At 49.0% G+C, this 110,656-nt stretch overlaps 2 protein-coding genes across 16 annotated transcripts; both read left to right on the plus strand.

Moving 5' to 3' along the window:
- Positions 1-7,784: 7,784 nt before the first annotated feature.
- EEF1A2 (eukaryotic translation elongation factor 1 alpha 2) lies at positions 7,785-23,393 on the plus strand. 2 transcript variants are annotated; one of them, XM_071446777.1, is made up of 8 exons: positions 7,785-8,233; positions 9,700-9,928; positions 14,024-14,203; positions 15,194-15,490; positions 19,567-19,717; positions 21,118-21,374; positions 22,104-22,338; positions 23,046-23,393. In XM_071446777.1, the coding sequence occupies exons 2-8, from the start codon at positions 9,785-9,787 to the stop codon at positions 23,171-23,173; spliced, it is 1,392 nt and encodes a 463-aa protein (XP_071302878.1). In that variant the 5' UTR covers positions 7,785-8,233; positions 9,700-9,784; the 3' UTR covers positions 23,174-23,393. The 2 variants fall into 2 exon arrangements, with proteins under 2 accessions (XP_071302878.1, XP_071302879.1); XM_071446778.1 differs by lacking the exon at positions 7,785-8,233 and adding an exon at positions 9,407-9,604.
- Positions 23,394-35,246: 11,853 nt separating this feature from the next.
- On the plus strand, positions 35,247-110,205 carry KCNQ2 (potassium voltage-gated channel subfamily Q member 2). Of its 14 annotated transcripts, XM_071446771.1 has the most exons (18): positions 35,253-35,665; positions 58,801-58,891; positions 59,728-59,854; positions 61,615-61,790; positions 62,649-62,774; positions 64,938-65,048; positions 65,929-66,024; positions 66,726-66,820; positions 70,165-70,194; positions 74,067-74,135; positions 75,961-75,990; positions 81,412-81,465; positions 88,565-88,788; positions 89,593-89,701; positions 90,230-90,361; positions 93,147-93,254; positions 98,867-98,990; positions 99,689-110,205. In XM_071446771.1, the coding sequence occupies exons 1-18, from the start codon at positions 35,370-35,372 to the stop codon at positions 100,394-100,396; spliced, it is 2,706 nt and encodes a 901-aa protein (XP_071302872.1). In that variant the 5' UTR covers positions 35,253-35,369; the 3' UTR covers positions 100,397-110,205. The 14 variants fall into 14 exon arrangements, 13 of the variants coding, with proteins under 13 accessions (XP_071302872.1, XP_071302861.1, XP_071302873.1 ...); XM_071446760.1 differs by lacking the exon at positions 93,147-93,254 and having other exon boundaries at positions 89,596-89,701; XM_071446772.1 differs by lacking the exon at positions 81,412-81,465.
- Positions 110,206-110,656: the final 451 nt, after the last annotated feature.

The following is a 110,656-nucleotide window of genomic DNA, read 5'->3' on the forward strand; positions in this document are numbered from 1 at the left end:
TCCATGAACCACTGGTTTTGTGAGGCTGGGAGAGCCAAGGCAATGCATGTGTATGAGGAAGCAGATCTGTTGAAGAGGAACAGAAACTTCACAGACAATTTCCTTCTGTTTGGGATGGAAATGGGGTTGAGAACAAAACACTCAAAGAGAAGACAGAACCTTAAGGTATCTCCACAAAGACAGTTTGGTACTTGGTATACCTAAAAGATTGCTTATTTTCTCTCTCCTAAATTTCAGTAATGCTCCAGAGCAGAGTTTTGCAGCCCAGCATGCTGAGGGCTGCAGTAAAATCTTGCAGTTTGGGTAAGAACATTTTTGGGGGGTGATGCTTTAACCATTTTAGGGATTGAAGGCAGAAGGGAGCCCACATCCCAGCCTGGGGTAGTTCTGTCACAAACTCCCCATGCAACGAGCTTCATTCCTGCCTAGTCTGTTTTTTTCCTTAATCTGGAGTTATTCTTTAATGATCAGAACAAGGACCCAGTGCCAGGGGAGGCTGCCCTGGGTTGCTCCAGGACATCAATCTCCCTGCACAGCTGATGGGGCAGCAAAAGGGCTGAGCTGCCCTCAGGGGTGTGTTTCTCAGGGGGGTATGACCACCCCAGCATGGGGACACTCCATGTGAGCCATGTCCCCAGCTGACCCAGGAAAAAGGCTACACTGACCCCTGCCATGGCCACTGGCACGGACACTGCCTGCACCCTCTGAGGAAAGCAGCCAGCACAGCTTTCAGGGAAAGCCTTGGCAGTAAATAAATAGATAAAGTAAATAAAGCCTGTAAATAAATGGATTATTTACAAAATTTACCCCAGAGGTTAAAGGGCCAACACAGGCACATGTATGGTCCAGCTGGGGATTGAGTTCCTCCAGCCGTGCCTCAGTTTCCCCACGGATCATACTGACTCAGTGCTTTCCAGGGAAGGGTTTGGCTAAAGGTTGAGGTGGACTTTGAATACACAAATTCCAGCAGGCAGTTTAAACAGCCACATGGTTGTTTTCATGCCCAGCATAAGGCTTTGCTTCTGTGCTGCATGACTGGGTTTGATCACTGGTTGGATTTCAGGGTCCTGACACTCCCAGCCCTGGCTACACAGCATGGAGAGTTCCAGGGCACAGGCTTGGGAGATTTTCCTGGCCTGGAAGGGAATGATAGAAGGCTAAAAATTCAGTGCTTCAGACATGAAAAGTCACTTTTGTTTTAGTGTAGCCTGTGTCATCTCTCAGGTTCCTCCTCAACTCCCTAGAGATGAATTCCTGCATCCTCCATCCCCCTAATAATGTACAGAGCAATTAGAGTGTATTGATAGAAAGATTATATTCTATAATGGATTGTATTCTCCACAGCAGGTACAGGATGATTGTGTACCCCACCGAGCCTGAGCAGGCTAATTGCTTTAATTAATGATAGAGCAGAAATGAACAAACCTGCCCCAGTCCCTTTGTGCAATTTCACCACTTACACCCACATTTGGGGCTGCTTTTAAAGGATCACCTCATTAAGCAGATAACACTGGGGGTGTGATGCTGCCCCCACAGCCATGAGGGGTGAACTGGGGCTTTGCTGCTTCAGGGGGATCAGTCTCCAGCAAATCGTGCCTTGTTCTGCTTTTCCTCTCAAAATCAATTCCATTTTGCCTTAATGGTGCAGCAGGAGCAGCATGGCTAGGACAGAGCAGCCAGGGGAGATTGAACAGCCAGTCTGGTTTCCCAGGACAAAGCCTGTTCATATCAGGTGTGTTGAAAAGAGGAAGATACATTTCATTTATATTGATCAAGAAATGGTACTTTTAAAATGAGCAGATGACAAGATTTGGATAGATTTTTCTCTTTGGTTTTCCTCTCATTAGTGCCTCAAGGCTAGAGCCCGGGACTGCAAGTGTCTCCAGTTTGCTTTTTAGCAAGGTTTCTGTGGTTTTTTTTTTTTTCTTTTTCTTTTTTTTTTTAATTTTTTTTTAATCTGGCTTTTAGCTTCTGGCACCTGGCTTTTGTTATCTGCCATTTGTGTGGGCCATTGAGGAAGAGCCTTTCGTGTCATTTTGAACTTGGCAGAAATTTCTGGAAGCCAGCAAAGGCTCCAGAGCTGAAGGAGCTGCTGGCTCTGGACTCCACCAGCACTTGTGGGCCAGCATAAGTGGGTGTTCGGGGTACCCCAATGGCTTCATGCTGCTACCACATTTTTCCTAGGGATGTGACATCCCAGTGGCTTCAGGAATTTGGTCAATAAAAGGTTGCCCAGCAGCCCCTTCCCCACCAGAGTATGCAGCAATTTTCTTCCTGGGTAAGAAGGCAGCACTTAGTCCTGGCACAGCAGCAGAACCACAGAATGGTTTGGGTTGGAAGGGACCTTAAAGCTCATCTCATTCCAGCTCCCTGCCATGGGCAGGAACACCTTCCACTAATCCAGAGGTCTCCAAACCCTGTCCAACTTGACCTTGAATCCCCCCGGGGATGGGGCAGCCACAGCTTCTCCGGGCAGTCTGGTCAGTAACAGAGATTTGAGCTCTCCACAGCGCCATTCAGCCTGGTCCTGCCCCGTGCAGGCGTTTCCCCAGTTCTCCCTCTGTTGAGGAGCTCTTGCTGCAGAGGAGGGAGCAGGCAGGACCTGTGCTCAGGCTTGTCCTCCTTTTCCCCTCCTCCTCCTCCTCCTCCCCTGCCTGCCCAGCTCCGTTACTCACTGCCAGGTTTGGGATTAGGGCAGCGTCCGCCCGGCACAGGCAGCTGCTGCCACCTATGGATGAAAAATACCCAAAATATTCGTCCTAGATGCCACACTGGGGCCATCTCTGGTCAGAGCCAGAGCAGCTGTGACACCAAGCCCATGCTCAGGTTGTGGCCTGACAGAAATGCCTGGACATCTTCTTCCCCTGCCTGTATGGGTTTAATTTGGAAAGGGGAATGCCCTGGAAATGCAGGGAAAGGCTTTCCTGAAGCACAGTGCTTGAGCAGCATATTTTACCTGTTGTGTGGAAATGGTGCTCTGGGACATGTGTAGAAGTGACCCAGGTGCCTCATTGGCAGGAGAATAAACCAAAGTCAGATCAGGGCATGGATCACTGTCCCCATGGTGAGGGGAGCAGCTCTGCTGTCCTCACCTGCAGTCTGAGTTCCCAAAGGGCACAGGGAATTGGCATCAGGACCCCCAGAACTGTGAGTCTGATCTGCAAATACTCACGTTGGGGAGAGAGTTAGAGAGTCACAAAGTGCCTGATTTACCTGTGCAAAAGGGATGGCTCCAGTTTGGAAAAGCCAGTGAAGAGAGATGGCAGCTGCTTGCTGCAATCCAGAGGCAGGTGGTGAACTTGCTTCCACAAGTTCCTGCCTTATGGTTCATCTGTTCCTCCCTAAAAACTGGAAAATCATCTTGCAGAAACCAGCACAACACTGAGCAGGATCCATGTCTGCAGAAAACTCCTAGACCAGCAACTCCTTTGTGGGATCAGGGGAGATGCCAATACCAGTCACTACCACCACATGAAAACAAATTATTCACCAATATAAACCCTAGGGCTTTTACAGGGGTTGGTTCAGCAAAAAAAATTCTCATTAAATTCTCTGATCCTCTTTTCACCCTTTGGATACACCCAAAGCTTATGCTGTTATCCAGATATCTCCTTTAACATTTCCACTAAAGCCATCAGAAGATGTGGGCAGCCAGGGCTCTTTTCACTCAGTGCCTGTGGTTTGATAGGAAAAGCCATCCCTGGGATTAATCAGGCTTTTCCTAACTGAGAGATGTGCACAGCTGCCAAAACAAACACATCAATCTGGTGTAGCTTGACACAGCACCAGACATCTCTGCTGAAAACCCAGCATGGTCCAGGGCCAAGGCAGCATCCTGCAAACAGCACTAAAGCACAGGGCAGAGGTGCCTTATCTCATTTGGGCTTGACCTAGATTGGGCTCTGCCCCATCCTCAGCTCACAGGGAGATTTAAGGGATCAGAGTCTCACAGCCCCCACAGATGCTGCATCCAGGCACCAGAAATGTCACAGTGTCCCTGATGACATGTGGATGAAATGGTGCTTGTCTCCTTCCCTGGTGCTAAAAGATATTTCAGGGCATGGAAATGTTCATCCTGGCTGCTTCCCAGATGGACAGCAGCTCAGGCTGAGCAGTTTTATCCTCCACAGCCTCAACCCCATCACTCAGATATTTGGTGGAAAAGGGGTTCCTGAAGAGCATCCCCTGGAGCTGTGTGCTACCACTGACACCCAGGAGGAATGGGCAGGTCCCAGTGCTGTGAGCACTGTGGAGGGTCCTGAGGAGCAGCCCACCCTGCACTAGGAACTCTGCTGTCCCATCAGGGATGACACCAGACTCCATCCCCAGCTGGCCAAGTGGCTGGAGGACTTGGATGTCTTGTTATCACTTCCAAAGGTTATTTTTAAATCTCTGGCTCCAATTTAAAGGTATCAGCAGCATGAGCTGAGTGCAGGACCTTAAAATACTCCCTTTCTCCCTCTTCCCCTGCCTTTCTGTCCCATAAATCCTGCCTTTATCTCTCCTCTCCAGGTCTACAACAAGAGCATGAGCTGAAAAACCTGCTTATGTTAAAAGTTCATGAAATCTACTCCATGTCTGGAAATATTCAAGGCCAGTTTGATGAGGCTTTGAACAAACTGGTCTAGTGGAAAATGTCTCTGCCTATGGCAGTGGGGTTGGAATGAGATGATGGTAAAATCCCTTCCAACCCACACCAGTCTGGGATTCTTTAATCCTATGATCTTTTCCTATTTGGTGCCCTGGGCCAGGAGTGCTGCCAGGCAAACACACTGGGAGGGTCATGGCTTGTAAACACAGGGACCTGGGAAGTTTGACCCAAAGCCAGCCCCAGGTACACATGCTCCAGAAACCCCTGGGATGTACAGCAGGGAATCCCACCCTGTTCTAGCACCAGTTAATCTGGGTTTAGCTGCAATGGGGATGCCTGGTTTGTGTGCACCAGCAGTCAGGATTGCCACGGGATGCACGATGTGTACACGAGCAGAGGAGGGTCAATGCCTCAGTGTTTGGAGCTTGTCCACTCCCAGCAGATGGTAAATGCTGAAATATCAGGGTGCAAAACCTCAACAAAGCCTCCAAAGCTGGTGTGGAAGGAGCTGAAAGCCTGAACATGGGAAGAAGGAAACCTAACAGCCTCCACTCTGTCCACAAACTGCCTTTTAGAGGACAACTACTGCCCTACCCACCTTGGATCTGCTTTTCCAATGGCTCTTGCATGAGGCCAGGCTGCACTTCTTCCTTTCAAGGACTCTCTTTCTTTGCATAGGAAGAACACAGCAATTTACAGCCATCCCTGTGTCCAGCCCCAACTTCTCCCTTGTGAGACCAGAGCTCCTGGAGTGACATCCAGGCTGGCATTCCTCGTGGCTGCCATCTGCCCTGCCCAAACCCCCTCTTTCAGAGGAGACCTGCTGCATTTTATAGCCACAAACTCACAATTGCTCAGTGAGCTGAACACTCATGGGCAGGAACACCCCCAGAGCCAGGCAAATCCAGGCAGGCAGCCTGGAGTGCTCACATCCCAGATCCATACAAATTACCAGCACTGCGGATTATTCCCTCTCCCAGTCACACTGTGAGGGCCTCTTGGGGAAAAAAAAATAAATTCCAGTTGTTATGTCCGGGCAAATGGAAATTTTAGTTTAGTTTAAAGCACCAAATCTCAACCCAGGGGCTGTGGGGCTGGATGGGGTGGAGGTGATGATGATGATGAGAGGAGTGAGAAGTCCCTGCCGTGTTTGTGTGCAGCCTGCCCATCCCTTCTGAGGAAGGGGATTTCTGTTTTCTTGAGTCATCCTAAATCATTTGGTGGTGGCTTGCAGGGAGGGTGAATCAAGCCCCAGGATGATGGAAGGGAATTGTTTCAGGGGCCCTGGGTGTGACACCAGACGGAGGCAGACGAGGCGCTAAACTTCAGCCACCCTCAGATTTCACTTCCTCGGCTCTCTGTAATTTCACACGGCTGAACATTTAAGGGCAGATTTACACCGTTTTTTTGTCAGGGAAGATTATTCCACTGAGGCATGGCTGTTGAACCTGATGGTCCCCGGGACCACAGGTGCTCAGTGAAGTCCTTTGCCAGCCAAACCTGGGCACACAGCTGTGGCTTTAAGCCTCTCCAGCCTGGGGTAAAGTGGCTTAAGGGAGCCGGGATTAGCCAGGTCTGAGAGCCCTCTCTCCTGCTCAGGTCCTGGACTATTTATAGGCTGATGGGCCATCAGGCTCTATTTCAGTGCAGAACAGGGCACTGCCCAGTTCCCTTCTTCCTGCCTGGGAAAAGGGGGGGAAACAAAAATTCTATTTACTGGAGAAGGAAAGGAGACAGGGGAGGCCCATCCCATGCTCACCTGGCAGACGTGACCAGGATTTTCTCCATCCCCATCTTCATTATTAAACTCAGCCATTGCCCCACTGTTTCCAGGCTGCCTCAGCCCTCGTGTAAAAAAAGGGCAAAGCACTAAAACATGGATAGGAAGAATAAGGGATTTATCTCTCCCTCCTCTACATTATCACACTTGCTGTCCATCTCCAGCCCATCCAGACCTGTGGTAAAGCTTCTACCCCTGTCCCAAAACAAGGCTGGGGTAATATCTTTAAATCCTCTTAGAGCCTTCTCCTTGGAAGTTTCTTTTTTATTTTTCCTGGCACTCAGTGCATTTTATGTTGTGCAAGGAATGCTTCATAAAAACAAAAGATAGCTTGACTATCATATTTCTAAGAAAATACCAGTGAGCTATAATATTCATTAAAAAAGGCCTCCCTTTAAGCACTAATGAGAAGTTAGGAACATTTTTATCCACATAATGAGTAAGTTTTGTACCATTAGCCTAGGAAGGTAAGAGTATCTTCATAAGGGTATCTAAATTAGCTGTTACTGGAAGGATGGTCTGGGCCATAAAATTGTTCTGGGTTATTTCATAGCTTTAGTCAAAATTAGCTTTCTTTTGACCTATATTTGGCTTTGGGACACAGAAAATTTTGGATTGGCCTTGGAAATGCATAGTTGACACAGACATAAATATTCTGACCACTACATATTATTTTTTTTTTATGCAAAGAAGATGTCATTATATTACTGGAGGTTTATGGTTTCCTTGTCCTCCTAGGACTTGAACCCCACTTCCCATTAAAAATGAGATGATGTTGTTAAATCACAAATTCTCGAGCAGCCCCCACACATGTTGCAGGTGCAGAAATCTGTTTTGCTGTGTTTGTCCCTTGCTCTGTCACTTGCTCCTGGACTGACGGGGCAGAGATGTGGGGCAGTGCCCTCAGGGTCTGCCCAGGGTTGTGTTGTGCCCTGCAGGGACCCCTCTCCTCCCAGCCCCGGTGGGAGCACAGCCCTTCTGCACCACGGGGGCCACAGCAAGGGGGCCACAGCAAGGGATGTGGGATTTGGTGGCCCTCTCCAAAGCCAGCCCTGTCCCTTCACTCCCTGTCTTCCTGGGACAGCACTTCCATCATTTCCCCTGTCTTCCAAACAACCCTTTCATCATCCCTCCATCGACCTGTCTTCCTCCCATTCCTCTGTCTCTGGTCTCTCCTTCTCCTCCATCCCTTCATCTCCCTCTCATGTCTTCATCTTCCATCTCTCCTGTTTCTCCATCTTTTATCCTCCCATCTTTCCCCCATCCCTCTATCTTCCATCCTGCTGTTTCCTTCTGATTTCAGTCTTCCATCTCTCCCTCCATTTTCCACCCCTCCACCTCTCCATTTCTCCTCCATTTTCCCCATCCTTCCATACTTCTGCCTCCAGTCTCTCCACCTCCCTCTCATGCCTTCATCTTCCACGTCTCCTGTCTCTCCGTCTTTTCTCCTTCCACCTTCCTCCCATCTCTCCATCTTCCATCTTGCCGCCTCCCTCTGACTTCAGCCTTCCACCCTTTCACCTTCCCATCCCTCTCCATTTTCCCCATCCCTCCATCTTCCTCCATCCCTTTATCTCCCATCCTTCCACCTCCTTACCATCCCTACACATTACCTCCCCGTCTCTCCCGCCTCTCCCTCCTTCTCCTCCTCCTCCTCTTCGTCGTCGTCGTCCTCCTCCTCCCCCCGTCCCCCCCGCGCCTCCTCCTCCTCCTCCTCCTCCTCCCCCGCCCGGTACCGCATTGCCGTAGTGCGGGGGGGCCGCTGCATTGCGCTGCCGCCGTCGATAGGTGGGCCCCTCCCGCGGAGATAAAGCCGGCGGTGCCCAAGCCGGCAGCCTCTGGCCGCCCCGACCGCCGCCCCGGTAAGAGCTGCGGGACCCCGGCGGGATGGGGGGGACAGCGGGGATGCGGGGGGGGGTGTCCTGCCCCAGGGGCTGCGGGGGCATCAGGGCCCCCCTCCCGTGTGTGGATGCTGCGGTGGGGGGTACCCCCAGGAGGGAAAGGATGGGGCTGGACCATTCCTTCATCCCGCAGGTGCGTCCTTCCCGCAGGTGGGAAATAACGCTCAAGCCGTGGTGCTTCAGGACGTGAAAATCCTTCTAAATGTCGTGCATGAGGAGGAAAACCTGATAATCCCCCCCAGCTCCCCCCTCCCCTCCCCCCACCCTGCCTTTAGAATCGTACAATCCTCGAATGATTTGGGTCGGAAGGATCTTAAAGATCATCTCGTTCCAGCCCCCCGGCCATGGGCTGCGATGTCTTTATCTCCTTGGGGAAGAAATAAAAAAAAAATTCCCCAATTCCCAAAGCGATCCTGCGTCTCCCCCCGTGTGCCAGGAGGGGTCTGCAGGGGAGAGAGGGACCCGCACCCAGGACTGGGAGCTCCGGGACCGAGCATCTCAGTGGAGCCGCAAAATGGCCAGATCCGGGCTGGCAGGGCTCAAGGGCAGCAGGGACGGGACAGCCGCCGCTCCTGCTGCCCAGGGAAGCTTCTCGCTGGGAATGTTCCCACCCGCATGACTGAGTCGCTATTAGAGCAGCAAACTCCTCCTGACCTCCTTTACTTCTACGGGCAGATTCGTGAAATTGGATTTTATTAGACGTCAGATTAAAGCTCCTAATTGTGCCCGGTTTGTGTGCAGCTGCAGAGCCATGGCAACGCCGGGAGATGCCAGGACAGCTCCCCGGATATATCCGTGTGCGTTTTTAGCCTCCTCCCTCTGTTCCATCCAGCAAAATATAATAAACCTCCCAAGTTCAGGCTCAGAGGAGCCCTGGGCAGCCCCGCTGTTCCAGCCCTGCTTGGGGCAGCAGGAGAGGGCTATTTTTGTCCGCCCCGTTTTGCAGACACTCTGTTGTCACCTGAACTGTGCCCAGCTGGGGAGCGGTGGGGGCAGCCCGGGAGGACGGGCACCCTCGGCTCCTCCCAGGGCATGCAGGAGATGCCCTCGCGTTTGGAAAGAGCGAGAAGGCAGCAGCGGGAGTATCCCTGAGCGTCGGGAAGGTTTTCCAGGAGGGAAGGGCACCTTCGAAGCATCGATGACGTAGCCCTGGGAACTGGGGGTCTCCGCGGCGGAGGGCAAGATGCCGATAAACGCGGCGTCTTGCCCAGGCTTGGAGGCTGGACGTGGCAGCCCGAAATAGCCCGGCCGGCCTCCTCCGGGGGCAGCTGGCTCGGACCCAGAGCTGCCAGACGAGGCCGGGCACCCCCGGGCGCATGGTCCAGCGGGAAGGTGGGGCGAGGGGAGGACAGCCTTTCCCGAAGGGTTGGCTCTTGGTTGGCACAAGGGGGGCTCTTCTTGACTCTCCTGGCTCTTTCCCCTCGCAGCCTCCCCCCCAAAAAGGCAGCTGCGTTCCCACCGCCCTCCCCAGCGCCGCCCGCCCCGGCCAGCCCCGCGTAGCCCAGCAGCAGCATGGGGAAGGAGAAGACGCACATCAACATCGTCGTCATCGGGCATGTGGACTCTGGGAAATCCACCACCACCGGGCACCTCATCTACAAATGCGGGGGCATCGACAAACGGACCATTGAGAAATTTGAGAAGGAGGCTGCCGAGGTGAGGAGCCCGCCCCCACCCCGCGTTCCCACCCGCGGGGATGCTCCACGCTGCTCCCCGCCAGCATCCCGCAGGCAATATTCCCCTTCTGCCGGTGCTGCCCTTCTCTTACATTCCATTTCTCCCTTTGTTCCCATCGTTTTTTCTCCCTCTGCGCCCCTGGGTCCTCCCGACTTCTCTGGCCTTGGGAAAATAGGCCATTTGGGCGCTGGCCACCCTCTTTTTCCGGAGCTGGGGGACTCCCTGCTGCCGGCTGTTAATGAGGGCAGGGGCACGCCGAGGTCTGCAGGATGGGTCAGGGAAGCAGCAGTAATCACTAGGATTCCGGAAAAGCCACAAACCACGGTGCTTCAAGGCATGAAATTCCTTCTAAATATGGTGTGTGAGGGGGGAAAACCTGATAATCTCTCCCTGCATGGGTCAGGGCTGCCTGAATTTCACTCTGAAGCATCAGTTTCCAGTGCCTGCTGGGGACAAGGTGCAGCATCAGCTGGACCACTCATTTGATCCGGTTGAGAAACCTCATTCCCATTTTCCTCAGGCAGGTGGTCTGGTGTGTAGTGTGATTGGCAGCCTGTGATACAGAAAACTGGCTGGAAATCCGAACATTGAAGTTAAATTCTTTTGTTTGACCCTTGCAGTGGTGGCATTTATAACAATTTTATCGTGCATGCATTTAGAAGCTGTCACGCAGCAAAGCACCACCTGATACCTGTAATATGGAAAACCCCAAGATTAAAGAGGAAAAAACAGTCTTGGGAAGAAAAATGTCAATTGGGAGTGCTGGGAAATTAATGATGGTAAATTCTAGAGAGGTGGGTGAGCCAGGAACAGCCTGGCTGTGTTATCCATAGGGCAGCTCCTGTCACTCAGAAGATGGCTTGTCGTCATCGCTCTGGGAATGCAGATACCCCTCCTTTTTTTTTTTTCCCCAATTTTTTTTCTGGTCCAAATCTCACATTTAATTGAAAAAAAAAAAGAGATTTACAGAGCTGCCACTTTTGATTTCACATTTTTCTGTCTGTCTGTCAACCTTTTTCATTTGCCGATAGCATCTGAGCTAAATCCCTTATTTTCCTGCCTCACTTTCAGCCTTTTTTTTTTGCATCCTTAAGCCAAAGAGCCTCTTCCTTCATACAGAATTATCCCTCTCCCCTGGTTTAAAATGATTACTGTTATCCTTCCACAAATTCCTCCCCTTTACCTGTAAGATCAGATAAGGCATGGTGAGGTTCTCGTCGATGTGATTGCAGTGATTTTAATTGAGCAGGCACTTTCACTGCCTTGCCAGGATCCGCGGGCACCGGAGGCTGCTATTAATAGCCTATTGACTGAGCTTACAGACTCCATTTTCTAATGCAGGGCTGGGGAAGGGTTTGCTTCCATTAGGTGGCATTCACAGGAAATGGAGGCCTGCGTGCACCCAAAAGGCCAACAAAAAAACCCCAGGGTCTGTTATTTTATTTAAGAGAAAAGAGCGAGGATTTCTCTCTCTTTTTTTTTTCCCTTTTGATTCAAGGGCAGAGGTAACAGTATCTCTGAAAGAAGAGTTGTTCTGTTTTTTAAAAAAATTAAATAATCAGTATTTGTGGCCTCCGAATAGAAAGCTGTCCCTCCACTGGGGTTCGATGAGGGAAATTCAGGCTATTTCTGGCACTGAACAGGGAAGGTATTGTGCAGAGCTAGATAATACCCTGGGTTTTTCAACACCAGCCCTGGGTAACTGAATACACCCCGTGAAAGGAGGGAAACTGTTTGCTAAATAAAGGATCTCGTTTGTCTTCACGTTACGTGTGATGCTGAGCTCTGGGGGGGTCTCACACGTGATGAGCAGCTGGTTGTGTGTGTGTGGACATGGCTGATGGCAGGAAGGTGCTGATTCCCACTCAGCTGCCATGGGAGAGCCAGGGCTCTGCTCTGTGCCTCAGTTTCCCCACCCAGAAGGGAGGCAGTAGGCTGCGGGTGGGGGAGAGGCTGTGGGATGTGCAGATTGACCTCCTGCCCAAGAAGAGCCCATTATTAATGCAATGCACAAATGCACCATTCCCTGCTGTGCCTCCATTTCCAGCAGTAAATGAGCGCACTCTGATGACTCCTCCCTGTTCCCTGGGAAGGGGGAGTTTGATGTGAGTGCTGGAAAGGGTTAACCTGGCCCCATCCCTGGAAGTGTTCAAGGCCAAGCTGGATGGAATTTGGAGCAACCTGGTCTAGTAGAAGGTGCCCCTGTCCACGGCAGAGGGGTTGGAATGGGACGATCTTTGAGGTCTTTTCCACCCCAAACCATTTTGTGATTCTGAAAATCTCCAAGCTCCTCCTCTACCCCCTTGCTAAATCCAGTGTCAGGAAGATGCTCAGCAGCAGAGACTTGATTCTGGATTTTTCCATGCCAGTGAGAGCTCACAGCTTCCCAGTGGAGATGGGGCATCATCTCCTCGACCTGGCCTCTCCTCTGAGGAGGGGAAATCTTGCCCCTGGCTTTAGGATTTTGCCCTTAATCCTCCGGAGCAAGCTGCAAAGTCATCGCAGCACTCAGCTGTTATGAAACAGGCTGTCACCATTAATTCCTTGTGCTGGCTGGGAACAGGGCTGGAGTGTGGGAGATGGAGCAGACCAGCAGACCAGCCCCCAGGCAGGGTGTGGGCAGGGCAGGTGTGGGTGGGATGCTGTGTTCTCTTTCCTGGGGGGGCTCATCACTGGAGTGTTCAGTACCTGCCATCGGGAAGTGCTTCTCTCTGACTGTGACTGATAATGGCCAGGAGAAACTGTGATTGCAGGGAGCAGAGGGATGGATGGATGGATGGATGGATGGATGGATGGATGGATGGATGGCAGCAGGGTATCACAGCTCTGACCTTGCATAATAATAGGAGACCATTAAATCATCTGCAAATGACCTAAATTCCTTTCTCTGCCTTAAAACCTCCTTGTATCTGAGGCCAAGAGCTGATGGCTGCAGCCCATTTTAACCCCTTGCTTTGGCCAAGCTCCCCTGACCACCCCAGCTCACAGAGTGGTCAGCAAGGGTGGGCTTCTCCTGCCCCATCTCCACCTTGTCAGGATTCCAGCTCAGAGTGGTAGCATGGCCTCCACACTGGAGGGAAATCCAGCTCTCCCTGGTGCAGTGACGTCAAAGGGCTCCAGCCCAAAGGAGAAGGCCTCCCAGAAGTGCCACCGTGGTTTTACCAGGGAATGTGCTTTATCACAGGGCAGGAAGATTTACTGGAGCTAATCTCCCCCAGCGTGATTTCCCGCATTATAATGTTGGCTGAGATTTTGGCCATTTGGCAACGACAGTTGGTCTGGCTGCAGCTCACAGTAGCTTTTCCTGTGAATTTGCACACTCTGTGGCAAAAATCAATCACGTTTCTATTCTGCTCATAGCAACCATCTCTCATTTCTTTTAACCCGTTCCACCCCTGCCAGTTTTGGGCTCACTCATGTAGCAATGCCCTTTCCCACTAACCAGCTGCCTCACAGGTCTGAGTCATGGATTAAGATCACAGAATCAGAGAATAATTTAGGTTGGAAAAGCCCTCTAAGATCATTGAGTCCAACCAGCACTGGCAATCCCACCACTAGACCACATCCCTGTGTGTGCATCTCTGTGAAACCATGAAATAAGATAAATCTCATAAACAGATGTTTTTCAATAACTCCATTAACATTAGGAAATGCAATAAGTATGTAAATATTCTTTCAGAGACGTTTAATGTGACAAGAAGCAGCTTTCCATGTTTCTGTACAGGATTTCCCAGCAGCAGTGCAGAACCATGATGGGTGTTTCATGGAGGAGACCTCATGGGCTGCTGCCTCTACATCCTGCCCATCCAGCCCCACTCACAAATTCACTTCATGTCTCTTCCTCCAGCCTCTCCTGCATCCTGCTGTGGAAGGAACATGTTGAGAACAATATCTCCTTTCACCTGTATTTTTTAGTAAATAGACCACCAATAGATCCTGAATTCAGGGAATTTTACCTTTAAATGTTTGCAGTGTGACCCTGTGTGAGCTTGGGAAGTGCCCTGGAGGGTGGGAGGCCATCACCAATGCCTTGGGCTCAGGTTTCTCACTAGTTCTTGCCTCTGTGTTGGCCAGATGGGGAAGGGGTCCTTCAAATACGCCTGGGTGCTGGACAAGCTGAAGGCCGAGCGCGAGCGTGGCATCACCATTGACATCTCTCTGTGGAAGTTTGAGACCACCAAGTACTACATCACCATCATCGACGCCCCTGGCCACAGGGACTTCATCAAGAACATGATCACCGGCACCTCCCAGGTGAGGGATGGGGCCCAGGGCATGGGGGCTGCTGCAGGGGAGAGGCTGGGGTTGTTCACAGGCTCAGGGTCATGCACGGGCTGTTGGAATCCTTTTGGAGGTGGGGAGTTGAGAGGGCTGACATGGAGGAGTGTTCAGCAGGGTTCACCCCAGAGACTGGGGGGCACCAAGGGAACCCAGCACGCCATGGTCCTGCACCTCCCTGGGTGTCTTTGGGCACAAAGAGGTGGTTTCTCCACCCCATTTCCACCCACATGAGAAGGTGGGATGAATGTGGCCTGCCTGGAGCTGGGATGCTGTGAGCTACAGGCCTTTGTGTGAGGGCATCTCCACACCATTTTAGCCTCAGACAGATGAGATATACAAGAAACATCCAACAATACACTAGGTTTTATTGGATAAAGGAGGCTCCACAGACCTTTCGTCCTTCCTTTTCCTCCAACAGCTGTCTTTGTCCCATATTATATTGCCAAACCCAATGGCCTACCCTTCCTGAGAAGGGTGGTTCCCCCTCATTGCATTGTGGGACATTCCTGCATCTCCCTGTGACTGATGGGTGCTGAATTAACCCCGCTGCATGCCCAGTGAGATTTCCATTGAGGTACCAGTTGGACTGGGCATGGCTTTCTGCCAAACCCAGGCAGCTTCTGCTGTGTGTTTTGGTACAAAAGCAATCTAGGGAACACTTTCCATGGCTGGAGTCACACCCATCACCTAGGAAGGTTTTTTGCAAGACTTCAGTAGGGTTTTAGATAAAACCTTGTCCGTAGATGATCAAGATGAGGTCCTAGTCAGAGTCCAGGAGGAATCCACACTGTTTTTCCACCCACAATGCAGACCTATGTGGGGCTGGCAAGTCTGAAATAGCACAGCTGGGTTAGTTTTAAGGCAGATCAGCAGCTAATCAGGCAGGGGGTCATCTGTGACTCCTTTAAAGCCCTCAGAGTTGTCACCAGGGCTGTGCAGCAACTCTCTTGCTCTCTCCCCCAGGCTGACTGTGCTGTCCTGATTGTTGCTGCTGGTGTGGGTGAATTTGAAGCCGGCATCTCCAAGAACGGGCAGACCCGTGAGCACGCCCTGCTGGCTTACACCCTGGGGGTGAAGCAGCTCATCGTGGGCATCAACAAGATGGATTCCACAGAGCCCCCCTACAGCGAGAAGCGCTACGACGAGATCGTCAAGGAGGTCAGCGCCTACATCAAGAAGATCGGCTACAACCCGGCCACAGTTCCCTTCGTGCCCATCTCGGGCTGGCATGGAGACAACATGCTGGAGCCCTCTCCCAATGTAAGTGTGCCTTGGGTTACACTTCTCCCCCCACGCTGAGGATCCTGGCCTGGGCTGAAGATGAGCTCTGTGCTCTGCGAGCATTTCATGCACCCGCTGTGCACAAAGATCTGCTGGCAGCTGGTGATGTGTCATGGAGCTCTGCTTGGCCCTGGGCAGGATGGATGGGCTCACTGTTGGTGGGTGCTGTGCCTAGGCCAGGCAGCAGCTAAACACGAGCATCTTCAGGAGATGATCTGTCTGGCTTTGCTTCTGGGCTGGGATTTGAAGTTTTCACCTTGTCAGAGCTCATGGTGACATTGGAGCAGCAATTGCCACTCTCAGCAGGAGCAGAGGGTGTGTTTTTAGGGCATTGTTTTCTGAGGGGAATAACACAATCTGGGGTCAGGCTTGGAGCAGCTCCAACAGTGCAGCTGGGTCTCAGGTCCCCTTTTCCATCAATGCTCTGTGTTACTGTGGTGGCCAAACCTCCTCTTCCAGTGCTGGGATCTCACTCCTACAGGTGACATTTTCTCCAGGAAGTACCACGTTTCCATGCCAAAACCACAGTTCCCTAGAGTATCCCTTTGAGGCTGCTCCTTTTCCAGCTGGTTTTTACTCCCTCTGCGATGGGGATGGTGAGGAGACAAAGGCAGGGTGCTCTGGGTGGGCCCTTGCCATCATTTCATACACCAGCTTAAGAAGGATGGGGGTTTTTGGCAGACAGGCTGCCCATAACTATTCTGACACTGGTTTTGTTGGAGAAAAATCTACCTCAGGGTTAGTCTTTTAAAGAAATGATGGGCTGGAAAGTTCTGGCCAGAGGAAGGTCCCTGCTCTCCTGGTGACTTCTGTGTGACCTTGAGGAAGTTGCTCAGATCAGACACCCTGGGAATCTCTTGTGAAACCAATGGGAAATTTGATGCTTAGGGGGACTTCAGGACACCACCCGTGGATGAGGGCAGGGCTCTGTGATGAGTGAAGCAATCCATGAGTCCAGCAGTAACTGAGGGAGGTCAGGGATCACAGGCCTGAGGGAGTGCTGCAATGCAAACTCACACAGTCATGAAACACAGCTCCTGCCCTGCACAGGAAAGGCAGCTCACTTGGGATGGCTTGGAAGGAAGGAATTATTGGGGTGCTTGGGAGATTCCTGTTCCCTGAGGAGCAGAGCTGGGATAAAGGTCAGCCACGGCCATGCCAAACCCAGCCCCGTGGTTCCCGAGTGCCTCAAATCAGGCAGGCTCCAAATGTCAGCAGCTGCTGGGCTGGGAAGATGATCCTGAACAATCCTCCTATAATTAGGCAGCAGAGGGGAGGCACAGAGCAGGAGGGGCTCTGTGCCCCCCTTCCTCCAGAGGGGTTTCGGGGCAGGTTCCCAGTGTGATGTGCTGCCTGAGAGAAGGCAGGGGATGAAACAACTCTATCCTTTGACCTAAGGAACCAGCTGGCTCCTAGGGAATTGGGAAGAAAACCTGGCCTGGTCTGGAAGAGCATGAGCTCTTCTGGAGAGGGTTGAGGGACAGATTTCTCCTCCTCCTCATATTGCACCACCTCTGGGAAAGCTTAAGAAGGAACCTGGCATAGATGTCTCTTCTCTCTTTCCTTGCCTGAAAAAGCTCTGATTATTTTCACTTGTAATTTCTGGACAGGTTTCACTGAAGCACAAGACAGTCAAGTGACTTGTCTGTCTGTCAGGGGACTTATCAGAAAGTGGGGATTAGAGCCATGATGTCCCTGCAGCTCCTGTTGCCTCTGAGCAAGGGGGGCGTGGTGGCACGTCAGGCTGGAGCTGCCTCTGTGTGGGAGACTCCAGCCCACAGCCCTGTTGCACAGAATCCCAAGGCCAACTGAAAAAATGACAGCTGGGCTGTGCTTCCATCAAAGTTTGGCATTTGAGAGCTTTTTGGGAAGTGGGGTGTTCTGTGAAGCAGCTTTGTGATGCTCCAGCTGGCAGAATGGGGCCATTCCACGTGGTTTGGGAGATTTTCACCCCATGGGATGCTGCAACCCAAACACTCCCAGTCTCTGGTGCCAGGACCTGTGGCTGTCTGGGGCTGCAGCCTCAACACTGGGGTGTGTGCATGGGGTGTTGAGGTGCTCATGGGCTGGGAAAAATCAGGGAAAGGCGACTGTAAAATAAACTTTGAGTGTTAAAGAGCTGGAGCTTAGCTGTTATTCTGGGGAGCTGGAGCCTCTCTGCCTGCACAATTTGGTCAGATCCTGCTTTTGCCACAGGAGTTGTGGAGTAGGAATTACGATTTGGGGAACAGATTTTGGGGACTACATGACAGAGGTTTTATTTGGGTGGCCATAGGAGGCAGCACAAACCAGGTTTTGCAGATGCCTTTCACCCTAAGGCCATGCTGAGGTTTGCAGAGATTTGTTCCCAGAAGGTGTCTATGTTCATCTTTACCGGATTCTTGGGATGTCACAAGTCCCCTGGAGAGAGGGACATGGGCAGGGGTTGTTATTTTCCTGTGTGCCAGAGCTGTGTGGGGCAGAGGGAAGGGAGCTGTGGGCATTTGGTGGCCACCATCCTCGAGAGCAGAGCCTGTGGGCAGGTGGCCACCAGGCAGCTGCTGGCACAGGTCCCTGCCTGGCGTTTGGGCCATGCCACAGCAGAGTGGGGGAAGCTCTGAGTCATCCTGCACACAGCACGAGGCTCCCTCACTGCCTGGATGCAGTTCCCATTTTGCCAAGCTGTGCCTGGCTCTGGGTCTGGCTGCACGGCAAGAGCTGCAGTGCCCTGGGAAGAACCCATTGCAAAAGTGTCCCCAGGCTCCTCCTGCCACTGCCACCAGGAAAGACAAGTGGTGGCAGATGTGACCCTCTGAAGGGCCTGACCTGAATGCTTTGGATGCAAGCTGAGTTCCCTGGCTGCATCCTGTCTTTCCCCCTCTCCTTCCCAAAGCTGGTGCAGATTGCGGGATAGGAAACCAGACTTGGCACACCCTGCAGGGATGGCTGTGAAGCTGGGGGCACTTTGGGGGTCTTGCTTCACCCCAGCCCCCCATGCCCACTGCACTGTGCCACTGGTGCTGGTGCTAAGGGAAAAAAGCCACATCCACAAAATATGTGATGGATTTGGGACACACAGAAAGCATTTGACAGTAAAATGGGAAAATATTGTCTAACCCTCTCTGTGCAGAAGCAGGGGAATGGCCTTGCAGACTCTGACCTCTGCTTGTTGTGTTAGGGTTGCCTCAGACCCAAGACTAAATTTTTTTTCCATCAAGCTCCGGGTGTTGCTACAGTTTCCAGATATGCAGCATCAGCCCAATAAAGCACTGCAATTCCCTGCATTTAACCATGGTACCTGAGCAATTTCCACCCCTCTCTACCTCTTTTCTGGGCAATTTTTAGTTTCAAAACCCACTTTAAGGCAGGAGAAGGGAACATCTGTGAAAAGCAGTCCTGTCTCTTGGTAGCTGGGTTTGCAGCATCCTCCCTAGCCAGGGCTTAGAAACCAGACCCTGGAAGGGTGAAAGCAGGAGAGAATGGAGAGAAGCATCTCTCTGAGGCTTGCCTTGGAGAAGCTTGGGCCCCAGGACTGAAGGTTGAGCACTTTGTACCTGGTACTGGGCTGCAGACTCTGTGGTCCCTGTGCTGGAGGCAGCATTCCTGGAGGGTGGGATGCAGGCAGCTGGTGCAGTGCCCAGGGGTTGGTGTTGGAAGTGGGAACTGTGAGTTTGCTGGCTTTAACCACTCCCATCCTTTTTCTCCTGTTAATGGATGTGTTGCTTGTTTCTAGAAGAGAGGGAGATTGAGCAAAGGGGAGCAGATAAACCTGCAGGGATGGTGGAGTGGAAGGAGCTCCCCAGTGCCCTGGTAAAGCCAGGACATGGCAGGACTGACTTTATGGATGCTGTCCTGGTGGGACAGCTCTCTGGGCTTACCTCTGGCTGCTGAGGACAGGCACACTCAGGGCACGTTGGAAGTGTTGAAGGCCAGGTTGGATGGGCCTTAGAGCAATCTGGTCTCGTGGAAGGTGTTCCTGCCCATGGCAGAGGGGTGGAACAAGATGGTCTTTAAGGCCCCATCCAAGCCAACCCATCCTGTGATCCTATGGTTCTCTGTTGCTGCTCTCTCCCCAGATGCCTTGGTTCAAAGGCTGGAAGGTGGAGCGCAAAGAAGGCAACGCCAGTGGGGTGTCCCTGTTGGAGGCCCTGGACACCATCCTGCCCCCGACCCGCCCCACAGACAAACCCCTGCGCCTGCCCCTCCAGGATGTCTACAAGATTGGAGGTGAGCCTTGCCACTCCTCTGCCTTAACTGAGACTTCATTCCATAGAAATTTGGGAATGACGTTTCCAGGTGTTGGGAAACTGGAGGGATTTGACTCTTCAAACCAGAGATAATGTTGGAGAAAAGGGGTGGTAAATCCAGGGCAAAAACCCCATTTGAGCTTGGGCTGTCTGGGGTGGAGGTGGGCATGCCCAAAGGTGCCCAGGGAGCAGAGAGGAGCAGCAGCTTTGTGAGCTCTCCCCCAGGAAACACACGATGCCAAAATGGCTGCAAATTTGCGTGTCCCAGAGGTCATGGCTGGCCAGGCAAGTTGGAGGCAGCAAAAAACATTCTGTGACCCAGGTGAGAGACAAGACCAGCAGGGAGGGCCACTGAAGCTGGTGCATGGCAGCTTGGCTGTGACCTGCCCGAGCTTCCCAAATGCTGGTGTCCATCACTGGCACCTCCTCCTGCCGAGCTGTGCCAGCCATGTAGGGAGCACTGTGGCTGACGCGTGTCCCCTTCCCTCTGCAGGGGTGATGGGGACACTTTGCTCAGCTATAAATACCCCTCTGTGAGCTCTCTGACCTGCTGGCATAAGTGGACAGCACTGCTGACTCCCTGGCTGCCGGATCAGGCAGGCACAGACTTTTCCAGCTCTTTCCCACCCTTTTCCAAGGATACATGCACTGCAGGGGTCGAACGTGGGATTTTAGCTGGGTTTTTAATGCAGGCTGCTGTTGTTTGCAGTGGACATGAAAGGTGGTGAGCAGGTCTGTGTCCTCCCCTAGCTCAGCTGGGGTGGAGTGATATGGTTTTACTGGAAGGCAAGTCCTTAGGGAGGAGAGACACCGTGGGAAGAGGGGAGATGGGGACAGCAGGGTGGATGTGGAGGAGCAGATGGGTCCAGCCAACCTCTTCAATCTCCTTTCAATGTTGTTTTTTTCAATCATTCTTCACATGCCTCCAAAGGGGAATTTTCCCAATGTCTCCTGGTGACACAGGGTGCAAATTATCCCAGTCATTTAATGAGCCACCCTCGTTCTCTGTCACAGCTGGTGGTGTGGCCATCAGGGATGTGGACAGTGTTGTTGCACACATGCTGGGATGTCCCAGTCCTCCATGCAGGAGATGCCACAGCTGCTCCAGGAGAAGAACTTTTGGGACATGCAGATTTCTCAGGACTTTCTGCCTATGGGTTACTTCTTTTTTAAAAAAACTCTGAGTAGGAAAGATGGACTCATAGTGATTATCAAGATCCCAGTGTTGATCTGCTGAAAACTTGGGGGTTTTGGGCAGGGAGCAAACATGTTCTTTGGTGAAAACCAGTAGAGAAATCTTGCTTTTGCTGAACCCAGGTTCTGGCCCAGGGATATACCAAGCAGATTGAATTTTGCTGCACTCTGTCCTCGTCTCTGCAGGGATTGGCACAGTTCCCGTGGGTCGAGTGGAGACCGGCATCCTGCGGCCTGGCATGGTGGTCACCTTTGCCCCTGTGAACATCACCACTGAGGTGAAATCCGTGGAGATGCACCACGAGGCCCTGAGCGAGGCTCTGCCTGGCGACAACGTCGGCTTCAACGTGAAGAACGTCTCGGTGAAGGACATCCGCCGCGGCAACGTCTGCGGGGACAGCAAGTCCGACCCGCCGCAGGAGGCAGCCCAGTTCACGTCTCAGGTGAGCACGGCTCCTTGGTGCCACCACGCCCAGCTTGCTGCCATCCCCCAGCTGCCAGCTGTTGGGGAAGATGCAACAGGAAAGCCTTATAAATATGATTGCCTGGCAAAAGATTTTGAGAATATAGAAACTGAAAGCGAGGTTGAAATGAAAGCAAGCTTTGAGATACCTTTGTTACTGAACAACGGGAAAACAATGGTGTGGCTGACTGAAGGTAATCCCCTTCTGATGGAACAAGACCCTCTGCTTGCAGGCAGGTCCAAGGGTCCAAGCAAACCCTGCCAGCTTGGCAGAAGGGGTCCAAAGAGGAGTTTTTAGGGTTTAAAATGTAGCACAGTATGGTAATGTAGTGATTCTTATAGATGGTATGGAAATGCTATAGGATTTTTACCTTTTACTAGATCGGTTAGTGAGAATCAGAATATTCAACACAGAAGATTTATTGTATTGTAACGGGAACTTTGCTCTCTTACCCCTTTTACTCTCTTATACTTTTGCTCTCTTACCCTTTCACGCTCTTACCCTCTCAATCCTCTGTACCCCTCTCTCGGGCCTGCTCTGAGCTGTGGCTGGCAGCTCCCAGCAGGACCCCTGCACCCACACCCTTTGCAATAAACCCCAAGTTCCACGACCTGGCTGCAGAGATCTCTCATCTCCATCCATCCCCACCTTCCTACCCCCCGACGCTCCTACAGCCAGCCTTGCCATGACACCGCTCTGTCCCCCCAGGTGATCATCCTGAACCACCCTGGCCAGATCAGCGCTGGCTACTCGCCCGTCATCGACTGCCACACCGCACACATCGCCTGCAAGTTTGCCGAGCTGAAGGAGAAGATTGACCGGCGCTCCGGCAAGAAGCTGGAGGACAACCCCAAGTCCCTGAAGTCGGGTGATGCAGCCATCGTGGAGATGATCCCTGGCAAGCCCATGTGTGTGGAGAGCTTCTCCCAGTACCCACCCCTTGGTAAGGGAATGGCTCTTTGGAGGTCTCCTGTGCTCTCACAGAGCATGAGGGCTCTGTGGGTGCAGAGCTCACACCAGGCATGCTGAACTTCTCCCAGCTAGGTGGGGAGGGAGCTGAGGATGGTTTTTTGCTCCCCCATGTGCTGCTGAGCTGGGTTTCCAAAGGCTGGGTTTTCCCTCTGGGAGCAACAGGACCGTTCCTTTATGGTTACTAAACCATGATAGTTTCTGAACACAGAAACATTTCCTCCTCTCTGCCCTAAAACAACTGGTCAGGAGAAGAAAGAAGGAAGTTTGCTCAGTGGAGGCCACCTTTTAGTGCAGGAAAGTACCATGCTTGAGTTCTAGGACAGTTTGTATTGGAAGGGACATTAAAGGCCATCTTGTTCCACCCCCCTGCCATGGGCAGATACATCTCCAACTAGACCAGACTGATGTTGCACATCTGGAAGTTTAGCAATGGAAGTTTAGTGATGGAAACTTGCAAAGAAGAAATGGGGTTTAAGTTTAAAAACCAGTAATTTAAACAGAGGGGAGCATCAGGACCAGCAAGGGTTGATAGCTCAGGGCTTGTCCCTGCAGGAACCTGCTCCAAGGGCAGGGATAGCACATGGCTCCGTGATTAGGGGGGTGTAGATCCCACCACCACCCTCCCAAAGAGCTCAGCCTCAGGGTCTCACTGCCATTCCTCCTCTGTCTGTCCCTCAGGCCGCTTCGCTGTCCGTGACATGCGGCAGACCGTGGCCGTGGGCGTCATCAAGAACGTGGAGAAGAAGAGTGGTGGGGCTGGGAAGGTCACCAAGTCTGCCCAGAAGGCCCAGAAGGCTGGCAAATGAATCGTGGGCTCCCAGTGCATCGCGCAGAAACCATCCCTGACACCAGGACGCTGCCACCGACTCCCCCGGGCGCACGTGTGCACATCAGCTTGTAAGAGTTTATATGTCAACGACTGGATGCTCACCATTAAGGTCCAGTGGAAATTCTTTAAAAGGAAAAGCATGTTCCAGCGTTTGTGAGGCTTCATGTTAATTTTACCAATAAAACTGGTACAACATCCACAGTGGAAAAAAAAAAACCAAACAAAAAAAACCAAACCAAAACCAGACAAATCCCCCCTCCTCCTCCCAAAAAAAAAAAAAAAAACCCAAACCAACCAACCCAAAAGGTGTGGAGCTGTGTGTGTGTGTCTGTTTCTGAGAGGGGCTGGGTTGCCTGGAGATTGTGTAGGCTCACTCAGAGTAGATGGTGGGGATGGGCACAGGAGGGGCTGGGATGGAAATAAGGAGGAAGGAGGACAGTTGGGAGCCCATATTCAGGGTGTCAGCCAGCACTCAGCCCTTCCCCAGATTGCACCCCTTGACCCAGGAAATTCCCCCAGCCTGAAGCAGCAACAGTTCTCACAGCAATTTTGAGGCTCTACTGAAACAGCTCAAGCCTCTAAAATAATTTTCCAAGGTCTTTATTATATTTAATCCACACAAAACAGGCTTAAACTGAGCTCCCACAGTTGTGCCGCTGAAAGAAAGGAAAATAGGGCACCCCATGTCTCTGTATTGGGTGAGCAGCATCACTTTGGGTCTTTGTCATTCCCCACCATTTTGGGAGCAGTGGCTGAGTCTGCCTTCTCTCCCCACATCCTGCTCTGCCTCACACATGGTGGATCCCCAGCCCTTTCCAAACAACACAACAGAAACATTGCTTCCTGACTGAAGCCCAAACACAACTCAGGTCTCACAAGAAGCCCCAAAACTCACGGTCTTCACCCAGGGCAGTGTCTTGACTCCCATCACAATCTTGCAGCCCCAGGCAAGGTGTGCACCTCTCCCAACTCCACCCAGTGCAGCTGCCCCAGTCCAAAGGGTTGTGGTTGCTGAGTGGTTGGGATCAACCAAAAAGCCCCAGCCAGGAGCTGTGAGGAGTCTGAGTGGGAGCACAGAGTGTGAGGAGGAGCTGGAGGTGGTGCAGTGGGGCAGGAGAAGGAGGGAGGTGGTGTGAGAGTTGTGCATCCACTACATCATTCCAGGGATGTTTCCAAGGGACATTTCCTCCCTGGAGGAGGCATCAGCAGCGTGCTGGGGCATCCTGAGCTTGTCTGTGCCCCTGACTCGGCCTTCAGGAGGAGACAGTGCTGGGAACAGATGCTCTACAGTCTCTGTGAAGGGCAGCATCATGCGAGGCCCTTCCCAGGAGAGCTCCAGAGGCACCAGCATCATCATTACTGTTTGTGTCACAAAGCCCTTAATGATCCTAATTAGCATCTGATGCTCTGCAGTGCTGAGTGTCCCCAGGCAGGGCCTCGAGGAGCTGACATGCAGCTGAATTGCAGAGAGCTCTGCATGATCTCACCCTGCCTGCTCCCCCAGAGCTCTCCCCATCCCATGTCTGCATCTGACAGACACAGGCTGCCTCCCTGGGCCAAGATCCCCAGCACTCTGCACAGCCCACCAGGGCTCCTCACCCCTCTCCACACACCCCACATCCACCAGCTTCATCCACAGAAATCAATTTGAATTCCCGAGGTCTTCGTGGTACCTGGGCTCTCTGAAGAGCCATGTCCTTGGCATGCCACAAACTGGAAGGGGATCTGGGGGTCCCTGCAGGCACAGCACAGCCACAGGAGAAGGCTGTTATCCCACTGATGGTTTAATCTCATCTTCCAGCTCCTCCTGCATTTCCCAGCTCCCAAGGCATGTTTTCCCTGAGACAGCTTGTGCCTCTTCCTGGGTATTTCCAAGCAGAAGAACATCCTCACATGCACGATCTTCCTGCATCCTTAGAAGCAGCAGCAACAGGAATTCCTGTGGGAATATCCCTCCCACACTGTTCAGGAACCTGCAGCTTCTGTGCCCATGGAAGCCAGCCCCTGGCACAGCCAGTGGGGACAACCCTGGGGTCAGGTGGGGGACAGAGAAGAGCAGGAGCAAAGTCTGCACCTCTCTTGCTATTTTAAAAGCAAAAACAGGCCTGACAAAACCACAGCTTCGTTTCCATAGAAATATGCCAGGGGAGCTGTGAAAGAGACTCTGGTAGCACTGCACAAGTGGTGAGGTAATTAATGATGGAACTGCAGAACAGCAAAAATATAAACCCCAGAGGATTTAACTCAGACTTGCTCATGGCTCAGAGCAGGGCCAAGTTTTCAGCCTTGTTTCAATGTGGGTTGGTGCCCCAGGTGATCTGCAGCAGCAGAAAGAAAAGATGGAGCCTGCAGTGAGATCTCAGCAACAGCACTTTGAGAGGTTTGAGTCAGGATCTTTAGCGAGACAGAATTAACAGAAATATTGTTATTTAAACCCACTTCAAAGCATGAAGAAAAGAAAAATATTATTAATTTCTGGGCATCTCAACACAGTACCAATGAAACCATAAGCTGCCTCCAGCCAAACCTTGGGTTTGAATCCATGTGGATCTGTGTTTTGGGATTGGATCAACAACCCACCATGTGCAAATCACTGCCTGGCCCACAGGGCTTGCAGGCACACAAGCAGTGATGCCCTTGGTTTGACATGATCCACTTTGGGGTCCTGCCAAAATGATAAACAGCCCAACAGCCCCCTGAACTGGACCACAGGTGGGTTTTGGCAAACCTTGCAGTGAGCTCAAGCTAATTTTGGAACCACCAGCACCGTGTTGGGGCAGGTGGGTGTGTGTGACCCATAGCAGGTGATAGAGCTGTGGCGGTGAGATGGATTTTAAAATACCGAATTCTCCTCCAATTCTTCCCTGCCACGGTCAGGTGTGCTAGGACGCCACAAGCCAGAGATCAGAGGCATTTTTTTCATAGCAACTTTTATTGTTTTGGAGTCATTTTCCATCCCGGTCCTCCCTGAAGGCGTCGCGGTGGCTGCTTCCCGTGGCAGCCTCATCGGTGCCATCTCGTGGAAACAGGGACAAAGTCCTGCAGAAACAGCTGCCGAGCGCAGGAAATCCAGACCCGCATCCCTGATCCTGGCAGGGACGTCCAAAGCAAAAGGAATAGCCTCGGGAGATGCAAAGTGCTTATTGCCGTTTCTTTGGGGACCAGAGTTTGCAAATGTGATTGTATTTCCCGACATTTGAAGCTGGTGGAGGGAAAATTAATTGAGGTTGTAGGAAAGCCAAAAAACCATCAGGGCTGGCTCTGCTGTACAGCTGGGGATCAGCTCCTCAAGGGGAGAGAACCCAAAGGGCCTGGAAGAGGAGGGAAGGAGGGGAAGGTGTGTGGGGGCTGGATGTGACCAGCACCCAGTTTCCAAAAGGGACATCTCCACGGTGCTGCACACCCTGTGCACAGCATGGCACTGCTGGTGGGGGCTCCTGATGGAGAAGGGCAATCCCATGGATGGGACCATCCCTTAGGTGTGAATGGACACCTCTGCCAAACCCCAGCCTGGTGCTGACTGCTCTGGTGGCATCCACTGGAATGAGGAATGAGTACTTCTCCTTTCCCACCTCTACCCTCCTGTCTGGCTGGGTGCTGTTAATAATTTAAAGTAAATTTTCTTAATCCACTGGAGCTGATTGGCCGACTCAGCAGGCGTTTGGGGCTGCTCTAAAAAATTTATAAGGCTTTTTCAAGATTGCAAGTGGAATCCAGGCTGCAGATGCTGAGCTGGGGGAATTTGAACTGCCTGCTGCCCTTCTGCACTTGGAGGGGAGTTAAAGCATCAGGCACAGCCCCTTGTCAGCCTGGGCAGGTCCCTGCAGAGACCCAGCACAGGGCACACATCACTGGCACACAGAAAACCTCTCCAGTCAGGGCAGCTCCCCTCCCATGGCTCCATCATCTGTCACCAGACTTTGCTGAACCTTAACCCCACACAGGCACTGAGGTCCTGCCTGTGCCACGCTGACTCAAAAGTCTTGGTGACATTTACACAGCATTTGAAAACACACCCCACTGGGGGAAAAAAGCAAACAAAGATCTCCTGACCTCCCATTCTGTTTTTGCTGCCTTGAAAGCCAATGCCAGTGACTGCCAAGGAGGCCAAGGTGCTGTTCAGCCCAAAATTCCCAGAGGACATCACCCAAGGGAGTCCTGCCATTGCTGCTGGTGATGGAGATGCTGAATCATCCGTGGTAGCAGTGGGAGTGATGCACATGCAGCACAAAGTGACTGTGTGACCTCAGAAAGTGACTTCATCCCTGAGCAATGTCTTCCCTTGTGTCCCAGCAGATGCTGCTCTTCTCCTTGGGCTGTGGCACAGCACATTTCCCCTTGCAGGGCTGCACTGCCCCGGGCAGCTCTCCATCCAGCTCTGGTGTAAATCACCTCTGCTCTGCTCCCCAGCCCAAGTCTCTGGGCTTGGCCTCTTTCCTGAGCAGATCTGCACAATGCTGGGCACCCAGGTCAGAGCAGGTGGGGCTGAGGCCACCCCCACAGCCTGGGCAGTGCCTGGGGATGAGGAGTTCTCCATGGGTTTCATGTCCTTGGAGCTGGGCACAAAGACCTTGGACTAAACCTTCTTGGGAAGCAGATGGGCCAGACCAGAAGCTGGGGGAAAAGGCTGATCAGGGCAGAGAGCATCCATGGCTGGGTGGGTCTCATTGCTCCATCTGCTTCCATCACACCCCCTTCACAAAATCCATCAGCCACCCTTGGCCCCAGAGGTACAAATTCAGAGTGGAGGGAGGGAAGCCAGGCTCTCCCCTAACATTCTGTAACATGCCAACATGCCTCTCCCCAACATTCTGTAACAACCTGGGAGGTTTTGACTGATTTCCTTTAACAACCTCCCTCTGCATTTCCCCAGTTAGAGATGAACCTTTTCAGGTGCACTGCAGCCAGGGGAGCACAAAGCAGCAGCTCTGGCCAGGGCAATGCACCACTTGGCAGGTCCCATCCTCCTCTTGGCCTGTGCTTTACCCTGTGCAGGAATATTGCTGAGCTGAAGAGAAACTGGAGCTGTAGCCCAGCCCAGGGTGCAGCTCTGGGCCAGACTCTCCCTTCTGCCTTGGGCAGCATTTAGCCACCACTCTGATGCTTTATGGAGAGCTACTGCAGCATCTTCCAATAACTCAGTTCAGCTCTGCTCACAAATACTCCTTTGCTGCCTGCAAATTTAGGATGGCCTGGTTTTGCTAAGTCTAAGTGATTTGTAATCACCCCTAGTCTGGCACTGTTCTCATGCCTTGTATCTGCTGAATGCTCTCTGCAGTCCTGGCCAGCCACAGCACTCAGAGCGATGAGTCTGGCAGCAGCCAGGCTTTGGGATGGGGACACAAGCAGGGCAAAGAGGACAATCCCCAAATATCAGCTTTGTGGGGGTGTGATGGGTGGGACAGCAGTCACCTGGCACAGGCTGTGGGTGTCTGAGCTGGGTTTTGGTGAGGGGCAGGAGGGCAGGGGACACAGGAGAGTGTGTGCCAGCCCTGCCATCCCTCACATCAGTGCACAGAGGTGAGGATCCTCTTCAAGGACACAGCCTGGAATTGTCCCCAGCCCTGCCCTGAAGGACTGTGGTGACCAGGGAGGGCGGGAGGAGGTGACAGTGATCGATGGGTCCCCGAGGACAGGAACAGCATGAGCAAGGTGAAGTTGGGAGAACAAAAGAGGGGTTTGCATGAAAATCAGGCTGGAAGTGAGGAAATGCCACCCTGCAGGCACAGCACCCGCATTTTCACCTGGGGGAACGTGCCCAAAGCGCTTGATCCTGCGCTGTCCAACACCCGAGATGTTTAGCAGGTGCTTCCCAAAGTGAGCCCACAAAGATGGAATTTCATCACCAGTAGAACCAGGTGTGCCCATTTTCCCATGGTTTTATATTTCTAATAATGTCCTGTGGGTTCTCTGATGTCCATTATTGTGTCCATGCATCACCAGTTCCTGTACTGAGGAGATTTCTGTCCTCTCTCTCATCACATACTCTCACTCAAAGCAATCTGAAATGTCCCCCCTATCTTTAATAAAGAAGATAAAGATTGCCCAAAAGCTCTGCAGTTGTTACAGGAAGGAAGAGAGATGCAGATGCACGTACACCAGCTTTCCTTAAGACCTCAGGTTAAAGATAAATAAATCATAAACTCTTGCCCTTTCACGTTCTTTTGATTTCCCAGGTGTCCAGGCTGAAAGACTGACGAAAGCCTGCAGCAAAAGCCCATGGTGCAGAGAAACTATGAATTTAGTTACTTTGAAAGTTTTTCTTTGCAGATGACACATGTTATGCTGTGACAGAGGCAGGAGCATGGAGACAGCCACGTCTGCCTGGCAGCTTCCCAACAGAATACTTCCATTTTTTTTAAACCCGAAACATGGATCAAAAGCAGCCTTCCCAACTAAAATCAAAATCTAATATTCTTTCTTCAATATTTTTGAAATGGAAAAAAAAAAATACATGGAAAAAATGTAAAGCAGATTTTTTTTACATTTGGAAAGGTTTTTTTAAAATCTCTCTCAATAATGAAGAGGTAAAATAATTAGCCTTCAAGTTTTTCAGTATTTTAGTAATTGGGTTTGGTTTTCTTACTTTCCAAATCTGTAGATTTTGACATTTCAGAAAGAAAGAAAAGGAATTGGAAAAAAGCTTTTGCATCAAAAAAAAGAAAATAATTTTTTTCTCCATGCAGGTTTAGGGCTTTAGCATCTCCTCATGCTGCTCCCCTCCTAACCCAGGACACCTGGGAGCATCTGGAACCTATTTATTTGAGCTGCTTTCCCCTCCATGTCAGGCTAGAGCACAGATCAATCTGATGTGCCCCTCCTTGCAGAGATGATGTGTCAGAATCAGCTATTTCAGTATGGGCTTGTTTCTTTTGGATGACAACCTCCAGTCCCTAAATATTCATGCAGGTTTTGATTCAGCTTTGAAGTCAGTGGGAGGCAGGTGCTTGAATGGGAACAAAGCACCTAATGGGCTTTGTGGGACTGGGCCTCAGCCAGGATGCAGTTATAGTTCTGGGAGGTGCTTTACTGGGACCAGAGCCAGTCCTGAGCTGGATTCCAAGCTCCTGAACCCAGGCAAGGCTGGAAGAGCTCCCAAGCGAGACCAAGTTTAGTTTTGTTGCTGTAAGCTGTGTATTGTGGGGGGCTCAGCGCTGGTTTGGAGACACTGGGAGGGGGCTCTGAGTGGGAAGGCTCCTCCATCTCTGAGTGGTTGTCCCCAAGGAGCTTGTGGTGGTCATCAGGATGTGAGAGGAGGTCCTGGAGCAGCCTTGTCCTGGGGGATGAGGTCAAAGAGCACTGAGGTGACAGCAATTTGACCATTGGCTTTGGTCCTTGTGGGTGCAGGAGGAGGAGGAGGAAACCCAAGGAGGTCAGGAGGAACAATGTGAGCACTGGGAGACGTGAGGGATGACTAAGAGAGCTAAATTTACAGAGTCTGGGAAAAGGAAGGCTCAGGGGCAACTGTGGTCACGGGCTAAAAATACCTTCAAGGTAACAGCATAAATGAAGAAAAGAAATTACACGTGGTCCCAAAGGAGGTGAGGGCAGGAGAAGGAGCTGGAGGGCAATGATGGAAGGGTGGGGAGTGGAGATGGGGAAGGAGACCTGGCCAGTGGGGAATTTGCCAGGAGAAGGATCTGTGTGCCCTGAGTGGGACAGAAGCACAGCAGTCTAAAGGTGACAGGGAAATGGGCTGGTGTGACTTAATTTCAGCTTTGTGGGTGCTCTGAGAGTATTGCAATTTAATTCAAGAGAATTCGCCTTAAGTTTGCTTTTTTTCCACTTGTTTCTCCTTCCACATGCCCAGTCAAGCAGCTGTTCTTTCCAGAAACCAGTTTTCCTTAAAGTCAGGCCTCCACAGCACAAATTAATATTTAGACCTCAGCAATTTTAATCACCCTTAGAAAGGAGGAACATAAATTTCTAGTCAAGAATGGAGCATGTGTATCTCCCAAGTCGATTCAGCATAACTTGGAGAGATTTCTGTTCATACAGTCAGACACTTCCAGCTGCAGCTCAAGCTGATCTCATACAGCAGGATTTGTCCTGACTTTTTTCTGGAGCAGCCTCCAATGAGGTCGGTGCTGTCTAAGAACAGGGCAGGAAGATGGATGGTGGCACAGAAATTTTGCATCCAATAAATATGTAATATAAAATAAGCAGCTCTGTCAGCAGCAGGATGAAGGGAGCCTGGCTTCTTCTTGTCAGCATGTTGCTTGCAAATTCTGATTGATCTAAAGATTTTTAGTGGTTGGGAGGCGTGGCCTCCTCATGGGCACCTTTTCCTGTGCCTGCTAAAGAGGAGAATACACTTTAAAATCCCCTTTGAAGGGGGAAGAAGGAACCATTGGGGAGCCTCTGTCTATCAGGGCTTCTAGTTTTGATGAAAATGGACAGAAACTTAATTAGCATTGAAACAGATGACTGTCAGATTTGATCAGGACTGGAAAACCATCTGGTACATCTTCATTTCAGGTGATTAAAAAAAAAGTTTAAAAAAATCAGTGCTGATGCTGTGGTTGTGAGTGAGTGCCAAAAGCAGCCTTTGCTCTCTGCCAGTTTGGACCCTCTTGCTCTCGAGGTGGTCCTTCTGCACCAGTGTCCTCACCACCCTGCACATCCTCTGCAGCTGTACCACATCTCTTCATCCCAAATGTGGAAGCTTTGGCTGAGCATTGCCTTCTATTCCAGTCAGAAATGTCATACTCACCTTCCTCCTTTGGAAATACATAGATTTCTCCATTTGTGCACAGGAATTATCTTTCCTACAGCTTTTTTCCCCTGAAGGCTCCACCTTATTCTGGGGAAGCATCTCCTTCCAGGTCGAGTTCCTTGTATGAACCAACCTCTCTTGGGTCAGGGCTGCTGGTATCAAAGCCAAAACTGACTTGGCATGTGTTGGGAAGAGTCAGGCAGGGAAGAGACATGAGTAATCAATAGACAGGGGCTCTTGAGGGCTGTTTCCTGCTCAGAGAAGAGGATGGGGGTGGTGGGAGGTGAGGGGGAGCTGAAGCAGAGCGAGATGGGTGGACACTGGGTGCAGAGAGACTGAGCTGTTCATGTCTTTTCCCTTGGCAGGTTAATGTTGCTGGGATGTTGCAGCATCCTGTACAAGGGGAGGTAAAGCCATCTGCTTTAGGGTTTGAAAATAGCTCTGGGAGAGAGAGCTGTGAGTGACAAAACCCAGGCTATGGGTAGCACAGTTCACACAAACCACCAGCTGGGTGGGGATAGAGAAAGGGCTCTTGTTCAGTGTTTCAAGCAGAAATTTATCCCTGGAGTCATTCTACATATTTCACACCAGTCATTTCTTACTACATCTCCAAAATCGCCAGGGGACAGAGCATGGACTTTCTGTATCTTAACATGGACTGATGGATTTCATCCTACCTTCAGGGTCTCAGCTGTCTGCCATGGTGTTTGTGTTTTAAAGCTATCACCAGTGTTGAAAGCAAAGGACTGACTCAGTAATTCTGTTTGTTTGTGGAGACATAATGTCCTTGGATCAGATAAAAGCACCTTCCCACTGCTGCTTTTATATACCTCATTAATTCCCAGTGTTAATGGCTGTGTCTTGTCTTGTGCCACCCAGCAAAAGTGGCACACAAGTGACTTCATCTCCAAAATTACCTGCTGCAGGCTTCATGCAGGACATCACAGCTCAGTGTTTGTAAGCAGTTGCTGCTCCTTTCAGGGCTGCAGCTGGCCAGGCACTGGACACTGGATCAAGGGACAGCTCCTGTGAGTGACACGTGGGGGTGGAAAGGGTGAAGCCATGTGCTTCTGAACACTCGACTGCATCTGGTGGTGCCAACCCATGGAATATTATAAAAAATGAGTTAGAGATGCCCCAAGAGTCCAAGGTCAAAAGAAAAAAGGGGTGAGGCTAGAAGAGGCCTTCACCCACAATTTCAGGCATTTTCCACTGCTCTCTTTTCACAAAAAAGAGACAATCTTTGATGCACTTGCTCTCAAGGTCGGTCTTGTTTTCCTTTGAGGTTTTGCCTCCCTCCTGAGTGAAACAACAATCCCTGACAGTCCCTACAACCACACCATGCCTTTCCTGAGCCCACCCATGACTTGGAAAGGGTGAGATCCCACCCCTTGCCTTTCCCACTCCCCATTTCTGGTGGTCTCAGAAATGCAGGATACCCAGAGCTGTGCTGCAGTGTGACACTGAGAATGACCAACTAATTAGGCAAAGAGGAGTGTGTTGAATTTAGATTCTTCTTTGGGGCTCACAGACTATTTGTAATCTTCAATTTGTTAATTGAAAATTGCTTCCTTTGTTTGTTGTTGGCCTTTTTGTGGAGGGGGATATTTCCTGCTTTGGGACTGCGTCACTGGATCTATAATAATGCACTTTGTACATTAGTGCCAGGCACATTTGTAATTGGCCACCCTATTAAAGAAGACTAATGATCTTACAAGTGTTCACAAATAATGAATAGAATGGCCCCTCATTGAATTGAGCAATTTATTCAGACATACTTGCAGATCTGTTTTTGCAGTATTTAACCCAGCTTTAGTTTTCTGCCTGCCTTGCAGAGATGGATTCTCTTTCAGCCATGTGTTGGAGAGAATATGGGTCACAGGAAATGTTCTGTTCATAAAAAATGTAGGGCTGCTCCACGCTCACTCTTCTCTCGACGTGCATGACAGGGTTTGGGGAGTGAGAGGCATCAGCTTTAATCTCAGTGCTCCTCTTATCCATTAGTTCTCACTGGGATCCTCCTGAGAAATTAGGAGAGGACCAAAAAGCCAGGACTTGAGAAGAGCACTCTGAAAGGTTATGTTGATTTCCTCGTTTAAATATGAATTTCAGGAAAAGCTGGCAACAATACAGAGTGGTAAGATTGGTTTTCCAACAAAACCCAGCCCTGGGTGGCTCCTGCAGCCATAAAACTCGGGGCCACCATTTTGCTGCTTCTCTACTGACATTGTGCTGAGGTATTTATGATGAAAGGTGCAGCTTCCCTGAGCTTGCTATTTAATTTGCAAACAAAAAGTTTTGTCCCAAAGCCTTGTTTTCCTTACAAAGAACATGAAGAGGTGTGCAGTTCACAGATCACCTGTGATTTTTTTGGGTTGTAAGGGATAGAAATGCCGCTGGGAAGGAGATGATGACCTTGGGCTTGATTTTATTTGATTGCAGGTCTTCCCATTGCACTTCAAAGAGCCCTTTCCATGGAGGATAATTATGTGGGGCAAGCACCTTTGTCCTGTCTTCTTTGCCAGGCAGGTAGTCTGCCTGTCTCCTCTTGAGTCCAGCGAAGGTGTGTCAGCAGGAAATATTCCTTGGGGCAGAATCCAGCCATGGTATAAGGGGGAAAATGCTGCTACTAGACTATAAATAGTGGGGTATTAGAGAGCTGGTTTGGGTCAGCACATCTGGAGATGGACTTTCTGTGCTGGGAGCTTGGCTTCTAAGCGACTTGGTGACCATGTCATGGTGCAGTTTCAGCACGAATGCTGAATTTGGGCTACCAAGACGATAGGTTGGGAAGAGGTCGGGAAGCGTGGAGAAGGGAATGACTTTGCACAGTGGGATTTGTGGAAAGGTTGAGCAGGTCTGCTGCTGAGTGGGTTCACGGAGAGGGGGCACAGATTGGGTACCCCTGTGACACTGTGGCAATGTCTGCACCCGCTGCCAGTGGGAGAACAGGGCTGGAATCCCATCCCAGGGCACTGTCCAGCCCTTCCCGGGGGGCAGGAGGAGCCCCCAACCTCACAACCTCACATGGGGGTTTGAGGGGGGTGCCAGAGCCTGGTTTGGGGAGCAAACACCGCGCTGTGGGCAGCAGGAACATATTGTCCCTTGATCTGAGGGTGGGATATCCCTCCCTGCATTAGGGGGGGACCTACATTTGGGGGAACAACGCCCGACACTGCTTTTCTTGGTGGGCGCCGTCGGATCCGCTTTTTTTAAATTTCGGGGGGGGGGCGGAATGGCAAGCCCGGATTTTTAGGAGTGGGTGGGAGCGGGGGGAATGCGGGATGCTGCTGCCGGCGGGGGATGCCAAGGGTTAAGGGGGCGGGCGGCGGCGGGGCGGCGCTGGCGGAGCCGATTGCAGCGGCTCCTGCGGCTTCGGCTGCGCCGGGCGCGGAGCAGCGGCGGGGAGCGCGGGCGGAGCCCCCGCCGGAGCCCCCCGCCGCCCCCCGCCGCCACCATGGTGCAGAAATCCCGCAACGGAGGCGTCTACCCGGGGCCCGCCGCCGAGAAGAAGCTCAAGGTGGGCTTCGTGGGGCTGGACCCGGGCGCCCCGGACTCCAGCCGGGACGGAGCGCTGCTCATCGCCGGCTCCGAGAGCTCCAAGCGGGGCAGCATCCTCAGCAAGCCGCGCTCCGGGGTCTCGGGCAGCGGGAAGCCCCCCAAAAGGAATGCTTTTTACCGCAAGCTGCAGAATTTCCTCTACAATGTGCTGGAGAGACCGCGGGGATGGGCTTTCATTTACCACGCATACGTGTGAGTAAAAGGGTGGGGGGCAAAGCTGGCGGCAGAGACCCCCCCGGGGTCGGGGTGCCCTCCTGCATCCCCTGAGCCCCCAAATGCGCCGGAGAGGGGGGGATGCTCCAGCTGCAGAGCGGGTGCGGGGAAGGGATGCTGGGTGCCAGGGCTGGCTGGGGAGCCCCGGGGGATGCTGCGGGGGGCGGAGGCTGAGCCTCTCCCCCCATCCTCCCCGATATCAGTCGGGCCGCCCGGCCGGGCCGGGCCGCCGCTGCATCCCGCATCCCGCATCCCGCATCCCTCGCCCCAGCCCAGGCGGTGCCCGGGATCGGGGCGGTGATGGCCATCCGGGGAAGGGGGCGGGGGGGAAGGAGCTGCCCCTGCAGAGCTGGGGGGTGGCTCCCAGGAGAGGTGCGCTGCACCGAGCCCCTGTCTCCCCCTGCCCGCTCCTGCCTGCGGGGGAAGGGGCTGCTCATGCGGTCGGTGCAGCGGGAGTGATGGGTAGCGTCTGTTCCTCCGTCTTGCTTGAAATCACCATAGCAATGCTGTGAGCAGAGGAACAAAAAGCTCTGCTCAGGCACCGTCTCTCCTCCCCCCCACCCCCCCAGCATCCTTCCCTCCCCGGCCCCATCTTTGCCTGCTGGGTGGCTGCGGTCGGTTTGGGGCCGGGGTTGGTTCTGGGGCTCTGCTCAGGGTTCTGGAGGTATTTCTTGCCCGCGGTGGGAAGCGTCTGAATGGGAGATGTGTCTAGAAAGAAATGCTAATCAGTGTCTGGGGCTCCCTGCCTGTACAGCCGAGCGGTAAACAAAGGAGCATCCCTGGGTGTTCATCCCCCCCCGGGTACCCGGGTTTTGGGCAGGAATGGCCCAGCTGACCCGCGTTTGGCAGGAGGATTCCCTGATCCCTGAAGCATTGCTGCATAGGAGTGCAGATGACTTCCCGTTGTTCCCAGGCTTGCAAAGGGAGGGTCAAGATAAATCTCGGTGTTACTGCAACTCCCTTCCCTCTGGGACTTTCCACAGTCCCACCGGGCTCTTCTGCAGGCCTGGGCTCAGGCTGAGCTGCTCCTACCCTTGGTGCTGATGCTTTTTTTGTTTTGTTTTGATGTTTTTCCTCATAGCCAGGGCCTCTGTCAGCTACGGCAAAAGGATTTTTGGGGCCTTTTCTGTTTGCTCCCCCCATCTCCATCCTTTTGCTGTTGTGCTGCTGTAAGATAAGGAGTTGGGATGTGCTTTCTGCTCCTCAGCCATTTTGTACATTGAGGCCTTCCTTGGAGGTGTTGGTGGGACCAGTGGGAGAAGGGAGATCCTTGCTGGGTGCAAGGGGGAGGTTTGCTGAGCACTGCAGCAAGTTGGGGCCCTTGGGGAAGCTCATCTCCCCTGGGAAATGGGAGAGGAGAAGAGAGAGCATCTGTGGAGCTCAGCTGCAGCTGTGATGAGGAGTGTGAAGTCCAGCACTGGGCATCCTGAGCACCTTTCATGCTCCCATCCATGCTCTGGAGTTGTGGGTGGTTTGTGTCTCAAAATCTTCCAGAAAGGTGTGGAGGGGCCAAGTGTTCATGCTGGGAGCTGGGTTATTGTGTGTGCACTGAGGGTGGGGATGCTGTGTGCAGTGTGCTGTTAAATACAGCTGAGACCCCAGCTGGGGACACTGGGGTGACAGTGACAGACATGGAAGGGGCTGAATGCTGAATGACAAACAGCAGGGGTAGCTCTGACTGTGAGGGCTTTACAAACATCTTTGGCTTCTTCAGCTGCTCTGTCTTAACTTCTGACCTGTTTGGCTCTCTGCATTTGCTTGGGCAGCCAGGAGTGCTCCCAGGGCCACCCCAAACTGCCCTGTTCCCAGTGCCAGGCTGCTCCCAGTGCCCCTTGGCTCTCACCATGGAGCTGCATCCCCCCAGCCCGAGCAGCTCCGTTTGTTCTGGGCTCGTGACTCCACTTGTATCTGCTGTGGCACCACAGGGAGCCTGTGAAACCAGCCTCTGCCCCCTCCCCTCACGCACCTGCTGGGAAATGGAGGCTGAATTCTGGGCTGAAGTGGTAATTGCACCAATGTCTGTCAAGAGTTGGTGATATCATCCCTTTTTTAAAGTGTATTGGGAAGTTCTATGGACTCCGGTTTTCTGTGCTGTACCCATGACAGGTTTAGCCTTGGCAGGTTGCAGTTGCAGCTTTGGAAGAGCTGAAGGATATGGGAACCTTCACACAAAGCTGCCAGGATAAGCTCATGCCTCAGTTATCCCCCCTTGCAGCCCGGGTGAGCCTGGCATGGCCTGTGCCAGGTCTGGGGGTGTTGGAAGGGGATTTGTAACTGAGAGTCAGTAATGCAGACAGACAGGACAGATAAAAAGCCTAATCAAAGGTGTGGGAGGATGACGAGCCTGTCTCAAGGTCACAAAGTTTGTATGGAAGGGCTGGAGCCATTCCCATGTCCCAAAGGCCAGTGCAGTGCCCTGTGTGTGCTATTGGGGTCCCTCTGACTCCTCATGCTCCAAAACCTCATTTTGTGCCAAAGCCTGGAGCACAAAAGCACCTTTAGCCCTCATCCTGCCGGAATGGGAGTCCTGAAGAAGGCTGTGGATGAGGGTGCCCTGTCCTGCCACTGTCCTGGCTTCAGTCAGCCCTCTCTACTGCCAGCACCCCAATTTCCCTGCTCTGCTGCTCACAGGGACTTTCTTGCGTGCAGATTGATTTCCAGTGTGAGTTTGTGATGCTGCAAGGCTGGGTTTTATCTCACAGAGATGCTTGCAGACCCAGCTGCCTTTGCAGGCACGGGGCTGCTCCAGGGCTGCTCAGGCAGCTCCCTGCACCCAAAGCCAAGACAAAAACTATTGGGGCTCTCCCAGCATAGAGATGTTTTAATAAATGTGAGAGGTGCCTCTGGGTGAGTACCTCTGCTAAATTCCTGCCTGCAGAGGCCCAGGCTGGGTCTGATGCTCTGCCTTGAGAAGCCTGTGCAGGTTGCATTTATTTCCAGTGCTGCATCCTAGATCCAATCCATCTGATTGCATTCCCCACCTCTTCCTGCTGTCGATCATTCCCTTTCTCACCATTTCATGCATAAGAAATCAGGGAAATTCAAACCAGGGAATCTCTCACTCCCCCAGCCCTGGTCTCATCTCAGATGTTGCCTCTCTAAAAGCAGAGCTGTTACCTCTGTGAGCAAAAGCAGGGTTTTATATTTCTGTGTTATGATTCATTTTTGTACTTAATAGCTCTTCCTACACTGACACAACTGGGTGACCTGCTCTTGGGAGCTGTGTGTATGATATATATGATATATATAATATGATATATATAATATATAATATATAATATATAATATATAATATATAATATATAATATATAATATATATTTTGCATAACCCCATGGACAGCTGAGCCTTGGGGGTCCCATTTTTGAGTGTAGCTAGAGGTGCTCTCCCAGAAGTCTGAGCCTGCTTTATTTCTCACCTTCTCCCAATATTTCTCTCAATATCTTTCTTTTCTATTTTCCCCCACCTTTTTTTATAATTTTTTTTTTTTTTTTGTGACTGATCCTTTACATTGCAGCACATGGCTTCATTCTCTTCAAGGCTGAACTGAAACTTGAAAAGTTAAGCTGTATCTAAATAGCAGGTCAGGCTTTTTGATGGGTGCAGCAGCACTTAGACCTCAATTTAGTTCTCTGTGCAGGTGGGCATTTGGCTCCTAAAAGTTTTCCATTTTATTACCCTGAATGATTTTTTTTTCCCTTCTAGCCCTTTTGGCTTGGTTTCTGTCACCTGTCCTGTGCACAGGAAGGGCTGGAATACTTGAAAGTGATTTTTTTGTCCCTACCTGCCATCTTATTTCAGGAGGGATTGCTGTTCTGTGCCAGCCTAAGCAGGGTGCTCACACTGGGCACCCCCATGGTCTGAGGTGTCTGGAGACACATTTGCTGATCCCTGGGTGAGCTGCTCAGCTTTGGTCCCTGAGCTGAAGAAGGGGCTGCAAGGAACAGCGGCAAGAAAACAGCCTGGATTCAGGCACTTTTAAAGCTGTGTGCTCAGGAACCAACATAATTCTTGCATTTCCTACTTAGAATTTACAACCCTGATGCATCTCTTTAAGTGTGTTAAAAATAGTTTGGGTGCATTTTTCATCTTCATACTGTGCACCATACATTTAGTTAATTAAGCAAGTGCATGGACTTAAATTATAATAAGGAGGAACATTTCCTCCCTGTCTAATTCCATTCAAATTTCCTTGTGCCATCTCTATCCCATTTGTTCTTCCCTTTTCACCCAGGCAAGCCACCTCTCTCTCCTGTGCCCTGCCTGCTCTGCCTGCATCCTGGCATGGCCATGGCTGGCTCAGGGGGAGCACAGAGAGTGGATGAGGGGCTTCCCTGGAGTTCCAGGGTTTCTCTTTGCAGATGTGGCCTCTTTTGTGACTCCTTTCACTCCTCAGAACCGATGGTTATTTCACACAGATCCATTTCCAGATAATCTCTTACCCCAAAATTCGGGGTGAGTGTGGTCTGACAGTCTCAACTGTCCGTCCCCAAACCCTGGGGAGTTCATGGCAAGCCCTCAACTCAGACAGGGTTGTTGTGGGCAGGTAAGATGCCACCCAACCCAGCCCATCCACCAGTGATGTGCAGGGGCCTCTCCTGGGTTCCCCTGCCCACCTCCAGGCTGAGGGGGATGAAGGGGCCAGCACAGACCTCCCAGAGGTGCTGGGCTTAATAAACCTGCTGGGCTCTGACCTCCAGGGCTTCTGCCCTGAGCTGGGGGGTCCTGTCCACCCCAGGGACCAGGGCACCTTCCTGCTGGGATGCCTCACGAGCTCCTCTCCAGCTGCTTAGTCAGAGCTTGGTGGGAGCAGCCTGATTTCAGTTGCTTTAATGTGTCACGTTCCAGCCATCATATTCACCCCACACTGACATTAAGGAAATGAAAAACAAGCTGATCCCCTGGGTGACCTCCTTTTTCTGTGCTGCAACACACCTCAGATGAGTCTTGCTGTGGTTCGATGTATTAAAGAAGGAATAACCCAAAATGCAAGCTCCAAATTCTGTACTAAAGGGAAGATGGGTGTATCTCAAAGAGATATAGTTACAAAAATCAGGTTTCTTGATTTTTTGTTTGCATTGTAGCACAAGGAAAGGGTGACAGGGTGAGCCACTGTGCCCAGGGTGAGCAGAGCACAGGGTTTGCCCGGCATCAGTGGTGCTCACATGGATAAAAAGCAGGTAAATTTAGTGTTCAGCTTCTGGGAGTTAAGTAGCAAACACTTAGCCCTGCATAACCTTTTTTAAGGTAGCCCAAATGCTCACTGGTTTCTTAGTTCCTGAGGAACAGATTGTTCTTTAAATTGTGGTGACAGGGAGCTGTGCCAGTCCCTTTTCCTGCCATGTAACCTCCTGTGGAACAGATATGGTAGAGCTGAGAAAGGTGGGGAGTGGTTCCTACAGAGGATTAGTGGCTGTCCCTGTTGCTGTGATGTCCCTGCACATCAAAGAGAGGAGTCTCCAGCACTGAGACACACACTTCTTTAGAATAATGCAATGATTTTTCACCCCTGATGGTCCAAAAGGAACCACATTGCAAAACCAGATTGTTGTGGTGGTCTGGACTGAGTTTCATGAATGTATTTAGAATGCATTTAGAGTGTATTTAGATGTAGCTGACTACTGAACACATGATGGCAAAACCAGGTGGTGCAGAAGGACAGGGGGTGCAGGATCCTCCACCACCACCCATTTAAATGCTCCTAATCAGGCTGCAAGACAAAAAGCTTTGGGCTGTTCTGACAGCCACCTGTGACGAAAGATGACTCCACCAGGACTGCAGGAGTAGACATTCCGATGTCAAATTTGTTTTGCCCTGAGAGCAGGCTGTGTGAGGAGCAGGCTGAGTGAGGAGCAGGCTGTGTGAGGAGCAGGCTGAGTGTGTGAGGAGCAGGCTGAGTGTGTGAGGAGCAGGCTGTGTGAGGAGCAGGCTGAGTGAGGAGCAGGCTGAGTGAGGAGCAGGCTGAGTGTGTGAGGAGCAGGCTGAGTGAGGAGCAGGCTGAGTGAGGAGCAGGCTGTGTGTGTGAGGAGCAGGCTGAGTGTGTGAGGAGCAGGCTGAGTGTGTGAGGAGCAGGCTGTGTGAGGAGCAGCCTGTGTGAGGAGCAGGCCGAGTGAGGAGCATGCCGTGTGAGGAGCAGGCTGAGTGAGGAGCAGGCTGAGTGAGGAGCAGGCTGAGTGAGGAGCAGGCCGAGTGAGGAGCAGGCTGAGTGAGGAGCAGGCCGAGTGAGGAGCACGCCGTGTGAGGAGCAGGCTGAGTGAGGAGCAGGCTGAGTGTATGAGGAGCAGGCTGTGTGAGGAGCAGGCTGAGTGTATGAGGAGCAGGCTCTGTGAGGAGCAGGCTCTGTGAGGAGCAGGCCGAGTGAGGAGCAGGCCGAGTGAGGAGCAGGCCGAGTGAGGAGCAGGCCGAGTGAGGAGCAGGCTGAGTGTGTGAGGAGCAGGCTGAGTGAGGAGCAGGCTGAGTGAGGAGCAGGCTGTGTGAGGAGCAGGCTGTGTGAGGAGCAGGCTGAATGAGCTTGCTCAGCTCCCTGAAGCCCTGGCGACCTCGGCTCCCCACGTGGCTCCCGTGGCCTTTTCCTGGGAAAGCTGCAAACTCAGCCTCCGGTGGCACTGACAGCAGAGGTGTCCTGGGGGCGTCCTGTGCGTTTGTTGTGAGGCACTGGAATAATTACTTGTGCTGTTGGGTGGGGAGTACCACACAAAACACTGGCTGGGATGGCAGGAGCTGCTTCCTTACAGCCTCGGGCCTTCTTGGCTCTACAGCTGCCAATCAATGAGGGAAAGCAGAGAGCTCCTGCAGAACTCTCTGGTCTCTCTTTGGCATCACTCCAGCCTTTTAATGTGCTTTTTAGATGTGTGGAAAAGTTTTGGTGTTGGTAAGCATCCATGAGGTGATTTTTTTGGAGTGGATTGGATGTCAAAGAGCTGCCTTTTCCAAGAGAGGAAGCAAGAAGACCTCTGGAATCTTCTTGCCTCTCACTCTTGCTGCTGTAGGGAGGTGATTTAGGCCTGCATCAGAGTCACTGGGGTGGCTGGGTGCAAGCCCTTGTGACTGAGTAGTCACTTGATTTGTCTTGGGATCTGTAATGTCCAGATGTTTAAGGTGCTGTGAGCTTTCATTGTGAATTTGGTGATGCTCAGATACGTGCTGGATTCTTCGTGGAAATCCCACAGCAGCCTCAGTGCAGGGTTAGGTGGGCAGGTTTGCCTTCTGGAGGTGCCCATTTCCCTCTGTTGGTGGCAGAGGGAGCCTAACTCACCTTGCAAACCTCAGTGAGAGTTGGGTGGGACCAGTGCAGGCAAGGAGGAGAGATTTTGCATGATTTTAAACTGAAAAACAGGAGTGAGAGGAGGCATATCCCACCTCCTGCCACAGCCTGTGGGAACTGAGGTGTTCAAAGGCAAAACTGCCCTGTGGACACCCCAGCAGGTAAGGTGAAGGGGAGAGATGAGGCTGATCCACATTGAAATAGATGACCTGGATGTGAGATCCACCTTGGAGAAGTGGTTTTGAGAAAGGAATCTTTGTAGCAAGCCCTGATCAACTCTTGTGATCTGCAATGCAAGACTGGGAACAATCAGAGGCCACCCAGCCTTGTTGACGCTGGTTTTAGTTCCTAAGCAGCTGAGTTGTGTTTCAGAGTGAGGTGCCCAGTCTCTGCCTTCATTCAGAAATCCTCCTTTTCTTGCTGCCACTCCAGGAGGGTGGGACAGGGAAAAGAAGCAAGAGGACAGGCAAAGGCAGAGGGAATCTGAGTTAGGAAGCAACTGCTCTCTGTCTGAAGCTCCTGGCAGCTCCATCGTGGCTGGTGCTTGGTCTCTTCAGGACAGAATTTGCCTTGCGGAGGGTCTTTCCCCAGCATTCACAAATTCCTCATTTGTAAACAAACCCTGATCTGCCTGGCAGTTCTGCTCTCTCGTTTAGAGCTCTGCCAGCCCTGGGGAGGTGACAGTGTGGGAGCAAATTAGGGCTGGGGTGGCAGCAGAGCTGCTGTCACGCACTGCAAGGGATGAGCACAGCAGGGCAGGCACTCCTGACAGAGCTTCCACAGCGAGCCTGTCACTCTCCATGAAGTTATCATAAGGCCCAGGAAAATAATAAAAATCCTGGCTCAAGGGGGACTTGTGGACACCTCGTGTGTCTCCTGTGTGAGGGCAGTAGGTTGTGTCTGGGCACCTGCTTTTTTTGTGGTTTTTTTCTCGCAGATTTGGTGTGGTGGAAAAAAACTAATATGGGGTGCAAAGGAAAAAGAAAAAAAAAATCAGTCAAACAATAGTTAAAGTGAATAGAAAGGGGAAGATATTATTCTGTTACTATTACATCATACAGATATTATTCTGTTAATATTACCCTTCTACTAAGGGGAGTAGAAGTCTATAAGCTTCTGTTCTGCCCATCAAGTTAAAAAGAGCCAATCCCTGCTGGAAGAGTTGGTGTACTGAGCATCCAAGACACAGAAAAGGTGTAAAACAGTTGTTGGGGCACTGCTGGTAAATGTTATCTTTGCTCCACTTTTCTTTATAACAGCATTTCCTGTCACCTGATTTGCTTTTGGATTGGTGGTTTGGTTTCTGTCTGTGCTCCTTGGGCTTGCAAAGGAAGGTGGGGGTGGCTTTGGCCAGCCTGGGAACCTCAGCAGGGCTGGCATTGGGCTGGGAGGATGGAGGTGGCACCTTCTCAGTGACATGGATCACCCACAGAGGGACAGTTTGCTGTGATCTCACTGTTCATTACAGATGCAGCACGGGGAGGGCTGTGAATGGGTCTTATTGACTTTCTCCTGTTGGGGTGTTATATGTGGCAGTGAAATGACAGCTCTGGGAGACGTTCTCCTGCATGTTTATGGGCTTGTGCTCAACTCACAGTCTCAGAGTGGCCATTAATTGGGTTTATGCTTGCTGGGAGGTTCATTACCTGATCTGAAGAATGTAATAAGGGGTGTAAGAGCGCTCCATCTTTCACTCAAGAGGAGAGCAAAATAGGTAAATATAAAATATCTGTATGTTATAGCTGGACAAACAGGGAGTGAGGCTCTGTTTCCTCCTGCCACTTCAAGCCATATGGTGGTTAAGCCTGAGTGCTTCCAGGAGGGGCAGTGAAAAACAAAACCTCTCCCCAAGAACAAGGGCTACCCAGTGCTCTTGAGGCAGGTGTACTGCAGGAAGGGCTTGGGCTGGTGTGACCATTGCCTCAATGTTGGACATTGTTATTTTTCAGTGGTTATTCATCCTTCCTCTTCCTTTATGCCTGGCAAGGATGGAAATGCCAAGTCTTGCCCAGTTGACCTCTTGCTAGGCCTTCCTCCAAGCTTTCTGGGGTTTATTAGCAATGATTTGTGCTTTAAGGACTGGTGAGATTCCTGAGTCATCCCCTTAGGCAGGGAGCTATTTATTTCAGTGTGTGTGTTACACTCCCTGGGAGTGGGTGTCTCTCTTCCGCTTTTGGATCCTGCCCTGACACTATATAAAGACTCCAGGCTTGAATGAGCAACAAAGCCAACCCTCAAACTGGCTCCATCCTTTGGAAGATCCGTGCTGCTGTTCCCATCTCTCCTGGCTGCAGGAGCAGGGCTGTTTGGAGCATGGGTAGGAGCTTGCATGGGATGTTTGTCCATCTCGGGCTGTGGAGCTGCTGGGACAGCTCCTGCGGACCTGAGTGTGCTGCATGTCCTTGTCCAGGAGCAGCTCTTGCTCTTCGATGGCTCATGGCTGAGGGGGAGGTGGGATTTGTACCTTTTTTTTTTCCCCCAGAGGTTTCTCTGCTGATCCTGCTGGGTTTTTGATTAGTGGGGTTTTCATTATTTAGAAGAGATGAGGTGTTGAGGGGCTGAGAGTCTCTGTTGGAGTCAGAGCAGGGACTGGAGGTGCCATGGGCGAACGTGGGTGGGCTCCTCTGAGACACTCCAGCGCAGGAATGTTGCTGTGTCCTTTTCCCCAGGATGGGCCTCTCCAGACACTCCCCATGCCTGCAGAAAGCTGCCCTGCAGTGAATTTGGGGGGGAAGGAGCAGCACCTCTCTGGGACCTGCACAGCAGCCAGCCTGCTCATGGCAGTGCTCATCCAAAAGCTGACTTCACACCCAATTAAGCATCACCCTGAGCCAGAGGGACAAGTCCTCATGTCATTATGTCTTGAACTCAATTGCTGGCACTTCATGAGGGCTGTGTCTCCACAGCCTGAGGGAACAGAGCATTTAATCCGTATCAGCTCTAAAGAAACTCGGTTAATGTGATCTCTGGTTGGGTTCTTGTGGGTAGGGGATGCACATCTCTGGCATGGTCTTTTTCTTAGTTATGGCTATTCCTGTAAGGAAGGGAAACGTCTTAGACAGAAGGAGAATTTCCTGAGCTCTTTGTCTGTAATTTACCAGAATTTTGCATTGAATTTTTCTTATCCACCTTTTCTTCTTTTAACATCTCGATGTTTTTAATGCTATTCTTAATTAGCAGCTTCTTGCTTATCGGGCCAGCTAATGAGGGATAGGAAGAATTTCTGCACTGACCCTTTGTGGCTGATGATGTTTTTCTTTTCTGCAACAGAAAACAGATGTAATTTAAAACTTTCTCTGAGCTGCCCCTCCAGACCCAGAGGCTGCACCCTCCCCTTCCTGATGCAGTTGTGGGTGGTGGGAGCACCTCAAGTTATATTAAATGACACAGAGAGAGCTGCTGAGGTTTGGTGTGAGGATCAGCAGATTAATGGGATAAATAGAATCATAGAATTGCCTTAGAAGGGATCTTAAAGCTCATCTCATTCCACCCCTGCCATGGGCAGGGACACTTTCCACTATCCCAGGGTGCTCCAAGCCCTGTCCAACCTGGCCTTGGACACTTCCAGGGATGGGGCAGCCACAGCTTCTCTGGGCAACCTGTGCCAAGGTCTCAGCACCCTCACAGGGAAGAATTTGTTCCTAATATCTAATCTAATCCTGTCCTCTGTCAGTTTAGATAATACCATGTAGGTATGAAACTTAGTTTTAAATTGGCAGTGATTTTAAACAATCTTAGTATTGGGAGAATGATTTGGGGTTGTAAGTATAGGAAAAAGCAATGGAAGTGTCTGAATAAAACAAATAAATGGGACTCTAGAGTTGTTTCTCTCCTACTGTTTTTATCAGGTGGTGGGGATGTAAACATTACAAGAATGTGGGGCATATCCCAACCTCGGGTATTCACCCAAGATTTGGAATAGCCAAACCTAGGAGACCTCCTAATAATTCAGGGCTTGGTTTTGTCTGGACTTGGCCCATCCATATGCAAGAACCTGGGCACCTGGGGAGCACCTCCATCAAACCTGCCATTTTTGGTTCCCCTCTTTGCAGACAGATCTTTGTGGGTGTGTGTTTGCCAGAGAGCACCTGCTCAAACCTGTAGATAAACAGGCTGAACCTCCAAGAGGAGTTCAGTCCTCTCTGGCCTTGCTCTTCCCCCCTTGGGAGGTGAAAATCACAGAGAAATTCATGAAGGTAATGAATTGCCTCCCCATCTGTTTCTGGGGAAGGCCCTGCAGTCACATCCCTGTGGGATGTGTTGGGAAGAGTGGCTGGAGTCAAGCCTGACCCTTTGATGGCATTCCCTGCTGGCTGCAGGGGCCTGGTGGGATGTGCATCCCATCTGGATGAGCCCAGGGCTGCAGCATCAGGCACAGGCCTGATGGGCTTGCTCACTTATTTTCCATTTGCTAAAAGACAGCAGAAATTAAATGAAGATTAATTAAACTTTTTTTCTCCCTCCTTCCTGCTTCCTCTTGCTCTTTGCTGTTTCTAGGGAAGACTGAAAATAGGTGCTGGAGAGGAAGCTGAGCTCTGAGCATCCTTTCAGGAGTGCAGCATATGGCCCCCATGGGACTGCAGGGAAAGGCCCTCTCATTATGGGGAAAGTCCTGTGAGGCTGGGTTACACAACCAGCATGGAGCTGCTCCTGCTCTGCTTTAGCAGCAGGCTGAGGATGCTGTGACTCCAAATACTGTGACTTCCACGGTGCCAGGTTATAAATTATGCTGTTCCCACTTCCCCATCAGCTCCTCCTGCAGCTGACAGTGGCCCTGGCAAACCAACCCAGGGCTGTAGCTCTGGCTTAGGGGGAGCAAGGAGAAGGTGCAGATGCAGAGCAGGAGGCCCAGAGCCAGCTGCAGACCCAGGCAGCTGCTGAGCTCAGTGCTGGTTTCCTGTGGCTCCTGGAGCCTGCAGTCCTGGCTGCAGATTGCTGTGATTCCCAAGGTCAGACCCGTGCTCGCTGCCTGGAAGGAATGGGTGGTACCTGCAGCTCCGCAGGAGATGGTTTGAGCAGCAGTAACCCAGCTGTGGTCCTGCTGTTGGTCATTCCCTTGCCCCACATCTGGGCACATCTGTGTGTGCCTGCACCAGGCACCTGCAGCATCCCCGAGCGGAGCTGCTGGATGTGACCCAGGTGGGTGATTCCCTGCTTTTCCAGAGAATGGGCTGTGAAAGCTGCCTTGGGAGTAAGCTGGGAATTTGATGTGGGATCTCACTGCTGCCAGGCTGGCTCTGATTTCCTCTGGAGCCCAGGGGAGCAGCACCACCTCCTTCTCCTGTTCCCAGGCTGAGCTGCAGCAGCTCTCCCAGGCAGCAGCAGTACAGTGATGCTGCAGGGCTGGGGGAGCTGCTGGGGGACTTGGATCATTCCTGAGAAAAGGGGGTTAAAAGCAGGTTTTTGCAAGCCTTTCCCTGCCATTTTAAACGGGAAGGATGTTTCCCTGGCAACGAGATGGATGCTTCCCAGCAGAGCATATGGCTTCCATCGACTTTGATTTACCAGCGTGTTGAAATGGCAGCTAGATAATCTCTCTTCAGCTTTTCTGTGTCCATGCCATGTGTCCCTGGTCCTTAGGAGTTTTTAAAGGGTCCAGCCCCTGCAGTGCTGCCCCTGCTCCTGTCCCAGGGCTGGGCCTGCTGTGGTGCCAGGGCTGAGTCTGGAGACCTTTGCAAAGAGGGACCTGCACAAAAGACCTGAGCATCACCCAGAGCAAGGAGCTGGAGGGTGGGAAGGAAAACCTTCCTTGCTTCTGCTGCTTTTCCCCAGCCAAGCAGCTCCTCCTCCTCAGAGATTATAATCCACAGACCTCTCTTCCTATTCTCCTCCCTGCTTTAAATCATTTTTAGATGTTTTCCACCTTTCACCACACAATCATCTGCCTCCTGCAACTTGCTATTTATTGTTGTGTTTACTGGCACAGGGAAATAAGTAGAGGGAGCAAACCTGTCATTTGCTGTGCGGGGGAACACGGGGGAGCTGCTTTCTGGGAGCTCGTGGCTTTCCCAGGCTGGCTGGTGTGGGCCAGCCCCATGGAGCTCCTGTGGCAGCCTCCTTTGAGGGGCAGAAATGGGGGAAGAGGTTCTCATCCTCACTGCTGCCCATCACCGTGGCAAACTTGATGAAAATCAGCCAACAGGTCCATATTTTAGGTAGAGACAGGGAGGCAGCCAGACAGGGTGATGGTGTGAGGCTCATCCATTGTCAGGGGATCCACAGAGGTTTGGTCACCACCTGGTTGGTGCTGTCTGAGCCTGATTCCCATCTGCCCATGTCTGGGTGGTTCATAGCAATGAGTAGCAGTGAGGGATAGGTGTGGGGTTTGGGAACTGGCTGGATAATGAGCCTTAACTGAAGAGGTTGTGCTGACCTGTGAACTGCTGCATTGCAGGGACAGCTGGGGGGGACAGGCATCATTCCTCCCCTCCTCTACTGATGGAGGTTTTGGGTGAGGTAATGCCACCTTTTTTGTGAGTATCCAGGTGAGCACAAAAGCCCTGAATGTGCTGGTTCTCGACCCCAGCCCTGCTTGCAGCAGCCCCCAGAGCTGCCCAGTTCAAACGAGGCTCCCTCATTAACTGAGGTTGCCTTGATTTCCTGTGGCAGGGCCATGGCTTCCCTCCCCTTTCTGCAGGGTTCAGCTCTCTGGGCAGCCTCTCCCTCTGCAGAAGTTCCTCAGTGTGTGAGCTGGGCTCTCCTGCTCTCAGCCACACCTGGCCATCCACCTGCAGAATCTGGGTTTTGCCAGGGAAGAAGTGAGAGGTGACAGAAATGATTAATTGTCCTTTGGTGCTGGGGATTCCTGTATCAGGTGCAGGGAGAGGCTGTGCCCTGGCAGAGCTGGCACTGTCTGTGCAGGTGCCACGAGCTGCCCTGAGCCAAGGAAGTGCCCATGTGAGTGGTGACAGGATGGTGATGTCCCCATGGCTCCTGGGGAACACAAATCTGCCAGCTGCTCAGGGAAGCTTTGCTGATGGAGAGGAAAAGGGGGAAAAGGACTTTTGAATTCAGAGCTGCAGTTTTGGAAGACTCAAAATAGTTCTGTTAGTGGTGAAGTTGAGCAGGGATTGACTGGCAGCTGGTGTGATGTTCTCCTCTCCCTGCGGTATAACTGGGCTGGTTCAGCAATTTTTTAGGGCTAAAGAGCTCTGTCTTCTAAATGCTGAGCTCTCCAAAGATCCAAGTTTGTTTTGTGTCCCTTCACCCTGGGCAGCTCCTCTGGGCTGCCTGTCTGCATGTCCCAGGTGCTGCTCCTGGAAAAAATGTCCCCATGCTGACAGGAGCAGCTTCTCAGCATGGAAACACCATGGCTGTGCTCTGCCACCCGTGCTGTGGAGGACCATGATATCCTACCAACGTGGGGAGGGGATGCAGAGCTCCAAAACCACCACTGGCCCTTTATTTCTGTTTGTTGGACCTAGTCCTGTGTTCTCTTTGCCAAACTCAGGCGTCCCTCAGGCATTGCAGGGTTTGGACCCAGCTGAGCTGGAGCCTCTCCTGTGGCAGTGCAGCCCCCTTGGCTTTCAGGGGATTATTCCTGATTTGTGCTGGAGTGGGTGAGAAGGAACATCAATCCTGATTATTGTGGCATTCCTGTTATTCCTCAGGTTACATTTTTTTACCCAGTGAGGGGGTCACAGTCTTTTGGGGACTGAAATCAAAAGGCTGTAAGCCAATTCCTTTGCACCATGGCTGTGAGCTCCTGCTCACTACCTGGGACAAGAGAGGTAAAATTAAACAGATGTTGAAATTACCAACTCTTAGATTTTATATGGGCAGTTTGTAAATATTTCCTTATTTTCCCCAGTTTGTAAATATTTCCTTATTTTCCCCAAGACTCTGTTAATTAAACAAACAAATGAACAAATGAAATGAGCAGGGCTTTGGTAATCCTTGCATTTTACACTTTGGTGTTATCCATTAGCCTTTGGTTCTCAGAAACCACATCCTTGTCTTCTAATTATCAAGGAATGAAGCTGGGGATGGGCTCTGGGAAATGGGGCATCTGAGTGCCTTCAAAATTGCCAATATCTCAGCCATTCTCCTTCACTCTTAGCTGGGAGGGAGCCCAAGAGCAGCAGTTCTGGGGTCCTGCTTTTACAGCAGCACAAACCAAAGGCCTCACCCATAGGGAAACAGAGGTTTTTAAAGGCAGCACAAGGATTTTGAACTATTTAGTTGCCTTCTGTGGGTCTGGGACAGTTCAGGTGGGTGCTGAGAGCTGCTGAGCCCCTGTGGCAGCAGCTCCCTAAGGATGCTCTCAGCAAGGATTTTTGAGGTGTTGAAATTCGTGGTGCTGTAGAACCAGTGCAGAGTCAGAGATGGGGAAGGGAACCTGCAGGAGCTCAGGGGGATGGAGCTCATCCTTAGTGGGCAGGAAACCTCAGGCTCCAGCTGAATTGCTGCTTCTGGGACAGACCCTTGAAAAACCAGCTACTATTCCTGTCTGCTGCAGGAACCAGACCGATTGGAGACAATCTTCCTATCTGCAGTTAGACCAGAGCCTATTTTTGTATATCACATTCCCTCGAGGAATGTTTAGATGAGATGCAGCATTACATTTTATAGGGACAGCTTTCTTATAACCCAGTTCTAGAGCTCACCTCAGATCGAGTGACTTGCCCAGGTCAGTCAAAGGAGTTTGACCTCAGCAAGAAGAGTTTTAATTCCTGCATGCTCCAACCATGCAGCATTTCCTTGGCTTCTGAAATCTATTTTTCTTGAGGTGTTGTGGAAAAGCCAGGCTTAAGAAACAGAAATAACTTGATCTTCAAATAGGGATAAAGGTTGGATCAGGAAGGTTTGTATTCCTGTGCTCACTAGCAATGATTTTTCCAGGGTGGGGAGGAAGCAGAGGCACTTTTGGGGGAATACCCTGTGGGATGAAAGAGAGACAGTGCTCAGATTTCAATCTGAATAATGTGGGTATTGCATGAGACAGCAACTTTCCCTCCCATCAAAATCAATGAACATGATCTGAATAAATGCCTGCACAGACATTTTAAGAATTACTTAAATGTCCAATATTTTATACTCTTAATTTACCTCCCAATGCACTGTAATTGCACCGTGGGCTTTAGGATTCTCTCCCATGAACCATTTCTGCAGCTGCATGAATATATTTCTCCCCACCAAATTTTTTGAAAGAAAGCCTCAGCCCAGCAGAGCTGGATCCCAGCAGGAACAGACTCTTCTGGCAGGTGCACAGGCTTGATTAATACTTTGGGTTTTCCTCCAGACATCTGGCTCCTCTGAGGCTGCGTGTGCAGGGCGAGGAGAAAACGCAGACAAGCATTTCCAAGTGATTCATTCTGGGTGAGGACAGAGCAGAACATTGGAGCTAGAACTTTGCATGCAGTCATTATTATTAATAAGGCTTTTATTCAGCCTAAGTTAAATGATTAGAGCCAGCCTGTAAAAATCCCAAGCAATTCCTTACATTTAACTCCTTTTCCCACTGTAAGGGTTCAGAGTTTGATCTCCATTCCCTGGCATTTCCAGACAGCTTTTGTTCTTTGAGGCTTCAATCCAGAAAAGCTCTTAAGCTCACTCTTGCTCCTAAGTGTGAGGATACACAATCCTTTGTGGGACTGAAGACAAATTATTTCATGGAAACCAAATTTCAGCTCAAATTCCTGCAGCCCATGGGTTTGGGTCAGGACTCTGGCACTCCTGTTACAAGCAAGGGCAAAAGGCTGGAGGAGCTTTTGGAGTGGCAACTGATTTCAGAAGTGGTGGATATTGAAGGAAAAATTTCCTAAATCCTGCTTTTATTTTTGAGAAATGGGCTTCCTAAATAGAAGGAAGGCAGGGCAAGAGGTTTTCTTGTGACTTGGTTGTACCACTTTGCCGAGCTCTTACGGGGAGATTTCACTGATGTGTAGATGTGGCACTTGGGGACATGGTTTAGTGGTGGCCTTGGCATTGCTGGGGAAGGGTTGGACTCAAAGATCTTGGAGGGTTTTTTCAGCCTAAATCATTCCATGATTTTCCTTCCCATCCCAGGGCCAGCCCTTTAACATGGATCCCTGAGAGCTGTTTCTCTGTAGCCTGATGAATTCTCACCTCCCAGCACACCACCTAAAGCCTCTTTGTGCACACCACAGCCTTCCCTGGAACGCTGCTTTGGTCCTCTGGAGATGCTGCAGTGCTCCTTTTGGACCACCAGCTCCAGTGGAAGGTGGCAGCCCCAAGGCAGGGGCTTGGAATTAGGAGATCTTTAAGGTCCTTTTCAACCCAGACCATTCCACAGTTCACCCCACAGTCCTCAGTGTTCTTTATGGCTTTGCAAAGCAAGGGGGTTCTTATCAAGGCAGCTCAGGCATCACCTGAGTGCACTGAGAATGCACAGGAGCTGTAAATGTTGTCCCAGACAGGCCTTTGATAATGATTTATTAAAAAGTTTATAAACCATGACAATCCCTGCCTTGGAGCCAGCCACTGTGCTCATCACAATGTTTCCCACCCACATGGATGCTCAGGGATCCTCCAGGCTCATTCAAGGAGCAAAATCTCAGGACAGAGGATGGGGCTGGGCATGGCCAAACCTGAGGGGATTGAGATGCCATCAGGAGTTATTTTTGGGAAGAAGGAGAGCATTTATTAAGACACAGCACCAAAAGGCAGGAGTCTCCACTTCTATTTCCAGCTCTTCTAGTGACAGAATTTGCCTTGGGAGATGATTTTGGCTGAGACCAAGTGATGTGGGAACCCAGAGTGAGGTATTCAGGCTTCTATTCAGCCTTGGAAATGAGCAGCCAGGCTGCAAGTCACAGCAGGATTGCTTACATGAATAAAGATGATGGATGCTCCTGGCTAGGGGTAGGTGCCATACAACAAAGTTTTAATCCCTGGAAAAGTCACAGCTTTCTCAGCATTTTGCTTCTGACTCAATGGAGGTTTAAATTGAGCTGCAAATACTCCCATTCTGGTTTTGAGGCTCTCTGAGCACTAAAAGGCATTTGCCAACCTCTGTTCCTCTTTGCTGTGGATGCCCTTTCACCTTCACTCATTGTCATTTCTGTGTTTTCCTGGCCTTTGATTTACATCAAAGTTTTAGGTACTTGAACTGCAGGATTTTACAGAGCCCACAGCAAATGGCTTTACTGGGATTGCACATAAGCATGTCAGTTTGATTTTAGCACAATTATCAATGCCTTGTTTACATCCCCAAAGTAATTGTCAAGTGTTTTAAATGTTTTAAGTTGCTTTTCATTGTGCAGCTCTTGAATGCCTGCGGTGAAATACTCCTTCCTTTCCAGCTTTGCCCCTTCTAATTAAACAAATCATTAATGGCCTTTCCCAATTCCAGGGAAAGCCATTAAAGATTAAAGTGGGCAACAAGCACAGTGGCTTATTGCAAGCTTCTGTCACCTCCTTGTGTTGTATCCATCTCCATCACATCCAGGAACCCAGTTGCTAATTAGTGGTGCTCCATCAGAGGAACCCCAACACTTCTGAATGTCAGGGAATGTCAGTTATTTGAATATGAGTATTTCAGGAATAAATTTAGAGGCCTTTTTAAAATTCTTATGTAAATGGGCATGTAGATTCCAAGGGGGTTTCTTTTGGAAGGCAAATTAGATGATTAACCTGAGAAGGTTTATGATGATTCCATCATGTGCTTTCACTGAGGAAGGAAAAAAAAAAGAGAAGGACAATCTTTCGTGTTTCATGCATTTTAAGTGTTTTCATTTCCAAGGGGGAGTTCAGTCATTCCTTTTTCTGTTGCTAACCTGAAGCAGAGTGGATATGAAATGTGGATATGCAGATTTTGTGCTGGGATTTAAAAATTGTAATAAGAAGCTTGCACGGGTGTTTTAAGTCAACATAACCTTTGGATGTAAAGTCAGACTTTGGAGGTCTTTGGATTTTCTGGCATTAGCAGCAGTCAGATTTGCACAGCTGAGTTTTGGCTGAGCTTAAAGGTCTCAGCAACAGGTGTGGGGGATGTCAGAGCAGCAGAAGGTGCTGGGGGCCTGCAGGAATGAGAGGTGGCTGAGAAAATGCCATGAGGTGTCCCTCTCCAACAGGCTGGAGACAGATTTCTCCTTCCTGTCCCTCTGGAGAGGAGACAGTGGTCCCAAACCACCCTGAAGGCTGCCCCAAGTTTTGGGGATGCTGGGTGCAGACTCCAGCCATGCATTGGGCAGGACCTGTCTGCTCAGGAGGAGGACAGTGTCTTCTCCAATGTTCCAAGCAGAATTGGCATCTTTAATGTAAAAATCATTAGATGGGACCTAATTAACGTTCCCTATTGCAAACTAACATTTCCCAGAGTCAGGCTGCAGACGTAATTTACTTTCATTAGATATGTAGCTTTAAAAATTAGATTCATCCCAACTGCTACACTATTTATTGGCTTGTTTCCCTTTCCTTAGCTATCCATTATTATCTGAAGCCCTTTCCTGATCTGTCTGGGTAGATTAGGTGGAATTAAAGCAGAGTGCAGCTTCCTGTTCCCCCGTGCCCTCCCTCTGTGGCAGCTCAGAGGACACATGCCCCGATGTGCACGTCCCTCTGAGCTTCCCTCTTCCACCCCTCTGCAGGTCCCTCAAGGCCTCCCAGGAGCCTCAACCCCCCAAATGCAGCTTCCTTGCACAAAGGTGCCATTCTCTGAGTCTCCTTTTGCAGCCCCCCAGAGGCTGGTGGGGGGGATTGAGTATCAGAACAGCTCAGAAGGGGCCCTTTACATCCTGGTAAGTGGGGTCTGGCAGGAGGTATTGAAATAAGGTCAAAACCACAAAAACTCCTGAGACGAGGTGTTTCAGGCAAGAATTTAAACTGTCCGTTGTGAGAAGAGGACCACTTGGACCTCTGGGTCAGAAATGGGAAAAAAAATTTTTAAAAATCCGGGGTTGCTGGATTCACCTGTCCCCTCTCCTTTTGTCTGTTTTCCTCTTCCCAATTCCTGCCCTACATCAAATCAAAAGGTGATCCAGACTAATGAGGGCTTCACTGGGTTTGACACATGAGAAAGGTGAGACCAGATCTCAGAGGGAAGGGAGCATGCACAGGGTATCCACATGCTCAGGCAGAGGAGCTGCATCACCGTGCAGCTATTTTGGGATGTGTGTGCAGCTCATCCTGTGCTGATCCAGAGCCTGCATCCCTTGCTGGCAGCACTGCTCCTTACCTGCTGGCTGGGACAGGGAGATCCCTTACCTGTTGGGGCTGAGCCAGGTCAGGTTTTGTCCCTGTGGGCTTTGGCCATGGATCTCCCATTCTCTGCTGGACGAGCTGGTGCATTCCCTGCTGCCTCCTGTGCTCGGCAGAGCTGTAATTAATGCTGGCCCTGCCAGCCTGATCTGCATCAGGTCTCCCTGGCAATGGAAGCCCTGGGGAGCCCAGAGTGGAAATTGCAGCAGCTCTGAGCTGGCCCTGGGGAGCTGAGGAGCACAGAGAGGCTGGGGAGGAGGCTGCAGGGATGTGCTGGAAGGGGGAGAAGCAGCGCCCAGGTGTCCAAGTGCTCCAGTAACACCTGGAGCTGCCCCAGCTCTCCCCATAACCACAGCTTGCACAATCCATCCTCGGGATTTGAAGTGGTAAAGCAATTTCTATTCCTTTTTTTCCTCCTCTCCTATCAATATCTGTCAGCTTACACATACAGGAATCTTCATTTTTTTTTGTGATGTGTGTCCCTGCCAGGGCTCATGAATTGATACTGACTTTATTCTGGATCTATCCAAGGTGATCAACTGAGCAAACACATTGTGCAAGCCTGCTCTGATATTGACATTTTGCTTTCAACCCTTCCTCAGGCACTTTACAGTGATGTTTGGTCACAAAAATAAATACAGCTCACATTCTACTTCTTTAATCAGAAAATGTAGAATTCACTTTTCCCTTGATCCCTTTCCATTATATTTTTGTTTGTTTGTTTGTTTGTTTTCCCTCTTTCTTCTCTCATTGATTATTCATTTGTTTCTCGCTTCAGCATAGAAGTTTGCAGCAAAATCTGGGCCATTCCAGGAGTGCAGCAGCCTAGTTGCAGCTCCTTTCCTTCTGGAGTGTGGGATTCTGCTCCCCCTGCCATGGTGTGGGCAGCAGTGGGACCCTTCTCCAGCTCCCAGGGCATGGCCCCAGCAACCTGGAAGATGTGGGGATGGATGGATGGATGGATGGATGGATGGATGGGTGGATGGATGGGTGGATGGATGGATGGATGGATGGATGGAGCCCGTCTGACAGCAGGGCAGGTTGTGGTGGGGTTGTTTATGGCAAGGGTTTTAAGAGAGCAGCTTGGGGAGAAAAGATATTGAAGTGGGACCTACAAGACATTGAGTGACATTGTGAGTGGGACTGCAAGTGAGGTTTTCTTACTCTCCTGAGGCTGTTTCAATTGTCTGCACACCAAATCTGATGTAAAAAGGGGAAATTTGCAGTGAGAAATCAGGCAATACCTGCTTGGTGCTGGATTCATCTCATGGCTGATAAAGCTCAGCCTTGGCTGAGATGGCTCTGAAGGTCCCTCACCTCCAGCAGTCTCTTCCTCACCACCACGTTTCAGCCTGTGGTTCAAATAAATACTGCAAATCTCCCTATTTTTACTTGTTACTGTGACATTAATGGTCACTGCAAAGCCACAAGCACGACCTGGTGGTGTGAAACTCCTTTTCTTTATTCACCAAAAAGCAGCAGCCCCCACCAGCAGAACCAAACCTTATAAATATTCACAATGCAGTTGGTAGGAATGTGAGACAAAGTCAGACAGATGAATTATTTAATGCTCTTAAAGAATGCAGCTTTTAGTTTCTCCTTGCACTGGCCTACTTTATTGTATTAGTAAATCGATCCTGAGTAAATTAATTTCCCTGCTTTTGTTGGAGCCAGTAGTGGGCAGGGGTGGCAGCCTCCATCCTTGAGCAGATGCCAGGACACCTCAGCAGCTGCGGATTCAGGCGCTGAGTGTCAGGAGAGAGCCGAGCTCCTGTCACTCATCCTGTGCCCTTTCAATTGCATCAGCACTGGGCAGCCTTGGTGGGGGCAGGCAGTGAGTGACAGCCTGGGGTGGCTCTGCCCAGGCTGCTCTTGGGATGGAGCTGTCAGAACTGGGGTTTGAGCATCTCCCTGGTTCTGTGGTAAATTAGACACTGAGAGAGATGATGCCAAGGCTGTATCTCCACAGCTTTTGGGGACAGAGAGCAGCCCAGCTCCCTCCCCAGTGCCAACAGCACCAAAATCACATTCCCTTGGGCTGGATCAAACTGCTCTTCTGTCCCATGTCTGGCCAGAGAAGAGCAGAGTAACAACCACCCACCTCCCAGTGATGCTCAGCAAACCCAAAAAATCACCAGTCTTTCTTTCTAACTCCAGCAGAGAGTTAATGTGGAGTACCTGCCTGAGAAAGGAACACTAAATCCACCCAAAAATGTCCTACTCTGGCAAGAATTGCAGCACCACTTCTGTGAGAGTTTTTGTGGATGTAAATGCATAAGTAGGGCCCATGCTCTCAGGCCATGCTCCTGCTCCTCAGCCAGTCTGCTCCCCTCTGATCCCAGTTAGAAATGTCCCTGCTCATTTGGGTGCTTTTGGATGTCTGTTGCTGAAGGAGCTGACACTTTCTTGGGGACAAAAATGTCAGAAGTGATCAGAGCAGCCAGCTGGAAGGGGAACTGGATTGGCACTGGCCAAACTGGGGATATTCCAGTGGGTCCATCCACAAATAACCCTTCGAATTAGCAAAACTGGGCTTGACTTACCCTTTTTACATGGTGGTGTAGCAGCTGTGCAGTAAAAAGTCAGAGAGAAATATATTCAAAATTGCTCTCTGAGTTCGTTGGATGAATATGAAAATTTACTGCCATTAAGAGTGACCTTCTCTCTCTCTCCCTTTTTGTGTTCTTTAGTTTTCTACTAGTCTTCTCCTGCCTGGTGCTGTCTGTCTTTTCCACCATTGATGAGTACCAGAACAGCTCAGAAGGGGCTCTTTACATCCTGGTAAGTGGGGGCTGACAGTGAGGTACTTAAATAAAGTCAAAACCACAAAAACTCCTGAGACTGGAGGTGTTTGAGACAAGAATTTAAACTGTCCCTTGTGAGAAGAGGACCACTTGGGCCTCTGGGTCAGAAATAGGAAAAAAAAAAAAAAAAAAAGTCCGGGGTTGCTGGATTCACCTGTTTCCTCTCCTTTTGTCTGTTTTCCTCTTCCCTATTTCTGCCCTACATCAAATCAAAAGGTGATCCAGACTAATGAGGGCTTCACTGGGTTTGACACATGAGAAAGGTGAGACCAGATCTCAGAGGGAAGGGAGCATGCACAGGATATTCAGGTGGAGATGGAAAGAGATGAAAAGAGCTCATGTGACACCAAGGGATGGAGGATCTACAGCATGCCTGCACCAGATCTCCCAGCACACAGGCAACTGGCCAGTTTTCTAGGGAAAAAGCTGAAATCCCCTTTTGTCCTTCTCTAGGATTAGGTTCAGTGATCCCCATCTCTGCTCCTCCCTCTGCATTAACTGAGTTGAGTCCTGGAGATTGGTGGTAGGGAGACAACGAGGTGTTCATCAGTCCTGTGATGGGGGAGCAGGCACAATGTGAGGAGGTGTAAAACTCCAGTTCATGACTACAACGTGCAGCACCTCTCACCACGCTGGGGAGGGGGAGGGAAGGCACAGAAGCAGAGATCTGGTGATCTCTCCAGCCTGGGCTCTCTGTCGAGCGGCGCAGACTGCTCAGTGCTGTGTTTTCCGAGGCCGTGGGTTTGTCCTGGATTCTAGAACGTGCTCTCCACCATCCTTTCCCCCCCGCTAATGTCACTGTCCTGCTTGCAGGAAATTGTCACCATCGTGGTGTTTGGGGTGGAGTACTTTGTGCGGATCTGGGCCGCCGGCTGCTGCTGCCGCTACCGGGGCTGGAGGGGACGCTTGAAATTTGCCCGCAAGCCTTTCTGTGTCATTGGTAAGAGCTGAGCCCCTGCTTGAGATTCCCCAGCCCAGGGTGGACATTCCAAGCACTGGCTTGCATGGTGCTCCAGTGTCTTGCATGTGTTTTGGGGGTTAAATTTCAGCTGCCTTATGGTCACCTTGAGAAAGGGAAAAAACCCCAAAGGCAGGAGTCCTAATCCATGGCAATGCTTTTTGTTATTTGTCACAGGGCTCTCCCTGTTGTCTGCTGGCCTGGGAGCCATCCCAGTGCCCTGCATGCCTCAAGTGTCACTGACAGCTGGCCACAGCCACAGAAGCAGGGTTTAGCCAGGAGAAGCTGAGCACAGGAACTGGAATCCTACAATCCTGTGTCCAACCTTCACACCAAATTGTTCCCAAGTCATTGAGACTCCGTGTCTCGCTTTGCCTTCCCTGGTGCTGATGAGCTGCCTCACAAGGGAGCTGTGAGACTTAATTAATTATTGTTTGTAAAGCACTCAGCGAGTCTCCTGTGAAAGGGGCCATCTGGGCACAGCAGTGATATTTTCTGGGATTAGAAATGGACAGACTGGCCGTGCCCTTCACTACGGAGGCTGCCTTTGGGAGCTGGCAATGGTCATCTGCAGGATTTCAGTTTATTCCACAGAAAAACACTCCTATAAAATTTGTGTAGCAAATCAGAGAAGAGGGAAGTTTATGGGGTCTTTGATATGTATTGAGGAAGACTTTTTTCTTGACCAATTTCTTGGACTTTGTCCTTAAGCACCTTAGGATTACTATGGAGGATGTATGGATTTTCATTCCCAGTTCAGATGGGGGAATTCCCTGCTCTGTGTGACAGGCAGCTATGGCTAATAAAAGAAGGAGCCTTTGGCAAGGATTTAATCCAATGTTAACACTGAATCAGATCAAAATCCAATTGCAGCATTTGACCCATTTTCTATGGGAATGATGACCATGGAGAAGGAAACCAGGATGTTCCCACAAGGTGTGCAGTGGCTGCTTTCATCCAGTTTCAGATTAGTGCTGTGTCCTTTCAGCAGGGGACACAAGTGTAGGGGACCCCTGTCACACACAGCCCAAGGCAGTGGCAACACCTTTCCCTTTGGTATTGATCTGGCAGTGTGGAATTCACATTCTCTGAACCTGAGAGAAGCAGTGAGAGAAGCAGAGAAGAGAATGATCAAAACAATTCTTATCTCATTGGCTGCTCCTGTGTGGTGCCAAAGTAGAATGCAATGTGGAGATTGTTTGCCCAAAGTGATGGTGTTTTGTTTCCTTGGCCTATCAGGCTGTGTGTCCAGACTATTGGTCAGGAGACAATTACGAGATTTTGTTCAGTTGGGTGTTTCTGCAGTTTCAGTTTAGATGTAGTGTAATATAGCATAGAATAATACAGTATAATAAAATAATTAATTAGCCTTCTGATGTCATGGAGTCCTCCTCATTATTGTTCCCTGCTCCTGTGCTGTGCCAAAGTAGAATGCAATATGGAGATTGTTTGCCCAAAGTGATGGTGTTTTGTTTCCTTGGTCTATCAGAACCAAGCACATGTCCAGACTGTTGGCCAGCAGACAGTCACGAGATTTTGTTCAGTTGAGTGCTTGTGCACTTTCAGTTTAGATGTAGTGTAATATAGTGTAATATAGTATAGAATAATCTAGTACAATAAAGTAATTAATTAACCTTCTGATTTCATGGAGTCCTCCTCATCATTCCTCCCTTCCTCGCGGGGTTGCCTGTTTTCTGATCTGGCAGTGCTTCCTCAGCTTTCCGTGGCCTGTGTTCCCACAGACATCATGGTGCTGATTGCATCCATCGCCGTGCTGGCAGCGGGCTCCCAGGGGAATGTCTTTGCCACCTCGGCCCTCAGGAGTCTGAGGTTCCTGCAGATCCTGCGCATGATCCGCATGGACCGGCGCGGCGGCACCTGGAAGCTCCTGGGCTCCGTGGTCTACGCACACAGCAAGGTGAGCAAGGCCCAGGCAGGGACGTGGAGCTGCTCTTTGTGTTCTCCCCGCCACGGACACTGCTTTGGTTCAGCTCTCCATCCCAAAGCTCTTCCAGGCCTGGGGAGTTGGAAGGACACTGTAGGGACACAGGGGAGTGACACAGGCAGAGACACAAGGTTTGATGGAGTGCTCCACCAGTCAAGGAGGGAGGGGAGAGAGAGATTCCAGTCATGGAACCAATCCCTGGTGTAAGGGCATCAGTTTGGGAAGAGGTTGTTGTTAGTTTTTTGCTTCCTGATGCTTTATTTATGATTTTAACACTTCTCCTGCTTCCTTCACTTTCTTTTCCCCAGAGAAGCTTAGTCAGCTTCTCCAGCACTGTGTAAAAATCACAGGAAATTTTTGTGTCTCCTTTGTTCACCCTTGCACTAACCTAATCAAAAAACAATCACTCCTGTGAATTCTGAATTAAAATTTGGGGAATAGTCCATCCAGACCCCAACTTTACAGCTCCTCGTTTAGTGGATCGGACCTGCCCTAAGTAGAATCTCCAGAGATCTGGGGGTTCCAACTCCACTTCCTTGTGTGAACTGGGGAGTTATCAGAGTTTTTAAAGTCTCAGTTCCAGTTCTTGCAATAATGGAGCTCTTAACACTCAATTCTCCATTTGCTGTGTGTGTTTGGATGATTTGATCTTCAGACCGGGCAGAGCCATGGTCCCATCACAGAAAGTGCCATCACTGATCTCCAGCCAAAACCCCAAACCCTAAACAAGTGCAGGGAAAGTTCAGATCCAGCAGCAAGCAAGAAACTCAGGGTTTGGAGATGTGCACCAGGACTGCAATTATTCTCTTCTTTCTTTTAATGATCTCACAGGAGCTGATTACTGCCTGGTATATTGGCTTCCTGTGCCTCATCCTGGCCTCTTTCCTGGTGTACTTGGCCGAGAAGGGAGAAAATGAGCACTTTGATACATACGCAGATGCACTCTGGTGGGGTCTGGTAAGTAATTTCCATAGAGCAGCTGCTGGTTATTAAAATAAAATGTCCATTAACCCTCCATCTTCTATCACTTACGTGAGGTATCGACTTAGAGAGTGCTTAGTTAACATTTTTATTAAATGGCCTCAGGCTGTTCCATTTAGCCCTTTTTCTTACATAAACCTCACAGAAATAGTTGGGGGATCACATTTCTGAACTGGCTGGAGCTGCAGGGGAACTGAGAACTGGTGCACTCCCTGTCATGGGATTGAGCTCTGTTGTGACAGAGGCAGGTCAGAGAGAGATCCCGCACCATGGGGTGCTTTGATCATTGTTTTGACAACTATTGCTGCCCTTTAATTATTTAAATTGCACTTGGGCAAGGCACTGTTGAATATGCTGGAATAAATTTCATAAAATTAATAGGGCCTAAGTAGCAGAAAGGCTCCAGTGGGGCAAGCATTCCCCGTCACGTTTCTGCTGAAAGGGCAGTACTTGTGGTTTGCTGTGCCTGTGTGTGTGCACGTGACTTATTGGATTACCCGATTAACAAAGAGAGAATTAATGACATTCTAATCTTCTTGCGTTATTGTTCTTCTGCTCCATCACTAGTTTGGCCTTGATTACAAAGCATGTAATGAAAATCCCCGATCTGATCAAATCCCAGTAACAGGCTTGGGGAGGAATCGGCTGATCAAGCAGCTCCTCCATTCCAACAAAGGGAAAGAGGCAGTAAATTGCTTTTCAAGCCCCTTAGTTAGGACAGAAAAATAAAAACAAAGCCCAATTTGACATAACGAGAAAACAAACAATGAAGGAAAAGTGACAGCCCAGATTAGAGCTCAGTCTGGGGAGAACCATGGGCAGATTTATCCCTTCTGCTTCTGAGACTGTTTTTCCACTGAGAAGTTCAGAATAAAAATTGAGCTTCATTAAAATAAACAGTTTTTGTCAGAGTCCAGCTCATGGATCCAATATGGGCAGATGTTGGAAGATGGGATAAACCAAATTTCAGGTTCAGAAGCTCATCGCTTGGTTAATCTTAGTGTATCCAACACTTCCTGTTGTCTGTAGAAATTACAAAAATATTGCAAACCAGCTTTGCAGTGATTATGGAGAGAGCCTTGCTCCGACTCCACGTTTCAGTAAGGATTAGCCACATTGATGCATTTTTTAACCGCTTGGTCAAAATAGCATCTAATTGATAAGGCTTTTAGTGGACCCAATTAAAAGGCACTTTGGGATCCTACTTCCATTTGTGTAAAAGTGATTTTTTACTCTAAATGGAATGCATGTTTCCAATGTCACATCAGCATGATGTTAGCTCCCATCCCTGGGGCCAGCACTGTCCATGTGTGACAGGGACAGCCTTTGGGAAGAGAAGTCTCAAAGATGTTTCTAATCAGGCCATCCCTCTCTGCCTTTCCTGCCAGCCCAGGCTCTCCAAATCCTCTTGGAAGCCTTGTGGGAATAGCCAGTATTTCCCACTGGTGATGTCCATGGACTGAAGTGGGAAAAAGTGCCTTCCCCTGCAGTCTGGAATTCAGGGGGCTCTGTCTCCAACAAATCTCTCAGGTCCTTCCCTAAAATACAGACAGCAGCTTGCCAGCTCTCTCCTGGTGCATTGCAATAGCACAAAGCCCATCTCTAAATGAGGTGGTGTGAAGGAGCCGTAATTCATCCTCTCAGCCTAACAGGCTGTTGTTAAATAGGGGAGTGGAGACCAGCTGATGGGCAGTGCTGGGAAGGTTGGGAATAAACAGCAGCAGATCTTTGTGCATGCCAATAGCTTTCCTGAGCTGCTGAGAGGGAGTTTGGGGGAACAGAGCTGGTTCGCTTCCCCTGCCGAAGGCACAACCCCTCCTGGGGGAGGTTCCGAGCTGCCGCCAGCCTCTGCACCAGATGGCAGCTCTCTCTGTGACAGCAAAAGGCACCAAAACGCTCCCAACTGGTGTGGAACCAGCACGTGAGCAGGGGGGGTGTCAGGGTGTCTCTGCATCCCGTTGAGCTGCCCATCCCTGCTGGTGCCCCAGCTCCCTGAGCTGCACCGTGTCTTGCACTGCTCGGGGCAAGCAGTGACCCAGCTCCTCCATGTGCCACTCGGCTGTTGTGGGAGTTTTGGCTGTGTTGTTTCAGTTTTAAGGCTGTCTGACCAAGGGTTGGGCACTGATCTCCTCCCTGCAGATCACTCTCACCACCATTGGCTATGGGGACAAGTATCCACAGACCTGGAACGGGCGGCTGCTGGCGGCGACCTTCACACTCATCGGCGTCTCCTTCTTCGCCCTTCCTGCTGTAAGTGGGTGCTGAGCTCACCTGGGCCTTGTCCCCAGCCCCTGGAGCTGGTGGTACTCTAACAGTTACAATGTCATGCACTCAGACTTCCTGACTGTAATGCTCTGTGGCTTTTGAGTCAGAAAATTAAGGAGAAAAATGGAAAGCCTGTTTGAATATCCACAACTTGGGAATTGTGTGCACGAGCAAATAGGATGGGAGCTCTAGATTTGGCTCTGCACAAATATTTATGGAAGCAATAAAAAACTTTATTTTTCCCCAGAAGGCTGTTCCTTGGGGTAATTAATGGCTGTAAGATGAAAGAGAGTAGGTTTAGATTTGATATTAGGAAGAAATAGTTTCCTGTGAGAGTGGTGAGACACTGGCACAGGTTGCCCAGAGAAGCTGTGGCTGCCCCATCAAGGCCAGGCTGGATGGGGCTTGGAGCAACCTGACCTAGTGGAAGGTGTCCCTGTCCACGGCAGGGGGTTGGAATGAGGTGAGCTTTAAGGTCCCTTCCACCCTAAACCAGTCTGTTATTCTGTGATTACACCATTTCAGCAAATTCCCCCTGTCCCTTTGGCAGTGCATTTCAATGTGTTGCAGGATCAGGATTCCTGTGGGGGTAATCTGCTGAAAGCCAGCATGCTGGCGTTCTTTTGTATTTTATCAGTTGACTGGAGGTAGTTTGGGAAAACTTGCAATTCCAGTGAGTGCCAGCAACGTCTGCTGCCCCTTGGAGAGTGTATGCCATGACTACCAGAATGGAGGCTCCCTCCTTCTTCTATGCTTGAATCAAAAATAAGCCAGGAACAAACCTTTGGAGGGAAAGCTAGCCACAATTTTTAAGTGGAAGCTTAACTAAACCACTGCTAGTGACAAATTTTGTTCTCTTCCCCAGGGCATCTTGGGTTCAGGATTTGCTCTGAAGGTTCAAGAGCAGCATCGACAAAAACACTTTGAGAAGAGGCGAAACCCAGCAGCGGGCCTGATCCAGGTGAGGGTCACATCCAAGGAGCCTTGTGATGACCATGGATGTGTCAACCATCCTGGTTTTAGGGGGCTTCATAGACTTTTAGAAGCTGGGGAGGAGACAAATGGGGCTGTGTGTGTAAGGTGCGAGACAGCAGCTGGTGACTGGTTTGGTCTGGGAATAAATGCCAGGAAATCAGCTATGGGAAAACAGCATATGTGGTAGGGAATCTAGAGAGAAAAGGGATGGAATTCAGCAAGCAGCCAGCTCAGCAAGACAAATGCATTAGGACAGTCTGTTTTCACCCTTTTTTCTCCCCAAAGAGAATATTTATCCTGATATAAAGGTACAGTTGGGAGCGTTTTCTTCACAAGAACAGATGTCCGTGCAGAAGGCTTGCCTTGTTGTACGTCTTGGAGAATTGAAATTAGTCATTTTACATTCCCCTGCTCCTCTCTCTCCATATTTTTCACTTCTTAATGGGCAACAACACCCATCCTTACCATAGCCTGGCAGTGAATGCCTGGGACCTGCAGCATTTTTAACTGGGCACACATGGTCAGGAGTGTCAGGGCACCACCCCACGTTTGTCCCTTACCAAATCAAGGAGAAAGCGGAATGCTGGATCCATCCCATAGGACTGGATCTTGGTTGAGGTTTATAAACCCAGGGGTGGTTCTGGCCATGCCTGGGGGCACAATCCCACTGGTTTTTCTCCTGCACAGGCGGCTTGGAGATTTTATGCCACCAACCTGTCCCGGACAGACCTGCACTCCACCTGGCAGTACTACGAACGCACCGTCACCGTCCCCATGTACAGGTACCTCCTCCTCCAGCTTCCTCCTCCACTGCCTTCCTCGTGATGCCACTGTCTCCATAGTTATTTTTGTTATCTGAATATATAATTTTGCTTATTTATTTAATTTTTTTTTTTGGTTGAAAAGTTGATTTTGAGCTCCTAAGGGCTGGTATATGCTTTTGCTTTTGGAGGTTTTTTTTTTTTGCTTTGTATTTTTTTCATTGTTTTTCTTTTTGACTTGATTTTAATTTCCGTGTTGCTTTGTGTTTTCTTTTTTCTTCCCATGTCTTTGTGTGTGTACATGCTCTTCTTTTCACCTTTATTTCTCCACGCCTGCTGGTAGTTGCATTGTGTTGTGACAGTTGCCGTGCCCAGGTGTGAAGACTTCCCTCCAAGCTGCCCTGGATCATAGGTAAACACCACCCTCACCCTACCTGCAGCTCCTTGTGCCCTCTCAGGCTCTCCTTGCTGGTCCAACTGGTCTCTAATGGTCCTTCTGCCTTTCAGCAAACTTCTCTCCCACCCTTGACCAGCCTGGCCCTCTCCCAGGTGCATTTTCCCTGGGTCCTCCTTTCATTTCTTTTCCTTTTTTATCTCTAAGAGGAGGAAAACTAACTCGGGATTCAGGGAGCGTTTTCCCATTTCTTGTATCTCATTTATCCATCCCAGGGAGTTGACACAAGCAGGGAATGACGTTGGAACAATGATGGATGAGGCTGCTGAGCACCAGAGGGTTTTAGCAGTACCCACCTGCCTTGCTCTACCTGCAGTAAAGCCAGGCAGGTTTTTAAAGTGAAACCATACAGGTTAGAGCAGTGCTGTGGAAATTCACAGCCTCCTGGGATTTGGAGCTTCATGGAGCTGGGGACAGAGTCCCCTGCCATGCCTCCCAGCCCTCCAGGACATGGGGAAGCACTGCATCCTTCACGTTCCCTTTGGGCCTGGTGGCTTCCTTAGAAGCTAAAATACAAAATGTTCTACTCATTTTCACCCCACACCTCCCTGTATCCTGGGCAGGGCCATGTGCCCCTTCCTGGTGTATTTTTAGAGCCTATCCATGACTCTCTGTGTTTGTAGAATGGTTGGATATGTTTCTTAGATGTTCCTGTAGCTCTGTGGGGTTTTGTTGGGTGTGATGGGGCTCCCTGTGCCCCATCTCCCTGCTCCCATGCAGGGCTGTGGCCCAGCACTGGGCTGTGCCACTGCAGGAATAATCCCTTCCTGATTTCCCGTGTTACTGGTGCCTTCTAGCCCTCAGGCAGACAGCCTGGATGTATTTCCTGGGGTAAGCTTTAGCCTGTAATTCATACACAGCAGCCAGCCTCTTAACCCATCATAAAAACCTGTTGGAAGTCCCATTGTTGTGGTCAGTAAGTTCTCATTGGATTCATTCCCAGTGTGTGTCTGATTGGTTGCTTTTTCCCTAGAAATTTATGAACCAACTTTAAGATTTTATCTAAAAAAAACCCAAAACAACAACAACAACCCAACAGAACAGAACAAAGCTGTTTTCCAATAGCATTAAACCCACCCATTGAAACTCTCCCTCCCAGTACCTGACCTCCTGGCTGTACCTTTGCAGCACTGCCTGGGATCAGCTACTGGAGAGGATGAGGATGGAGCTTGGCCCAAAATCCACTGCAAAATGCAGGCACTCAGGGCTTGTTTTCAGTGGACTTTGCCAGATTTTACTGCTCTTTGAAATACTGAACTTACCATGCAGCCAGACATGCAGTGACACCCTTTTGATTACCTGTTACACAACCCCCTCGTTAGAACCTGTATTTCCACAGAGCTAATATGCAGGAAGAAGTGTGAGCTAAAGATCTCCAGAAAAGGCTAAATAGAAACTCTGGGGAGGAGAAAGAGGGAAAAAAAATAGTTTGGAGAGCCAGCTTATCTTGAGTAAAAAGCCAGGACAGATTTGTAGCAGGGTTGTAGCAGTTTTGCTGGCTGCTGCTGTGGGTGCTGCTGTGGGTGCTGCTCAGCCCCACACAGCAGTGTCACCCTGGGCTTCCTTAGAAATGGATTTCTCTGGACTGTCAGCTTCTCCCTTAAATCCCAGCTCCTGTTTGTGCTCAGATCAAGTGGACGTCACCTGGGCGAGTGAGCTGTGGGTGCACCAATGGATTCAGCCCTCCATGAAATTGTTTTACCAAAAACCAGTGAACTCCTTCTGACTATATTTTGAATGCTGTCAAATGAATTAAGTGGATTTGTCTTTTTTTTTTTTTAAAAAAGGGAGTAACTGTATGTTCTGGCTGCAGCTTTCATCACTCACACTGACCATCTCTCCTTGCCTCCCCACTTCCCCAGGCCAGCTGGCAGGCACTGGCAGCCCAGTGCTGCTGCTGCTGCTGCTGCAGCCACAGCAGCACATCAAGCCCAGCAGCCCCTTAAGGCTGTGGCTGCTGACATGTGGCTGCAATGCACACTGTGGTGTGGAAGTGGGCTAGAGGAACACAAAATCCCCTCTCTGGTGCCCGGGGATGATCTGCAGTCACCACTACCTTGGCATCCTTTCTGCTCAACACTGAGCTGCTCATTCCTCATAGCAGGAGCCTGTGCCTTTAGCTCATCTCTCTTCCCAAGCATCTCTGGAAAGGCTTGGCTGCTTGATATGAGAAAATTGTTACAAGTGCCTTGGAGGAGCTCACATGGCTCCAGAGCATCACTCAATCACTGCAGTAGAGCTACTCAGATTTGTCTGGGGGAAAATATGGTGGCCTCTGAGAGAATCCTAGATTTCATCTTTAAATCCAAAATGTGGCAGGACCAAATTCTGAAATATGCACAAGGCTTCTGTGTGTGCAGGTGTGGTTTGGGTTGGTGCACCCAGACATTGTAAATAACCTGTTCTGCATCAGCCATTGGATTTATTGGGAAAAAAAATCTGCTCTTATTGTCACTCATGAGAGCAGGTCCTTGCTCTGAACTGCTATCATAAATTGGCCTTCACTAAAACAACCAAACCCACGGGCACATCCTGCCCATTCAGCAGCCCTGCCCAGGCTGTCCCCAACTGGTGGAGCTGAGGATGTCCCATGGAAGGTCTCTGGGAGGCCCCCACACTTTCCCTGCCCCACGGTGCCCATTTGCTCTCAGAGCAAGGTGCCAGCTGCGTGTCCCCGAGGGTGACACGGGCGTGCCATGGCTCCTGAGCCAGCCACAGCAGGAGCCAGCTCAGTCCATGCTCCTGTGCCCACCTGTGAGCCTGGCCACAGCATCTGCTCCTGGGGACACACTTGGTTCATATGCTAATTTTCTTTATTCTGTTTCTTTCCCCCTCTCCTCCACCCCAACTTCCCCCCCTGTTTTTCTTTCTCTCACCCCTTTGGTTTTCTTTGGTGAAAACACTTGAAAAGCACGCAAACGCAAACGTATGGTGCCTCCAGGTATGAAGTGCATGTGACTCTGAAAGTGTGTGTCATGTCACTCCTTGTTCTTCATTTGGGACTGTAACATGCAAAGCCTTGAATTTAAAAAAAACCCAAAACAACAAAACAAACAAACAAAAAGAGATAAAAACCTTTGACAATGAGGTTTTTTCGCAAGGAATGAGTGAAAGCCCAAAGCAGACATGCCCTGCTGCTACTACAGACTAACCTCTGCACCTCCATGTACATCTTAGCTATTGGTACACACAAGTGTTGGGAAACTGCCAAAATGATGATGTCAGGAAGGAGAAGGGGAGCGTGCTTGATAAGCTTGCTTTGTTAAGGATGATTTCTTGATGGTCTTTCCAACCTTCCCCAATCCATGCAATGCTTAACAAGAAAACATCCCCATTCATCTTCCATTGCCCTCTGCCCCCACTCCCATGTGTTCCCTCTCTCCAGCCCTCTTCTCCCATCCTTCATTCTGTCATTTATCTGGCTCTGAGCTGCAGGAGTTGTGCCCACCTGGCTTTGAGTTTGCTGGTGTGGTGGCACCACAGGGCACATCAGTGGTAGCACAGAATAAAACCTCCAGAGCAGCTCTGCCTGCTTTTGAGGGTAAAACCTGGAGAAGAGAAAGATCTGGGATGCTAAACTGATATGATCATTCATTTCTTTGAGTAATCCAATCTGATTTTTTGGTGAAAGAATGCTTCATCTCAGTAGGACTTTTCCATTTCAGTTTTTAGTTCCAAGACTCACCTAGAGCTAAGCAGTTATTAGCCAGTTATTCAATCTGGGACTTAACCTTTTGGGATCAATCCAAATGCAAAGTCCTGGATATGGCTATGTAAGATTTATGATAAATAATATTATCTCAGGTTCTGCAGAAAGGAGTAGATTTGCAAATCACAGGAGTATTTTATATGAGATGAGTATGTGAAGGTGTAGTCAAGTTAATATTTTAAGATAGGGAATAAATGACTTTCATTTCAAGACTGCAGGACAAGCTCTGTTCTTAGAGCAGTTTAAATCCTCCCTTGATGCAGTAATGCCACTAGAGCTGATGTGATTTAGTGTCTGATTTCGAAACCCAGTTCCACTTTTCACAGATGCAAGTTTTACAGCCTTAGTAAATCACACTTACTGCTCTGTGTGCTTAATTTATAGCAAATTGCATCAATGAACTGCAAGTATAATATTAAGAATATATTTTCTTGTTGTGCTGAACAACAGCCTGTTTTGAGAATCAGACATTTTTTTACTACTGGCAGAGGAATAAGAATGTGCCACTTCTGTTCCATTTGTCGTAATGAAGTATTTTATAAGCTTCACAAATGTTCTCAGTCATGAAAAATAGCTTCAGTTGGAGACATAAAGTCATGGTTAGGGCACAAATTGGCTGCTCATAGAAACTCCAGCACTGCAGGGAGGCTCATTTAGATTCCCATCCCATTCCAGCACCATTCTCCTTGTCACCATCTCCTTAACTGTTCGTCCTGGGACTGTTCCAAAAAATCATCGTGGCGCCCGTGAGCGTGTCGTGGTGTGTCCGTGTAGCTCCCACCGTGTCGTGCGCTGCTGCCCTCCTCGTGTCGTGGGGTTCTGGTGGTGTCCTGGCCCGAGGCATGACCTCCCTCCTGCCCCCTGATGCTTGAACAGTTCTCTGTGCTCCCAGGAACAGCGGATCCTCCTTTCCCTGCGGATACGGGAGCCGGCGCCTGGAGTTAGCGTGGCCTTTCTCTGTGCTGTACTGGGAGGGGTGGTGGAGGCAGCTGGGGGGACCTGCAGCAGCTCACAGGTGTTGCTGTGGTGGGTGGCATGAGCTGTGTGTGTCCCGTGGTGTGCAGACTCCTCAGCCAGCTCCCCCCTAACCGGAACGTGCTTCCCTTGCTAACCAGTGACACCCGGACCAGGAGGAGAGAGAGAAAACGTGAGGAGCCCCAGCCAGAGGTTCCTCCTGCACCTGGCACCTGTGCCCCCCGTGCCCTGTGCACCCAGCATTCCACAGCAAAGCTCAGTTCAGGAGCTGTGCAGAGTTCTGCCTTTTTTTGGGTTTTTTTTAAGGTTCTGGAGAAATGGTGTGGTGCAGTAGCTGTTCCTCAAGCTGCTCTTGCAGTGACAGGTTAGGCTGAGCACTTAGTTGAGATTAAATTTCAGGTCAAGTATATGTTTTCATTCATTTTCAATAATAATTATTTCATTAAAACACTGGTTGTTTCCACCTCATGTGTACCAGGCCCATGAACCAACCACAGAAATGGTGAATTTCTGTGTTTGTTGTGTGTCTGTACTACCTCATGGAAGCATCTGTGATGGGCCAAGAGGTGGGTGCCACTGCAGACCATGGGCTGATGCAAAAGAAGTCATTCCTTTTGGAATCCCAAATCCTCCAGTCTTTTGAGCTAGTGAGCTCCTCAGCTGAGACTTCCTCCAGTGAGAGCCTTGGATTTGCAATCCCAGCTGGAGAAAATGAGGTGATTTTCCTGTGTTCTGCTGGGTATGGACCTCCCTGGGGAATTAATTCACCAAAGAAGAGCTGTGCACCCTTCATTACCTGCTGAGTACACCCTGTGCTGGATTTATGCACCACCTCTGCCAACCTGGAATGCATCTCCAAACCCAGCTGAAGGGAGGTGACAGCCTAGCACTCATGCACAGCTCCACTGCATCAAGGTCAGCTTCTTCCTGATGCCTGGAATGAAGAGGATCATTAATTCAGCAGATCAGGATGTGCTTTTCTCTGGATGGAAGCGACTGAGGAGCTGAGCCAAAATTTTTCAGGCCTATTTTTATTCTTTTCTCCATACTTAGAATTGGAAAATTTTCTGATTGCCTCAATCTTGTGAACACAAAATCTCTGCTGAACCACTCTGGTTTTGAGGATAAGTTTTGTGCCTGCAGAGAAGAGGCTTTTCCAGTTGAGTTGGATTTTTTTTTTTTTAGTTAAAGTGGGAAACTACTGGTCTCATCATGACTGACAAAATGTGAGCATGAATATCTCTCCCTTTATTTTAATAGAAGCCTCATTCCTTACAGTCTCCCCCTGACACCTCCATCCTATGTTTCTCTTGGTTGAAAACCTGGCTGAGAATATCAATATTAAATATTTATGGGCCAAGCAATATTTATTCCCAGGTTAACAGGGAAGAACCCAAAAATGGATGTGGAGCTGATTCCATGGCTTTTAAGCACAAAAGTAGGATAGGCCACAGAATGTTTGTTCATTGGATTTTTAATTCTTACCAGGATTCCCATTGTCAGATTCTATTTTTTTTTTCCTTGAACTGAGAAGGGAAGGAATCCCTATGGTTTCTGGAAGGCAGTGACACAAGATTTTGTCTCATTTTAGGGCAAAACCTGACATGGAGAGTAGGGAATTGGTTAAACTTGACTCTGGAGCACACTGCTTTTTCTCCTGGGATGCTCCCAGTCCCAGGTTCTTGTTTTCTCTGTTTCTCCTTCCCATGCCTTCCGTCATTCCCAAGAGCAGCAGGGTTGAGTTTTCGTATTTCCCCCCAAAGCTGGAGTTTCTCTCCATTCAGCAACACCAACCTGCCAGACCACAGCTCTGCCAAAACACCACCGGGCTGCCCAGGAACCCTGGCAGCTGCTTGGTTTTGGGGAGGTTCAAAATCCAGTGGTGCAGACAAGTTTCTCTCTCTCTCTTGCTGTCACTTTCTCTCTCTTACCCCACTGCTCTGCCTCAGGACACTGTTGGAAGTAGCAGCCAAACCCTCTCCATCCTTCCTGAGCTGTCCCCCAGCTGCAGTTGGTGGCACAAAGCTGGTTCTGGTTGAAAGGATGGGGCAGCAGGGGAAGTTGCCGAGACAGGAGGCTCTGGAATCAGCTCTGTCTGGATATTAATGCCTGTTGTTTTCTCCCTCTAGACTCATCCCTCCTCTGAACCAGCTGGAGCTCCTGAGGAACCTGAAGAGCAAGTCAGGACTGACATTCAGGTTAGCAGCAGAGTTAAGAGAGTTTGGAACGCACACACTTTGCAATATTTTTCTTTTTTTTTTTTTTCCTTTTTTTCTTCCTGCCTTTTGCATATGGACATCCTTGAAGATGAAAGAGGTTTGACAGCTGGTCCCACATGGGTCACTCAGTGACCTCCTCCCTGCCCCTCTCCCGTGCTCTACATGAATTCCTTCAGCCTAACTTGGCTCTGGAGCAGTGTCACGGTGCTTGACTGACAACTCAAAGCCATATTCTCAAAGGGGCTGATGGAGGTAGTGATCCCAGTTTTCCTCTGACCTTTCTGCTCCTCACCACACTCAGAGGACACTCAGGCCCATGATGTGTTAATTCATTCTCTGTTCCCTCCAGTGACAGCAGGCAAGGTTGCAGCAGTGAGACATTTTTGATAAATTGGCTGTGGAAGGGTTTACATGAATCCCCCAGAAGGGCAGGAGTCCTGCACCTTCACCCTCTGCTTGGGAGGGGTAATTCCTGGGGTTTCTGAGCACTCCAGGCTGCCCTGTTGGTGAATGGGGAGTGTGCAGACCCTGGGAGGGATGGAGAGGTGCCAGTGGGCATCAGGGCCAGCTGGGGGGTGTGGGTGTGGGATGGAGCCTGGCCTGGGCTGTGTGCCTCCACAAAGAATATACACCCCTGGGTCAGCCTGAACAGTTTAACATGTGAGTACTTGAGCTAGTGACTGAGGCTGGGCTTCCAAGCTTTTCTGAGCAAGAAGCAGAGGTGGGGGGAAGGAGATTTTTGTTAGTGTCTCCAGGCTGCTGCCTTTAGCTGAGGGAGAGGGGTCGGGCTCTGTGCAGGTCTCAGTGGTCACTGCTGAGCAGCAGCAGCAGGGCCAGGGCTGGTGCAGCATCACACTCAGAGGACACCTGTGTTAGCCAGAGCTGTATCTGCTGAGAAAACACTGTCAGCTCCCTCTCTGGGGGGCTGCAGGGACAGGGCTGGTTGGGGCCCCCACTAAACACCATTCCCCAGTGTAGGAGTTGTGAATCAGAGCAGCTTTTCCTCATTGCTGGAGGGAAATATCACCACAATGCCTGCTCAGTGAAGGTGAGGGGTGTTTTTCAGTGTGGCCTTAGCATGGCTTGCAGTGTCCTGGCTGCCCTTTCATAGGCATTCAGCTCACTTTGTCCTCAATGATTTTTCAGGGCAATCCAGTTTCGGATCTCAATACAGAGACTGTGGTGTCCCATTCCCTCCATGCTGCCTTTGCCAACTGCTTTGGTAAAGTAGCTGCCAAAGACTCTGGAGGCACAAACCCCACCTGAGGCGTCAGGATGCCAGGGAAGGGGTCTGTGCTCCTTCCCACCCACGTCCAATCCCAGCACCTGGCATGAATCCGTGCATTCGGAGATCTGACATGAGCTCTGTCCCAATGGCCAGGGAGGAAAAGCGAATGCACCGAGGTCATGGGAGCCATTCAAACCCTTCCCCATGTGCAAAACATGAGGGCAGTGCATTTCCAAAGGAAGGGGGCCGCTCTCTGAGCCCACAGAAGTCCTCCTGTGCTCACATAAATCACACAACCCTCAGGTGTCTCAGTGGTGCGTAGGCACAAGGATGGGTTGGGATGAAATCTTCAGCCCTGTGCGTTGTATGTGTCTTCTCTGAGGTTGTGTGAGTCTCCAGTGATCTTCTGTCCGGGCCAGAAACTCCAGGAATTAAGTGCTCCTTTCCCTTTCTTCTGTCCACAACTTCCACTTAGTTGTACTGTTGGTATTGTCGTTTCGTTATGTTTTAACAGTGAAGCAGCAACATCTTTTGCCACCTGACACCATGCTAATGTACTATTGCTTCTGTTTAAAGGAAAGAGCAGCAGCCTGAACCATCGCCAAGGTCTGTATCACTGCCAACACGCCATCCCCATGCATTCCCTGTAGATTTCTGTGTGTGTGAGTGTGTGTACCATGTCGTGGCACCATCGAGGGAAGCATTCCTAGGTATTACCGTGCTTTTCCTGTGCTGTGCAGTCCAATGTATCTACGTGTATGCTGGACCTTAAATCATATCTTCTTTCCAGTCTGCCTCGGGCTGGAGCAGGGTAGCAAGGCTGGGGGGTGTGGAGAGTGGTGGCAGCACAGGCAGAGCTGGCAGACACTCACGGGGGTGACAGCAGGGCTTTGGTTTACACTTCTTTATTTTATCTTGGTGCTGGGGTTATAGCTGAGTAACTCGGTATAACGCAGGCTCAACGTGTGCCCAGGGCAGGTGAGGCTTTGCCTGTGTCTCTGTCACCTGTGCTGGGCAGAGGTGACGTGGGGAACACGAAGCCATCGCTGCGTCACCGCCTTAGCAACTCCTGCTGAGCTCCTCTCGCTGCAGGGCACGGCCTGGACCTGCTCTCCATGGGACACAGGAGGGCTCTCTGGCACGGCACAGGCATGGCAGAGACACCCTTGGTCCTCCCCACTCCCTGGGGAGGAGGCACATCCCTGCTCCATCTTCCCTCCACGCCTCCAGCCCACGGTGCAGAGCGCGCTCTGGGTCGTGGCGAGCACCTTCCAAGGGCAGCTGTAAATCTCACTTGTGGTAGAGCTTTTCTCTGTTCACAACTTCCCAGGGAAAGCAGCAGGGCTGGTGTTTGGGATACTTTTAGGACATTCTTCATCAACTTAGAAGTATTTAATTCTGGGATTTTTTTTCGTCCTGTATTTTCCAGTTCTTTTAAAGAATAGTTCTGGAACTGAATGTCTTTATTTTTTTCTTGGCTGATGAGACACAAACTGATGATCAGTGGAGATCATCTGCTTGGCTTTCTGATCTTCCATCTCATTCCTCAAAACACAGCTTACAGCCTAAATTTTGTAAACAATGAATACATTTTTCAGAAGTACAGCTAGAGCCTGGCATTCTGCAGATGTACCTCTCTGCCATGCCTCTTAGCTTATAAGAGGCCAGAAGCTAATTTATCCTTGGCATAAAAGCCAACCAAAGATATCTGGGTAGATATACTGCTGACTAAAGGGTGGAAAATTTTATCTTTCCTTCCTTCCTTCTCCCTCTCCCCACCCCCTTTTTTCCCCCTGTCATTCATTTGAGCTTTTCTATGCAAGCAGAACCTTTGTAGCACTCCATCTACTTTCCTGCCAAATAACCCAAATCTCCAAGATCATGTTTCAACTATCCAGATTTTGTTGTTTTGTTTTTTTTTTTTTTTGCTTAAGTGCAGCTTGAGTGAAGTCAGCCTCCATCCAGCATTATTAAAGCAGGGAGCATTACTTGGGAGCAGCTCTCTGGGAGCAGACCAAGGCTGGAATCTTGGCCACCTGCCTGTGGCATCAGGAGGGTCAGAATTTAATCCCAGGGTCTGGCTGCTCTGCTGCCCTGCCTCAGCCAGTAGTAAACTTTGGATGCATCAAAGGGTAAATCCACATTTCTTACAGTGCAATGAGACAAAATCCCTGTTCAGCCCCATCTGCTCCATAGCCAAGGAAATCTGAGGTCTGACAGTCCCTTACCCCAGCCAGCATCCCTGCAATCTAATCAGACTGAACAGTTGTATTTCTGAGTCACTAGCCTTATTTCTAATTTTTAATCTCAGTCCTGTCTTGCAGGGTTCATATTTATTTACTTGACACCTGAAGTTGAGTACAATATTTCTTCGTAGAGGTTGCAGGTTTTTCCCTGATCATTTTCTCCTTTCTCAACCTTATGTCACAGAAAGAAGTAAAAATAGTCCTTCCCTGTGCTTTTTCAGAGTAGTTTTTACTATTTATAGGTCCTTCATCAGTGCCATTTCCAAGTGCTGTTTCCTGCTCCTGTGGTGCATCTGTCTCTTGTGACACTGATGGGTTTTGTTGCTAAACCCCAGCCCAAGGAGGGCTGAAGCTGAGGGTCTGCAGCTGCTGTGCAGAGCTTTAAAGTTTATTCCATATCCTCCAGTTCTGCTGCCATGGCAGCACCAAAGCTCCTTCCTTCTGATTTGTTATGGCAATACCAATTCTACCTGTCCCCACTGTCCTTTTCCTTCCATCTGATAATGCCTCAGCCCTCAGGAAGGAATATTGCATTCAAGGGGGCCCAAATTGCCTGTTTTCCCAAAAAAAATTTTCTGGGTCTTTTACATTCACATCCCAAATCTTCCACCCACTCGAATTTCCAGCAGCCTCTCGGTGATGCTCAGTGTGTCATCCTGCCCTTAGAAAAGAGAACTCATCCTGTTTCTCTGCCCACCTGACAGTTAATCACCCACTTGCTGGTGATGCTTCACTCAGGAAGCTCCTGGGGATGAATTGTCTCTCTTAGCAGACCCCAGCTCTACACTTTTACTGCTTCAGCTGGGAAAGGATTTTCCACTTTACATTTCCATTGCTGTAAGGAAACAGTCTTAACACCTGGAGGCAGCTGGATCTTCCTCCTGTTTTAGTGATGTGTAGGGAGTGGCTGATTTCCTATATCCTTCTTTCCATAACTGATACACTCAAACCCCCTGCAGCAAATGGAACAGAAAGAGCTTTTTCACTATTTTTCACCTTATTATATCTCAGTTTAGAGAAGGGATGCTGGCATGGAACATGGGATTATGCTGTGCAGGATAAACATTGTCTTGCAAGGTCAGGGAGCATCCCAAGCATTCTGCCAGAGCACAGGGGTGGCTGCTGGGGTCCTGCCCTCTGACCCCAGTGCTGCTGTGGCCGTGCTGATTTCTGCCCACACAGCACTGGGAGAGCTGCGGCCCAGGATGGGAGGACAGGAGGAGGTGTTGGGGTCAGTGTGGCAGAGGCTCGGGGTCACCTGGAATTCCTCTTGGGTGGCTTTTGATTTAGTCTTGGCACAAAATGGGACAGCTGATCTGAGAGACAGGTTATGTCCTTTCTCTGTGGTTTCTGCTTTGTTTTCCCACGACGAGCTTGTCTGCATCCCCATCTGAGTGCTGGGAACGCTCTGTGCTGCCTCGCCTGGGGGCCTCACCTCCCCCAGAGGTGCAGCCTTGGCTGTGATGAGCAGAAGAGATGCTGGCCTTTTTCTACATGCCATGTACCCCTTCCCCACTTTTTATTTTCCTCCCTTTAAAAAAACAAATGCTTTCAGAGCCTCCTGTTGCCCATCACTTTGAGTGTTGTGTCCCTGCCCCAGCCAAGCGCTGCCCCCTGCCCCTCCCCAGGCTGGCTGTGCTGCCCATCCCACCCTTGAGACCCCACTGCTGCCATGCAGGGTCCAAACACAAATCCACTCTCCCTCCTATCCCCAGGGAAGGGGGGCTGCTCTGGGCTAGGGCTTTTCTCACCCCTTCTGCTGCAGAAAGCCAGCAGATCAGAGTGGTAATGGGGGGTGATTACTCTTCTGTTAATCAGGCTGAAAATTAGCTGTGGCATCTCATTTCTGTTTGTTTTGCTTTGATTGTAATGTCAAAAAGACAGACACATGGTTCACCAGGGCTATGGAGGCTTCTGTATGAAATGTGGGCTTCAGATGCTCTTTAACAGATGGTTTGAGAAACATCTGAAGGCATCCACAACCACATTTCTTCCTCTTGCATTTTCCAAAATACAATTGGGTGAGAAGCTAAAAATTAATGAACCAAATGATCATAATAACACATTCATATCAGAGAAAAAGAAACAGAAGGATTCCAGGGACGTGGGAACCTAAAACTCAGATTACTTTGTCCAGCATGAGTTCAGTGCTGTAGGTGATGAGAGGAACCTCTTTGGAAGGTTGTTTTCAGCTGTGCTTTGTCCTTGACCCCAGTGAGCTCAGCAGGACCTTGGCTGTGTACTGGGTGAATGCTGGGCTGGCTCCTTGTACCGTGTGTGTTTATCTGTGTGTATATCTCTCTCTCTCAGTGTGTGTATATGTCTGTCTGAGATACACACAACCCCAAGATCTCTCTTCAGGGGTGTGATCAAGGCTTCTGTATGCACTGGAGGATGCCTTTGGTTGACTCAGTGGGCCCCTGCTCATCCAGCCAAGGATGTCCAAGGTGTCCCAAACCTCTACTGCCCATGGAAACCAGGGTCAATCATGGGGCCACATGATTGACCCTGGCCATCTAACCATCTAACCAATTTAACTGGTGTCAGAGACTCATGCTGGGACTGACAGTAATCTGGAAATAATCAGTTGCCTTTAGGGGAGCGGATTATTTGCACGGAAGGAACTGCATCTTTCTGGAGGGACTGCAGAGGAGACTGAGAGGACAGAACCCCATGTGTCTCCCTGAGGCTCTGCATGCTCAATATCCCACTCCCACGCCAGCTCCAGGACAGCCCTGGTAGCACCACCAGCCCCTGGGGCTACCTGGGGATGCAGGGTCCCATTGTGGACACCTGAGGAGTCCCCAGGATGCAGAGGGTGGTGTCAGCTGAGCTTGCATGGGATGCTGTGCCCGTCAGCTCCTCTGATTACCCACCTCAATGTAAAATAAGATTTGATGCCCTTCAGCCTTTCCATTCTGCCCCTGAATTCAGCAAGAGCTGCCTGCTGGTGGTTGGTGGCCTGGTGGGGTGATGGGGCCACGTCATTCCCCTTCCACAGGTAGAGGGCTGCTCCATGGCGTGGAGGACCCTGGTCCTGGTGGGGATCTCCTGGCAGGGCAGTGCCTGAGCAGCCATTTGGGATGGAGCTGTGGTGGTGCCTCCTCAAAGTCAGCAACTCCCCAGAAGTGGTAGGCCCTGTCTGAAAATCATTACGAAAACCAGATGTGTGAACACAGGTGTTCAACTCCCTTTCCCATAAGGGACTGCACCACACCCTGTTTTTTTATCTATTTTTGTTTTTTTCAATGCCAGGCTTAATGTAATGGTATTTTCCATATCAAATAATTCACAGATTAAGTAGCTCTTTTTGTGAGTGGGTTTATTTTTGGGAAAAAAAAAAAGAGGAAGAAATTTGAGCTTTTTTGGATATTATTTGACAAAACAAGTTAAAGTTTTGGCTTTCCATGGTTTACACAATTTGACAAACCTTACTTTTTAAAAATACATTTAGAGGAAGAACAGAGTATTTTTTTGTTTCCAGTACAAAGATGGAGAATCTTCCTGTAGTTAATTTTAGATAAACTGACACCACCAACTCAATGAGCAGAATGCTTCATGTCTAATGATTCAATTAACTGACCACAGTGAAACCAATTTCAGAAACCATCTCTATTTTTGATTTACCTTTTATTTTTCCTCACTGAACACTCAAACAGAACAATCCTGTCATGAACCCGGCCCTCAAAACACCTGTCTTTTAAACCCAGAGTCCATAATCAAAAGTTTCCTGTCTGGCATTTGCTTCCAGGTCTAATTTTTACTCTCCCCTCATTTCCAGTAAAAGCAAACCGTGCAGAGAGTCACTATGCGGATGCTGCTCAGGAAACTCTAGGTACCACGGGAAATGCGTCGCACGAAACTAATCAAAAGCTGCACGGCTCATTCTCCCTCTACCCTGCTACCACCCGTTCTGATCACTTCTCTGCTTAATAGAGGTACTAGATGAGTAAAAAAAAGGTGGAAGAGCCTCCCCGCTGCCCGCCCCGAAATTAGAGCCTTCCCTGGCTGCCAGTTGTGCAGAGCGCACGAAGCGAAGGGATGAGGATGGGGAATTTGGGCTGGGCCAGCCAAGCCAGTGTCTGCTCAGCAAGGGAGGAGGCCAGGAAATGAAGTTAAACAAATCATCGAAAATTTTCAAAAAAAATCAAAATGAAAAATTTTAATTTTTTTTTTTTAAAGATCCCTTCCTCCCTATCGCTCCATCCCTCCTCAAGGTCCAGGGAATCCTTGCAAATTGACTTGCACTGTGCAGCAAAGTCCAGTTAGTAGCATGAGAAATACCAGCTTCCTGCCTCTGCTCAGTCACCATTCCTTTGGCTCTCTGACCGTGACAAATTGACCTTTCCTAGCCTGGTGGCCTTTGGAAGCCACAGCTTGCCTATCTAGCACCTCTACTACGCAGCTAGAGAAGGACTAATCTCAGCCTGTCCCGCCAGACGTAGGGGACAGGGCTCCCCTGAGCGTTGACATTGGCCTTGTGAATGGTTCTGTTTCTAGACCCCCAGGGGGACAGACAGCTTTAGCTCAGGGCTTTCTGTGAGCAGGGTTTGCATCTTTTTCATCCAGCTGACAACTGCTAGGTGTTTTCAGGGACTTCCCAACCAGCATCCCTTAGTGCACCCATGGCCATATACACAGACACATAGATCTTCTCTTACTTGTGCATAAATACTTTCCACACCTGCACTAGAAGAGTCTCTGCCCCCACCCCTGCTCCTCAGCAGCAAACATGCACCTTCTTGATCTCCCACTGCCCAGAGTTTGCATGCTGTGAATGCTGGCAGGGGACCCCCCCAGCTCCTTGCCCCCACAACCAGGCAGGTGGACAGCCCAGGAGTGGCAGGGCACTGAGTGATGCCGCATGTTTGTGAACTCGGATTTTTGCATGCTCTTTTTTGGAGTCCGTTTTAATTCTCAAAATCACCAGTCTCTGTATCCCTCAGAAAGCCAACAAACTACAGCTTTGAAAGTATAAAACTGCAGCTCTAACAGTATATGTATCTCTGATTTTCTTCATTAATTGTTTCAACCTGTATCTTTTCTTTCCTTGCTATTTTTTGACCTGCTGGCTCTTTTTATTCTCTGTCAGTCTAGAGGGTAGGACTCATGGCTGAGGTTTGCGTGTACCAGGTGCTCAGAAGTAGAGTGGTAAATCCCATCTCTGAATGGGTAACAAAGAGGAATGGGGCATGATCTAGGGTTCATAAAAAGCAGTTTCTCCATGGTAGGAAATCCCTTACATCTGGATAAATAGCCTGAACTTCTGAGTCAGCCTCTTGCTACATATTTGGTGGTGCTATGGCCTTCCTTGAAAGTTAGCCTTGAAAAGTGTGGGTAAATATTGGGTGATCATCAGTTGCACAGGCAGCATTTCAAGACAAATGGCAAAGATTGGTCAACAGTCTAGCTGGAAAAAATGATCCTGACTTCTGTGGTGTTTCCATTTCCCAGGTGAGGTTGTTTTATGTGTGGAGGTGTAGTGTGAGCAGGGAGCTCTCCCCAGAGAAAGCCTCCTCTCAGTTGCTTAACACTGAGGTTGTTTTTGGCAGAGATGAAAATGAGCAGTGCTATTCATAATCTGTCCTCTCATCTGTTCGTGTCTAGTTCTGTTTTCTGGAAAATCAGCCACTCTGATCTCAATGTCTTCCTTGCATGTCTTCCTAGGCATGGATTTTTAATTGCTAGAGACAGTGTGATTTTTTTTCTGTTTTCTACTGAATTGCTTCCCACTGTGGTCCTCATTTCATCTCCCACGTCTTGAGTTCTGCAAGGGAAAGGGAGGATGAAACAAAGTGTTACCTCAATATCTTCTTAATCTGTTGGAGAGTCTGAAAAGAAGGATGACAGACTGTGGTTCTTCCAGTCAAAAAGGAGCCTTGGACTTTGGAGTAGCTACAAGAGCATCTTTGTTACCTGCATCCATCCTGAATGTAGTGTTATACACCCTGTGCTTTAGTAGAACTGTGGGTTAACTGTGAAGGGAGGTAAAAATAATTCAGATGTCTTGTTTCTGTGGACCCTTGGGTGTCTGCCACCAATCCCCACTGCACAAACTCTTGGGGCAGATGCCAGCACTTTGATGCAGCTCAGGCTGAGTGCTAAAAGCCTTCATCTAGGATGCACATAACAAAATAACAGCACACGATGAGGCAATCATGGAAAACTCAATGTAGGTAAATTAATAGGAAACTCCTTAGAAGCTGTGGTTTCTTAATGTACTAAACCAATGATCTTTAGTCAATAAATGCAATAACACATTCATTTTTAGACAGTAATGTAACTACAGCAAGCCAGATTATCATCTCTATCATATTCTGCTTTGTAAGAGACTTTCCTGGCACACTCAGAGACGAGGGCACCTCACAGAGGGAAGAGCACCCAGAGCAGTGAAGGAAAGGTGTTTGCAGAGCCCTTGACTGGCCTGTGGCTCTCTGGGTGGAGCAGGTTCCTCAAAGGCTGCTTTGGGAATGATCAGCCAGCTCAGAGGGGTAGCCTGGCTGCTTTGCTTTGCTCCCAAAATGCAGCAGAGCTGAGCTGGCAAACAGCAGAGGGCTGGGAGAAGATGCAGGATGTGGCTGATGTGGTATCTGACAGCACTCAACACCAGTCTGGGAGAAAAGGGCTGGGAATTAGGAAGAGATAGGTGATTATAACAGAATGCTGCAGGACAGCAAAGGTTACAGACGTGAGTCTGGCTCCACTGTCCCTTCACTCATTTGAGGCCCTGTGCTTCTCTGTGCTCGTGTGGTGGCTGCAGGGATGGTGTAACTCCAGTCCTCACCATCACAGCAGCAGTGGCTCCCATCCAAGTCTAGCACCGTGGCTGTGGATGAGGAAAAGAAGAGGGATTACTCACCATGACAGGATCACTGGCTGATGTTTTGTTTCCCTTACACCCAGGTTTCTCTGCTTCTAGAAACTGCATTCTCTGGGCTGAATTCACCTTTTAGCAATGTTTTTTTCTGGAATCTTTAGAGGCCAACCAGGCTTGAGCCAGGCCCTCTCTTGTTTTTTGTTTTAGTCGTGGTAAATTTTGCGTACGCAGTTTTATTTTCCTTTCCTTCATGTCTCCAGTAATTGTTGTCTGCCTCTTACTCACAGCAGCAAGCAGACTGGAGCCCTGTGATAGTCACAAAGGCCATCATTCACTCCTGGCACTCCTGCCTGGTTGTAATCAGTTGTTCTCATATGCCACAAGCTCAGCACAAACTCCTGATTTAAAAAAAAGCCCCTCATTTACCAACAGGAGACAGCCTTTTTCTCCTGGCCACAGCTTCTCAGAAGAATGAGCACTGATACTGGTTGAGTTTGGATGCAGAGATGGATCTGGGTCTGTGCTAGTCCGACTCACTCTGGCTAGCTGAGAGGAAAATGAAGTAATGGCTCAAGCATAGTTTAAAATCAATGACAAGACCTTACAACTGATACTTTTTATTGATCTAGAATTACTGCTAATGTAATGAGTCCACATTTTTTTTTTAAAGTGCTGATTTAATACAATAGAGAACTGGAATAAACCCCAAACCAGAGCATTTCAAACAGGAGCTTAAACCCCTGGCATCCTAAGGAGGCTGATGGCAGCTCATTTTGAAGGTCAGTACTTGTGCCTTTCTCTGCTGAGCGCTGGGCAGTTGGACTTAACCAAAATGCAAAGCCCACTAAAGCAGTGAACATCATCCAGTTTCTCCAGCATGGACTCTCATTTTTTGACTGGCAACAGAGAAAAATCAACTCATTTTCTATCCTTTGTTAAATTCAAGTCAAAGCCTGAATATTTATAAACTTTCCCCACAGTCAGCCTGGAAAGGTAATTTTTTTGCTATCAAATCTGTTTTCATAGATGCCACTTGGAGTGGACTTAGAATTAAATCACAACCTGATTTAAACCTGTGATTTAAACCTGATAGGCTGTTGTGGCTTCCCCTAGTCTGTGCCTCTGGTTGCAAAGCCACAGTTCCCTTTCCCTTCCTCCCCCTGGCACGAGCAGAGCTCCTGCCCCTGCTGTCACGACTGTGAGCGTCCGTCTGTCCCTGCTGTCCTCACCTTCGTGTCACCAACACCTCCCACTCAACTGAGGCTCATTACCATCCTGGAGTGACATCCCAACACCACCCCTCTGAGGCACTCTACATCCTTGTCCCTCTGCATGACTTTCTGGTTGAGTGAGAACATGATCTTGGATTAGCTGACAACATATATCCCTATGTATGTCTGTATTTCTTTGGGATTTTTTTCCTACCAGCTCCTGCAGACCCCAACAGCATCCTCCTCTGCAGGGATTGTACTTGCATGTGATTCCAGGTGTTGTTTCCAATGAGGTCATTGCATGGCAGAAGGAAAAATTCTATTAGTTGTTCATGGTGTCTCATGTTGTCTATGTTAAAACAAAGAAGTTACATCAAGTGTTGGGTTTTTTTCCTTAGAGAGTACTTGGGAACAAAACCCACCCAGATCTTAATTGTTCATCAGATTTCTATGAGATTTTTTAATGTGTTGCTCCTCGTGCTCTCAGGATTGAAACTCTCTGCTTGTATCCCTCACCAAGTTCAACCCTTTCTTTTTTGCTTTTTGTGATTCCTGCAAACATTTGTAGCACATTTGTTGTGGGAATGGAAAAGAGGCTCCAAGGAAAAGGCGCTGCCATACTCAGTGAAAGGCAACTGGTTTTATGCTGGGATTGTGATGGGAGAAACTCAGCAGAGGATAGGGCACAAAAAGATCACTTTGAATCCTGAATATTGCTGTGTTGCTAAAGCATTTTTATAAAACTTACTTTTTAAAAAGGTAATTTAAAGTAATAGTACTACTGAAACACAGTGGATTCAAAAATTATTATTCTTTAAAATCAATAAAAATAAAGAAAGAAGATCCAGTTGGCCTATTTAGAATCAAGTGATGAAATTTCAGTCTGGTTTCTAACCCAAGAAACTCAGAGTGAGAATTTCCTTTAAACCTTTGGCACATTATGTACAATGGTTTTGGTGGCAGTAGTAATGAAGGCTTACATCCAGAAAGGTGTTTAGGCACGTGCTCTTTCCCAGATTCCTGTGTGGATTTGTACCTCTCACTGGATTTCAGCTCTGCTGATCCCATGGCCTTCAGACAGACCCTACAGATGGGCACCACACTGGAAATTCAATCCCCAGCACTTACCTGAATTAAAATTCATCTTTAATTAGAATAATTCTGCCTTTTTAATTTGGTCATGAGCAAATTTTATTTTCTCTCCAGCCCATCTTTCAATGTGAAATTGCTGCTGAGCTTGTGGCTGCAGCCAACCCTTCCCTGCAGCCCAGGGGATGCCCTCCCCACACAACTCTGCAAAATGCTGCCTAAGCACCTTTCTCTCCCTGTAAATGTTTGTTGTCTCGCAATGTAAAGTGACTTTGTAAAAATAGCACCTTCTTAGTCGACAAATCTGCTCCCTGAGTGTCCTCGAGTCACATCTTCTTCCTTGGCTGGCCGGAGCTGCTGTCTGCTCCTGGCAGCAGGGAACAGCCGGCGGCTGGGAAAAGGGAGCGGCGCTTTGCTTTGCTTCAAAACCAGCAGCCGAGTTCTCACTGAAGAACCTCATGCCAGTTTTGAAGGCAAAGAAGGGCCGTGGGGCTCTGACTTTTAAGTTGGTGTTGCTGAAAGACACACACCAAGAAAAAAAAAAAAAGCAGGTCTTTGGTTGGTGATGTGGAAATTAAAATTTCTGAAATGTTCTTCCTGCAAATTGCGGCAGAGAGTTGGCAGCAGAATGATAAGTGGCTGCTGCAATGGTACAGAATGCTGGGAATTCAATCCCTGTCTTCACTCAGTTTTGATATACCTATTTATAAAATATTGGCTATTTGTGCAGCTACCTTGCACTGGTTGTCCAAGCTCTAATCAGTGGAGTTTAATCATTGATTGCTATTAAGAATATATGAAATGATCCAAAAGTATTTGCAGTCTACTTTCCCCAGTGCTGTCTCTATAAAGTTTGTGGTTTCATAAAGATTCAGAAAATCTCTTTGTTCTTAAATTTTCACATGAAAATTCAACATCTCCATTTGGGTGACAGGCTTTAAATGCAAATTTCAGAATTTGGAAACTAGTTAGAGCTGGGTGGTCACTATTTCCCAGTGAGATCATCTCTCTTTCTGGAGAGACTTTCTTTTCCAACCATAATTGCAAGGATTCTAGTAGGAAAAAAGGCATGAAAGTGCCATATTCTGGAGTTTTAAAATTTTGCTTTCCATATTTATGACAGCCATAGCAGACCTCGAGGGAGATGGCAGATAGCTTTTAGATGGGATTTTTTACAGGATGCAAAGGAAGTGTTTGTATGTATGTGTTTCAATATGTAACTGGATAAAGAGGAATTCTTTGGAATATATAAAGGGGCAGATCATGTTTTAAGAGGGAGGAAATACAGGAGCTGAAGAAAGGGAAAGAACAGATCTGAGCACCAGAAGTGAAGTGTTTGCACAAAAGTTTTAAGATGGTGGCTTGGGGTTTTTTTAATTGGTATTTTCTTATTAGCCATAGTGTTTTGGAAGGCAGTTGTGAAAGAAAAGCTTCCTAACTGGTGATCGGAGCCGATCAGTGATTTAAGGAATCATAACCTCATTGTTGATGTCATTCTGTCCCGCCAGCCCTGGCATCCCATGAGGGGCTTCTGTTTAAGTCCTCATTATTTTCTCTCTCTTACGAACCATTCCCATTTCACTCATGATGACGGAAACATTTCTACAATGCTTTCTTTAAAACAAAAATAAAAATAAAAAATACATATTGGAGAAAAAAAAAAAAAAAAAGAAAAGCCAATAGCAAAGCTACATGTCACTGCTGCTTGGAAGTGCTCTTGGTTTCTAATGGCTGGTGGGGAAGGACTGCGTGGTTTCCAGAATGACTCCTCCTGCTGTCTCCTTTTTGTCTTTGTTTCAACGTGTTTCTCTGAACAGTCAGAAGGTCAGTTTGAAAGATCGTGTCTTCTCCAGTCCCCGCGGTGCTGGCACCAAAGGGAAAGGCTCTCCACAGGCTCAGGGCATCAGGAGGTCCCCCAGTGCTGACCAGAGCATCGAGGACAGCCCGAGCAAAGTGCCCAAGAGCTGGAGCTTCGGAGACCGCAGCCGAGCCCGGCAAGCGTTCCGCATCAAGGGAGCGGCGTCGCGGCAGAACTCGGAAGGTGAGGGCTTGGGATGCCATGCTGGACCCTAAATTCCCAGCTGGCCCCAACATCCTCTCCCTCCCCACCTAAAAAGGGCAGAGCTGCCAGCCAAGGTGTTCTCCTTCTCCTTCTCCTCCCAGTCTTTTAGCTTGGATTAGCCTGAGCAACCTGATCAAGTTGAAGATGTCCCTGCCGATTGCAGGGGGTTGGGCTGGAGGGCCTTTAAAAGATCCCTTCCAACCCAAACTTGTCAATAATGATTAGAAGAGGCAAGAAAACCCCTTCTGATACCCATGATAATGTTTGTATTTCTGTATATAAGGATGGGGAAAGGAGGAAGAGTCAGGTATTGGGACAAGAGGAGATGACCTCAAGGTGTGCTGGGGAGGGTTAGGTTGGATATCAGGAAAAATTTCTTGACTGAAAGGGTGGTCAAGCCCTGGAACAGGCTGCACAGGGCAGTTGTGGAGTCACCTTTTGGAGGGATTTAAAACACATCTAGATGTGGCACTTGGGGATGTGGTTTTGTGGCTGGGCTGGGCTGTGCTGGGGGGATGGTTGGACTTGATAATCTTAGAGGGCTTTTCCAACCTAAATGATACTGGGATTCACTGATACAGGGGTATGTGAGAGCTGCAGTTGGCACTGCTGAATGTCACCTAAGCACATCCTGGGAAATGCTCTCAATCTGGATGCTCAGCAAAGGCTTCTCTGCTGCTTCCCCTGGGGTTGCTGTTCTTGATCTGCCTCATCTTTTCTTGTGCAGCACTGGCACAGGAAACAGTAACGTGTTGTGTTTCTCCTTCCCTGTCCCAAACCCAGAAGCAAGCCTCCCTGGAGAAGACATCCCTGATGAGAACAAAAGCTGCAACTGCGAGTTTGTGACAGAAGATTTGACACCAGGGCTCAAAGTCAGCATCAGGGCCGTGTGGTAAGAGAGGGAGAGGGGGGAAGTGGTTCAGAAAAACAAATTATAAAGAAAAATGAGAAGTGTAAAGCCTGAGAAGTGCTGGCAAATGCTGACATGTGTGTGCTGCAGGCTGCTTTTCCCCTGGGTGGCCTGCCCTGCTTTACAGACAATTTTGCCAGGAAGGGCAATTTTTGCTTAGGGAAGGAATAAATGGAGAAACAGGAAAATCCCCCGCAGGGATGCATCCAAATGACAGTTCTCACCAGCTCTGAATGTAATGCTGACATTTCTAAAAGTGGTGCAGAGAGCACATGCACAGATGACAGTCCGAGGGGCATCAGGGACCCCCTGGTGCAGACAAGGCTTCAGCCACCAGCCCCCGCAATCCCCTTCCTCTCTCCTCTTGCTGCATCCTCTCCCAAACCCACAGGGTTGGGATTTATTCCATTTTCCTTCCAGAGCATCTCCCTGCAGTGTTTTTTATCCGCCATGAAGCAGGTCAGGCTGCACCCAGGGATGTGGGATGATTTTGCTCTCTGTCTCCTGCAGCATTATGAGGTTTCTGGTCTCCAAGCGCAAGTTTAAGGAGAGCCTTCGGCCCTACGACGTGATGGACGTCATTGAGCAGTACTCAGCTGGGCACCTGGACATGCTCTCCCGGATTAAAAACCTTCAGGCCAGGCAAGAGACCCCTCTTTTTGCCTCATTTTCTACTGCATTTTGTTCACTGTGGAGGTATTTTCAGGAGAGACACTTCTCTTTGCAGCTACAGCTTATTCTTTCCCTTTTAAAGACAAATCCCCATGGAAGACATCAGTGCTTATGGCTGGAACCCACGGGGACAAGCAGGTCTTTAGGTCTTTAGGGACTGCCCTAAAACTCCCTTACTGCCCATCTCAGGACATACAGAAATCATGGCTCATCCTCCTGCTTTATTTTGGGAGCTTTTGGCAATATGGTATATCCCAATATTGGTATCTCCATGGTCCTCCTGGCACCGTGCAAAGTTTCGGTGCCCCAGTGTCAAGGCTCATGTGGGTCACTTGGTACCTTTCTGGGAGTGAAATAAGCCAAAATTTGATGTCCTGTCTGTGACCCTGCTGCCACAGACACAGAGAGCAGTGAGGAGGCAGCAGCTCCCTCCCACCGTTGGGATGCTGAGCTGCTTCAGGAGGAATCCCTCCTCGGATGGCACAGTCTGCTGAAAATCCATGCAGATGGGAGTGTCTCATCCAAGCCCACCAACGTAGGTGGGGTTTAGCTGAGCTGCATTTCAGCTTCTGTGCTCAGATTTTAGGGCAAGATATGCTCATTTTAATAGGAGAAGGAATGTGGAAAAGAGAGAAATGGAACCGAGAAGGTTCCATGTTTTTCATGTTTCTCCTGGAAGAAAAAAAACAAACCCTCAAACACAGAAGTTTGATTCCTTGAACAGAGGATCAAAGTTTAATCTTTTAGTCTGACCACTCTTCCCTCAGCCCTGATGGGAAAAGTAGACCCCAAGCCTCCAACAGCCCCGGTTGTGTTTGCTCAGCAGAAGTAGCTCCAGTTCTGCAGAGTTTGAAGGACACCCAGAACTGTGGCAGGGCTTGGCCATAGGCAATCTCCAGTCAAAAAAAATACACCATTTTCTTTTACACTTGGAGAATGAAATTGCTTCCCTTGATGGCTGTGGCAGCCCAGTTTCCCCTAAGAAACCATTGAGGAAGTTTTCCTTTCATTTCAGACCCATTTAAGTCCCTGGTAGAGTCAGCAAATGTGAAGAAAAAAGAAGTGTTTGTGTATGCAAACAGCTGACATGAACCTCAGGAATGAAGTAGGAAAATTGTCTTGGGAAAAAGAGGAGTCTCTGTTCTGCCATGAATCTCTCAGAGACCATTTTAACTCTGCTATTTTTGATGTTCAAGACGCAGAGGTATCTTTCTCAGCTCTGCTGCACACTGTGCTTTTCCCAGAAGGAACATTCTCCCTTGCAATGGAGACCAAAATATCCTGGAGAATTTCCTCTGTGTGAGCCTCTCACTCCTGTTCTGAACAAATTCAGTGATCATAGATCCAAGATGTGTGACTGAATATAGAGTGAGAAGAGGAGGAGGGAGGGATTGAGATTTCCTAACTTTAGTAACTTGAAACAAGAGGCCTTGAGGCCACCTCTGCAGTGGGTACTGGGCATTGGGGTTGTCATCTCTGCTGGCTCCAGGTGGGATGCCCGAGTCTCCAGCACCCTGAGGGCTGTGGCAGATTGCCTCACCACCCATCCCAGTCTTTCAGGGACATGTGCTGCAGAGACAAAGCAGTTTGGTTTGCTTTTTTAGGGAGGTTGGGGTACAGGATTGCAGCTTTCAAAGGCCAAACTGGATTCTCCTCTTAGCTGTAGGTCTGGGACTGTGAGGGTGAGGTTCTGGGGCTGGACAAGGCCACCACCCATCCTCTCACAGGGAAGCCAGGAGGACCAGGAGCTGCTTCAAATGCATGAAGCACCTGGATTTGGGATCCAAGACTGCCAGGCAGCTTCACTGGTTTCACTGTCCCCACAGAGCAGGAGATCAGTGATGGTGATGGGAGCAGACCCCTTTGGGGCCACCCTTTGGGCACCAACACGTCCCATGCCTGGGCACCTGCCCAGTACAAGTGGAAGGGCCCCCTGTAGACAAGGCCATGGCCAATGTTGGCCCCTGAACCCTTCTGGTGAATCCCAGAGAGGAAGTCATGGGGCATCTTGGAGAACAGATGTTTTAGTGGCCCTTTCCTCCATCAGTCAGAGCCCCGTGCTCTGCCTGTCAGCCCAGCTCAGCTCTGACCTCCCCTAGCCAGGGCTGTGGTGGATTAAACCTGCATCCAAGCACATTTCTGGGGTGTTTACATGTACTTTCCTCTTTAACCAGTAAAGCCTGTGTCACTGTGTCTGCAATGTGCTCTTTTCAGTGTTGTGTTCACATTGTCTCGTGTTCCATCCTGACACCTTGCCAACCATGGATGTCTCCCATTCATTGAGTTATCCAGCCCTGCAGCGTTCCTCGCCGACTCCCAGCAGCTCATGCTTCCCTGAACTAGCTGAGGATGTGCTCTCTAGCACTGGAACTGAAAGGAGGATGAATATATGTTGTTTCATATCCAGCCACCTCAATGGGATATTGCCACACATATGCAAATATATTCCAGAGGGTAAAGCATGGTGCCTGTTATATATGGGGCGGGGGGAGCTCCTAATGATGATGCAGTGGTGCCTAAATCTCCAAATCTTACCCTGAGCTGGGTAAGACTCTGGTTTTTCACCAACAGCCAGGTGGTAGGCGAGAGCCTTCTGTTTCCAGCAGAATATATTTTCAATTTCTCTCTCTCTTTCTCTCCCTGTCGTTCTGTTTGTCAGTTGTTTCTTTCCGCGGCTTTTCTCTGACCAACTTTTCTCTACGTGTTGCTTCATTATGCATTTTGCTGGTGTCTTTTTTCTTATTTACTTTGCCAGGATAGATATGATTGTGGGTCCCCCACCCCCTTCAACTCCCCGGCATAAGAAGTATCCAACCAAAGGACCCATGTATTCTTCCAAAGAGTCTCCCCAGTACTCGCCTAGGTTAGGATTCACCAAAATGCCGCTTTCTCCGGATGTTTTTTTCATTTGCTTAATGTCAAACCCCCTTCATGCCAGTTATATGACGGCATTTCTCACTTAGCAGTGCAGCCTGCTAAATCAAGACTCGCTGCTCTGGGTGTGCTCTGATTTGCCTTCAAGCCAGAGGGGAATAAAAAAGGGGATGTTCGTTCAGTCATCAATAACCATCAGTTCCTTCAGCAAGCCTATTTCATATTTTCAGTCTTCTTCGAGGTGTTAGAAAGCTAAATTGTATGTTTTTAAAAGATCTCATATTTTATCAGGCTGTCCTTAAACGTAGAAGGTGGAATATTTACCCACAAAGCCAATATAATGTGAACAATCCACTTCCTAAAGGATGACACCATCCACACACAAGCAAAGGAGCCTCTGCAGCTCTTGGGACAATGAAATGAGTTTATTTCAGTGGGCAAAGTAAGAATGAAGTGTTTTCTAGATGATGAACACAGTGATCTCTATTTCCTCCTGGTGCCACTCTGCTGACCATGGAGGAAAAAATTGTGTTAAAGTACTACAACCATGGGACTCATATTCTGAAAAATAAGAAATCAATTCTGATTTTCCAAGCAAAAGGAGCAGGAGTCAAACCCAGCCCTCAGTCACACAGCAAGATAGTTCTCATTAAGTTCTCTCCCTAAGTAAAACCATATATGCAGTTCATGCAATGAGGAATATATTCTCACAAAAATTCCCAATTTAGGACATTCTGAGGTCTGGGCAGCAAGGCCATGAGCTGGGCTGTATTTTCTCCTTGCACTGAGACCAGTAGAGCCCAAAGTAGGTATAAATATTTGCCAGAAAGTAATTTTCCATGCAGAAATAGTAGGTGATTTTTAAATGCAGTAAGCTTAGCCTCAAATATTTTCTTTCCCTAAATATATTTGCCTCCCTAAGAGCTAATATGTGACAAATCTCTTGATTTTTATTTAAGCTGCTCTGGGTAATCTTCACTAGAGAAATGTAAGTAAAAGAAATATTGAAAGCTTACCTTTTCCCATTCAGCTAGCTCAAACATTCAGAAATTGAATTTTCTGGAAGCCCAAAGCTTTATGCTTGAAAAAAAAATGCTTTCAGAAAAGTAATTTTTTCCATTCTTCCTCCCTGCCAAAAGAAGGCTTTGAAAACAAAATAACCTTGCTATCTGCAGAAACATTTATATTTAAATTTAAAAATACAAATTCAAATGGATTTTGTTGTATTTAACCTTTAAGATATGTCAGATAAGCCTTCACTAAAAGCAAGATTTTCATGTGAAAACTTGTGCCTCACACACAGCAAAGATGATTAATGGATCTGAGGGAAGGAGGCCTCAAAATGGAATATTTATTTTATTCAGTCCAAGACTGTTGCTGTATCAGCTTCATGATAATGACTTTCCCCCCACCATTTATACAGTTTCTAATACTGATTGAAAAATCTTTGCACATGCCCACAAGGCTCCTGGGATGTTTAGACTTTTTTTCGTAATTTCTCCTTTTCCCAATGATTTTTTTCATTTCCCCCTTATCAAGCTGTGGCTGCAGAAAGCAGCAGGGTACAGAAGGCTGCTGAAATCTCCGATCCCACCCATGAAAAGGAATGTGCTACACCTAATTTTTGGCAGTTTCATCCTCCCACAGACACCTTGTGAGGTGCTCAAGGGGCTGATGGGTGGGAACCAGAGCTCTGAGCAGCCCCAAGCCCAGATCCAAAACCCCTGGGTCAGGCTCTGCTGCTGCCATGATCTTTGTCCTGTGAGGTCCCTAGGGATGGCTCCAGCCTGTCCTTTTTAGTCTGCACCCCCTGTTTTAGCCAAATTCTGCCCAGAGAAACATCATGGGAGGGATGTCCCATGAGCTGTCTTCACCCTATGGATTGCTCAGTTCCGCCCAAATCTTTCTGCAGGCAGCTCCCAGAAGAGGCAGGGGGATCCTGGTAGGTGCCCACAGCTGTGGTTTGGCTGATGGTGTTTGCTCCATGCTCTGCACACAGGCAATTTGGATAAAATTCCCTCGATCAGCTGATTTAGCCTAGAACAGGTGCAATCTCAGCTGTAATTTTTAGAAAACAGTTGTTGATCTAAATTTGTCCAGAGCAAGTTTTATTGCCAAATGAAGGGGTAAGTAGCCAGTCCTGTGACATGGATGAAGGGGGTTTGGCTTCAATGCCTGGATTGTTTACAAAAGTTTATAAGAGATAAAGGAAAAAAAAAAGGAAAATACTTGACTATCTATTCCCAAACACTTCATTTTTATATCATTTGAGCCGTTTGACCTTTTGATGTCTGCTTCTGGCCCGAGGGTGACAAATTACACCTCTTTGCATGCACTGTTAGCATGAAGCATAATGAAGCATGAGAAAACCTGCACTGTGGCTGATGCAAGAATTTACATTTTTTTTGTATCATTAGAAAGAAGGAAAGACAGTAAAGTCCACTTTAAAGAGCAATCCTCTCTTCTTTCTCCCTCCCAAACTGAGGCCCAGCAGAGCCAACCAAGGACAGCAGATGGCACAGTTGGTTGTGCATCCTTAGAAATCTCTGAATCCTCTTCTGCCAGGAAAGGAAGAACATGGGGTTGGCTCTTCCAAAGCTTCAGCTGAATTCTTCCCTCTGCACATGTGTATTTGGCACAGCAAAATTAAGTGTTCAGAAGACGCAAATCTCCCCATGGGCTGTAGTGTAGAAGTGGGGTGGGCACCCCAGAAGATTCTTGGTCCTTTGTCTGTAAGAACATAAATGCAGTAAGAACATAAATTATCCCCTTCTGCTTGCTAAAGTGGAATATGTTCTTTCTTCTTCATCTTTTGAGCTTTGTTGCCCAGCTGGGACAAAATCTCAAAATCTTGTAATGGCTAAAAGGACCCTCTGCTCTTGGTGGTTCTGAGCTAGGTGCAGATGGGTTGGGGAGCTCACAAGGAATTTCCTCTTTTCTCCTCTATCAGATAAGGCACAAATGAAATCTGGGCTCTGCTGAGGGTAGGAGCATTCTCCTGTGCTCCAGCTTGTGCCATGGGAAGCAAAGGGGTGGGAGACCTTGAGACTGGTTTCTCCCATAAAGAGAGAAGGACTTGGTTCACCTTCTCCCCTCCCTGCACTGAATCCAGAGGCCCAGAGCTGCCCCCCTGCACCATCCTTGGTGCTGCTCTGCCTCCAAGGAGGGATCTGGCTCTGCTTCCTGAGCTGTGGAACACAACCACCCCAGGAGTCAGGAATGTGTTCAGGTACAGACACAAAGGGAATGAATCAAGCAGGAATCCTGAGCTCAGGTGTCAATTACATAATGGGAAGGGGCTTCTGAATGCTTTATGGGTGAGCTCTGGGAAGGGCTTCAGCCCTGCTCCTAAATCCCAGCAGGTCTAAAGGCGAGTTGTGTCCTTGAAGGTGAGCAACAACTTAGTGCTCTTCTTAGTGATCACTCCAGCTGTGAAGGCTCCAGCAGGCCCCTGAAATGGGCCATGTGAGGGTCACTCATGGATAGCTCTTCTCTTCAGATATGAAAGACAGCAGAGGTCCTGCCTTGACTTCTGCAAGGTTAGAATTAGGGTTAGGATGCAATGTTGGGTTCTCCTCTCTGTGTCACAGTCTGTCCTGCCTCCCTGCTCTACTCCACAGCTGCTGAGGGACGTCTCATTTCCATGAGTGGACATATTTCAGTGTCACTGCGGTGCTGGATGCAACAGGAGGACAGAGCACCCTGATTGTTCTTGGCCTTCTGCAATACTCAATAACATTTAGACTTTGGGCCTCTTTAAACTCGTGTTCATTCTTTTACCAGTCTACTTGCTTGTGCATACAGGAGAGGAGGTCATACAGTGGCTGTACCACGCCTTGGCTTGTGATTCCCCACCAAGGTAGCCCGAGGTACCCAATTTAACAGCTCTTTGCTTACATGGTAACAACTTTGTCCTAGGATTTCTTGTGCTGTATGTCCTGTCAGTAATTGCATCCCTCGTGGGGAGTTCCTGTAAATGTCAGTGACTTCCTTCTCCCATTACAAGAGAGAAATAAGGCATGCATATTCCTCACACTTGTAATTCCAGCACTTGGTGCTCCTTGTACTCCTGTGCTTATATTGCTAAGCAAAGGATCAAACATGGCTTTTTGAGCAGAACAGAATTCTGTCACATCCCTGCCCAAATCAAGTAGCTTCTGGGATCAAAGCTAAACTCTGAAACAATTGTTGGCTTATATTTTCTGTCTTTGGTATGATGTGCTCATCCACTTCATCTCTTTGAGCCAGATCTGGTGCTGTAAAGTGCTGTTGCTCTAATATAAGCTAAGGGAGCCACGCTGGTCCATTCCCACTGGTACCTGTCCCTCAGTGTCAACAGCCAACATCAGTATGAAGTCCCTGTCCAGTGTGAAGCAAACAGATGGCTCTTGTGTTGGAAATAGCCTCACGTCTCATTCCTTTCCTTGGTTTTTGTTTGTTCATTTTCCCCTGTCTGTCTGTGTTCAGCTCCTTCCTTTTCCTCCTCCTGGTGCATGGACCCATGGCCCACACGGCAGAACTGTGTAAGAAGCATTTTGAGTTTTCGCTCAAGATTCCTCAACTTGGTTTCAGTCAGATGAATTAACCCTTCTTTCCCCCTGCCACCCTTACATTTGGTGCATTATGCAAGAGTAAAGTTTGCCCAGCACAGAATTAGTCTATAAACCTGGCTGCCATTAAGAAGTTATTCCAAAAATGAGTTGCTCCCCGGACTTTGGAGGGATCAAGAAGCTCCAGTGTTTACTCTCCAGAAATTTATATTTGATGCCTCTAATAAAATTGAATTCCAGCTTCCAAACTGGTTCTGCTCTCCTCCTTTCTCTTCATATGGAGCTGTTAATCAACCCACGTGTTTCCATACTGGGAATAAGGAAGTGCAAATGTGATGTGTGTAAAGAAGCCAGTACCAAATTATGTGCCTGGTAACCTTTCCCAGTTGATTTGGCAGGAGCCTCCACTGCTGCTCCCAGCTGGGAGTCCTGCTAATAAAAAACAGTAAATCTAGCAGTACAAGTGTGAATTGCATTGATATGAAAACAGTTTGGTAATGTTTGGTGAGTTCTGGCCAAATTCAGCCTTGATGTAATTCCACTAAAACAGTTATCACTGCACCTGTTTGTCTGGATCTTAGGACAAGCAGCTTATTTTCATGGACATGAGAATTACACATGGACATTTGCATGGAGGAGAGGAAACTGCTGCAAAGACTGAAAAAGATCCCATTGATATTTGCTAGACAGAAAACTTGATCTTCCCCCAAAACAATAATTTCTCAGTGCAAATAAGAAGTTAATCGATTTGGAAGAAAGCCAGCTAAAGAAATTCTTTGCAGTGGGTAAATTTACTGTGCATAATGTGCCAGGTTTTATCTGTATAAACAGAAATGGATAATTTCAAACTCCACTAATACCGCTCTGAATTTTGCATCTGAATTAACACTTCAGTGCCACTGCGTGTCTGTGAGTAATTTGGAGTGTTAGCTGGGAGAGAGGCTGTTGCTTTGTCCCCTGGAGGCACAACAAGCAGTGCCCTCCTCACCTGCTGCCTCCAACTGACTCCAGGTCCTTTTCCGGGGGTGGGGGGATTTTCTGATCCCGGTAGAGTTGACCAGATTGTTGGGAGAGGATCCTCCATGACCGACAAGGATCGGACCAAAGGGCCGGCAGAAGGGGAGCTGCCTGAAGACCCCAGCATGATGGGCAGGCTTGGAAAAGTTGAAAAACAGGTATCTTGGGTCAGGATGGGGTTCTTGTCAGAGGATGTTGCATGCATTGTGTTGGTTTTTCCTTGGCTTTTTCTTTCAGTGGAATGTTACCTTTTAGTTTAAAAAAAGTGAGAGCCCAGAGTACTTGAAAAAGAAGCAAGGTGGATGTTATGAAAAGGCACTAAATGCCTTGGAAGCCTAAGTGCTACTTTCAAACCAGGCACTTGGAGTCTAGTTTAGTGAGTTTGTCAACAGCCTGCATTATTTTTGAAGACAGCACATTGGTTTCTTTGCCACCACACTGGACACATTTCAAATGAGTCCCCGAGCCTGGCTGCTGGAGCTGCTGGCCTTGCTGAAGATTTAAAATCTTCCTAGAGCATAAGGCTGAGAAATCCCAATGGCCCTCTGAGCTCAGACAAGTGCAAAGTGAAGGAAGGAGCTGGAAGGGGCAAGTGTTCTCCTGCTTTTCTAGGACTTGGTGTGTGTCATAAAGATCAGAGGAGCCTAAGGAAAATCCTGGAACAAGGGGGAGACTTAAACCCTTCTGAACAGGACAATTAAATATTCACTAAAAGTTTGAGATGCTGTGGGTCAGTGTAGGCTGAGGTGATCTATGAAGCCCAGCCCCACACTTGTGCCTGGATGGAAGTTGCTCATACTCAGGATGTTGATGTGCCTCAGCCTGCAGATAGTGCTGGAACTGTGGTGTTTTTCAGGTTCAGTCCATGGAGAAGAAGCTGGACTTCCTGGTGAACATCTACATGCAGCGGATGGGCATCCCACCAACGGAGACAGAGGCTTACTTTGGGTCCAAAGAACCAGACCCGGCCCCTCCCTACCACAGCCCCGAAGACAGCCGGGAGCACATCGACAAGAACGGCTGCATCATCAAGATCATCAGGTCCACCAGCTCCATGGGTCAGAAGAACTTCTCCGCCCCACCAGCCCCGAGCAACGCCTGCCCGCCCTCCACGTCGTGCCAGCGGCAGAGCCACGGCTCCTCTCCCATCGGGGACCCCGGCTCGCTGGTCCGGATCCCGCCTCCGCCCTCCCACGAGCGCTCCCTGTCCGCCTACAGCGGCGGGCACCGGGCGAGCAGCGCGGAGTACCTGAGGAACGAAGACATTACAACCAAACACCACGAGAGTGCCATGAGAGACAGCGACACGTCCATCTCCATCCCCTCGGTGGACCACGAGGAACTGGAGCGCTCTTTCAGCGGCTTTAGCATCTCCCAGTCCAAAGAGAATTTGGACATCCTTAACAACGGTTGCTATGCAGCCGTGGCCAAAATCAGACCCTACATTGCAGAAGGGGAGTCAGACACCGACTCTGACCTCTGCACGCCCTGTGGTCCCCCCCCGAGGTCGGCCACGGGCGAGGGACCCTTCAGTGACATGGGCTGGTCAACCCCCCGGCAGTGAAGCCTCCCTGCAGCCGCCGAGCCGCGTCCCAGCGCTGGCAGCTGCCTGCTCCAGCTGTCCACGTGTTGAACTTCTCAAGGAGATTGACAGCTAAGGTTTTCCTCTTTCTAGGACACCCTTAGCTGGCAGATACTTTCTTGCAGCTTACTCTGGGGGGGACAAGCAGGTCCGAGCCTGCACTTGTGGAAGAGGTCACGGTGACGAGCGAACTGGAGCCGTGAAGTCCAGATTTCTTTCATACTCTCTTTCTAAGATCATTAGGTGAAACTTTCATGGCGCAGAGTAGGCAATTTGCATTTCTTGGGAATCTTCAGAAGCGCAGGGCGGAAATAAATCAACCAGCCAGGGCTTTTGTAGATCACATTAACTGGTGGCTGACAAGTGTTAGGTGGGAATTGATATGTCATGGCAGGAGCTGATCACACCTCTAGGTGTTTTGGAGTCACAGACAGAATACATGTCTGTTTCTGGCTTAGGTTTCAGGGCATGTGTAATAGTGAGGGGTTGTTACTCTGTGGTTCCTCATTAAGTGTCAGGAAGGTGACATAATTCCAATATAATACATGGAAAATCCCTGAAGGAGAGGGATGGTGGCTGGGATATTTCCATGAGCAGCAGACGTGGCCTTAAGTGGGACTTGCCGGGGTACTGCTCTGAACCAGAGCAGTTTGGAAATGATCCCATCTTGGGAAAAACTCAGAAAATATGAGCTTGAGTGCAAGAAGAGGGACAATCCAGAGGGCAGAGAAATGAGACAGAGAAGGAGGACGAGACACTATGGGGATGGAATTTTATATTTTTAACCATGTATTATATTTAATTATCTCTCCTTCTGCTGGCAAGGGACTTGGGGGTGCTTTGAAAGCAAAGACGAACCAAAGGCAACCCCTCTGGAGGGCTGTCATGATCCCAAGCCATTCTCATGGCCAGCAGCGCTGTTGGGGAGGCACAGCCACCAGGCAAAGGGAGAGGGTGGACATGCAGGATACTGTGGTCCCTGCCTTGCTGTGAGTGAAGTGCTGAGCTCCATCCTCTGGAAGCCCTGTTGGTCAGAGTGGGCACTTTTCTTACAGTTTGCATCGTGCCTGAACACTTTATTGCACACACTATGCCCATGAAAATCTTTCCTTTCTTCTTCTGCCCTGCCAAGAACCTCACCCCCACATTCTCGGGACATCCTTTGGTTTGTTTGGATCCCTCAAGCTGAGTTAAGAGGCTCTGCTTTCTTTCTTTCTTTCTTCATGGTCTTTCAGAAGCCTCTTGCCCGTGCTTGCCTGCAAGTTGTGCCAATCCCAGTCTGCTCCATTTCGTTGTGGAAGCACTACCTTTTGGAAAGGTCATTGTGTGGTTACCAGGAACCTCAGCAGCTCCTTCAGCTGGGGGAAGGCAAGGGGAAAAGTGATGCTCCAAGTTTCTTTTGGGACCAAAACAAAGCCACAAAGTGATCCTTTACATGGATAAGTTGGTAGGGGTTTTTATTTGCAAGGGCATGGATCAGGAGAAGTTTGGTTTGGGATCTGTTTCCAGGGCTGGGACACCATCGCTGGCGTTGTGCCTCTGAACCTTGCTGCGCATCCACAGCCCAAATCCCACACGTGTTTTCTGCTGTGATTTCAAACCCTGTCTTTCCACATTTTCCCTGTGTCATATCAAGAGCCTGTTAAGGCTATTTAGGTGACAACTTCATTTCTGTGTGGCCTTTGAGAGGCTGGACATTGATTTGCTTGGGGTGAAGGGAGACTCACAGCCTTTTCCTCTCCTCCTGTTTGCTTGACCAAACACAGCAACCAGGGGAGACCCAGGATAATTTTGGCCTTAGGGAAGATGTGGGTGGAGTCTCACAACTTGCAGACAGGAAATAAAACCATTATTTTGCTAGTGCCCAGGGCCAGCACACAGGTCTTATCATGGAATGAGGAAGGGGGAAGTATCTTCACAACTTTTCCTGCCATTTTTCACCATTCAGGAGGGGAAAACCTTGTTCTTAGGGAGAAACTGGGCTTCCAGCCACGCTAGTTCTTTTCTTTCCCCTCTTGAACCATGTTTTTGTTAACTTCTGCAGTTTTTTCCTCTCTGTTTGTGCTCCAAAACTCCTCCTGGCTCCAGATTCCTTTGTGCAGAGTTAATGCAGCGATGCCCTTGACTTCCACGCAGTGACAACTTTAAATGCCAAATGTCTGTAAATTGTGCAGATTTGCCTCTGGTGTATTCCAAAATGAGATCCTTTCTGCTAGAACAAGAAGTGTCAGCAGGTCCTAAATCAAATGTGTGGCCTGGGCTTTCTACCGACCACAAGAATGGAAATTGCATTTGGTGAGGCAAAAATCGACATTGCTCCAGCCAGCTGCTCACTGCAGATTTTGTCCAAATCAGAGATAAAAAAGATTTATTCTCTTATTTGTTTGCAATTACTTTTCAAGGCCTGCTAGAAATTTGGCACAGAGGCTATGATATAGAGGCAGGAATGCCAGATGAGGATGAGGATGAGGATGATGCCATGCAGTCCTACTGCAGCACAGGTGCATGACTGGTCTTCAGTGAGAGAATCACAGAATCATCCATTCACAGAACCACAGAATGGTTTGGGTGGAAAGAGACCTTAAAGGGGTTGCATAGGAAAAATTGAGTTTTTCCTCTTCAACTTCCTGCACTAGAATCTATAAAGATCTTTTGAATTGTATCTTGAAAAGTTGTTGGATTTGTCCTGTAATCAGTGATTGCAAAAAACTGGTTTTATACACATTTCACACAGAATTCACATAGAATTTTTCTTTGAAGGTATGAGAAGTATTTTTATGTGGCGTCATATCAAAGAAAGTCTTACACACCTCCATGCACAACCATGCCATGAATCATTTCTCATTCATCCAGGCAAAACCCCATGCACTTTGGGGTTAACTTACACTAGAATTAGCTACAAATAACACTCATAATTTCCATGAAATTATTTAAGACTGCATAAATAATATCAGGTCCTGCTTGTTGCTTATTGACATAAATAATGTCATTCTTCCCCTAAATCACACTCCAATACTCTGTGAAAAGTCTTCCCTTCTAATCACTCAGCTCCCCCATGTCTGTACCACACATTCCTGGGGGCAGTCTCCTGCAAGAACCACCAGACTACAAGAAAACAAATCAGTTATGGGTTGCTGATAAGGCAGTCCTGATGACAAAGACCTTTAAAAGGCTGGGCAGGCAAACTTTGTCCCTCTGCTGAGCCTCTCTTGGGCTACTCTTTGCTTCCCTCTTCCTCCCAAATCTTACTCTGTATTTTTTGGAGGACAGAAACAAGTTCTAGACAATGCCAGGTGTGGACGGAGGAGTCCAAAGGGAGCTGAAGATGTGAAAGCCAAATTTCCAGCAGACCATCTTGAACTGCTCCATGGCTGCCCATGCCCACACTGGGCTCTGTGCCCAGAGCCTGCTTCCAGGTGTGTCTGTGCTGAATGTGAAGCCATGACCTCGGACCACAGCATGAGCTCTGGTCTCCAAGAAATTTCTGGTTTTTTGTTTTTTTTCCATAATCTGGGTCTAGGTCTGGAAAGAAATCCTGCAATTGGCCCACCCACGGGATGGAGCAATGCCTGGGGCTGGGACATGAAGTTTTTTGGTCCTTCAGGTCCAAGTGTGAGTTGAGGTGGTCTGAGGAGTTCTCTAAACAGGAGATGTGGCTGGAGATGTTGCAAGGTGGCCTTTCATAATGTGACCCCAAGACAGAGGAACAGCCATAAGTCAAGTTTCCCAATATTTGGGAAGGGACTTTAATGTTACTCAAGTGCAGATTTTGTATGTGAATTTCCTTGTTGACCCATTTTCTTAACAACAATTTTTAAAGCCAAAAATATCAAGGAGCTTACCAAAACCAAACCTCTCACCCAGCTCAGAAAGCTATTCTATTTCTTTAGACAGACTATGTAACAGATCAGATTTTCTAAAATTTGCATTTTGTTTCAAATGCTGCTTAATAGGTCCAAATAAATTTTGCAGGGTCATTGCTATTTACGGATAAATAGGTATATTTTTACATTTTTAATTGATTTTTTAAATTTTAAATTATGTGAATTTTTAGAAAAAGTTTGTATAATCTACCTGAGAAGCCAGAGCATCACCTCAGATACAAATGCTCCCAGATAATTGCCCAAGAGAAAAGAAAAACACCTTCACTCATACTTTTCCCAAGAGGGAGCCACTGGAAACGTCATTTTCCTGATATCCTCAGACCACCATGGTCACAGCAACATTATTGCTAAGACTAAAATGTAAGTACTAAAAGAGAAACTGAAATTCCTAAGGAATTTACCCAAAGTTGTCCCATACAAAGACCCTTAGCAGTGAGTATTTTGTTGGGAATGTTAAAAAGCCCAGGAGCAGGACAAGGATTTCTGTTTCTCCATCATGTGAACGCTCAGGCTGAGCGAACCCTGAGCTTCCAACATTTTCTTCCCAACCCACAGCTGCATGCCCACCTCCTCCCCATCCTCTCTCCATCACGGGTCAGCCTCTTCTGTTCTCATCAGCTTCCTTTTCCTGAGCCACAAACAAGGAAATCAGATACAAAAGCTCCTTCAGCTGCAGGTAGCATTGAGGAGAAGGCTGTGGGGAGGGCTGAGGGCAGCAGCCCCTCCGAGCCCTGCAGGGTCTCTGCTGCTCAGAGGTGTAAAAGCAAACCCTTGCTTTTAGCACACAAACACCCCGACTTTTCTGCCTTGTGGAGCAAAACCCGCTCTGTGCAGGGGTGTGGGTTCACTGGTTTTTTTTAACAATAACAATAGGGTGGGTTTTTAATAATAAGGATAATAATACTGCATAGGAATCTTCTTTAGTATATCTTAGTGTTTGATGCCCCAGTGACACAATACTGCTTGCCTTACCTTAGTGTCTAGAGGGAGAGGGGTCACACACCTTTTGATACACTATTAATCACGCTTTGAATTTAGGTAGCAGCAGGAACCTTTTTAACTTATGAATGTGCTTTCTGGACTATCTCACTGACTGTACTCTCAATTTTTGCCTGCTACTGCATGCAGCCTGAGATGAGTAGACAGCAATATGCTCCAGCTGTATCTGCACTCCCAGATTGCTGTAGTACCTGACAAGGTAAACATTGCCAAAAGCATCACCCTGGGGAGAGGCTGTGCTCCCAGGGAGCCACCTCACAGGGTGCTGCGGTGCTTCTGTAGGCAACACTAATATACCAAGTGTCTTTCATGCTGCAACTGGTCATCACCCCATCCCTCTGATACAGCATGCACAGACTCCATTTCTACTGCTTGTAACTACAGGGTAAAAAAAACCATGTTTGTACCTGTGGTTCCTTCAAATGTGTAAATGGGGAGGAGAAAATACGAATTGTATTGGCTGTGTGTCACAACCTCCTTTCCACCTGGATGCCTCTGAAAAAGAGCATCCCAGATAGCCCTTGCTGCGGGTTTGGAGGAGCAGGCAGTGCCAAGGATGGAGGCCTGGTCTTCATTTCAAAGATGCCATTTGAACCCACACGTGTGGGACCTGCCATATGTCTGGTTTAATTCCTGTATCTCTCACCTGCATCCAGCCCTGGGGTGCCACGTGCTTTTGTGCCTGCAGCACAGCCCAAGGTGCAGGGGAGAGGGTGACTTCCAAACCTTGGAAGCCACTCTTTGGAAATTCCACCCACCCTTCTCTACAGCCTTGGTGGTCTCAGGCACCCTGGAACTGTGCCATAACCATTCCTCATGGAAGCATCTCTCGCTCTCCTTACAGAGTGGCGCTGAGCTACATTTTCATCTCCATAAACATTTTGCCAGTGTTCTCCCCACTGCAATACCAGGCTGCCATGAGGCCTTCAGGGTTTGCCCATCTTGCTGGTGTTTGCAGTCTCTCCTATCTCTTGGCACTGCTGCCATGACTGAGTTTGACCCCAATTCCTCCCCTTCCTTGCCCAGACTATTTACCAGGGAAGCTGTAATGCCAGAACTCTGCTCTGAGACTTGGCCTGGCATCACCAGATGCACCAGAGAGCCTTTGTGTTTAGTTAGCATGACAGTTTTGCTTTTTATTGGCAATTTATTTGCTTCCTCATTGAGCCACCATGGCCTCAACACATCCCTGGTTTGTTCTGCTGAAGCTTTTCCATACAGGGATGGGGTCTGTGCTGTCTCTCTGCCCTCTGAGGGTTTGTCCTCGTGGCTTTAGCTGATTAAAGTGAAACAGGGATGAGGTCTGGCTCAGGTTTTCTTGTCCAGGTGAACATCTCTGAGGAGAGCTCACAGGCTCTACCAATGGAGATGTTTTTGCTCCCTGAAGCCAGAGCTGTTTTCAAGAGCCTTGTCCCCTTTGGCAACCCACAGATGTGGCTGTGCATGCCAGGCTCCAGCTCGGTCATGGGGAGAGCTGGAAAGCAGCTGGTCCAAGCTGTGCTGTTTCCAAAGCTGCCAATGAACCTGGAAGCACTTTGCCCTCTCCTGATTCCTGTAAATACAGCTGCAGGTGGATTGTTCAAGCAGCATCTGTTTGCCTGGTTCTGAGAAGCCACAAGGCTTTCCAAAGCTCAGTGCCAAGCCCAGGCTGGATTTCACCTGCAGCTATGCCTATAATTTTAGGGCAGGGTTAATGATTTCAGGTAGAAGCCATGCCAGAGCCTCCAGTTTGGATGGTTCTGACCCCAAAACAAGGCTGAATGTCACGCTGCCAGCAAAGCCTCTGCTGGAATTTCAGCTCCATTTGACACTGATGACTGTGGATGTGGAGAGATGCTCTTTTCTTCCCACTCCACACAAGAAAAGCTCAGCACAAGCCTTGCAAGCCACAATGGGAAAATACCTCCTTATTTCAACATGCCACGGGCACCTCCCTTTAGAGCAGCAGCAGCATTTCACAGTAACTGCTTAAACTTGACCAACACAGTGGCCATGATCCAGTGTTTTCCATATGCAGTGATGCTCATGAAAAGGATCGATCACAGGTGTGGGTGTGGTTCTTTAGCCTCTCCACAAACACCGTGCTCAGCCTTGCTGAGAACCTGAGGACAAGCCATCAAGGCTGGTGACAGGTCTGCTCTGTCCTGCCTGCCTATTCACACTGGTCCAGCATCTTCCCTGGAGCTGGAGTTTCCCCATGCTCCTGTCAGCAGACAGGATGGAGACCTTTCTTTGTTGGTTACTCTTCCCTCCCCCCAAAACCCTGAATTTTGACATTTCCTCACTTTTTCTCAAAAAATTCACGCACAGTGTAGAATACCTGAGACTTTCAGGAACACCAAGACAAAACAAGACATAGCTGATAAATGAGAGAGATTTTGTTATTTTAAATCAAGAGCAGATTTTAAACATAGCTGCAGTTGCTGCGTGGTATATCAAACGCTTTAGGAGATTCAAGAAATTATTCTTATAAATGTTTTATTCTTTTATCAGTAATTCATATAGGTGGGTGCCACTGTTCTTATACAGCAACAACACTCCACACACTAAAACTATATTCCTGTTTCTCCAGTATAGACACTGTATTTATGAAATTTATCTTGCTTGGTGTCACTTTGGCACATTATCCACATGTACTGCACACAGATTGCACATTACATGCCATGTGCTGATAGGTATCTCTACATGTAATCAACCTATGTGCATTGAACAGACACCAAAGTGTCACCTGCCTGGTTTGTGATGTGACTCAACATAACTGGGAAAAAGGAAAAAATGAACATCCTGTTTTGTTAAGAAATTCACTGCATTTGAATGCTTCTTTAAACAGATTTTATCGGGAAGCTAAAACACGAGATTGCCTCTGTGATGTTAATTAAAAAATACCTGAACAAAACAAACACACACAGCCCATAAATACTTAACAGCTACTGTATTCCTATATATTCTTCATTGCTATTCATCTGAACTGTAAATTCTGTACAGATTGAATGAAGCTCACAGTTTATCTTTGTCATAACCTGCAGGATAAAAGGACAACACAACTTTGGCTGCAGAAGCGTGTGCATGTGGTTTGAGTACATGCACCACGTGTGGCTGTGTGTGCATGTGGGTATGAACACGTGTGCACACGTGTTCTTTATCAAAACAGACAAAGCTGCATCTGAGATGCACAGGGGGGAAGAAAAGTTCTGTTTTGGAGGTGAGACAGTGGGTAAAATAAAACCAAATTACTTTTTCAATAATTTGTCTCGGTCAAAAAGGAAGATTTGCAGTGGGGATTGGTGTGTGTGACTGCCATCCCAAGGAGAAATCCCACTTCTGAAGGCAGCACAGCCCATGCAGCAGAGCGATGCAGTTCTTTGAGTGATAATTTCTTTGGCTTCCTTCCAAAAAAAGAAATATAATAGAGTGGCCAGTGCGAACTTCAAGTCCAAAAAGCCCATTCCTAAGATGAGTGGCCAAGCATTTGTCCTGTGCCTTTGGAGATCCAAGGGCAAAGTCTTTTCATGCTGTGCCAGGGTGTCCCACGGCAGCGGTGCTGGCTGAGGGCAGTGCCAGGGTCTCCCACAAACCTACTGCCCAAGCAGAGGACCCCAGTTCCCCATGGCTCTTACCTTTGCCTACATTTAAAAAGCCCCTAGGTAAGACATATTTAAGAAAAGAAACATTAAAAGCCCATCTTTGATCTTAGAGTTATGGAAGAAAGGACCACGTTATAACCAATAAATCTCATTTTCTGAGCAGGTCAGCCCACAGATTCAAATAGCCCCTATACAGAGATTTCACCAGCCTCACCAAATAAATCATCCTCTAGGAATGAATTTTGCCAACATTTTCACAGTTACAAGATTTATATTGGGTAGAGCTTACCCTTCAGTGTTTAATCTAAATAAACAAAGGCACGAAGAGGAAACTTTTCTGGTTTAATACTGCTGGATGCCTTGAATAAATAGTAATCAAATTTTTGCATTGGCCTGAAATTCATCTCTGGGTCCAAAGTTCTCAGCTGTAAGAGCTGCTTCAGCCCTGAACAGTTACTGAGCAAAGGGTACATACATCCTTATCTGGAGTGTGTTGCTGCTTCCCTGAGATACCTTGACACTCCCATGGTTTGTAACAGCACCTGGCTCATTTGGCCTTACCTGGGCTAAAAATGGTTCACGTGTTTGTCCTGACAGTGAGAGCTGAGAGTGAATTTCCCGCCGGGAAGCGCCGGGGCTGGGCTGAGCCGGGAAGTTTGGTTGTCCTTTAGAAAGCAAAGACAGCTGCTGCTTTGCTTCCTTTCATTTGCTCTGTTGCCTTGGCTTTCTTGCACTTTCGTTTCATCTCCAAAGAATCTCTCATAATGCCTTTGGTACTTATGTACAATTTGAAAACATTTTGTATGTATGGAATGAGACACACTTTTCTCTTGTAAAATAGCAATCGGATTTTCTTTTCTCTCTTCTTCTTTTTCTTTTTCTTTTTTCTTTTTTTCTGTTGGTGAATGTGTAATTTCCTCTGTACATTTCAATCATGACTTTGTGCAATGTACATTTTATAGGGACAGGTGCCAAGGGAAGGACCTGTAGTTTTCCTAAGGGACTGGCTAGAAGCTAACAGACAGTCATACATGGTTTTACATGAGCACCGTGGAAAAGCAACGTAGCCCAGACTTTTACACTGAAGCACTGAGCGTGGGTCAGCTTGTACCTTCACAGGAATGACTGTGGCAGCTGCAAAACTCTTTATGTGTGGTGTGAAAAGCAACAGTGACGGTTGCAACTGGAAGGGAAATGGAGGAAAATTAAATAATCACAATCATTAATTTAAGCCTCGAAGCATCAGAATGGAAAATTTGCATTCAGTAAAAATACCAGAGATTTAACCTTCATGAGATGAAATACACATTTATTTTTCTTTGCACTTCTTCTGCTCTCTTTGTTTCTTTATTTGCGGGGATTTCTTGGCATTTTGGGGATGTATTTAATGGCTGATGAAGAGAAATGGGGACCTGACTTCCTGACGTTAAACCTCCACATATTTTCATTTCCAATGTTAGAATATATTTCTCTTTCTCGTGTATAAAATCAAGCTCATAAATCTCAGATGCCCTTAGTTACAAGGACACTGCCCTTCAGAGTCCTTTGACAATATTGACTCTCTTAAGGTTCAACATCAACCACATCCTGGCAGATAAAAGATGGTTACTGAAGCCTTTCACCCCCTGAGCCAGCTCCTTATCACCCTGCTAAAAATGGAGGTTGGTGTCATTGAGGTTCAGAGCCAAGAAATGGCACTGGCAAGGGAGATACCCATGAGTTACTTTGCTTACCAGGCATCAGCTCTAAATCAAAAAAGTTGGATTTTGGAGCAC

This window comes from Agelaius tricolor, unplaced genomic scaffold (genome assembly GCF_023055355.1).
Source record: "Agelaius tricolor isolate 1412-34295 unplaced genomic scaffold, bAgeTri1.0.p SCAF_23, whole genome shotgun sequence".
Classification (NCBI taxonomy): Eukaryota; Metazoa; Chordata; class Aves; order Passeriformes; family Icteridae; genus Agelaius; species Agelaius tricolor.

Bases quoted from the DNA above. Each gene is read 5' to 3' on its own strand.
- EEF1A2 (XM_071446777.1), top strand. From the start codon at position 9,785: ATGGGGAAGGAGAAGACGCACATCAACATCGTCGTCATCGGGCATGTG. The intron at 15,491-19,566 runs GTAAGTGTGCCT...CTCTCTCCCCAG, and splicing joins TGCTGGAGCCCTCTCCCAAT to ATGCCTTGGTTCAAAGGCTG. The intron at 22,339-23,045 runs GTAAGGGAATGG...TCTGTCCCTCAG, and splicing joins CTCCCAGTACCCACCCCTTG to GCCGCTTCGCTGTCCGTGAC.
- KCNQ2 (XM_071446771.1), top strand. From the start codon at position 35,370: ATGGTGCAGAAATCCCGCAACGGAGGCGTCTACCCGGGGCCCGCCGCC. The intron at 35,666-58,800 runs GTGAGTAAAAGG...TGTGTTCTTTAG, and splicing joins TTCATTTACCACGCATACGT to TTTTCTACTAGTCTTCTCCT. The intron at 59,855-61,614 runs GTAAGAGCTGAG...GTGTTCCCACAG, and splicing joins CAAGCCTTTCTGTGTCATTG to ACATCATGGTGCTGATTGCA.